Source organism: Haliotis cracherodii, unplaced genomic scaffold (genome assembly GCF_022045235.1).
Source record: "Haliotis cracherodii isolate W230 unplaced genomic scaffold, xgHalCrac1.p SCAF_3, whole genome shotgun sequence".
Classification (NCBI taxonomy): domain Eukaryota; kingdom Metazoa; phylum Mollusca; class Gastropoda; order Lepetellida; family Haliotidae; genus Haliotis; species Haliotis cracherodii.
This window is the reverse complement of record NW_027266286.1, coordinates 29,713,255-29,843,081: the sequence shown is the minus strand read 5'-3', so window position 1 is coordinate 29,843,081 and position 129,827 is coordinate 29,713,255. Positions and strand designations below refer to the sequence as shown.

General features: G+C 38.8%; 4 protein-coding genes across 5 annotated transcripts; 2 read left to right on the top strand and 2 right to left on the bottom strand.

Annotated features, from left to right (window-relative positions):
• The first annotated feature begins 6,662 nt into the window (after nucleotides 1-6,662).
• On the top strand, nucleotides 6,663-43,061 carry LOC139473768 (coatomer subunit beta-like). 2 transcript variants are annotated; one of them, XM_071256520.1, is made up of 24 exons: nucleotides 6,663-6,755; nucleotides 12,486-12,585; nucleotides 12,893-13,122; nucleotides 14,055-14,224; nucleotides 26,366-26,480; nucleotides 27,212-27,304; nucleotides 27,691-27,828; nucleotides 28,234-28,353; nucleotides 28,761-28,868; nucleotides 29,832-29,975; nucleotides 31,038-31,183; nucleotides 31,628-31,724; nucleotides 31,879-31,933; nucleotides 32,443-32,545; nucleotides 33,260-33,380; nucleotides 34,438-34,509; nucleotides 34,858-35,013; nucleotides 35,579-35,668; nucleotides 35,825-35,911; nucleotides 36,399-36,543; nucleotides 37,355-37,474; nucleotides 37,794-38,029; nucleotides 41,552-41,707; nucleotides 42,250-43,061. In XM_071256520.1, the coding sequence occupies exons 2-24, from the start codon at nucleotides 12,501-12,503 to the stop codon at nucleotides 42,319-42,321; spliced, it is 2,859 nt and encodes a 952-aa protein (XP_071112621.1). In that variant the 5' UTR covers nucleotides 6,663-6,755; nucleotides 12,486-12,500; the 3' UTR covers nucleotides 42,322-43,061. The 2 variants fall into 2 exon arrangements, with proteins under 2 accessions (XP_071112621.1, XP_071112620.1); XM_071256519.1 differs by having other exon boundaries at nucleotides 37,794-38,044.
• LOC139474133 (uncharacterized) lies at nucleotides 17,047-24,405 on the bottom strand. Its single transcript, XM_071257009.1, has 5 exons — nucleotides 24,203-24,405; nucleotides 20,945-21,263; nucleotides 20,471-20,553; nucleotides 19,124-19,430; nucleotides 17,047-18,860 (listed from the first exon to the last, which is right to left on the bottom strand). Exons 1-5 carry the CDS (start codon nucleotides 24,218-24,220, stop codon nucleotides 18,169-18,171), a joined length of 1,419 nt encoding a protein of 472 aa, XP_071113110.1. The 5' UTR covers nucleotides 24,221-24,405; the 3' UTR covers nucleotides 17,047-18,168.
• An 8,813-nt stretch (nucleotides 43,062-51,874) lies between the features above and the next one.
• Nucleotides 51,875-99,792, bottom strand: LOC139474620 (ras-related protein R-Ras2-like). Its single transcript, XM_071257704.1, has 6 exons — nucleotides 99,656-99,792; nucleotides 86,913-87,000; nucleotides 57,981-58,083; nucleotides 56,403-56,511; nucleotides 54,463-54,581; nucleotides 51,875-54,000 (listed from the first exon to the last, which is right to left on the bottom strand). The coding sequence occupies exons 1-6, from the start codon at nucleotides 99,758-99,760 to the stop codon at nucleotides 53,928-53,930; spliced, it is 597 nt and encodes a 198-aa protein (XP_071113805.1). The 5' UTR covers nucleotides 99,761-99,792; the 3' UTR covers nucleotides 51,875-53,927.
• A 4,465-nt stretch (nucleotides 99,793-104,257) lies between these two features.
• On the top strand, nucleotides 104,258-129,065 carry LOC139474720 (inner centromere protein A-like). Its single transcript, XM_071257824.1, has 18 exons — nucleotides 104,258-104,275; nucleotides 107,423-107,583; nucleotides 109,629-109,745; nucleotides 110,788-111,526; nucleotides 113,390-113,467; nucleotides 114,426-115,261; nucleotides 115,510-115,606; nucleotides 115,816-115,847; nucleotides 116,514-116,577; nucleotides 116,950-117,093; nucleotides 118,483-118,592; nucleotides 120,047-120,217; nucleotides 120,353-120,428; nucleotides 121,527-121,732; nucleotides 122,620-122,728; nucleotides 123,785-123,972; nucleotides 126,039-126,169; nucleotides 126,431-129,065. Exons 2-18 carry the CDS (start codon nucleotides 107,441-107,443, stop codon nucleotides 126,619-126,621), a joined length of 3,432 nt encoding a protein of 1,143 aa, XP_071113925.1. The 5' UTR covers nucleotides 104,258-104,275; nucleotides 107,423-107,440; the 3' UTR covers nucleotides 126,622-129,065.
• The last annotated feature ends 762 nt before the right edge of the window (nucleotides 129,066-129,827 follow it).

The following is a 129,827-nucleotide window of genomic DNA, read 5'->3' as shown; positions in this document are numbered from 1 at the left end:
TTCCAAGATCAGATGTTGCCATGGCACCAATTGATTTTGGAAAGTTTAAACTATCATCTGTTTAAGGCCATGTGTTTGCTAATGGTTGGTGCTAGTTCCATGTTGGCATAGAACAGGGTGAAGATGGAGCATATGTTTGTCATCACGAACGCGGAGTATCATAGAGATGACCAAGAGACACATCACTGAAATATCGACAGCGATGTACTTGGGGGGATTACATCCGCTTGTTTTAGTTTTAAAAATTCAAAATTGTACATGGAAGCTTATGCATACGCTCTCGTCTTCTTTGGAAATCAATTTCTAGACCTGTCACTAGTGATGCTGGAGGTGTCAGTTTAACCCTTTGCTGCTGAAGCACATTTTGAAGAAAAGGGTGCGGATATTAACTATAGAGAATAACAGCGCCATGCACACCGATACTCAGAGCAATATTAGATTTAAACAATGTTAACATGAGAGTGTTAAGTCACAGTTTCAAAATTAAAAATTGATTTGTCGATCGATTTCGATTTATCGATTGTTTTAACGATTATTGTTTTTGCTTTATTTGTTTAAACAGATTACAGTGTCAAAGTGGTGAACACTACCTGATTATTTTTTTCACTTCGATTGTTGGTTGGTATTTCGTATTCGCCTCAATTATGACCATAGTCTGCTACGGGCATACTTCTTGCTATGTACGCGTACTGTTGATGGCCTGGTTGCACCACTCTCAATCACACATAGCGTTATACGCATGATTCCTTTAGTATCTATTTCCTGTTATGAGAACTGTGAGAAGTCTACTGTCGAAGATGGTCGTAGTCTGTATTTCATAGTTTCCAACATGACGTCTTTAGAGATTGAAATATTTGTAATATTTCTCATGGCGGGTGTTGTGAATAAAATGTTAAGGTTACTTTTTCAAAAATAATATCTGAATTTATGCGCCTTAGAATGATCTAAGTAGAGTTGATGGTGTTGATCCTTAATTGTTCAAAATATTTATAGACCGCCTCCGTGGTCTTGTGGTAGAGCATCCGCCCGGAGAGCGGAAGGGTTTGATCCCCTGCCGCGTCATACCAAAAGACGTTAAAAGATGATACTTGTTGTTACCCTGTCTGGCGCTCGGCATTAAGGGGCTAAAACAAAGACTGGTCGGCTCGGAGTCAGTATGCTGTGTCTGAGTGGGGTATTCGTGTTAAACTGAGGCATGGTATGTTAGTGAGCTAGCACTATAAATCGGCATCAGTCCGGACTAGTACAAACAGCCACACAAACACACACACGTACATGCACGTCGTTATATAAGTGCAATAATCTTGGACGCGACGTTAATCCCAATTTCACCTCACCTCACCATAATATTAATAGGGTCATTTTGTCATGGGTTGCAGTGTCCTAAGCATGTTATGGAGTGTACGGTGAATCGTTCTCACTGTGTTCATCTGGAACTGAGTTAAACGATCTTTAGAGCAAAGTATATTTTTAATGAAACATTTTTATTTCTGTAGTATTTATAAGGCTGTGTATATACTGATATTGGTGCGAGATCGATCTTTATCATACGCTTAGCCACTCCAATATTGACATAAACTTACATTAAAACCTATCAACAGCACGTTAAGAGGATTCTCCCTGTTCAATAATTTATTAATTTTATGCACCATCGGGAGTAAGCGAATGCAACTTTCGCAATATGCGTGATGGGCGTTTAACATATTTGATTGTCTGTAAAGCGTGACATATTAGGAAGAAAATTCTCTCACATTAAACCAGCATATTTACAGATGGCGGATCCGAAATATTGATCATTTAACTTAATATGGAATTACATCAAAGACATTTCCATCAAACTGTCGTGTCATACACCACGTTATCGTACGTATATTTCCCACTTTAAGAGTGAGTGAGTGAGTGAGTATGGTTTTACACCGCTTTTAGCAATATTCCAGCAATATCACGGCGGGGGACACCAGAAATGGGCTTCACACATTGTACCCATGTCGGGAATCGAACCCGGGTCTACGGCATGACGAGTGAACGCTTTAACCACTAGGCTACCCGACCGCCCCCCACTTTCAGAAGGCTGATGGTGATGCCGAAGAAAGTAAACTTGATGTACATCCTTGATAGAATTATAGTATCGTCATTCCATGAAGTGTCATCTTCCCGAGACAAGGGAGTAAACTGACTAGGAAAGTCCAGTTTCCACCTGTCCCGAACTAGGCTGGAATCCCTGGGCTCGACCGTAGTGCCACCAGTGGTTATTATGAGTTATGTCCTTTCTAAGCCTCTCCTATGGACCATTCCGATTCCATCACTTGCATTTGACTCGTTAGTCCAGCCGAAATGTAACTCTATAATATACCAGCCTAGTTCGGCAGGGTGGAAACTGGACTTTTATAGTCAGTTAACTAGAGCTCTTGCCTCGGGAAGATGATGAAGTGTATGTGCTTATAGTCTAATATTTGTTTCGAACATTTGATGTCTTCTCATACACGATATTGTTTAAACACATTTCATTATCGCAAAGGTGAGGTGAAATGGGATTGAACGTCGTGTCCAAGATTATTGCACTTATATAGCGACATGCATGTGTGTGTGTGGGTGTGTGCGTGCGTGTGTGCGTGCGTGCGTGCGTGCGTGTGTGTGTGTGTGTGTTTTGTGTGTGGCTGCTTGTACTAGTCCGGACTGATGCCGATTTATAGTGGTAGCTCACTGACACACCATGCCGCAGTTTAACATAAATACCCCACTCAGACAAAGTTTACTGACTCCGAGCCGACCAGTCCTTGTTTTAGCCCCTTAATGCCGAGCGCCAGACAGGGTAACAACAAGTACTATCTTTTAACGTCTTTTGGTATGACGCGGCAGGGCATGGGCGGATACAGCTTTTTTAAAAAGAGGGGGTGCACAATCAAGATCTATTTATTATGAAACGCTATTTGGTATGTGCTTAGTTAGTATAGTGACTATCTACTCATTTTGATCGGATTTTTCGGGACATATTTTTTATATTGGGCCTCTACTTCTTCCTTACACTTTGATCATATGCTCCTAAATTTTCTTTAAAATGCATTCCTTTGCATTGTATACATTCTCCTCAGAAACCACTGGCTCCGTGAAGATCCGGGGTAGAATAGGACTTCAGCAACTCATGCGTGTTGTAAGAGGCGACTAACGGGATCGGGTGGCCAGGCTCGCTGAGTTGGTTGATGCATGTCATCGAATCCCTATTGTATGGATCGATGCTCATGATGTAAATCACTGGATCAGTGATCACTGGATCTGGTCCAGACTCGAATACAGCTGAGTGCGGCGTTAAGCAAGAAACAAACTACAAACTAATGTCGTGAGACAGGCGGAAGCACAGCCTTCTGTAAAAGAGAAGTGAACGTGTGCGGGGCGTGTTTAATTTTGCTTTCCCACCCAATTTTGTGTATTTGTCTGTAGATATTGGCTTTCCCTGGTTAATTCTGCTGACTTACTTATCGTCATGAATACACAATACCATTATTAATTAATGCCTTAATTCAATATAGTAGAGACCATATGCCGATACGGTCTCTGAATATAGCATTACGATACAAAATTTAATCATAATATTTATTTAAGTTTGAAGGATATGTCATATATATGTAGATTGTATTACATTCGTGCAGACCCGTGAAGATTCTGGAGTAGAATAGGTCTTCAGCAACCCATGCTTGCCGTAAAAGGCGGCAATGCTTGTTGTAAAAGGCGACTAACGGGATCGGGTGGTCATGCTCGCTGACTTGGTTGATGCATGTCATCGATCCCAATTGCGTGGATCGATGCTCATGATATTAATCACTGGATTGTCTGGTCCAGACTCGATTATTTACAGACCGCCGTCATATAGCTGGAATATTGCTGAGTGCGGCGTAAAACAACAAACCAACCAACAAACATTCGTGCGTCTCTCATATTATCATTCACAACGAAAGGGACACTGTTCTTGAATACCCTGTTGACAGAGATTCTCTCCAGGCTTTTTAAATAAAAGTGATGTGGACGAGATGGAAGATCTATTAACTCTTGATTAGCTGGCAAAAGCTTTGAAAAATATGGAAAATAACAAAAGCCCAGGCTCAGATGGCTTTCCCACTGAATTTTATAAATTCTTTTGGAAAGATATTGGACAATTTTTATTGCGATCATTGAATTGTGGTTTAATATCTGGTGAACTCTCTGTTACCCAGAAACAAGGGGTTATTGTCTGTATTCCAAAGGGGGACAAGCCTAAACGCTTCATAACTAACTGGAGGCCCATATCACTATTGAATGTTTCATATAAGCTGGCATCTTCATGCATAGCAAATAGAATCAAATCAAGATTGCCATTTATCATTAATGAAGATCAGACTGGCTTTATGACAGGTCGCTACATTGGTGACAATATTCGCTTAATCTATGATGCCATCTCATGTACAGAAAAATCAAACATTCCTGGTATGCTTCTTCTTATAGACTTTGAGAAGGCATTTGATTCCATTGCTTGGTCATTTATAGACAAATCTTTATCCTTTTGGGGATTTGCTGAAAATTTACGAAAATACATATCGGTATTTTACAATGATATAAAAAGCTGTATGTCTATCAATGGTCAGTTGTCATCTTGGTTTAATATCAGACGCGGTTGCCGACAGGGTGACCCATTATCACCGTATATATTTATTCTCTGTGCAGAAATACTAGCCAATACGATCCGCTCTAATAGAGATGTCAAAGGTATCCTGGTGGACGGTAGTGAGTATCTTCTTAGTCAGTATGCTGATGATATGGAAATATTACTTGATGGTAGTCAGTCCTCCTTTGTATCATGTATTAACTCTCTTGATTGTTTTGCCAAAATATCTGGTCTTAAGATTAACTATAATAAAACTCAAGTTATCTGGCTTGGCTCCAAGAGAGGTTGTAAGGAAAAGTTCAAAGATGATTTGCCTATTGGTTGGAATCTAGAAGAGTTTATAATTCTAGGAGTCAAATTTTGCACAAATCTGAAAAAAATGGTTCAGTTGAACTTTAAAGACAAATTATTTGAGTTAAAACAGATTATGAATAGGTGGATGAAACGGATAGTTACACCAATTGGTAGGGTGGCAATCATTAAATCCTTGTTGATTTCAAAACTCAATTATCTATTGTTATCACTGCCTGATCCCCCAAATGATTTTCTTGTTACTTTAATTGCTATGCTTTTTAAATTTCTTTGGAGTGACAAACGAGACAAAGTAAAGAGGATTAAAGTTTGTCAACCTGTTAAGCAAGGGGGCTTAGGTATGGTGAATATATTTTTTCATATGTAACATCTCTTAAGGCCACATGGATAAGGAGACTTGTGTCCTCAGGTGATCAAAAATGGAAGCACCTATTTAAATCTACATATCCTTATTTGTGTAAACTTGGTGAGTTTGGTGTGACGTTTTTTGAAAGAAAATTATCTTTGATAAGTAATGAGTTTTGGAAAAGTTGTTTTCAGTCATCTATAGTGCTTGATAAGAAAATCAAGCCCGAATCTTTCAGTAGTTTTTTAACTGAACCAATTTTTTATAACCCTAATATTAAAATTAATAGGAAATTATTTTTCTTGAAATACTTGTTTGAGAAGGGCGTCTCCCAAATTATAGACTTGGTCAAGGCCAATAAGGAGTTCCTGTCAAATGAGGAATTCAATGATATGAATGGTATTTGTTCATCCTATTTGGAGTTTTATGGTGTTGTTAGCAGCGTTAAACAAACCTTGGAGCTCTAAATTTAGTTAGCGTTCCAACAGATTCTGTGGAGGATCAGCGCTGTGTGGTAAAAACTATTTGTAGTTCCAAGTCCGGTTCAAAACATATTTATTTTTCACTGGTTTCTACAGAAGTAAAAACTAAAGGGCAGGAAAAGTGGGTATTACAATTTGATAACTTAAATTGGAACAATATTTGTAATAAAATTTTCAGTACAACACAGGATGTCAAACTGCCGTGGTTTCAATACAAAATTACCCACAGAATTCTCACCCCTTATACTTTTCTGTATTTACTCAATTATGCTCAGAATGATTTGTGCTCCTTCTGTTACAATGAAAAGGAAACAATTACTCACTTGTTTTGGGAATGAGATGTAATAAAACAATTTTGGGATGAAGTGTCATTGTGGATCGACCAGTGCTTTCATGTTTATAATATGACATTTTGTGCAGAATTGATACTTTTTGGAGTTAAAGAGAACATAAAGCGAACATAAAGTGTTTGATTTACCTTTACTAATTGCAAAAAACTATATTTATAGATGCAAATTCCAAAATACAAAACCTTATTTTCATGTTTATAAAAAGGAAGCTTTTTCACGATACAACATTGAAAAAGATATTGCTTTCAAGACAGGTAATCAACAGAAATTCTATGGTGTTTGGATGCTGTATCATCATCTTTTCGAAAATGAGGAGCAGCTTTCAATTTAATTTTTTTTGTTTTTTGTTTTGTTAAATGGAATAGGATTGTGGGTTGGCACATTTTACTGAAAATTTAATCCACATTACATCCAATGACTGTTCCATATTGTATTTTTCTACATTGTTTCTATATATGTCACGGTTCATGAAGAGACTGAATGTAAGTGTAGATCATTCAAGGGAAGTAACCACGCAAAACCGGATGTAGGTGGCGTTAAATTGAGCCGGCCACGTCCTTGTAATTTGCGTGCTGAGAAACTGACACTTCGACGTAGTGTGTTTATTACAGTCTTCATATTGTCAACTCGTGAGTATTTTTCAGTATTTCCTAGCTCATTGGTTTACTATCTTAGATACAGATGGTAGTAATTGTGTATTCAATTGTTAAATGATGCGTTAAAAACAATGTGGGCAGCCGAGTGTCATTCTGTAAAAGTTAGGTCTAAAACTACACTATTTTCGTCCTGCAATGATAAACTTTCATTATTTCCGTTTCTAATCTGTTCGTGAAATCTGATTTAAGACTTACTCTTGTTGTAACGGTACTTTGTTTTATTGATTGATTGATTGGTGAAGAATTTTGAGTAAGTTTGTGATGGGAATGTCCTGTGAAAGAAATAACAGGCATATTATCATGATTATGCTATTTGTATTCAGTAGTAGGCCCATCTCTTGAAGCAGCTGTATGAATTTCATGTTTATGAATACATTTGGGAAAGACTTCTGCCTGTATCCCCTCTACAAAAATTGTATATGTATGCGTTGACGCTTAGTCGTTTCAGATATATATATTTTTGAGGGGGGATACAGGCAGAAGTCTTACCGGAGAATGGAATTTGCCAGCTAGAACAGCACAAGGCTAAGGAATTAATTCACTAAATGATTGGCTATTAACATACTTGAGCAATACACACCAGTCAGTTTTCTCAAAAATTGCAAAAGTGCACTATCTGTGCTTCCCTAATCAAAAGAGCAAGGAAAAGCACACATTAAACCAAGTATATTTGTTGTAGAGAATATATGTATCCAATACAACGTCCAATAAACTGTTTTACAAACTACCATTTTGTCAATATGAAGTTATTGTTTCCTCATTTTTATTTGGATTTGAATGTACAAAATATTAATGTGGTGTATGACAAATACATCTACATGTTCTATTCATATCTAATTCACCTTTCCATTACCTGTGGAATGATGGACACCCATGTTAAATTTGTAATTGAAATTTTCAGACTACCAATGACCCCCCAAAACAGCTGAGGCTGATACACTGTTTATCTCCAGTCTGCTAATGTCATTTAGCCTGAATGTCACTCAACTGTCATCAAATAGTTGACAGTAATGGTTATATGCCATAAAAGTTCAAATGAAAGCTGTCCAAATATGGGGGGCATGGGTGGCCCAGTCGTCTAAGGCGCCACAATTCGCTGTGCAGAGTTGCGTCCCTTGGGCACGCCAGAAACCTATGATTGTGGGTTCGAATTCCGGTTCGCCCCGATTATGTTTCTAGGTTTATCAGCACCATACCCGTGCTCTTGGGTTTCACCGAAGTGGTAAACGTCTGAGACCTGCATCACTTCGGGCTTTCCTCCCACATTAAGCTGACACGCCGTGATATAACTGGAATACTGTTAAAAGCGGTGTTAAACCCAACTCACTCACTCACTGTCCAAATATGATACAGCATTATCAAGATAATGATTTAGGTATGTTTTGATACATGTATGTTCATGTTCTCATGGTACAGCAGTAATGATCATAATTAGTTGTTAAGTTATCTTATAATGTGTGTCTTTATTTTTATGTCCAGTAGCAAGATACTATTTACGACAACAAAATGTCGACATCGGGGGTAAGATCGAGAAAGCCATTTAGCTGTTAGACTCACCATTGCTCATGAGTGTGATACTAGCACCTTGGTCCTTGGTCTTATTCCTTCGGTATAGAAGTAGAAGGAGCATCTCTCACATACATATGCAGCACCATGCAGTCATAGAGTGATATAGACCTGCTTTGACATTTTACCCTGTTGTTAGCTTCACGTCGACTTTGCTTCATTTCTGTACCATGATGATATTAACCAGTGATTCTCTAAATATCAATTTATCATGGTGTATTATGAAGTAGAAGTTACAATCATTTATTAAGCTTAGTACCAAACATGCCGTGTGTACTTTTGTTAACTTTGCTAATATTTGAGCAGTCATAATTTTTGTGCTTCTAGTATATTTCGAACAAAAATATTTTCATGTATATTCTTTTAACAACATTAACAATTATTGTTTATTTTATAGAAGAATTATTTTTACAATGACCTGAAAAATGTAGTTCATCCCTGGTATGAAAATGCAAAGCAACACATAATTGTTTTATATTATGTGATGACAGCATGAAAAGTCTGTCTGTAATCATCCTGGCTGTATTTATTGTATACAAGCTGTATATATTATTCAGGAAAGAAACTACTCATGGTGCTATATACGTATGGAATCATATGAATGGTGGAATTGGTGATGGTGGTTGTGTGTTCTTGAAGAATTACCTTTCAGCATGTGAATATGTCCAATGCACAGGTTGGTCTCATGCCAACAAATCTGTTACTGCCTATACCATGGATGGTACATGTGAAACCATAACTTAAGAAAATGTTGATCATTTGTTACATTTATACTGTCATAAGAAAACAAAAACTTAACTTGTTTATTCTTTTTTATGCCAATAATAAGTTTCTTTCTGAAATGCAGAATAAATAACAATATCATACGTATTGCATGGATAAACCATGCATACATTAATCTTAAGATAATGTGGAATTTAATCTTTGTTTTGATGCTTTTTGTTCTGATTCATAATCAGCCATACAAACATGACAAATGAGGAAGTCCTCATGGTTCTAACCCAGTCTAAGCATGTTAAACGTTTGGTAAACTGTAAACTAGTAGTCCTGCGATTTTGGTTTTGTCTGACAAGATGGTAACTTCCCTCTGATGTTCACTTTTGACATAGAGATGGATTCAGTGTCCTTATTTAAAACATTTAAGGGGGTTCTAGCAGCTATTTCCAGTGGTGAACTTGAAACGCACATTTTGCAGTATTTGACTGACAGACACGCTAGGGTCATTAAACGAGTAGTAAGTCACAGTAAGTAATTTATGTTAGCAAGTGTATCATCTTGTATTGATACAGAAAAAAGCATATGATATTGTATCATGAAAACTCACGGTGCACAGTTTTGCTTCACCCCTAGTATCTATTTAGCCATCAGCAGAACTGACAATTAGGACACTGATCATACAATATCGAATACACATACAGTGTTGAAAATCCAAATATATTATTAAGTTTTACTGGTAGCCGAGTATAACTTTCAAGTGTTCCGTGTGGCCTATGTGTTTGTATTATGATAGTCACTAGGCATTAGACAGATGCTCAAGATTACAGTAGCCTGGACTGGACGTGACAAATATGCATTACATTATGCACTAATTAGTAGTTAAAATAAATAGTGAAAACATAATATTTTCATCCATTGCTCTGCAAACTGTAAATCGTCTATGTGCTTGGTATTTGGCCATCCATTATTTTTTTTAAAAGATGGCTTACGCACCACAGATATGAACACATGCAAATATCGTGATACGTATAAAATCACACAGTTGGTATGTCGTCCCAGCCCTAACAACTATGTACACAGATACTTTTGAGTATACTATTACTAAAAAGTACCCACAGGGTCTCAAAACTATAAACAAGTCTTTTACTGATGTCATGAACGGAACCAGTAATGGAACTGTCATAACAGATACACAAGAAGTTATTGCTAGGTACATTCACTGTTGAGACTCTGTGGGTACTTTTATATTATACCATCATAATAATATGTGCTTGTTTCATACCTGATATTTATTTTGTGCACATTTGTTTCTGAATACCTAAAACCCAATGCACTCGCATATTCACCTTGAGAAATCCTTTCACTTCCAGTGTCCATCTGCAACGAAACATGTTAACAGTTTATGGTTGAGACATCATCATGATCCTCTCATATGTTGTTGCTTGATGATACTGAGAGCCAACATCAGGCTAGTGGCCTCAAAAGTGTCTGGCACAGACTGAGCATGTTGCCCTTACAATGCATACCACAGATTTTGTTTTTGTGTGTGTAACGCTACACTCGGCAATAATTCAGTTATATCTGACCATTGCTGACTGGGTCTTATAAACATGGTACATAATTGACCCAATAAACCAGTGATTGATATTATGAGAAATATCCTATGCCATTGGGGTTCAGATTGACACGCAATTAGACAAGTCACTGAGTCTGACCACCTGATGCATTTAGACGCCTCTAGCAACAAGCATATGTTGCTAGGGACCTATTCTCACCTGGAATCCCTTACACTAGTCTGTCTCCCAGACCATAGAGAATATATTCAAAAAAGAATTCAACTCAAGTCTTGAATGATTTGGCAAGTTTCATTTGCCTCCAGTGAAATTAAGCATTGGTTTGGGCTCCATTAATACTTTACTGTGTATTTTGTGGATATATATTTTTGAATGCGATAACTATTTTTCTAGGACTAAATGTTAGTCTATTAAATCCCCAGAAGTTTGCAGAACATGTGATGTGTTGTTTAAATGACCATATCTTGCTAGGACTTTCTGCACATTTGCTCTTGCCGAGACCTTGTAGATACTTGACAGTTATTGCTATTTTATTGCACCATGTATGCTGGCACACACTTCTCAAATGCAAGACTCTAGATCAGCTGCGTATTTGCATAAAATCTGATAAATAAACCAACATGACCCTATTCATTTTTATTTGCTTGCAAGTATATACACATGACAGTATTTTAAAGCCCATTAGTATATCATGGTATAACCTTTGTAGCCTTTCAGGTTGTGTATCTGTATGTCCTTACATAACATTATATACTGAACGGATGCAGGCACCACAATTCTGGATTACAATTAGTTTAGCGTGTTTAGACAGTTTTTTGCTTAAAAAGTAGCCAATACACTGGATTAATAATGCAAGGATTAAAAACACATTGAGTACCTAAAGAAACGTACCCAATAGGAGTGATAACGTGAGTAAAACCTAATAGCTCAGAATTATCTCGAGCCCTGAATAACTACAGTTGATGGCGCTGGGAATGCAGGTTTTTCTTAAACTTGACTGGGCCACGGGTGACCCAGTCGTCTAAGGCGACACAATTCACTGTGCAGAGTTGTGTCCCTTAAGAATGCCAGAAACCTATGACAATGGGTTCGAATTCCAGTTTGACTCGTTTCTAGGTTTGTTAGCACCACACCTGTGTTTGTGGTTTTCACCAAAGTGCTAATTGTTTGAGACCTGTTTCACTTCCAGCTTTCGCCCACATTAAGCTGAAACACCATGATATAACTAGAATACTGTTCAAAACGGCGTTAAACCCAACTCACCCAATCGGTCACTCACTGAAACTTGACATATATCAACTCTTTCAGTTTAAGAACTATGATCAAAAGCTGCCTTGTTTAATTTGCTGTTGCTGCATGTATCATCATGATCATGGTTATTGCTGATGCAGCCACCGTTTCTTTGGTGCATGTAGCATTGACGGTTGGCTTGAATGGTATACCATGCTACCATATTGTCTTATATCAAACCCAGCTTCAGAGCAGTAATCCTATCGATTCATTCCTGTTCATAAATGTGTGATATTCTTAGTTTAATGAAAGATATGAACTGACATGCGTGATCATCTTAAAAGATATAATCAGATCCATATTTGAGTTTATACACTTCCCTATGGTTCTCCTATGTTGTTAATTAATTTTCATGTTAAGCTTTATGTTAGTCTCTCTCCTTTTGTTAGTTATAACTTATGTAAAGAACTATTCCACAAGGTCTTATGCTTGAACTTGGTGAAGTATGTAAATTAAGATAATAAATATGTCTTCTTTTGTTAATAATCCCTTCTTGCTGTGGGCTGTTTTGTAAAGCTGGTTTATGATGTATAATATCCCATTAATGTCATTCCAGGAACCATCAGGCAAGATGTCTGACCAGGGCTGCTACACGCTCATCAACATCCCCTCGGATTCTGAGCCTCCAACAGAACTGCAGCTAAAGCAGGACCTAGGTACTGTTACTCAAGACGCTTTGAAATATTTATTGTTAATGAAAGTTTTGTAAACTTTTTATAATGTCCACACAACTGCTGATTTGCATGTAAAAAGTTAGTTATGTTTTTGAATCTTAGAGTATGGTCCTTGGTCTGTCAGCATCATATGGGTGCTTGTCTTGTTTGATGAGGATTGTATTGTCTTTCTTCCAACATGTCCAACACAACATGCACAAAGTAGACACACTTAGATAAGACTTAAATCTCACTTGTAGGGCTGATATTGTAAGAAATAAGTATTTGCATATATTTATCTTTTTTTCAGAAAAGGGCGATACAAAGACGAAAGTTGAAGCCTTGAAGAAGACAATTCAGCAGATCCTGAATGGGGAGAAGATGCCGTCTCTCCTGATGACCATCATCCGCTTCGTGATGCCGATGCAGGACCACATGGTGAAGAAGATGCTGCTCATCTTCTGGGAGGTGGTGCCCAAGTACACGCCCGACGGCAAGCTCATGCAGGAGATGATCCTTGTCTGTGACGCCTACAGGAAGGTGTGCACAGTTTCAGTCATAGATACACTTCATTTTTCTTAAATCTGTTTGTATTATTGTAACAAAGAAACAATTTGAAAAAAAATAAGGAATGTCCATGAGAAGATGAGTAAATCTTTTGGATATCAACTATACTAATGCAGCATTGACTCATTGGGTCATTCCTGAATGGATCCCTGATGTGGGTTCTGATGATGTTGTAGGGTAAGATGGGGATGAGGTGGCTGCAGTATTGGTATTGTGGCTGATAAATCTGTACTGTTTGCTGCAGGCCTATGTACACAGTGTAGGTACTTAGGAGATAAACATACTGTGTTTTCAATCTAGACCTAGGTTAGCTGTAAATTTAACCTCGCTAAATTGAATTTGGAACCAATGACTTTAAAAAAGTACTAATCTATGTATATTGGCTTACGCTGTGATGCGTCCATCAAATCGGCCGTTTCAATCACGGGGTTATTGGGATTTAACCACCTCTGACTGACCAATCAGAGCTGACAAATTTCCAAATTCATGGTAGAATGCATCATTGGCTCAGTCACTAATGTACTTGGGGACTGTTAAACCTGCCTTTGCAATCAGGTAGCCCAGTGGTCTACAATTTCAAGTTGTGTCCCAAGCTGCCGCTCACCAACACTGCAACCATTGTAACTCTTGATACTCTAACATAGACTTGTGACAGTCATACTTCCAACAGTTTCTTATTTTTTGACTTATTGTTTAAAATTTAAGAATGTTTCAATTTCGATTTTTTTAATGCCCTTCAGTGTCTTGAAATATCAGAATATTTGTACATAAGAAAAGTATAAGTTCAGTCCCTTGTTATCCTTAAGAGTCTCATGATCGCCAGCTTGCCAGCTCCTGCCCAAATTATACTCAATATTGTTTTCGTCTGCACGGCAGAATCTTTAGTGTTTCTTTTGGCTGTACAGGACCTGCAACATCCAAATGAGTTCATTCGTGGCTCCACACTCCGATTCCTGTGCAAGTTGAAGGAGCCCGAGCTGGTGGAGCCTCTCATGCCGGCCATCAGACAGTGTCTGGAGCATAGGCACTCGTATGTCCGACGGAATGCTGTGCTGGCCATCTACACCATCTACAGGTAGGATACTGCTAGTGAACACAGCACATGATTTTCAAACTGGTGGTGTTCCACACACTGATTTCCTGGAATTTTCAGATTCTGGAATTTTAGAATTGCACAGCTACCTTTGATGGTCAAAAGAGGACTAAATGGATCAAGTGGTCAGGGTAGGTCCTTTGATTGATAGCCTGTCATCGTATCACTGGATTGTCTTGTCCAGACTTGATCATTTACAGACTGACATCTTATAGCTGGAATATTGCTTGGAGTGAGGTGGTGTTTAAAAAAAAACCATGCAATGTTTGAATATTGTTAATAATGACATAAGTTACTCCCTATTTACTTGTTTGACTGACAGTGATCTGATCGTCACTATGAATAACTGCGAATATTCCCTCACTCCTTCATTTATCATTACATGGAAACAATTCATTAATTGTTAAAGTCGTGATAATGTAAGAGACTTCGGTTCATTCGCTGGACGACGACCCCCTGTGTCGTATGAAAACAAACTAGCAATAAGTGAGGTAGTCGTCCTGCGAATATTTTAATCCGCCAATCTAGTTAAACAATGGGTATCGAGTGTTATTTTAACAACTCAAGCAAGTAAAAAAGTGGAACTGGATTTGAAACGAACGAAAGAAAACAGGAGACGCTGGCCGGTCTGGTACTGTAGCAGATTACACTCTGTCTTCTGCTGTTCAGCTCCTAGAAATCTTATCAGCTCAAAGATGTTGGGATTGGCTTTGCCGATGACTTTCTTTAAGCGTCCATGCCATCCCTCCAGGTGGTTATGGTGGGAGGGCCGTCGTTGTTGAAATGGTTCCATGGTTCCAAGGCTTGAAATCAGAGTTCACCAATTCAGTGAACACATTTCAGTTTTCGGGTACATATTTCAGTTTTTGACACTAACCAAGGAGTTAATCCCCTCCTAAAACAACACAACACCATACACCAAAGGCGTACCGGCGGTCGTTGTCCTGCGAATGGAAAAATTCGAGGGGTCGTCGTCCTGTGAATACCCCAGAGACTTCATGTTGTGTATTGCTTGAAAAAGACGATGTGATTCCCATTACTCAGCTGACTACAGTGAAACCCTTCTTATCTGGACCACAGATACCCAGAAACCTCGCCTACCAGACAATATTTACGTAATACGAAATATTTTCAACATAAAATGCTGCTTTTATCTGGAAATCCAGTTTCTGGATCTGGACATTGAATTACCTTCACCAACAGTGGAAGTACAGACTATTGTGTCCCTCTTAACGGACAGCAGCCACACCTGACGATGATTGTGTTGCAGTTCAACACCCGACAGCCACCATCAAAGGGTGCAGGCATCATGTGATCACAGTGTTGATTTGTTACATGTCTGCATAGTTAGTTGAGCAGTCATTGTCATTTGACACTGAGGTGAGGTTTCAGATGATCACATCAATAAACAAAACAGTGTGAGTGTCTACACAGTACTGGTACATAGGATCAAGGTCAACAGGACGAGCCAACCAGTGAAGCAGAAACAACATGCAGTTAGACCTTTTGAAAAGAGGGAATCCTGTTAGTTTAAGAATACTAATCCTGAAGCTAGCCGTTTGAGTAAATATGCAACATCTGCAAATCAACGATAGGTGACATTTTATAAGTAAAGCGATTGAACTTATCTGAAGATTGGTCAGAATTTTCTTGTTCATTAGATTTTAAACATCAAAACATGAAAGATGCTTTTTTGCGGAAATTTGGTTTTGCACCAATTGCGCAGTAATGCAGACAATAATTTAAGACTCTTGGATGCGCACACAAATGAACATACTACATGTATTTTCAATTTATCCTTCTTCATTTTAGGATTTGGGATGTACAGTGTATTAAATAAAGATGTTATGGATTATAGTTTTTTATGCCTCTGTAGAATTTGGGTATGGAATGTAGCTCTGATCAGTTAACCAGGGATTCAGATATCCGGAAACTTGTTTATCTGGACACTATTTGAGAAAATGCTAGTGTCTGGATAAGTGAGTTTCGACTGTGCATGGCGTTGGTTCCACATATAAAAAAATGAAGTAAAAATGTGTTGTTATATGCATTATTAGGAGACGGATGACGGGGATGTTGCCACCTAATTGTGCCAGTAGAGATTAGTAACCATGGTATCAGAGCACAATATATATCTTACCCCTTTGTGATGAAACTAAATGAGGAGAAAACTATAATAATGAAAAACTCATCTGTTTGTACAGTTTTATTTGCAGGACAGCACTTTCTTTGGTGAAATATATACATACAGTATGTTCAGCTGCTTTACATTGCCTGTTTGGCGAAACCACATTATCGGTGGTTCAAGAAGGGAACAAACTCTGTTTGCCTAATCGAAAGTTCGAGGTAGGCCCACATTCGAAACTAAACGCACTTGTTGAGAATATGTACTACGTAAACAAACTGCTATTTTGTCTATTTGAATTAAGTATTATGACTTATAATTGGATTTGAATTTACAACTGCGAAGACACTACAGCAGAACACACTTCTACGAACATCGCAAAACTAGTTTGTGGGATCGTTGATATTCATGAGTAATTTTATGGAGCAATTTTGAGGTGATAGGCTTGTATCATGTCCGAGTTCAATTCAAGTGTAGACATATTTTCAGGCTTATATTGCCACAAAAAATTATGATTAGATTGATTTGTTATACTGGAATGAGTAGAATGAGTGGTATAGCCTCTGTAAATGTATTTTGGAGTAGATCTAAGTTTCTTGCTTTGTACCTATTTTTGCAAAACCATTATGGAACAAATGTGGTCAGCTGTGGTGTCGTTATTCAAACTTCAAAGAAATGTGGGCCCACCTGTTTCGATCACTATATGACAGAAGAAGTGGGCCCACATTTTAGAAAATGGTTATCAGCACTAAACCAATCTGAGAAGATGTATGGATTGAAACATAAATATATAATGCATTCAAACATTTAATTAAGAATACGTTTTATCTTAGGGATAAGCTGGGCATTTAATAGCTGGACCAACAACAACGTACAGCGTGACTGATGAAATTTCTCGCAGATACGAAAACAACAGAGATGGCTCCCATTTTAAATTAGAGTGACCTCCCTTTCCCAGTATGAACCACTGATGATGCGGTTTCGCAGCCTGTTTACTTACAGTTAATAAGATATTAAGTGTGATTAATTTGAATGGAGATCAATTGAATGGCGATCTGTAAAAATAGGAGCATTCTGGCAATCTGAGGCACATTTACACAATGTATATTTTGCCAGCTTATTTATGTTCAATCTCATTAAAATCATATATTTTACACAAATGTAACAGATTAACGCTGACTACTAAATGAAAATGAAGGTTCATTTTACTAGATGCACCGGTTGTGTTTTATTGCATGTTATGATTACCCACGATAAAATATTCCTACAAATGCACTTAAATCTTACACAAAATAAAGTCTGGTTTTACATATTATACCACGGATTGTTTCAGATCCCGACCTTTTTACAATTATATATGTAACACTAACACCTGTTTGAAACATGTCAAGCCGATAAAACAATGAAATAAAGCACTTTGGATGAGTGGAAGAGAACACAATGATGCACCACTGTTGAATGAATTGCCGTTTTTACTGTTATCATGACAGTCACAGTGTTCAAATAAAGTCAATGGGTTCTTGTCCTTATGTTATAAATGTCTTCATGTATAACCTGTAGAAGACGTAACCAGTTATTGAATGACGTGAAACAAAATGTCCCAAGAAAATAATAAATGGTCAAATTTGGAGAAAAATGTGCGAGATTTCAGCAAAATATTGTTTTTTTACAGCAAATTTCTCCTATGTATACATTTTTCAGAATCTTACATTTAGTATTTTCTTAAAGCTTATTCATCGTAGAATTACAAAAAACATGTAATTTTTCATGAACATCAATTGATAACAATTTAGTTGATATTTCATTTCAAATTGCATATTTTGCAATTTGCATTTTTTTGGATTCCACTAGGTTTGCTCTTGCCAGCCCCCATGGGTTGCACATCTCTGAAGAACACATCCATGGGCATTGATGAGATCAATGCCCCAATATTGACATGTTCGGTATAGAAGACCTCCACATGTAGTTTATGAGTCACACAAATCTGGGGCCGGGACTGTGGGAGGCCCGTGGCTTGTTTGTACAGGAATGGGTTGTTGTAGGGATCAAGCTTCAACAAGCGGTTTTTGCAGAAAACATCAGCAGATGAACCAGGTTCAGTGAGAACCAGGGTTACATAATGCACTTCATAGTGGCAGTAGAAGTCAGCAAAGTACAGATTGGCAGCGTCGTGGAAGATTATGTCAGCTGGAATGTAGAGACGTTGCCGTCCATAGTAGGAAAATGCAGGAGGAAGACGTGTTTTGGGATCAAGACCTGTCCCGAAGAACAAACCATCGATGTTGCCATTGATTGGCGAGCCTCGGTCACCGTTGTAGTCTTTGCGGTATGTCTCCATGATGCCGTCACGGTTCTTGAAGATGTTGCTGTAGTATTCCGGGGGTTTGTTTCTGTAGAAGTAGGGGATGGCATAGTAACAGTCTTTCTTCTTGTTCTTGGGCACCAAAGACGTGGCTCTTGTGTGAAGTGTGGTCATTTCTTCTAAGGATAAATCTGAAAATAGATTGTGAAATTTTAATGACTTGCTTGTCTTGTAGATAAAGACTATGAAGGTCACTTTCAGGACTTATCGATCACTGGTCCCACCCCCGCACTCATTGGAATTCCTGGCAAGATGGGTCCCCTGTACCACATGATGCCTTCAACCAATGGTCTGCTAGTCCCAATCTCGACTATTTGCAGCACGCTGTGATATAGCTAGACTATTTGTTGCCATATAAGGCAAGTGTATTTGACACTGCTGGCATCCTACTCACATGTTCTGAAGCAAGGCGTGTCTGACTTTCTGAAGACTGTGTACAGTGTGTAGTTCTGGGTCTGTAGCACTGACTTCAACCAGTACACCTTGGTGGCGAAGTCAGTCAGCGATGGCAGTTCTACAGGAATCTGGACATTGGGGTTTGCTGTTGATTGCAGCATAAGTGACTCTTCAAATGGCTCTCGCTGCTGAAGCACTATCAGAAACTGGTGTGTGGATGGCTTTTGTCTGCTTCCTGTTGTTGGCAGATTAGATACGTAGTACCAAGATGGCGGTTGCTGTTTGATGCCGATTTGAAACTCCTCCTGTAGGGCCACAAAACATGATAACGGAAATCAGTTGTGGGGCGATACGTGTGTCAATAGTTGATGAAAGGAAACAGGTGTTGCTTCATGTAGTTTTTAGGGGGTATTCATTCCATGATATGATACATAATACATATTTTCCTGTATCAATACAAGACGATACACTTACTACTTGTTGAATGACACACACATTCCCCCCCCCCCCCCCCCCCCCCCCCAGCATTTTAATAAGCCAAATATCCCAAAATGTGTTGTGGTGTAATTAGTGTCACTACAAAAAATAGCTACTATGAACATGTGTCTACAGCTAGCTTTTCTTTTGAATCTGCTCTGAAATATTTAAAGTCAAGAAGGTTCCATGTGATTTGATGTAAATATGTGTGTCGCGATACATATTATATGGTGAACTATGTATTGTGAATCTTAATGTATCGTGACCTTGCTGTATCGTTTCACTGCTAGTACTTTTCACTAGTAATGTCATTTATTACCAATGCTCAAGCTTTGCCAGTGACATGTTTAGATGACATAAAGTTAGCGATTTCTGATGTCATGATCAATGGATGATGTTATCAATAACTGACTTAAATATGTTTTATGGAAGTATGAACAAAGGAACCAGCGTGCATACGGTCTAACCCCTTGTATAAACAATGATGGACCAATAGGTCAAAAATATTAATTTCACAGACTGCTAATTTAATCATTAACACAAATACTGCAGACAACAACACAAAATCTGTGCAATAATGCAACAGGGGCACTAGTGGCAGTGGACCAATTTGTTTTAGGTTTCGAGCATCATAATTGCCAAAAGACTGCATGCTTAGTCAATCAAATGCTGTGTAATCACTTGTAATATTTGTAATTTATTTACCATAACCATAATGCCTGAACTAACCAATCAGCATTGATAATCACTTTTATGCATATGAGCAATTTATTCAAAACTCCTACGTTCTATCTTCCTACCGACTTAATATAGGAAGTTATGTACATGTGGTGACTGTTTATGAGATAGAAAAACGACATGTAATTACCACTTTTTCCTGAAGTTTTGTACATGTGGCATCTAGTGTGTGCTTGTTCGATAACTGGAGAGTCAGTTTCCCATCCGATGTTTCTGAAACATTTTTCGTTAAAAATAGTAATTCTCAAGAAATATTGTTCTCAGAAAACGTTTCTTACAACTGATGCTGTCTAAGTAGCAATGGATCTTTATTCTATTCCAACTTTTCATAGAGATATTTCTTTTATTTGAAGATGTACAAGACTGATTACTTATAATATGTACATGTAATTAGTGTCATATCTCAAGGCCTATCAAAGTGAAATGGTATCCATGACCCATGTACATTTCATTAAAATGTCAAGTGAGTGCTGCTTTAGTAATGTAAGTCAGTTGAAGGGAAAATATTATGTCCTTGCATACATTAGAGGCAATCTTCAGCAAAAACTGAGGCAATAAATAGATGTTTTTCCTGCATTTTCCAAAGAATTATTATTTAGTGTACCTGCTATAGTCTTGGTGATCTGTTTGATACAACTTCCTGCAATGGTGTAGTACTGACTTAGTGTTGAGTCCTTCTCGGCCAGACCATGGACAACAAGCCTGACTGTGCCTGCCTCTGTTCCCAGCTGTAGTGGCAGGTCCACAGTTGTCTCCCCTGGCTGCAAGGTCACGAACATGAGGACTACTTCCCCAGTCTTTACTGTACATATTGACACACACAGGCTGCAGATCTTCACTTTCTTTTTGCTCCACTCCACTGTGATTTGTTTGACAATGTTCTTGGAGGTTGCAGTAGCGAAGTTCAATACAGCTTTCCTCATCTGTAATAGTGTTAAATTACTCGAATATGACAGAAATGATATCATTTATTACGTTTTCTTTCTGATTTTACATAAAAATGTAAATACATATCAGAACTTACAAATCAATTTTGTGCTGACAATTCATTTTGAATAAAGCTAAGACAAAATGAAAGTTTCATTTTGAATCTTATGTTTCATGATATTTATCCCACCCTGAAACCTTGAAAATAGGATTTGTGTTTATTGTTTTAATGATTATCTTATTTACTCACAAAATGCATTTGAGACAAGTAGGCAGTGCTTTGTTACAGGTAGAGATGGTGTACTCATGTTGTGCATGTGCAGGTCATGACAATGAAATTAACAACACTCCCATGGACACATGTGTTGCTCATAAGACTATTAAGAGGTCGGTGTGATAAGCCGATACCAGAATTCTCTAAAAATTGTTTGATAGAAGTTAATTACAACAATTAAACATGACAAAGCTAGGTAAGCATGTACGATGTGTTGAAGATGGCTACAGGCAATGTGGAATAGCGGTTAGAAGAGAAGTGGACAGCATCATGATCATTGTCGCACTTAGTCAGACAAGTGGATCAGATGCAGAAACCTTATCAGCAGACCTGTCAACCCCTCATGACAATGTGGGAGATTTGACTTCAAAATGGGGGAGATTTGCATCCAAAGGGGGAGATTTTTAAGATAATGAAGATAAGATATTTTCCAACTTTTTTTAAAAATAATGTTACAAAGAAAACCAAATATTTTGAAACAATAAATAATCAATAAGTTTCTTATACGTACAGCTTGCTTAATTTCCGTTTGCAATTTCCTCCTCCAAAAATAAACCCAGCACAATCTACCCATATAACTTTCGTTCAAAGATCATCTCAGATAAACGCAAACAGATACTGAAATTTCACAATCGGTAGCTTGACCAGTTGACGACGTGTTCAATCCGACCAGTTGTCAGGCTTCCTTACAATGCAGGTTTTCTGAGTATTTGGCGCGATGTTGGTTACAAAATTCGCCAAAGAAATATCAAATGCATTTATCCTGACGCAACATCATCGCCCTTAATTTCAATAAGATATACTGTTTTTTTCTGTCTGCGGTAGTCTGTTGACAGTCCCATTACTTCGCTTCTTAAATTTCCTAGAAATGTTTACGTTATTCCATTCCAAGAAATGTATGCCATATTTGGAAGAACTATTACGTTTTACTACAATTTATGAATGAAATGAGTCTCGTTGTCGTTGTTGACCTTTCTGACCTTGACATGTGTTAATCTCATTAGTTGACTAGTACTGTTGTATGCAAATTAGATTGCAGATCTGGGACGCAAGCAAACTATTAGCCAATCAAATCGTGTAAAATAATCACATGATACATTCTCGCGAAATTTGATAAAGTTCTGTTTTGATATTTTCTGTGCACACAAGTTACGATGTCAGTCAAAAGGAAATTTATAAGTTTCACTTTAAACTTTGACTTTGAAATCCTAGCTGTGAGGAAGCCTGATCGTGTAACTCATTGTTATTTCGACTACCGAATCAACCAATCACGCATAGTGTTGTTTCTGAAGACGGCGCTTGCAGGACATATTTTGTTTTCATTTCCAAGAGTTCAATGACGTAACTTTGAGGTATGTTGATGTTTTAACAAAGTTTCTGACAAATCTGATAACCAATAAAGTCATGTATAACTGGACCGGCCATATGTATCTACGTTCTTAAATTATGGAAGAATATATAAACACGCTAAGAACATGAAGACAACAGTTCATTTCATGAAGTGATGAATACTTGGCTGATTTTTCATTTCAAGTTCACCCTCCAGGCACCTGTTAGGACTATCCGAGTTTTCTTAACAGTTTACATTGTTCAATCGTTCACCATATGAATTTTATTAGCAGTTGATTACTGGAGAAAGGCCCATCTGGGTCCCCCTGCGGGTGGCTGTGATAAGGGTTGCTAATCCGGGAGCCTACCGGACAGATCGGGACGCAAACTTCCCGTTCATTGTTTTTACTCGCGGGACAATGGAGGCGAATTTTTTAAATAATGAAGAATTCTGTTTTGCGGGAGAAATAGTCCATCTTGCGGGTGACTGGGAGATTTCATCAAATTGCGGGAGTCTCCCGCAAAATGCGGGAGGGTTGACAGGTCTGCATGAGAATGTGTATGTGCTATGATAATCCAGTTATCTCAACATCACAACATACAGTATGCTGAAGCCCCATAAACAATCACATGGGATTAATTAGGAGTATGTCATTGAGTAACTCACTATGTTAAGGTCTAAACCTTCACAATCATTTGATGAATGACATAACACTATTCATTAAAGCTCATTGGTGTAAACAATAGTATTCCATTTTTAAAGCAAATGAATTCCCTTTTCTGTCACCGTTTACCCAGTCATGGGGTACCTGACATCAGCATGTACTATTATGTGTTAATGAACTTGCCACTAGAACTTGTTAGCCAAGATAGTACACGCACATAAGCATCATACTACTTGTGGAGGACCACCAGCTACCCCTTTCTTCAGTCAGTGGTATGCCCCAGTGGGCAGACCTCAAAGGGTTAATTGTCAGGCCATAACTCACCTTATCCTAGCTTACCCAGTATTTTTAACCTTTAGGAATTTTAACCAAACTGGGAAAATGCAACTGTTTAAGCACACTTGTAAGCATTCAAAGGGTAACATGTTATTTAGTATTTTCTATGTAAAACTGAATTAGCTATTGATCCTTATTTCAATGTCCATATGTTGTATTTTCAGCAGGACAATTGTTGTGATGAGAATGCAGTGCGTGAGTGCAATTCACACGTAATTGGAGCACAGAAACATCTTTTACACAGTGGTCTTCTGAATAAATGTCAATTGATAATTGTAATATCCTTTTTCAGCAACTACCTTTGTGGTAATAAGATTGAAGTTGTACTCACTGATTTTGATGTGGCCATAATTTCACCAAACAGCAGTCTTCTTCACATTGGCATTATCTATCCCAATGCATCCATCTTATATGTTACGATTGTAATCCTTTCCTTGAAACCTGTGTGTTGTAATCTCACACGCCAAATTCTCAAGATATGGGATCAAATACTCATTTCATATGCATACACTCCTACTTGATAGCCTTCTGAGTTGTCACTTCGTGGCAAACTGAAAAGTGAAAGTAGCTTCTACTTGGGAAACCCTGACTTCCTGGAAATCTAAAAATAGCCCTATCATGTGTTGAGCTTAAGTCACATGATCAGTATTGATTCAACATGTTCAATCTTGCAGGCTCATGTTAGGCAGGGCTGGCTGCCTGACTCACTGTGTAGCACTTGTTTATTACATGTATTAGTGATTTAACTATTGATTTAAATTACTTTAACTATGACTTAAAATATTTTCATCTATAACTTGGTGCTTTCAAGGGAAAAACATAGTTTTAAAAAAAATTTCTTTCATCTCTTTTAAAATATTTCTTTTGTTATCTTGTTTGAAGTGTTTGATATTTGTTTCTTTATTTTTTAATTGTTTTAATTGTTTTTATTTATATTCAGTCAGGCAGACAGACTACTATCCTTTTTCAATTTGCAAATTTATAATTCCCCAGTAGATAGGGAAATGTAACAGAGCATGATACAGTATACACCTGTCATCTGGCTTTGTGTTCAGGTTCGAAGGATCTGTCAAACATGATCAAGCTGAATGAATGAATAAATTGGTAGAGAAAACCTTGATGTGAGATCAAATGTCACCATTAAACAATGATTTTCTTGTCCAAGTAATGGTGACTTGAAAAAAGAAATCCTATCCACTCCACTATCCTGTCCACTCTGGGGGTGGAGTTGTGAACAGTTGTGTTACAATTTTGACATGAGCACATACACTTGAAAATACTTATAATTTCTAATTTCAGCAATTATCATTTTCAAATGGTATTATAAATGGTATAAAAGAGTATTTATGCAATAATTGCGATTGCCAACTGGTTTCAAAATAGTTTGCTTTAAAAGTAGTAAAATAGGTCGTGTATTGTATGTTTTAACTATGCTATTTCAATATTGCTTCATAGAAATATTGTTTTGCAAAATATCATTTTAACAACTGACCTTATGTTTGGAGAATAAATCTAAATGAAGTAACAAAGGACCTAGTTGTATGACTGTGATTACTTCCCATGTAATGATGGTAATCACCTGCAGGTCAGGTCACAGGCGTTTGTTGTGTATCATTAGTCTTCCTACAAATGGGGAACAGCACCAGCTGACCCTAGATATTTTCATCTGAAAGGCACTGTTTGCTTTATTGCGCTGAAGTTACAAACATTTTGTTAGCATTTAACTTCAATTTTGATATGACACTGTTACTTACATAGATGATATGCTGCACTTAGGTTAAATGCATAGAGTTTCCAGAAGTATACCATTCTGGGAGTAGGGTATGTAACTGCAGATGAAGCATACATTCTCCATACTAACAGTGACACTCTATATTTTCATGAAGATCCGGGTAGAGAATAGGTCTTCAGCAACCCATGCTTGCCGTAAGAGGCAACTATGCTTGTCATAAGAGGCTACTAACAGCATCGGGTGGTCGGGCTCGCTGTTGGTTGATGCATGTCGATACTCATGATGTCAATCACTGGACAGTCTTTTCCAGACTCGATTATTTACAGACCGCCGTCATACAGCTGGAATATTGAGGAGTTCGTTGTTAAATGACAACAAGATAATTACATGTGTAGCATGCGCACAAATAAAGGTAACCCAACACTTGATAAGAGTTACCTATTGGGGTAGAGAGTTATGTTTGATATAAAAAAAATCATAACCTCACCAACTGACTTAAAGATTGCAATGCTGTTAACAGGTTTTTTACAGTCAGTAAAACTGCAGGAGACTGCTTAGGAAACCAAACAATATAGGGGCATGAAAGGTTTGCTTTCAGGAATTGTATGTCATTGTAAGGTGGTGCAACTGGCAGTGCAGAGTTGACAGTTATGATCCCTTGTCTGTCATCACCATGGTCCTACTCAGGGGTTTCACCAAACCCTTAATATTACTGAACTACTGCTGAAAGTGACCCAACTGACTCCCAAATCCCTCTTTCAGGAATTTTGACTTCCTGATCCCGGATGCCCCCGAACTGATTGCTAACTTCCTGGAGGGGGAACAGGACATGTCCTGCAAGAGGAATGCCTTCATGATGCTGATCCATGCTGATCAGGTCAGTTTATGTTCACACACTGTTTATAATAAAGCACTGGTTATTTCTAATTGATAAGTTTTATATTCAGTAAAAGTGATTGGAAGTTTCTGTTAGTGCTGCTGTTTCAATAAATCATTTTTTGTTACATTTATATCTTTGTGTTGTCAAGTTTCTTGAAAGTTATTTTTTATGCTGATATATATCGATACAACTAGTTGTACAGAGGTCCATTGCTACCTTGGCTGGATCTGCTAATTGTGGGTTGAAATCCACAAGTGGTCAGCATTTACAACTGGCTGACTGTGAATGTGATGTACATATGAGCTCTGACTGCGGTTGTGAGGTGGATGATCTCTGTGGTTGTGAGGTAAAAGATATGTCACTGTTATTGTGATCTAGGTGATCTCTGACAATGATTGTGTGGTAGGCAATTTGGAACTGCGATGTATATAAGCTCTGACTACGGTTGTGAGGTAGATGAGCTCTGTGGTTGTGACCTAGAAGATATGTGACTGTTATTGTGATCTAGGTGATCACTGACTGTTGTTGTGATCTAGGTGATCTCTGACTGTTATTGTGATCTAGGTGATCTCTGACTGTTATTGTGATCTAGGTGATCTCTGACTGTTATTGTGATCTAGCTGATGTCTGACTGTTATTGTGATCTAGGTGATCTCTGACTGTCATTGTGACCTAGGTGACTATGATTGTCAGGAAGATGATCTGTAACTGATTCTTTTTAACCCCAGGAGCGTGCCCTCAACTACCTGAGCAGCTGTATTGACCAGGTGACCTCCTTCGGGGACATACTACAGCTGGTGATCGTGGAACTCATTTACAAGGTAAGGCCACAGCCTGGGAATGCATATTGACATTGAAGAGAAGACTTGCTGTCATGCTGCTAGTTATATTGATAGGTCTTTCGTGAATGTCCCAATGGATGTTCAAGTGACCACAAAAGAAATTATAGATTAAGTGGAAGAAAATGTCTCCCTTGTATGTTATAGGTGTGTCAATGTCCGAGGTGTCATTATCACATGCATATTTCTTTCAGTACTATCCAACCTGGTATTGAGGAAGCAATGACTGAGCAGATGTTTGTTCAAATTATACATTAATGAGATTAAATGCCAATTCTGAATGTAAGATGAATCAGATGAAGTTTTGTGACTTCTTCCACAGATACCGTTCAAGATCTGGTGTGCATGAAAGTGTGTATGTGTTGTAGGTTTGCCATGCCAACCCCTCTGAGCGTGCCCGCTTCATCCGCTGCATCTACAACCTCCTCAACTCCTCCAGCCCCGCCGTCAGGTACGAGGCCGCCGGCACCCTCGTCACACTCTCCAGTGCCCCCACGGCCATCAAGGTGAGGCTTGCTGCCTTCCGTCTCAAACATGGCCAGTATCTTTGTGATAATGATTGTTCTGATTGTATCATGTATTGTATAAGTTACATGAAAAAGTGGACTGTCTCAAATTCTGTTTCATTAGTCATGTTAGTAGCACATAATAAAGAGGACTTGATTACAATTTTTAGGTTTATGTTCCCTCCTTTTAACAGATGGGCAAGTGTGTGCAATCTCAATTATTCGGGAACTATCCACAGCAATTCCTGTGTGTTATGTTTGTTGCTATGGTGTCATTTGTATCAAAACCCAATGTTATATATTTTCTTTGGTGAATTTATTATATTTATTATATTTTATATTTACTTAATTTCATGTAATTTGTAATGTGCTACAAGATGCTCATACTGTGGCTTCCAACTGTAGGCTGCCGCCAGCTGCTACATCGAGCTGATTGTGAAGGAGAGTGACAACAATGTCAAGCTGATTGTCCTGGACAGACTCATAAACCTTAAGGATGTCGCTGCACATGAGAAAGTCCTGCAGGTCAGTAGCATTTGTACCCAAACTCTTCACCACACACGACTCCTCAATATACTCATGACTTCTCACAACACATGACTCTTCACAACACAAATGGCTCCTTACAATACACATGACTCCTCAATATACTCATGACTTCTCACAACACATGACTCTTCACAACACAAATGGCTCCTTACAATACACATGACTCCTCAATATACTCATGACTTCTCACAACACACATGACCCAACACAACAAATGACCCCTCACAACACTTGACTCTTCACAACACACATGGCTCCTCAATATACTCATGACTTCTCACAACACACATGACCCAACACAACAAATGACCCCTCACAACGCTTGACTGTTCACAACACACATGGCTCCTCACGACACAAATGAATCCTCTTGATTGTTGCAGGAGCTGGTGATGGATGTGCTGCGTGTTCTGAACGCCCCAGACCAGGAGGTCCGCAAGAAGACCCTCGGACTCGCCCTTGACCTCGTCACATCCAGATCCATTGAGGAGGTCAGTCTGTCAGCCTCAGTTCCTTCTCATGGTTATAGACTGTGAGAGGTGGTGCGGAATGAATGGTTCACACTCTGTGACAACACCTTTCACATCTTGCATTTTGACATCAACGTCAATAGACTTAATGTTAAGTCTAGAATCAGGAGACTTTTTATTTAGAATGAAAAGAAAAGGTTACTAGGATGTTCCAAAAGGGAATGTTGAGACATTCACAAGGAATGTTGGGCACGTTGCAAGCCATGAATGGCTTAGAGTAAGCAAATTATTTATTAGGGTCTGCAACAGCTCGAAGCACTTGCACACTCTTCCAAATTGGTGGCGCAACTACTGCTTGGTTGCCTTGACCTAATGAAGAACGTAATAGAAGATGCTTGATGAGGAGCTGATGAATTTGTGACTACTTCGAGGATGTGGAGCAGACAGTTGATCCAGTCAAGAATTTCTTGTTCCACTGTCAAACTTGGTGGCCATTTTGCTTTGATATCAGAGACACCTCAGCCAGCAATTGGTAAGATTGCAAGCGTCCGAAAGTTGGTCACCCCGTGGTAAGGTCAATTGGTGTACATAGCTTGCAAGTGATTGGTGATTTGCAACGCACCCTTATCTTACAAGCTAGATGAGACACCATATTTTGGTAATCCTAAGCATTTTCATTAATCTGACCTCTGTCTGAATACAAATATCATAAAACAATTCAAACACCATTATCATGTCATGACTTACATTCATTGACCACCTGCACATAGCAACTGGAGTGCTGTGGTCATTGCAAGCCTATGTTATAACATGTCATAGTCCTACAGTCACCTTGTACAAGAGCTCGCCATGCAACTGCACTAGCATCTATTTCATACAACAAGGCTACAGAATATCTGTTTGACTGATGTTGCTGTACCCACCCTGTCACACCCGGATGTCTTGGTATAGAGGTTGTAACGCGCTGTATGTTGTGTCTGTCAGATGGTGTTGGTGTTGAAGAAGGAAGTGGTGAAGACAAACAATGTTGAGCATGAGGACACGGGGAAGTACCGCCAGCTCCTTGTCCGCACGCTCCATCAGTGCAGCGTCAAGTTCCCCGATGTTGCTCCAGTCATCATACCAGTGGTGAGTCAAACATCATCTCATTCAGTCATACCAGTGGAGAGTCAAACATATCATGCAGTCATACCAGTGGTGAGTCAAACATCATCCCATGCAATCACACCAGGGGTGAGTCAAACATCTCATGCAGTCATATAAGTGGTGAGTCAAACATCATCTCATTCAGTCATACCAGTGGAGAGTCAAACATATCATGCAGTCATACCAGTGGTGAGTCAAACATCATCCCATGCAATCATACCAGGGGTGAGTCAAACATCTCATGCAGTCATATAAGTGGTGAGTCAAACATCATCTCATGCAGTCATACCAGTGGTGAGTCAAACATCATCTCATGCAGTCATACCAGTGGTGCTCTTTATACAACTGTTCACTTTTGTAATTAGTTGAGTTAAGGGATAGAGTAAATGCTGCTTTATGATGTGCACATGGAGCTCATCAGGAACAAAAATCAAAGTAACCTTATTGCAAGGCACAATGTCCATTCTGTTCATCCAGCTGTCATCAGTTAACTTTCAACCTCTCGTCTTAAATGAGTTCCCTTATTTCAGGTCATTGTTTAATTGAAATTAGAAAACAAGTTCAAGTTTAAGTCATTAATATAAACTGTAGCAAACGTATATTAAAATGATTTGTATACAGCATTATGACATCCTATATTTAATATGCAGTAAACAATGTTTATGATGAACTCGCTTATAACGAATTGACAGATATAACAAACTGTTTTTTTTTCGATGACAATGCAGTTTAAAACAAACTGTTTATCTCTGAGCTGCTCACGTGTCACCAGTCAGCCTATCAAAACATCAATGGTCACGCACGTTTGTTCAAAATGGCAATAATATTGAAGGCAAGCAATTAGATGGATTAAGTACCAACACCTTGTCCTCAATTTTACCCTCAATTAACAATAGTAAAAAGGTCAAAATGCTTATCATGAACTACAGTTATATCGAACTAAGATTGGTGGTCCCTTTAAGTTGGTCATAACCGTAGTTTACTGTAGATAAAGATAAGAAATGCCTGTTGGAGCACTGTGACTGTAATGTGCCTCTCCTGCAGCTGATGGAGTTCCTGGGTGATCAGAACGAGCTGGCTGCCGCTGACGTGCTGGTGTTTGTCCGAGAGGCTGTCCAGCGCTTCGAGCAGCTGCGTACCCTTATCATCAGCAAGCTCCTGGAGGTGTTCCCCACCATCAAGGCCATGAAGTGAGTCCCTGTCTGTAACTAACACCCCTCAGCCCCCTTCCACGACGAGCTGGAAGTCTGGCGCAGATACAACAGTCATAACACTGAGATGGTTTTATGAAACAGGGCCCTGGTCTGAAGTCAGAAAATTTCTACTCCCATTTTTTATTACAATACCACTGCATGGGGGTAACAATTGATGTTTTTTGTTCTGACTTTGCTAAAATGTCTGTGACGTGTTTATATTGTAAAGTATGGTCACAACAGAATGTACAACTCTCACCATATGTTCCAACTGAGTCATCTTTTTTTATCTGATAATGCAAATTTTTATCATATATATCAGCTTCTGTTTGAGAATTTAGGTTGTTTCATGTCATAGGACCAGGTTTCTCAGTGCTTAGGTTTCTTAGTTTTTCAATGCTGTACAAGATGTCCCTGAACAGGATGTATGTGTGTTTCCAGGATTCACCGAGCTGCGCTGTGGATCCTGGGAGAATACTGCACAAGCTCCGAGGACATCCAGCTGGTGATGACCCTCATCAGACAGGCCCTGGGAGATGTATGTACACACAGCCCTCACACGTCCTGCTTCTCTGTAGCAGCTGTCCACCACCAGGCAGTGATATACCTGCAATATTGCTAAAGGCAACTCGTAACCTCCTCATTGAAATGACTGTCTTCTTTTGTTATCTATGTTGTTGTTTGTGTTGTAGATCCCGATTGTTGATGATGAGATCAAGAAGGCTGCTGGGGAAGTGAAGGAGGAAGGTGAGGAAACTTGTAGCCCCAGATGCAACAGATGTGTCATCAATGTTCCTCGTGTTGGTTCCTGGCCAGCCTAGGGACATGGGTGGCCCACACATCTGAGGCGCTAAAGGTTGCTGCACAGAGTTGCATCCCTTTGGCATTGGATGTGAATTGGGATTTGTGTCCTGGATCATCATGACTGTTTCTTGGTTTGTCAGCACCATATTAGTGCTCATGGATTTCACCAAGGTGGCAAGACCTGCATCATTTCAGGCCCTCCCACATCAAGCTGACAGGCTGTGATATAACTGAAATACTGTTCAAAGCAGTGATACTCACTCAGTCGTGGCAGAATAGGTCATCATGTACTATAGTGGTCAGGGTGAGGACCATTCCCCAGTGGCAAGTGTCTAAGACCTGCATCACTTTGGACATCACTTTCCTCTGACATCGTAATTAAGTAAGTAAGTTAATCATGCTTGAAGCAACATTAATCTCAACTCACTTTCCCATGTTGTTCCCCCTTGTAGAGATGCAGACCGGCGGTGGAGTACAGAGACTGGTGACGGCTGATGGGACGTACGCCACCCAGAGTGCTTTCAGCGCAACATCCAGCTCCAAGAAGGAAGAGAGGTAACACAGAAACTGAAGTTTAGGGAACACCAATCATCAACAAACTGAAAGACATCCTTCAGCAGACATTGCTCTAATACAACCAAATGTATATCTCAACATTAATATTGAATTCACTGAGGGGTGGTAGGGTAGCATAGTGGTTCAAGCGTTGGCTTTTTGATTGGCTCGTGTCATATTTAAGTATTCTTTCAATGGCTTGTGATTGGCATTCCGTGAAGTGATTTAACCTATATATCGAAGTCTGCTGAAAAGTCAATGTCAGTCATTTGGGGGTCCTGTGGTTATTTAAGCTTTTGTTTAATTAGGGACCCTAAATTTTTATCATTAGTGAATTGAGGACCCCTCAAAATTGAGAACTGTCATCATTAGTTGTAATGCAGGTAATATGGATGGGTTGAATCCTGAAAATAGTTAATAACTGTATGTTACTGCTATACCTAAGACCGTCTCTGTAGTCTAGTGGTAAAGCGTCAACTGGACGAGCGGAAGGCCCAGGGTTCATTCCCCCACGTCATACCAAAAGACGTTAAAAGATGGTACTTGTTGTTACCCTGTCTGGCACTCGGCATTAAGGGGCTAAAACAAGGACTGGTCGGCTCGGGGTCAGTATACTGTGTCTGAATGAGGTATTCATGTTAAACTGCAGCATTGCATCTCAGTGGGCTTGCACCAGTGATGTAGCATCTGATGAGCCTATGCTTGTGTTCCCAGACCCACCATGCGGCAGTATCTGATGGATGGAGAGTTCTTCACTGGCGCCGCCCTAGCCACCACTCTCACCAAGCTGTGTCTCCGTTACATCAACATCAACAAGGATGTCAAGAGACAAAATGTGAGAACATCTTCCTTATCAGAAAGGATGGTAGAGTATTCAATTGGTTACAGCATTTACCCTTCACTCCGAAGTCCTGGGTTTGATTCCCTAGATGGGTACAATGTGTGCCCATTTATGTTGCTGGAATATTGCTGAAAGGTCACTCTCTCACTCATTCACTCCTGGTGAGAAGCAATCCACAAAGCAGTTTTCGTGATGGACTGTATTAAGTGTTTGTTAGAGTAGTGGCTATTGAAGTCATTCCTCAGGTCAGGAGTGTTGTTTGAATGGGTCCAAGGTTGATCCCTGAGCAGACATCGTCAATACTTCAAAGGTTTTACATGCACCCGTGAATACACTTGTCTGATTAGCAGTTTTACCAACAAATCAAGGCATAGACTGGTTCAAGTGACAGTGAAACCAATGAATGCTCAAACAAGTGAGTGATCTGATTGCATCAGCATCACACAAATGGCAACACATGCCATACCCTGGCAGACATCTTCTCTACACCTAGTTTCAGGCAGTGGTCATGAGCTGCCCATGGAGTAGGGTGCAGGGGATTTCCATGTGTTGTAAATAGCTCCATTATGTTAGTAAAAACAGACAAACGTGACTACTACACCACAAAGTGGACATATATATATATATGTACTACTCAAAAGAAGTTAAACAACACCTGATTTTTTTCATCTTTGATAGGCATTTAAAAGTTGGAGTACTAAGTAAGGATAAGAATTTATGGATGAACAACTTCTTTATTACAATTAAGAGCGATGAACCTACACCGAAACGTCGCTCTTAATTGTAATAAAGAAGTTGTTCATCCATAAATTCTTATCCTTACTTATTTTTGCATATATCTATAGTTAATCTGTCATGGCTGGTGGATATTGCAACACAGCCTTCCAATACTGGGTGTTATTTAACTAGTAGTGAGTAGCATGTATAGTCAATTAAGATGGAGAATCATACTGTATGTGAAGTATGGACAGTGATGTGCAGAACGTTGTAAGAAACCTGCCTAATACTGACCCTTCCACCAGCCTGACTCTAACCACTTCTCTCTGTGCAGGCCTTTGTGGCAGAGTCCATGCTCATCATGGCAACCATCATCCATCTGGGCAAATCAGGACTTCCTACCAAGGTCAGTGTTTTCCAAGGAAGTAATGTTCAATGTCACATAACTTTCAGCCTGAGTCAATGAACAATCTTCTTTACTCATCATGTATTTGGTGATGGAATGCTCTATATGTCACAAAATATAAAATGGATATATCCCTTGAGTGAATGTCACCACTCCCTTCTGTACCAACTTTTGTCTTTTTGTGTTAAATAACATTATCTCATCCTGTGACTCAGCCGTGGCTCATGGAAATATCAACGTCAGACAAACAAAGAGGATATTTGTTTACATAAAGGTCTTCCTTGGTCCCCTAACTTTGACAGGAGTCTTCTGTATGAAATCAATGTTGTTTGCGTTTGTGTGTTACAGCCCATCACAGATGATGACATTGATCGTATTGCGATGTGCCTGCGAGTGCTGGCTGAGAAGTCGGAGCTCATGACCGACATCTTCAACAACCAGTGTCGAGGGTCCCTGTCACTGATGCTGGCAGCCAAGATTGAAGAGGAGAGGGCACAGCAAGAGGTAATAGATGTGGCGGATCTGATCTGACTACATTGAGGTGATGAACATACAAATATCCTGAATATCTTGAACATATGTACAGAGGAATCTTCAAGTGATTCAAATTCTATGAGGTTCAGTCGGTTAGCCTTGTGGTTAAAGCATTCGCTCATCACGCCGAAGACCTGGGTTCTATTCTCGACATGGGTACAATGTGTGATGCCTATTTCTGGTGTCCCCCGCCATGATAATTGCCTGAATATTATTAAAAGTGGTGTAAAACCAAACTCACTCGCTCAAATATTATGAGAATAATTTGCAAAAATTTAACACTGATCATGTCAATGGCAAATAATGATCCCAGCAAAGGAACACTGGGTCAGAGCAATATCATGACGTAGGAGCTGAAATGGGCTTCATACATTGTACCCAGGTGGGGAATCGTACCTGAGTCTTCCTCATGACAATCGAATGCTTTAACCACTAGGCAACTGCCCTCAGAGAAAAGGAAGTATCAACTTTTACTTTATTCCACATTATACGTCCAGCCATTCTGTGGAAGTCATTAGTGGAATTCATCTTTCAGGCTGCACAGAAGAAAGTGGTGAAGGTTCAAGCTGATGACCCCATCTCCTTCACCCAGCTCGTCAACAGGGCTGAACTTGGCACAGGGGAGGTAAGTAAGACATGTTCCAGATGTTAGGAATTTGGATAATATTTAAACTACCTCTCTCTGGTGATATCCTGCACCACTAGTGTCACCGATTCCAGTATTTTCTTTATCTTAGTATACATGATGTTTTCTTTCAACAATCATTTTTATATTATTCAGAACATGTTTGAGCTGACCCTGTCTCAGGCTCTTGGGATGAGCAACAAGAAGGATGCTGACCCTGCCGGAGCGTCAAAGCTCAACAAGGTGATGTTACACTTCAGGCTTCTTCAGTAGGGCAGGCTCAGGTGGCACAGCTTTCTAACATGCTACAAATCACGATGCACCTATGATTGGGACTCAATTTCCAGATTGTGCCCGCTAGTTTCTCCACAGAGGTAAAAGACCTGCATCACTATGAGCTTTCCTCTAACATTACACACACCGACTGTGATGTTGCAAGAGACACAGTGCTGAATAATATGGGGATCAGATGATAACAAAGTAAAAATGTTTGTTTCTTAATGGATTGTTGTTCATGCTGTCAGTCACTGGTTTGGTTGGTCCAGGCTTGATGTTTTCACCGTACGATATTTTGCTGACTGCTGCACATCACATTCAACGATTGATGCTTTATCTGATCAGTACATGCTATGTCTTATCATATGAAGAGTTCATACTGATATTTGTGGCCAGTTAGTATTCAAGGAAACACTGATACGTGATGTTTAATGCAGTATCTTTTGTGTTCCAGGTGACTCAGCTGACTGGCTTCTCCGACCCTGTGTACGCGGAGGCGTACGTGAACGTGAACCAGTATGACATTGTCTTGGACGTCCTCATTGTCAACCAGACGTCAGACACCCTGCAGAACCTCACCCTGGAGCTGGCTACTCTTGGTAAGATCGCCCGAATCCCGGGGCCAACTCCTGAACATGTCTTGTCAGGGTTGTGTATGTGTTTAAGTAGGATGTGCCATAAAGTGATCACTTTCTTTGTACGCCCACTGCACCTGGGAGCATGCAGTGTAAATAGTAGTTCAAGGATAGAGGGAGAAGACACCTGTGTGCTGGGTGATGATGTCAGATGCATCCACTTCCTCTTTGGTATGCTACATCTGGGTGATCTATTTAGTCATCATTGGGGGAACAAGGAAGAACAACCTTTACAGAAACCTATAATTAGGCTTTCCCTTTCACAATAGTATGAAGAAACATTCACCGCCACCATGTACAGTCAAGTCCCACTAATCTGACATAGTTGGTTGCATGTGATTTTGTCGGATTAACGAAACTACGTAGTATCAACGTTCGTGATATAAAATCGGAGAACTACACAATAGCTAATGATACAAACACGTAATAAAAAAATAAATATTCATATTGTTATGTTACATTGTTAGCAGAATATGTTTTCTAATCATGCAACCTCTAAAGCTTAACACAAAACAACTGTTACGGACTGTATGACTTATTAAAAACACTGGCTGTGTACTCGCAGGCAGATGACCACGGAGTACACTGATCACTATGTCGAATTAACAAGACATGAGTGATTTCAGTAATTTGTTGCAAATTACGTGTGTCAGAGTCGGGAGTGAGAGATTAACGGGTCAAAATAGCACTGATTTAAACAGTTCCCATCATTAGTGTCGGATTAACAAATGTCGGATTAACGAGACTTGACTGTAATTACTACCCCACATTGCAGGTGACTTGAAGCTGGTGGAGAAACCCCAACCTCTCACCATGGCTCCCCACGACTTCTGTAACATCAAGGCCAATGTCAAGGTCGCCTCTACAGAGAATGGAATCATCTTTGGAAATATTGGTGAGATATGTTACTGGTGTTGTTTAGTGCAGACTAATATTTCCAGGCTTTTTGTTGTTCACATGTGATTTGTTAGGTGTTTGTTTTACTGTTGTATTTTTGTCTTTGTTTATGGTTAATGATTCATACAACAAATTAAAGTGAGAGTTCCCTTATGAGCTGTATAAACAACAAGGCTTCCAGATTAATCTAACATTGTCATGATATTAAGAAGAAATGAATGTTATTTTTTCCTGTGACAAATTTGATGAGATCCACTATCACACAACTGATAGTGATATATGGTTTAATCTGACCTTTTTCCTTTTCCTATCCACAGTGTACGATGTGACAGGTGCAGCAAGTGACCGCAACTGTGTTGTCCTCAACGACATCCACATTGACATCATGGACTACATCGTGCCCGCCAGCTGCACCGACTCTGAGTTCCGCCAGATGTGGGCGGAGTTTGAGTGGGAGAACAAGGTTGCGGTCAACACCAACATCCTTGACCTTCACGAGTTCCTACAACACGTGATGAGGACCACCAACATGAAGTGTCTCACCCCTGAGAAGGTACCGGTGCCAAATGCAAGTAGAAATCTTTCTATTAAGCACGCTGTTCTTGTTTCCTGGAGCATGGTGCATGGCTGTTTCCTGTTGCTGCACTGTGGGATTGGTACAACCACTGTTTTCTCCTCTGTCAACCAGGTGGTTTAGTAAACTCACTGCAGCCCATGTCAAGACAACCACTATATCCTCCTCTGTCAACCAGGTGGTTTAGTAAACTCACTGCAGCCCATGTCAAGACAACCACTATATCCTCCTCTGTCAACCAGGTGGTTTAGTAAACACACTCCAGCCCATGGCAAGACAGCCACTATATCTTCCTCTGTCAACCAGGTGGTTCAGTAAACTCACTGCAGCCCATGTCAAGACAACCACTATATCCTCCTCTGTCAACCAGGTGGTTTAGTAAACACACTCCAGCCCATGGCAAGACAACCACTGTTTTCTCCTCTGTCCACCAGGTGGTTTAGTAAACTCACTCCAGCCCATGTCAAGACAACCACTATATCCTCCTCTGTCAACCAGGTGGTTTAGTAAACTCACTGCAGCCCATGTCAAGACAACCACTATATCCTCCTCTGTCAACCAGGTGGTTTATTAAACACACTCCAGCCCATGGCAAGACAACCACTATATCCTCCTCTGTCAGCCAGGTGGTTTAGTAAGCACACTCCAGCCCATGGCAAGACAGCCACTATATCTTCCTCTGTCAACCAGGTGGTTCAGTAAACTCACTGCAGCCCATGTCAAGACGACCACTATATCTTCCTCTGTCAACCAGGTGGTTTAGTAAACTCACTGCAGCCCATGTCAAGACAACCACTATATCCTCCTCTGTCAACCAGGTGGTTTAGTAAACTCACTCCAGCCCATGTCAAGACGACCACTATATCCTCCTCTGTCAACCAGGTGGTTTAGTAAACTCACTGCAGCCCATGTCAAGACGACCACTATATCCTCCTCTGTCAACCAGGTGGTTTAGTAAACTCACTGCAGCCCATGTCAAGACAACCACTATATCCTCCTCTGTCAACCAGGTGGTTTAGTAAACTCACTGCAGCCCATGTCAAGACAACCACTATATCCTCCTCTGTCAACCAGGTGGTTTAGTAAGCACACTCCAGCCCATGGCAAGACAGCCACTATATCTTCCTCTGTCAGCCAGGTGGTTAAGTAAACTCCCTGCAGCCCATGGCAAGACAGCCACTATATCCTCCTCTGTCAACCAGGTGGTTTAGTAAACTCACTGCAGCCCATGTCAAGACAACCACTATATCCTCCTCTGTCAACCAGGTGGTTTAGTAAACTCACTGCAGCCCATGTCAAGACAACCACTATATCCTCCTCTGTCAACCAGGTGGTTTAGTAAACTCACTGCAGCCCATGGCAAGACAACCACTATATCCTCCTCTGTCAACCAGGTGGTTTATTAAACACACTCCAGCCCATGTCAAGACAACCACTATATCCTCCTCTGTCAACCAGGTGGTTTAGTAAACTCACTGCAGCCCATGGCAAGACAGCCACTATATCCTCCTCTGTCAACCAGGTGGTTTAGTAAACTCCCTGCAGCCCATGTCAAGACAACCACTATATCTTCCTCTGTCAACCAGGTGGTTTAGTAAACTCACTGCAGCCCATGGCAAGACAACCACTATATCCTCCTCTGTCAACCAGGTGGTTTATTAAACACACTCCAGCCCATGTCAAGACAACCACTATATCCTCCTCTGTCAGCCAGGTGGTTTAGTAAACTCCCTGCAGCCCATGTCAAGACAACCACTATATCTTCCTCTGTCAACCAGGTGGTTTAGTAAACTCACTGCAGCCCATGGCAAGACAGCCACTATATCCTCCTCTGTCAACCAGGTGGTTTAGTAAAAGGTTTAATGTGTTGCATAGAAAGTGAGATATCAAGACTTCTTTGTCCATTTTATGTAACTGTTCTGTTGTGAGCCGTATAGAGTAGCTGAGTGGGTAGCTCTTTACTTGCCCCTCCAATGCCCCGGGTTTCCACTCCCCACATGGGTACAGTGTTCTGTTGTGAGCCGTGTAGAGTAGCCGAGTGGGCAGCTGTTTACTTGCCCCTCCAATGCCCGGGGCTTCCATTTCCCACATGGGTACAGTGTTCTGTTGTGAGCAGTTTAGAGTTGTTGAGTGGGTAGCTGTTTACTCTCCACTGAAATATCATGACCAACAATGAGGAAGATGTTTTCCATAACAATCTCATGTCATTATGCATAGAAGAGTTAAGAAGTCAGGAAGTGAGTTAACATGTTGATGAAGTATAGTTTCTGTTGGGTAGATTTTTTTAGTTCCTTTGCTTCGCATGTTTATGTTTGTTAAATTGAGCACACCAAGACCCTCACTCACCCCCAGTAGCTTACATCACTGCCAGTGTCACACACTATCTATACAGTGGACCAGCACACCTTACATTAAGTACACCAAAACCCTCAACCACTCCCAGTAGCTTAAAACCTCTGCCAGTGTCACACACTATCTATACTGTGGACTTCTTTTTTTTAAAAAAGCTACTATTCTTTTTGAACCCTGTTGGAAGGTTTGTGGTATCTTCAACATGGGGCACATGTTGCCCAGAGGCCTATGATGGTGATATTTGCTGTATAGAATATTGACCCAGGATCTGCCAAGAGAGGTTTCTAATCTCAGATTATGATATCATCATTAGTCTGATGGCACCATATCACCTATTCCTACAGGTCCTTGTGAGTTTCACCAAGTGGTAGACATTTATGACGTTTGTCTTTGATGCAGTGATGTCATGGAAATATTGTTTACATCAGCAGTAAACATAGCTCACTGACTCACCAACTTGAACCAGTGATATCAAGACGTATATGACGATTGTCAAAACTCTTTGAGGTAAACGTCTATACACTTGGAACAAGTGGGCCATGGAGTATAGTAACCCTTGTTGTGTTTTTAATTTCATTCCAATTGGTTAAAGATTTCCCTGAATAATTTTCAAATTTCATAGAAGTAAAAATGTGTCTTGAACTGTAATTTGATGTTGTTGAACATTAACATGATTGGTTTGTATTTTGCATGTGTATTAGTGTTGTTTGCATGAATTATTTTGTTGTTTATTACTTTAGCCAGTTATGTTCTGTTCGTATTAGAATAACATGGTGAATTCTCATATCTTCCTTATCTCACAAACCTCAGTTGCTTTGTAGAATTTGTAATCTTGTTTCAATGTGGTACTACCGTAGCTCAACTGGCTGGGCTGTTAATGGCCAGTGTGAAGACAACACTGATGAGTAAGGTGAACTTTTGACATAGTGACACCTATTAACATCATGTCTTATGGAATAAATTGTTGTGGTCTGTTTAAATGAAAATGATTCATTGTATATTTACTGTGATCAGAAGGGTCCAATACTATCAGAAGGTCTATGTAGGAGTGTGGATTTCTGAAAGTCGGAGCACTCGGAGCACTCGTTGTCCGTGCTGGATAGTTGCTGCAGAGTTGACCATGTTATAACTTGTTCTTTCTTTCCCTAGGCTATATCAGGCAGCTGCGGCTTCATGGCGGCCAACTTGTACGCCAGGTCAATCTTCGGGGAGGACGTGCTGGCCAATCTGAGCATCGAGAAGCCAGGTCACCTGGGCAAGGATGCCTCTGTTCAAGGTCACATCAGGATTAGAGCCAAGAGTCAGGTGGGTAGTCCAGGGATTCCAGGGTAGGAGACTGCCTGCCTCTAGTGGACAGCAACTGCCCGGGTTGCTGGTTTAATTTCCTGGCCATGTCATACCAAGAGACATGATAGTACTTGTTACCCTGTTTGACACTCCTGTTAAGGAGCTACAACAAGGACTGGTAGGCTGGGAGTCAGCATCATGTGTCAGAGTGAGTTAAACTGCAGTATGGTAACTCAGAGGGCTTGCACTATTAAACCGACATAAGTCCAGACTAGTACACACACACACACACACACACACACACACACACACACAAAGTGATGAGGATCCCATTTTTAACTATGAACAAATCTCTTGAAATGCAACTTTGTAGAGTAACAAGCTACATGCAGAGTAACAAGCTACATGCAGAGTAACAAGCTACATGCAGAGTAACAAGGTACATGCAGAGTAACAAGCTACATGCAGAGTAACAAGCTACATGCAGAGTAACAAGCTACATGCAACCTTGTAAAGTAACAAGCTCCATTTTTATTAAGCTACTGTTTTGTTCTTTTCAGGGTATGGCTTTGAGCATGGGAGACAAGATCAACCTGTCTCAGAAGAAATCTCTGAAACCAATGGCTGCATAATCCTAGCGGTCACATCGCTGGATGTTCAGAACATCTTCTGGGAAGCCATTAGTTGCATTGAGAATTACAAATTATTCTATTTTTAATGTGCAAGAAATTGTTAAACTATTTAATAGTTATTCCAATATTTAATCTTGATTTCAACCTGTTTAGTGTATGCACTAACATTCACAGGGGAAGTTGTGATTACTCTTACATTGTACAGTGTGTGTGATCAAGTACAGGCTGTAGGCCTATGTGTTGCTTGGATTTTGGTTCTGGGTAAGAATACGTCTCCAGGAATCGTTGCATGTCATACGATGCAACTATATGAATTTCTGGGCTGGAATCAGTCCCCACCAACTCAGAGGAGGCGACAAAATGGATTTGGTGATCAGGCAATGACTGTTGATTGCATGTCGTCGTACCACAACGGCATGACGTATCAATCACTAGTTTGTCAGGCTGCAGTCCTGTAGGTTGAATACTGTTAGTGCCATGTTAAACAACACACATTTATACCTTTCAGTCTTATTATGGATGTACATGTGTACAAGTGAATGTCATATTTATGGATTCACTGTGGGATTTCTCACCAAGTTCATGGCAGTGTAATATACTGTCTGTAAATATATATTACTGATTTGCCAATGTTGATGTCAAGTCCGAATGATGATACATCAGCTAGGTTTAACCTTCTGTCTTTGATGAGATGTTGGCTCAAATATCGCAGGTAATAAAATATAATGTACATCTGGAAATGTTTTCTGTATTACTTTACCCCAGGGATGCATGTCTCACAACCTTACACACTGGTGAAGATGCCAGGTTAAAATAGCCTTCAATGCTTGTCAGAAGAGGCAACTGAGTGGATTCTGTGGTCAGATATGGAGTGCTGGAGATATAAGTCACTTGTTTGGAATATTGCTGACTGGTGTTAAACAAGAAAGTAACCCAGCAGACTCCTTGTACACACTGACCTGTGAAGATACAGGTAGAGAATAGGTCTTCAGCATGGTTATGTAAGAGGCGACTAACCTGATCAGGCGGTCAGGCTCACTGACTTGGTTGATGCTCATGATGTCAATCACTGGATTGTCTGGTCCAGATTTGATTATTTACAGACTGACGTCATATAGCTTGAATATTGCTGAGTGCAGCGTTAATCAACAAACAAACATTACACACATACAGAGGTCGACAAGCACCAACACAAACACACAACTGAGAACATATCTTGTGCTGCTTATGTTCAGCACTCGGGGCTGATGTGAGGATTTACGGAAGTGCCCTGGATGATGGTGCCACTGCACATACTGGACAACGTGCACAGTGTTCACCGACTGCCATGATACAGCTGGAATAAGTCACACAGTGGGTTGAACATATACTGAGCAAAAAATGTTTTGGGGGATAATGTTTTTAAGTGAAGACGGATCACCCACTTTCATAAATATCCCCCAAAATATTTATGATCCCTCATTTTTCAGTATATGAAGGCCATTCTTGGTGGCACTTTCCAGGATATTACTGAAATTCTACATTCTAAGTTTTGAAATATGAAAGAAGCATGATAACAGACAAATGTTTAAAATTCCAAATTCCTCAAATTACCAGCAGAAATCTCAACACAAGGTGTTTTTGCAGAGAATTAGTATTTACAACAAGGTTTCATCCCTTTTCCCGGATACTGACTTTCAATGTTTTCATTCATCTTCAAGGGGCAGGTCTTATAGTGTTTGCACGGGGACAAAACGTCATCCATCAATAACAACTATAACAATGAACACGATTACTGTCAGTAGCTTTTATTTACAAAATTCATGTCATAAACAAGATAAATTTTCAAAATAATAATGCTTAATTACACATTTAATTACAATATGAAGAAAATATCACTGTAACACAGGTGTTGGTAGAAAAGAGTGTAATTGTTCCAACACCATTCTTAATATCCTCTTGATCCATGGTTACAGTAGTTCCTATAGTGTTCCAAACTCCAAGATACAAAATGTGGGAATACTTTATATAAAGACAAATATTACAATTCAGCACAATCAATCATTTTCATTATTTTACAGATGGTCCTGTCAAAAGTATAAGACAAAATGTGACGTCCAATTTTGCTATGATTCTTCTTGTAACTTATATTTCAAGGCAAATAATACAGGACTAATGCTCAACAGAAGTTTCATTAGGACATCCTGAAATAAATCCTTAACTCAAGACATGAAAATGTTTATGGATAATAACTTCTAAATACTTATCAAAGACTATTCTCTATTGAATCATCACTTTGTTTTGTTTCATCTGTCTCCTACATCTTGACCAAGACTATCTGAACAACAGGAACTGTGATTGGTGTGGCCTTAGATCACTACTGAAAGACTTCCAAAACTCACTATTACATCGGGAGCCTGCCCAGTCCTGCTCATGTCCCTTACCAGCATTCAATATTCACGCCATGGAGAAACAACATGCTCCAAATAAACATTGTTTACAAAAGCTTCCATAAAAATCAAAAGTCAAAATCTAAAGATTACAAAACTATGACATTTCACCCAAAACTCCAAACTGAAAAGAAAGTTATCTATGGCAAGCAATTAAAGCCACAAATTTTATACATAACATCAATGCTCTTCATTCACACAGGAATAAGACATTATTATTTTTTCACTTTGCCATTAATTTAAGTTATTTATGTTTTCTAGAGTTCAAAGTGAACAATATTTATGAAAACATTAAGTTATTGTTTCACAGGTACTCTTGGTCAGAATACTGAGAGGTGGGGGGTCAAAAATATACTACAAATGTTGTGGTGTATTAGTTAACTTCCTTTATACCAATCTCACAATAAAAGTTTTTATAAAACTACAAACATAAGATGTAAAAGCAACATACATCTATGCAATTTTTACATTTTTTTGTTTGCTCTTTTATCAAATACTGTACAATACTTGTTATAAATGAAAGGGTAAAATTTAAAGGTCAGCTCATCCGTGATAATCCACAAATTTGGTCTTAATCCTATAGAACATTGCTGTAAAAGAAACCACTAAATGTTTCCAGAATGATCTGCATGATGAAAATGAAATATCAAGTAAAGCAAAACAAATACCAGACAATATATCAAACAAAGAAGTTTAACACAGTTTATTGGCAATTTAATATGTGTATTGCTGAAAAATGCATATTGTTTGTTTAAAATTTGACAAATTATAAATCTGAAAAAAATTCAATGGTGGAAAAATGATTACTTAAGTCACTGCATCTTACAATTCATACCTACCAACACTACAAATGTTCAATTCTCAAAAGTCTATTTGAAAATTATGTGCGTGATAACTGATTAACTTTCAAATGAATGAGTTGTAGAACAAAAAATGACTATATGCGTACCGGATTATCCACAGATTACAACCATGCTGGATATACTATGCTCAGTGCAGCAATGTCTGCTGGCTGAATAGAACAGATAATTACAAGCAAAGTAAACTCACAGCAGATGATCTTCATACATAAGTAGTTTTGGGTGTGTAGTATTATTAGCAAATACTGTCATAAGCAAAACTAATTCACACTGGAAAGCTGATACATGTTTGTTGTTGCAAATTAAATACCTGCTTATATATACAACATGTAGGAGCATGTCAAAACTTAAATGAAGCTGAAAAAGTGAGGCAATTTTTCTAAATCTATTATCCTTACAAAAGTCGCTACAGACAGATACTATGGAAATTGAAGGGAATGCATGACAGAAATTTTGAAATTTTGAATTTTATACAGTCTGGTTATGAGAATTGTCAGGTTCTATTGTCAGATTACTGATGGAAACGAAAGCGTTTCTACCATCCATAAACTAATTACTTTTCTTCAGCTTCATCAATGTTTTCACCAAACCCTCCATGAAACTTGACTAGATGCATCATTTACTGACAAAATAACTACTTAAAGCCAATGGTGGGTGCTGATGCTAGGCTCACACTCTCATAGGAAAAGTGTGTCGTAGGATCTGATGTGTGGCTAGATAATAAGTCTGATAGGAGAGTATCATTGCCTTATCATCACATGATGCAGACAAATGCTGCCACTGCTGATATCTGATTTTATTTTACAAGCTAACTGCATTCATTGAAAAGCCTTTCAGGGTTATTTCTACTGACGTAAACAGTCTTGGGTTCTTTGCACTGACATTTACATTACAAGGATTTCTTTCATTGTGTTTCATTTTAAAAACAACCTATTTTTATCCATCCATTCAAATTTCTTCTCTCTTTGCTTTACATGAAGGAAAATACTCCAACATCATGAAATAAATCTAATTCCAAGTGATTTTTGCTGCGTATTTTTAAATATTGTTGCATCGGTACAGATCAGCAACACATGCTACTCAAATCTAGCCATCAGTATATATCTGTTAATAAAACCTAACAAACCCAGACATAATAAGACTGGAAGTGAATTAGCTACCCCATGGTCAAATATCCAGTGCACAATATCTCCATTATATTATGAAAAATACTGTGGCTACCAATTCTTTGTGATGTCATTTTAAACAGAACGTCTCTCAGAACAGTCATATAAAACACAAGGCCTAAGACACACTACTCTATAGGGTAGAGTTTCATCATAAATAATTCAACACAAAAGAAAGCTTTCGGCCCTTGCCTTGGACAATATAAAACTCCTGTGATTTAACATTAGCCTACTGAATAGGTCAGTTGTTTCTGACATAAATCCTTGTTAAAGACATGCTATATATTCAACCAGTATTATTTCACAATAGTGCGCAGGTCCATACAAGCAGGCTGACATACCAAAAACAATTTCTCAATGAAGCTGTTATTTCAAAATCAATCAAACATAACCAATGTCAAAGACAGAAAATACCAGTTTAAGTTCATATAGCAATGTATAAATATCTCACATGTCCAATATTATAAAAGTGTTTAATCACAATATCTAATCAAGTGTTCCCACAATGAAATGTTTTCAGCCACTTACAATTACATGCATATTTGGCATAGCAGGTACCTTCAACACTGACATTGACACTTTCCCTATCTGAGTAAAGACGGGTTTATCTCCCTTGCATCACAACAATTTGGATCATCACATCATGTTCTGTTTCTTTGTACAGTATCTTAAACTGAACATTTGTGAGTTTTAAACTTAGATAAATGAATTTTTACGACACTAATGATAAACTGCCTCCCACCAGGTCTAGCAGTTGGTAATAAGTGCATAAACATGCTATATGTGAACAAACAATCTCAGAAACCACTGGGGTGACCGGGTTTGGTTACAACACTTGGGAGAGTTTTATTTCAGATATATCATAATGTCCGCTTAAAGTGGATAGAAATTTTCAAAACGATGCAGTTCATGTACGCTTACCACTTTCATGAATCACACAAGTATGAGAATATTTTTTGACAGACCAAGGATCATAATAAGGTCAAATCTTGGATCAGCAGTTCCTGACATGGCAAATGGACACAACTCTGCACAGCATGCTGTAGTGTCAAACCACTGGGCCACCAGGAAACCTCTGAGAACCCATCTCCAAACATGAAAACATAAGTCAGTTTATCCCTAAGTTAATTTATACCTGGATGAATAGTACATATACCATTTCAATTCCATGCAATACAAACCAACAATGTATGAAATGGATTAGAATCAGAAAAAAACATACCCTTTTAAACCTAAAGGCCTTTCAAACAGGCCTCATTCCCTTGAAAAAATGTCTTTTATACAGAAAAGTAAACATAAAAATAAATCTGTTTTTACAAAATATACTCATTATCATCAAATACACATTTTATTAACTGTTAGGTTAGCTTAATTCCAGTTGTAAATACACACTATATAACCATGCATGCAGTTCTCAGTATTATTCAGTGGTGTTATATACAGCTCCAAGCAGTTTTCATCTTCTAAAATAGGCCCATTACAAACAGTGTTTTGTTTCTCATCTCCACTTCGTCATTACCCAAAATATTTCTTTCCACAGCTGTAACTTTGAAATTAGCATTTGTTTGTTGTGTATCACCACATTCAGCTATAGGGAAGCAGCCCACAAATAATCAACTCTGGACCACACAGACCAGAGATTGATATGATGAGCATGGATCCACCCTGAGGGGTATGATGACACACAATAACCAAGTCACTGAGCCACCTCTTACAACAAACATAAGTAGCATCCCCTGTGCCATGTAAACACAAGTATTTTCTGAAGTATGTGTTTATGGATCTACGCACCAAAGACTTCAAAACTGTGGAATCAAAAGAACGGAAGGAAATAACCCTTTGACTTGTCATTAACGTCTTTTCTTGTATTTAAGAAATCTCATTTACACAGACTACAGCGTTGGCTCCAGGTGACTTTACTTCCAGCAGTGAAGAGACACCGAAGTATCATTTTGCAGGACCTAAATATATTAAGAGAGCAACTAATCTCATTCAATCATAAGTGCCAGTTTATGCATGCCCACACCTCTGATTGCACTCAATACAGTTGTCACCTTGAACTGAGGCTTAGTGTTGGACATGAATTTACATGTAGTAAACAGGATTCCCTTTAAATGAGCATTAACTTCTATATGGAAATATACTGATAATATTGTATTTCGTCAAAGAAGACAGTATAAGCAGAGAATGATAGCAAGTTTTGAGGAAACCCTTGTTAAAGTTAGAAATTTGAAATACTGATATATCTTGATTACTGTACAAAATCAAACCTAGAATGTAGTGGTATGGAAAATAACTCAATATTTAAAATATGATGTGTCACATTGTCAGTGTTGACTGACTCAAATACTTATAACAATTATATTGATTAATTAAAACCTATATGACAATCATATGAGAATAGTTTTCATTCAGCATTACATTTATATTTAGCAAGAAATTCTGATGGCAATGATCGCAATAAAAACCAATATTACAACCAATTTCAAATAATTACTTCTTAAATTCCCTCCTATATGTAAAAGTAAACATGGCAAACAAACTATTACATGCAGAGTTTGCTTATTTCTTAAGAATGAAGTAGCAGTGATTATGATCAAGCGTTTCCATATCTTAGTGATGTTTCTACATATCTACCTCCTCTGTACAATGTAACTCACTAACATCCAGTCTACCGGAATAGTATCACAGGACCAGTGTGTTCTGGAAATGTATTGAGTAATAGTTCACATCTTCAGTAATCACCAGCATATTCACCACCTACATTTCCTAGTTGGGGATATCCTTCTACCTACCCTGTCATTACAGAGTTGAATCTAAAACACTTGGAACAGTATTCCAGTTACCGGTATACAAGCATGTGTGCTTAATGTCAGAGAAAGCCCTGGATGAAGGTTGTGGACCCTTCACTTTGGTGAACCAAAGCATGGATAAGAGGATGACAAACCAATCAGCAGATCCTGGTGCAATTAAGGGATGCAACTCCGCATAACTAATTGCATGCCTTCTGACAAACCATTCAGCAGATCCTGATGCAATTAAGGGATGCAACACCGCATAACTAATTGCATGCCTTTGAACCACCATTGGCCCAGTTGCAGGCCTGAAGTACAAGACTAGAAAGGGCCATCCCAACTATCTCCATACACATCAGTTTGCTCAATACATACATATCTACCATCAGCATCCCACCCAGGCTAGCGGGCTTTTAGCCTAAGTTCTATCCTTGACAAAACCCATTTCTTACAAATGGTTAGTTCAACCAATCATCAATGTTTTCTATAAGATGATCCTTGTTCAGTGATGAACCTATACAAGCATTCTCACTGATCAGTTTAGAAGTGAGTGAAACATAACAGGGATGAAGATCCTGGAGGCCTTCCATTACTTTTATACTGGGAGACATGGTACTTCTTGTTTCACCCTGAATTTCTCACCCTGTCTAAGGAACTCACACTAAGGTCCCAGGGAAGGTTCTCTGCAGTGTTATTCTGTTCAGGATGACTTTACAGGAAGCATTGTCAGCTCTGCCAAATCGACCGATCATCAGTCCTCCTAATCAATCATGACTGACGATCAACATGCATTATAACAAGTGAGTGACTCATTCCTTAATTAACGTCACCTCGGATAAACCGATACTTCCCTATCAATTGTGACATCATCAAGTGAATTGATCAAAATTTTATTTGCGTACTTCCCAAGCCAATATTTACCTAGACAAACGGCTAAACTTCCTTGGTACAGGAACTCTTTTGTCCAAATTCAAATATTCCACTGGTATGTCTTCCTCATTTAGTAAACGGTCATATGTACTTTAGACATGGCTCTCTTTATATCTCACTTTCCCTCATAACTGAACAATAAGTATGATAATAATGGACACTACTCCTGTATTATTTCTGTATTTCCTAAACAGAAGATATTTGGCTGATACTTTTGTTTTTGAAATCTTTTGAGGCAATTACTGATGTACAATCTAAATGTAAAATGTAAATGTAAATTGTACATGTAAATTAAAATTAAAATGTGAAATGTAAATGTAAATGTAAATGTACATGTACAATCTAAATGTAAAATCTAAATGTAAATGTAAATGTAAATCTAAATGTAAATGTAAATGTACATGTACAATCTAAATGTAAAATCTAAATGTAAATGTAAATGTAAATGTACAATCTAAATGTAAATGTAAATGTACATGTACAATCTAAATGTAAATGTAAATGTAAATGTACATGTACAATCTAAATGTAAAATCTAAATGTAAATGTAAATGTAAATCTAAATGTAAATGTAAATGTACAATCTAAATGTAAAATCTAAATGTAAATGTAAATGTACAATCTAAATGTAAAATCTAAATGTAAATGTAAATGTACATGTACATGTACAATCTAAATGTAAATGTACATGTAAATGTACATGTACAATCTAAATGTAAAATCTAAATCTAAATGTAAATGTACATGTACAATCTAAATGTAAAATGTAAATGTAAATGTACATGTACAATGTAAATGTACATGTACAATCTAAATATAAATGTAAATGTACATGTACAATCTAAATGTAAAATCTAAATGTAAATGTAAATGTAAATGTACATGTACAATCTAAATGTAAAATCTAAATGTAAATGTAAATGTACATGTACAATCTAAATGTAAAATCTAAATATAAATGTAAATGTACATGTACAATCTAAATGTAAAATCTAAATGTAAATGTAAATGTAAATGTAAATCTAAATGTAAATGTACATGTACAATCTAAATGTAAAATCTAAATGTAAATGTAAATGTAAATGTACAATCTAAATGTAAATGTACATGTAAATGTACATGTACAATCTAAATGTAAAATCTAAATGTAAATCTAAATGTAAATGTAAATGTACATGTACAATCTAAATGTAAAATCTAAATGTAAATGTAAATGTAAATGTACATGTACAATCTAAATGTAAAATCTAAATGTAAATGTAAATGTAAATGTACATGTACAATCTAAATGTAAAATCTAAATGTAAAATGTAAATGTCAATGTAAATGTCAAATGTAAATGTACATGTACAATCTAAATGTGAAATGTAAATGTAAAATGTAAATGTAAATGTCAAATGTAAATGTACATGTACAATCTAAATGTGAAATGTAAATGTAAGTGTAAATGTAAATGTACATGTACAATCTAAATGTGAAATGTAAATGTAAATGTAAATGTAAATGACAGTCAAAGACTATTTATCGCTTTCTGGTGCTACCATCTGAAACATTTGTCTCAAAACTGAAGTACGGCCATTATCGCAATCTGTTTTTACTGGTGAAGGTGTAGCCTGAGTAGGAATAGTTTTTAGGCATACATGGCCTTTTCTAGGAACAATCACATCTGAACATCAACTAGTTTGTCCTAGAACAGTCTGAGGCAGCAAAGCAAACTGCATGTATTCTACACATGACAGACTTGAGTATACAAAGAGCACAGCATAAGCCTATATCAAAGTGTCGATGCTTGGATAACTACTGCCTAGTCACACCATCAGTGAGTATTGGAAAAGCTTTGTGAGAGTGATTAATATGATAAAGCATATCATTTGACTTAAATACCTAAATTAGATCATGCATTATTCAGGGTTCATATTTCATTCAGGAAATGAAAATATTGTACTCCTGAAAAGATATTGTTCTCATACATAGATCTTGCCTCATGCCTCACTCATTTTCACATTTTGATTAACGCTGTAGTCAAAACTATACAATAGTTATCATCTTCTTAAACTGAATCTAAAAACCTATGAAATCCATCAATACATATTTTCTAAAATCTCCAGAACTTAACTGCCGAATTGGCACATAGTCTTCCCTTTTAAACTTCCTGTTAAATCAACAGTAGAGTGACAAAATTCTACCACTGTTGCACTTCCCAACAATAACTACAAGTTTCCTTGTATAAGAATGACATTTGGAACTCATCACTTTCTCAATGTGATGGATGTAAATATTTCCTTTTATACAGGATTGAACACTTATCTATTTGAGGAGAGTCATGAAAACAGTTAAAATGTTGTGATCGTCCTGGTAACAATGCTATAAGGCAAGACTTACCCTGAAACATAGCCCCTTATTCATCAGTGTCATCTTCAACCAACTCCATGTCATATTTGGTCATGAAAATACAATTTACAAAGAAGAGCCATGAAAAGAAGGATGCTCTGGTGGGTTGTTTTTTAAGTCTATTCGTTGATGAAAAACTCCCTCGGACCCATTATAGAAGGACCAGTTCATTTGGTAAACGTGTAAACCAATACTGACACCCACCCTTCCACCCACCCACCCACCATCTCTAGTTTATCCCACTTTTCAGATACCCTCTGTTAAGAAAGATACTCACATGACAACCCCACCCAGTCCCCACAAGCCACAGAAACACAGCTTCACTCAGGGCATACAATTACATTGTAGTATATAATAGTATCATGCAGATGCATTCACATGCTTTGGAAGCAGCTGGTAACTAAACACAATGTACTGAACTCACTTCAAATAAACACTGGGTGTGTCACGGACACATGCCGTGAAGATGCACGGTCTTTCAGCGCACTTGTACAAAATATCATTTCTACAAAATAGTCAGAAATGAGGACCAAGTGGAACAATTCATGGAAATGAACACCAAAATTATGCATTTGTTAGTCTGTGAATGTCCCACACTCAGCTGTTCTCTCATTCTCGACATGTATTATATTAACTCCAAATCACTGCATAACTATTCATTCAGTAACAAAATACACCATTTTTACATATTTACCTTAGTATCATTAATATAGTAGTAATGGAATGACAAATTCACTTTCCCCTTGCATACCAACTTAAGAAAGTACAAAATACGCCTCGAATATAGAAACCTGATTTGGGGGTAAATGAAAAAATACAAGCACAAATTTGGGGTCAGTCCCACGGTTGGTCAACGGAGGTCGAGTGGAAGCGTGGTCTCAGTCACTGGATGTCTGCTGCTCTCCATCCTGGCTCAAGCACCACAAACATTCAGAGCTACCGTGGCGACCGTTACCATGGCAACGGGGAATCAAATGCATCCATGATGTCCATCAGTGTAATATTATTGTTTAGCTGCTCATGACAAGACATCTATCACAGTATTGAACATCGCCTCTTCTTTTTGCCTGGGGGTTTCACAGGGGGCCGTTCCTCAGCCTGAAATTTCCTGAAAAATGAAATAAAAAAACTTTGAACTTTAGTAAACTCTGCAAAAAGAATAATTAAAGACTTTAATTCAACTGGGTATATCTACAATTTCAGTTATTACTACATGTATCTGTGGCAAGAAGGATTGAGTCTACTAGCCTAGGCTTGTCTTTGGACATAATTATAAATCAATTTCAGCTGCTGAATCTTGGAGGTGAAAGGTAGAACACACATTCAATATCTACAATCAGGCCTATTAAAGAAAAAAAAACTATCAAAATGTGTATGCTATTGGCCTATTTTGCACCTAAAACATTGACTGGCAGGAATAAGAGTTCATTTTGCACACTAAAACTATTGACTGGGTTAAGTACAAGTCGACAATGTATTCAGAAAATGACAAGTAGGCAGCAGCTGGATTGGATATCGTTGTATACCAGTATGACCACATCACTGTTTTACATCTGTATCAATTACTCACCTGATAATTCTAACCAATTCGTAAAATGCCTGGTCCACATTTGTTCTATTTTTGGCACTTGCTTCAATATAACTTATTTTCAAACTGCGGGCCAGCTCGATTCCCTTATCCTGGGACACCTGAAAGGGAGGTAATCAATGAATGTGTGTGACCACGATCTGGCCAATGAGTGGGGTGATAGCAGTACTACATTATTTGTTATATGAGTGAGTGAGTATGGTTTTATGCCGCTTTTAGCAATATTCCAGCAATATCACGGCAGGGGACACCAGAAATGGGCTTCACACATTGTACCCATGTCGGGAATCGAACCCAGGTCTTCGGCGTGACGAACAAACACTTTAACCACTAGGCTACCCGACCGCCCCTTATTTGTTATGTATGTATTTGAGTTCCAATATGGGAATGAAGAAGAAGTTGTAAAACATGCACAAGAAATGATTAACGGTACACAATTGACCACAACTGAGCACATCTATGCCTGTCATCATTGCTATATAATGCAATATTGCTGTTAGTTTGTTGTTATTTAATGCAGTACACAGAATTGTTGTCAGTCTGTGAATGTTCCACACGGCAGTCTGTAATAATCAAGTCTCGACCAAACAAACCAGTGAGTGATACTAGAGCAACAATCCATGCCGTCGGGGTCCGATGACACAACAACCCATCCTGACCATGTGATGCATAAACTCGACCCAGCCTGACCATGTGATTCATGAAGTCGACCCAGCCTGACCATGTGATCCATGAAGTCGACCAAGCCTGACCATGTGATCCATGAAGTCAACCCAGCCTGACCATGTGATCCATGAAGTCGACCCAGCCTGACCATGTGATCCATGAAGTCAACCCAGCCTGACCATGTGATCCATAAACTCGACCCAGCCTGACCATGTGATCCATGAAGTCGACCCAGCCTGACCATGTGATCCATGAAGTCAACCCAGCCTGACCATGTGATCCATGAAGTTATCTCTTGTGACCAGCATGGGTTGCTGGAGACCTGTAACTCAGAACCCCCACGGGCTCTCACCTGTGAATGAATGTGTTTGGTTGGGGAAGAAAATTGACTAATTCTTCAGTGCTTGTAAGTTGGTGTCTAATTGCATTATAAGTTTAACCACCTCAATGAGACTTGATTAATTACAGACTGCCATATTGCCAACATATTTCACTGAAACCCCTCACTGAAATCACCTGAGACCACCTGACAGACCACCTGACTGAAACCCCCTCAAAGAGACCCCTCACTAAAATTCCTCACTGAAATCACCGGAGACCACCTGACCAAAGGCACCTTACTGAAACCACCTCAAAGAAACCCCTCACTGAAATCACCTGAGACCACCTGACAGACCACCTGACTGAAACCACCTTACTGAAACCACCTCAAAGAAACCCCTCACTGAAATCACCCAAGACCACCTGACAGACCACCTGACTGAAACCACCTTACTGAAACTACCTCAGAGACCCCTCACTGAAATCACCTGAGACCACCTGACTAAAACCACCTGACTGAAACCACCTCAAAGAGACCCCTCACTGAAATCACCTGAGACCACCTGACTAAAACCACCTTACTGAAACCACCTCAAAGGGACCCCTCACTAACATTCCTCACTGAAATCACCTGAGACCACCTGACTAAAGCCACCTTACTGAAACCCTCTCAAAGAGACCCCTCACTGAGATTCCTCACTGAAATCACCTGAGACCACCTTACTGAAACCACCTCAAAGAGACCCCTCACTGAGATTCCTCACTGAAATCACCTGAGACCACCTGACTGAAACCACCTCAAAGAGACCCCTCACTAACATTCCTCACTGAAATCACCTGAGACCACCTGACAGACCATCTCACAGAAACCTCCTGACTGAGACAACCTGACAGACCACCTGTCTTCCAGCATGGTGTTATTCCGTAAGACTTACATCCCTCTGATGCTCTAAGTCGGACTTGTTTGCTACAAGGATCATGGGAAATTCATCTCTGTCTTTCACACGCAATATCTGCTTGTGGAACTTGTAAATCTCTTCAAAACTGAAACAGACATAATCATCAATGTTATCAAACATTTTCCTAAGTTTGAATAATAATCCATATTGTAAGGTGGGATTCAAAACATGAGACTAAGAACTATACGTGAAAGTTTTATACTATGTATCATACGTATCATATAATCAGAATTTGTCCATTCATATACAAGTATGACTTTTTATTGCTACATCATTTTATATGATGCGTATTCTGAAGTCAAGTATTATGCTATTCTTGAGCATACAAGAAGGGATAAATTGATGTCTGTGACAGAATATACAAGAAGGAAGACCTACCTGCTGATATTTGTGACAGAGTACACAAGAAGGAAGATCTACCTGCTGATATTTGTGACAGAGTACACAAGAAGGAAGATCTACCTGCTGATGTCTGTGACTGAGTACACAAGAAGGAAGACCTACCTGCCGATGTCTGTGACTGAGTACACAAGAAGGAAGACCTACCTGCCGATGTCTGTGACTGAGTACACAAGAAGGAAGACCTACCTGCCGATGTCTGTGACTGAGTACACAAGAAGGAAGATCTACCTGCTGATGTCTGTGACTGAGTACACAAGAAGGAAGACCTACCTGCCGATGTCTGTGACTGAGTACACAAGAAGGAAGACCTACCTGCTGATGTCCGTGATGGAGTTCACAAGAAGGAAGACCTACCTGCCGATTTCTGTGACTGAGTACACAAGAAGGAAGACCTACCTGCCGATGTCTGTGACTGAGTACACAAGAAGGAAGACCTACCTGCCGATGTCTGTGACGGAGTACACAAGAAGGAAGACCTACCTGTCGATGTCTGTGACTGAGTACACAAGAAGGAAGACCTACCTGCTGATGTCCGTGATGGAGTTCACAAGAAGGAAGACCTACCTGCCGATGTCTGTGACTGAGTACACAAGAAGGAAGACCTACCTGCCGATGTCCGTGACGGAGTACACAAGAAGGAAGACCTACCTGCCGATGTCCGTGACGGGAGTACACAAGAAGGAAGACCTACCTGCCGATGTCTGTGACGGAGTACACAAGAAGGAAGACCTACCTGCCGATGTCCGTGACGGAGTACACAAGAAGGAAGACCTACCTGCCGATGTCCGTGACGGAGTACACAAGAAGGAAGACCTACCTGCCGATGTCCGTGACGGAGTACACAAGAAGGAAGACCTACCTGCCGATGTCTGTGACGGAGTACACAAGAAGGAAGACCTACCTGCCGATGTCTGTGACTGAGTACACAAGAAGGAAGACCTACCTGCCGATGTCTGTGACTGAGTACACAAGAAGGAAGACCTACTTCCGATGTCTGTGACTGAGTACACAAGAAGGAAGACCTACCTGCTGATGTTCGTGATGGAGTTCACAAGAAGGAAGACCTACCTGCCGATGTCTGTGACTGAGTACACAAGAAGGAAGACCTACCTGCCGATGTCTGTGACTGAGTACACAGGAAGGAAGACCTACCTGCTGATGTCCGTGACGGAGTACACAAGAAGGAAGCCCTCCCCTGACCTCATGTACTGCTCTCTCATGGCACTGAACTCCTCCTGACCTGCTGTGTCCAGAACTGCAAGCAAACATGACAATAACATTACACTCTTATTAACAAATAGCCTATTTATCATGTTTATTACAAGACCTCCTTCATGTTTCCGATACAGAACTGGACTCTGGGAACACTGTCCTTACCACAAGGACCCTTTGATCATAGCCACACATCTGCAGAAAGATAGCCACAAACCAGCAGGAGGATAGCCACACACCTGCAGGAGGATAGCCACACACTGGCAGGATAGCCACACACCTGCAGGAGGATAGCCACACAATGGCAGGATAGCCACACACCTGCTGGAGGATAGCCACACACCTGCAGGAGGATAGCCACACACCTGCAGGAGGATAGCCACATACTGGCAGGATAGCCACACACCTGCAGGAGGATAGCCACACACTGGCAGGATAGCCACACACCTGCAGGAGGATAGCCACACACTGGCAGGATAGCCACATACCTGCAGGAGGATAGCCACACACTGGCAGGATAGCCACACACCTGCAGGAGGATAGCCACACACCTGCAGGAGGATAGCCACACACTGGCAGGATAGCCACACACCTGCAGGAGGATAGCCACACACTGGCAGGATAGCCACACACCTGCAGGAGGATAGCCACACACTGGCAGGATAGTCACACACCTGCAGGAGGATAGCCACACAATGGCAGGATAGCCACACACCTGCAGGAGGATAGCCACACACCTGCAGGAGGATAGCCACACACTGGCAGGATAGCCACACACCTGCAGGAGGATAGCCACACACTGGCAGGATAGCCACACACCTGCAAGATGATTGCCACACACCCACAGCATAGCAACACACCCACAACAAAGCAACACACCTGCAGGAGGATAGCCACACACCTGCAGGAGGATAGTCACACACCTGCAGCAGTACGGCATATAGTAAGTACTGTATTCTTCATATGAAACGCCTGCTTCAGTAAGTGCCACCTGACCGACTTACAGGCCAATCTGTTGAGTAATCATTACCCCCTACTGAGACAGAAAAATAACCTGATTGTCCATCTTGTGCATATTACAGATTTTTTCACCAAAAACAGCAGAGTGGAAGATGTGTACATCGTTGCCTAGTAAATATCACCGAAAAGGTTATAATTTTATCAATGTTTGACCAAAAAGTTAACATGTGTACGATATCAATAAGCACCTCCCAATTTTCTAAGGACCCAGGCCCTTATTATGGCAAATACAATAATTGTCACAACATAACAATTACAGAACTACTTTAAAAAATATTCCACTACCTGTACATTAAGGATCAGTTTACGTGACTTGGGGACAAAATATCCCCCTACCAGCCCCAGAAACATCAGCAGCAAACCGGGGTATGCCTAGTTTGTTCTAGTTGCAAATCCTTGAATATCTTAAGAAAAAAGAGAGAATAAAAGGAACAGTGACCACCATTCCACCATCAGCTGTACAAAACATGCACAAGTGCAACCTGCTAGTGAAGAAAGCAGCGTAATATTAATATATCATAATTTCTGACTAACCCTTACTTGTCCACACAAATCTATCTTTGAAGACACTCAGTACCTCTAAACTTTATTTTCCACACTACATCACCAATCCATGTTACGTGGAATTTGGCATACTTTCTTAGGCTTGACGTCATCAAACTGTGGACATTTCAAGACTATGTGCACATGTTTTACAGCAATGCGTTATTAATTTATGTGACACTCAGCAGCAGACCAGACTATTTTCAGCTTTGATTGGACCACTGTTCAACCTAATTTTGTCTGGTGCAACAGGGTTTTCATGTCAAATCAAGCTCCTTAAATCGAGCCCTGCATTGTTCATGATAGACAAAGCTATCTAAACACAGGAAGCTTCAGTATAACATCACATTCTTACAAACAGATTATGAATTCCCGAGGAATTATAAGTTATTTCCTATTTCACAAGCTGGCAGATAATGAAATAGTTTTGGAGATTACATGTAAAGTTGAAACAGGAAATCCTAACCACTTTGATGGTCTTTCTTGGGTCAAGAACCTTCACCAGTGTGGGACTGTGTTAACACGCCTGTCAAATGACACTGTCAGCTTGTGGCGGTGTGATAAGTGGAAAGTGACACCTTTAGGAGGGCTGTGTCAGTCGGTGTGTGCACAAACACTGACCGACTCCTCAAACATGCTCCCCCGCTCCAGTCCAATATATTCTTCCTCCAACTGGTTAGTGTGGTCTTGTACAGGAAATGTCACTGATAAACCACGTACTTGTGAAGACAAACGTATACACATTCCTCACCTGGCAACTTCCTCAACCTACTGGCTGGTGTGGCTTATCATACTATAGATTCACTAGGACGAGTAGTGCCAGCTAACACTGTATTGCAATTTACTGCATTACACAGAAATGAATTCAATGTTCCAAATTAACAAAGTTTATTAGTGGCAGTGACAGTTCCCTGTTAACTAAAGTCACCACTACGACCACTAAGTCAATTAGGAACTCACATTTTTGCGGACAAAGTGAAAGAAAATAAATTCTAAATATGAATTATTTAGATACATATCAAAATGTACTGCCAACTTGATGATTGGTTTATTGAAGGGAATATATGTGATTTTGGTACTAATATAATCATGATATACACCTCCTATTGATATTTTGGTTAGTCTGAGGTGCAGTTATATTCCACTGTACATGTTGTACCACGTTTGCAATCTACATAAACATTTTAGGGAAGATTTTTCTAAAACGGTTGAGCATGATTGCATCAATACTCATTCCCTTGTATCATCACATCATCTTGTACGAAAACCTTCCATTTTGTTACGATGAACAAAACATGTCTCAGCACATACAATCAGAGGACCCACCACACAATGTCTTGCTGCAAACATGCAAAATATATACAAATACACACTCACAAAATATTTTCATGTTGTGTGTTAATAAAATATGTGTACACCATGAAATGTTGCCTTGGAAATGTTACTTCACCCTGAATGTTGGTCCAATACTGATGATCCTACTAAAGTGATCATAGTGAGTGAGTGTGTATGGTTTTACGCTGCTTTTAGCAATATACCAGCAATATCAGGGCGGGGGACACCAGAAATGGGCTTCACACTTTGAACCCATGTCGGGAATCAAACCTGGGTCTTCGGCGTGACAAGCAAACGCTTTAACCACTAGGCTACCCACCCGCCACTAAGGTGATCATAGTAGACGATATTTAATGTCAATAATCTTTGTGTAGTAGGCCAGGGAAGACTGCAGTGGGCAAGCTACAGCAACACCTTAAAGCCTTGAGGTTGGACTATATCACAGCAGGACCAGCCAGGACATCAGAAGTGGGCTTTTCCACCATGTTCACATCGTACCCATTCTCCCTAATGTTTGTTAGTTGTTGTAAACCATTTTATTCCGTCTAACATTTCCACCACATCACAACACAAACAGTCCAACCTGACTCAACAGGTACCCGGTAGTACACACATGGATCTCCAAGCAACAAACATTGGGACATTTGCCAGATCGAAACATTTACTATCAACGACATAAGTTGTAGGATAATATATATAACATTCATCCTGTCTTGCAGATAGCATGTTCATCTCATGTTGTGAATAAGAAAAGGTCCTCACTGCTCACACCTCGATGAGATAAACATGGACTACAGCTGGCCTATCTTCATGTTCTCTATAGCTGCTCACTGCCCAAGCCCCGTCAGGACACAGAAACATGAAGGCTTCAACTTGCAGTGCCTGGTAGATTTGCTGTCATAAAATATTTATATCAACCATTCCAGAGCTAATTCTTCTTGCCACTTGTAGTCTATTTTTGTGATGTTGGCTTTGCTCTTGTCAACTCTCAGCCTTCTATTACCTGCACTTGTTAACTTTTCTCCATTTTCTTTAGCGTCAACTGTGGTATGTTTATTTGAAGTTTTATTTAACTGTTCATAAGTGGCAATTGTAAAGCATTTGCTTTTCAAAATAGAATAATTCTAGGTTTTGATATCAATAGGGTCTAAGAATATGTGATTGGCCAACAGTCTACCTACTTCTCTGTATATTATGGGTCATTAAAAAAAATCCACTCATCCGAATTATTAAATTATATCGCACTTGCTGGTACAAGACACTTCTACACATCAAATATTTATAAGGAAAAGCTTTCTCTCTTTTATAAACATTCTGAAAGACATATAAGAATAAAAATATTGTGTTTCTTATGCTTTTTATTTTTAATATATTTTATTTCTTTTTGGAGTACACAAACAATAAGTTTAAAGAACAAGTTCACACACAAACGTAAATACATACAATTTACAAAGTATATCTGTGGATAACAACAAACAGAACTACATGTATTCCAGTGTCAGGATGGCAAGACATCTTTGTTGGAATTGTTTAAGTTAGAGGGTTCGTTGGTGACAGAGCAACCAAAATTTATTATCTGTGTGTTTATATATTGTGAATATGATATATTTCTGTCGATGTAATAATATAGGTTGTTTATTTCTTGATTGATGTGTTGGAAATTTGGTAAAGATTCAGAAATGTTTGATTTGAATATCTTTTGCTTTGTTAGTTATAATATGAATTAAAACATCATTTTGTTTTTCTTGATATCTGAAAAAAAATTCAATTTTGAAAATTCTAGTTCTAATACAGTTTTGTCTTTGATTCATACTGCAAGGTTGTTCCAGGCATATCTTAAAATTTCACAATCAAAGGACATGTGAACATGGTAAATTAAGGTTTGTTTTCTTGTTTACAAATATTGCAAAGACATGTTTCTTTATTTCACATTTTGTACAGCAACTTGTTTGTTGGTATAATTCTGTGAATAATACTGTACTGGAACCATATCTGTGAGGGCAATGATTAATCATTTGCAAATCTATTTCAGTCATGTTAAAGGCAAGGCTGAGTTCCCATCTTTGAATGTATTTAAGGGATATCATAATGTTGGGTAACTTATTTAATATATAATAAAATATTCTACATTCAAATTAAATATATAAATTTTACATAAAACATAAATTTATGTTGGAGTTATATAAAAAGAGTGGTAGGTTTAGAGTGTGGGTGTGAACGGAACAAACCTTTAAACCAAGATATCTTTTGAGCAGTGATTATATTTTTGGTATCAGACATTCTACACTTCTGTCTTCATTAGGTTTTATTATAGTATTTCTACTGATGTTGTCTGGTTTAATTTTTCCATATAAAATGAAAGCACACAGTTTCGAGTTCTTAAATATATCTTTCACTTGGATTAGATAGATAGATAGATCAAACTTTCGCACATAGTTTTATCAGAGAAGCGTCGTGAGCCTATCTACAACATTTGCGTTTTGCTTATGTTATTTTTAGGCCTGAAAAAGACGCAAATCATGTATGTTTGAAGAGTTGTCATTGTGTTTTGGAGACATTCTTCAGTTCCATCTACTATGATTTTGTGTTTGTTCATTATTTAACTCGGCAATATTCCAGCTATATGATGGCGGTTTGTAAATAATCGAGGCTGGACCAGACAATCCTGTGATTGACATCATGAACATCAATCCATGCAAATGGGATACAATGACATGCATCAACCACCCTATGCCGTTAGTCGCCTCTTACGACAAGCATAGTCGCTGAAGGCCTATTCTACCCCGGATCTTTACGGGTCCCATCTACTATGAGAGATGGATCGTCTACGAATTGGGAAATTAGATATTCTATCTCATCAATACTTATTCCATTTATTTATTTATTTTTTTTTTTTTATTAGTGCATAGCATTACTACCAATATTTCAGCACGTAACAAGATTGTAAAGGAGATGAAGGATCACCCTGTCTACAGCCTTTTGTTACTTTAAAAAGATCTGAAGCAAAACCATTTACTGAAATATAAGATTTCATATTGTGATAGAAGGTTGTTATCCAGTGCTTAACAGATGGTCCAAAGTTAAAAACAGTCAAAGCTTCTTGAATGAAATCCCAATCTACTTAATCGAACACTTTTTCAAATTCTATCACTAATAACAATCCTGGGATTTCCATGCATTCAGTACAGTCCATAATATCATAAATTAATCTAGTGCATTCTCCAATGTATCGTTTGACATAAAACCTCTTTGATCCTCATTTGTTATTGTTAGCAGGACTTTTTTAATTCTCTTTGCTGTTGTTGTAGATTCTATCTTATAGGAGACACTTAATAGTGAAATTGGCCTTCAATTTTGTAAGTGTTGCTTTGGTTTGTCTCTTTTTGGAATGCATGTTTTTGTAATTAGTCCCTGCTTTTGACTAACCGATAACTCTCCTCTTTAGAAATCTAAGTTAAATGATCGTATCAGATATTTATGCAGATCTAGACAGAAATATTTGTAGAATTCTACAGTAAATACATCAGCACTAGGAAATTTTTTTTTTCATAATTTTCAAAGATGTAAAAACTTCCTCATATTGTAACTCATCTTTAAGGCCTAAATGTTGTGGTGTGCTTAGTTTTGGAATATTAAGGTCTTTCAACACATCATCTGGGTTTATGTTTTCACATGTCTGTTTAGTGTACAACTGTTAGTAATGACTCTGAGTTTCATTGATGATATCTTTTGTTTCACTTATTGTATGTCGGTTCTTTGTTTCTAGCTTATATTTAAAAAAACCCCTTAAATGTTAAAGTGGTTAATTTCAAGAAAAAAATGGGAAAACATGTATTACACGTCATATGTAGAATAATTTGTCAACACTTTAATTAGTTCATTACTGAGACTTGTATTAATTCCCTTCAAAATTACTGTACATTTCTTTTCAAAATAGTGGAAATAATACTGGCCTAAAGTCTATCTGCTAAGATTAACTAATTAAGAAATAAACAACAAGTGGGAATTGTTTATCTTACAATAAAACACTGCAGGGATAATAAATTCATGAGGAGCACAGCTCCAAGTGGTATCTTCTCTCTGCAGTGTTTTATTGTACAATAAACAATGACCGTAAGTGATTATTTCTTATATGAGATATCAACATTTTGTAAAGCCTCTTTAAGGATGTTGATAAAATAGCAGCTTTAAGAACATTTACCCCGCATCTAAATAATTGATGACTCCCTGAATACAATTCGACCTCAGCAAAGTCAGAGTAGCCCATTTTATAAACGGGGCGTTATGTATGGTATTTCCCATATATTCTCGCAACTTTCGCGTCAATTTTATCTGTATCTTTTCTCCTAATACTGATTGTCATATCTCTCCTACTTTTGAATGTGATCGTTCATCCACTGCGTTCATCTGCGTTGCCCAGCTACATCTGTGGGGAACAACTCACTAAACCCTTCCTTCTAAGAATTAACTTTGTCCAAATGACGTCATGATAGAAAAATGATTTATAGTGAAATATAAGACAGCTACGTGACAAATAACAAAGAACAATGAAGAACAAAGCATGGTTTATTTCATGATAAAAACATTGTTCTATCTTGACGTCATTTCTGAAGATTCGAACATGCCCTCGCAACTTGATGACATCGTAAGTTGGACGACGTTATTTTTGAGAGGGGCTCAGGTGTCTTAGAGAGTTGTTCCCTGTAGAAGTAGCTGGGCAACGTAGATAAACGCAATGGCCTGAACAATCACATCCAAAAGTGGTAGAGATATGACAATCGGTATTGGGAGAAAAGGTGCAGAAAATTGATGCGCAAGTTATTAGAATATGCAGGAAAGACCAAATTTATCCCCCCCCTGTTCATAAAATAGACTTGTCCGACACTGCCGAGGTCAGATTCTATTCAGGGAGTCATCATTATTTAAAAACGGGTAAATATTTTAAGAGCTTGTACTTTTTTTTAACTTTAAGAGGCTGTACATAATATTGATATCTCATATAAGAAATAAACAATGTAAAGTCGTTTATTTCTTAAATAAACCATGCCTCATTCTTCAGTGTTCTTTGGCATTTGTCGGAGAGCTATCTCATATACCAGTACATACTGTTCTGAAATATATTATGTTACTATTACCTGTGTGTATCTACTTTGTAGGACAGGCTCCTCTCACTTGTACACTATTCCCATCTACAGATGTATAACAATTGCTTTACAGCTATGCTCTGTATCTATTGAACTGAATAACAAAAAAGAATTATCCTGGTTTCTGACAAAGTCCCTTATCATAAATAATAATGGTGACATGATTAAATTTCAAATATAAAGTTTGTTGAACTGTAAAAATAATTATTACCGAAGTAAAAGAAATAACACTTTTCAAAAACACATTCTTACAGAGCTTGAAGTCCACAGAATATTTTACTTTTCCAGTGGTGGGGAAAAAATAAGGAAGTAAAAAAGGTATTATCATAGCAGCATGGCAGGTTGTCTGGAACTAACCACTTATTTTTTTATTGGAGCAGATTTATCACGCTGCTTGCTGGCCAGTACTCCATCAACTCTTCATGTTCACACTTCAACTGAAGTCCAATAGGATGACTTCCTGCTCGCCCACTTGGGCATGTTGTGTCATTTTTTTTACCTCACTGGAATAAACAACATACACTACAGTGATAAGCCCAGGCAATGACATACACCTCCAAGCACACCAGGAACCAAGTCATTTAGTGTTCACATATATCACAAATACTTCCTTTGTGGAGTTCAAATTCAGTGCATAAATACATGGATTACAAGCCAATCATGATGTACAGGACACACGCCATAATCATGCAGTGGTCGGCCGGCAATCTGATGCAACGCTGTGGGAAGTCAAGGGCGAATTTGGTCTGCAGCACCTTACGCTTGTCTCCCTGTGTGGATTACAGGGCAGAGTGTGACTACAGCACCCCACAATTGTCTCCCTGTGTGGATTACAGGGCACATTTGGTCTGCATCACCTCATGCTTGTCTCCCTGTGTGGATTACAGGGCACATTTGGTCTGCAGCATCCCATGTTTGTCTCCCTGTGTGGATTACAGGGCACATTTGGTCTGCATCACCTCATGCTTGTCTCCCTGTGTGGATTACAGGGCACATTTGGTCTGCAGCATCCCATGCTTGTCTCCCTGTGTGGATTACAGGGCACATTTGGTCTGCAGCATCCCATGCTTGTCTCCCTGTGTGGATTACAGGGCACATTTGGTCTGCAGCATCCCATGCTTGTCTCCCTGTGTGGATTACAGGGCACATTTGGTCTGCAGCATCCCATGCTTGTCTCCCTGTGTGGATTACAGGGCAGAGTGTGTCTACAGCACCTCATGCTTGTCTCCCTGTGTGGATTACAGGGCACATTTGGTCTGCAGTACCTCATGCTTGTCTCCCTGTGTGGATTACAGGGCACATTTGGTCTGCAGCATCCCATGCTTGTCTCCCTGTGTGGATTACAGGGCAGAGTGTGACTACAGCACCTCATGCTTGTCTCCCTGTGTGGATTACAGGGCACATTTGGTCTGCAGTACCTCATGCTTGTCTCCCTGTGTGGATTACAGGGCACATTTGGTCTACAGCACCCCACAAATGTCTCCCTGTGGGTATGTCGGGGCAGAATGTGTCTACAGCACCCCACAAATGTCTCCCTGTGGGTATATCGGGGCAGAATGTGTCTACAGCACCCCACAAATGTCTCCCTGTGGGTATATCGGGGCAGAATGTGTCTACAGCACCCCACAAATGTCTCCCTGTGGGTATGTCGGGGCAGAATGTGTCTACAGCACCCCACAAATGTCTCCCTGTGGGTATATCGGGGCAGAGTGTGACTACAGCACCCCACAAATGTCTCCCTGTGGGTATGTCGGGGCAGAGTGTGACTACAGCACCCCACAATTGTCTCCCTGTGGGTTATCGGGGCAAAGTATATCTTGAGACTCCATGCTTGTCCCCCTGTGGGTATGTCATGGCATTAGCTGGAACAAACAACTTGCAACAATGTAATTTTTGTAGCAAGCAATTTCTTTTTATCAACAGTCTGAAGCACAACTGTTTTTTGTCAGAACTTTGGGGGACAATTAAATTATTCCAATGTAAATGGTCCTGAAGAAAAATGAACAAATTTTGGTAGTATATCACACAAAAATGACAAATATTGGCTGAGCCCGATTGTCATTGTTACTATAGTTGATCCAATAAACAAAAACTAATAGAGGTAACAGGTATTCAGAAATAAACTGTAATTCCTTCTTTGATTTACAAAATTTCTTTAACTTTTCATACAGTAGTACATGTAGAAGGAAGAAATGTTTTCGCAATGAATGTTACTTTTTATTTCTCGCTGAATCTGCAGATTATATAGGTCAAGTCAACTAGAAATAGCTGAGACATTAGCAATGCAGATATAAACATCACTCACTCACTGACAGTGATGTTGATACATGTCGACAGGGATAAGAAAATGTGGGTCAGCATTTATATGGTTGGTCAGGCCATCCCAAACATGATCATTAAACCTGTCTGCAGCGAACATGGTAGGGAGAAGCAGTCAGATGTGACCACTGTTTGATATCACATAGTTGCCTGCTGAGTGGAACTGCTAATTGATGACTGATACCCCAGGCTGCAGGCAGCTGTATTTCATGTGATAAACACATCACACCATCAGCACATTCCATGTCAAACTGTCCACAATAAGCAGCCCCAACAGTTGAAGCCTGCCTTCAACGAAGAACAATGACTGGTTTGTTATCCATACTGACGCACAACAAACGTACACTTGCACAACAAACGTACACTTGCACAACAAACGTACACTTGCACAACAAACGTACACTTGCACAACAAACGTACACTTGCACAACAAACGTACACTTGCGGCATAACCTACTGTTTGTTAGTTGTTGCACTCAGCAATATTCCAGCAATATGACGGCCGTCTGTATATAATCGAGTCTGGACCAGACAATCCAGTGATTGATATCGTGAGCATTAATCCACGTAATATGGTGACATGCATCAACAAAGTCAGCGAGCCTGATCACCTGATCCTGTGAGTCACCTGTTCGACAAGCATACTGGCGTTTCACAGCAAGCATAGGTTGCTGAAGACCTATTCCATATAAACTCGGATCTTCACGGGTTCAAAACCTACTGACAATATCAGGCTGGTGATAAAAGCTATGGAGCAACTCAGGAAAAATGATACAAAGAAGTTTTTTTGGGGGGCTTCTGATTAGAGTCGGTTAAGAAACAGGAAACACAAATTTTCCCTTTTTGGAATGAATCTCCATCAACTGACAATACAAAATCGCACACAACTTCCAATGAAAGAATAAGATTTCAGCAGATCAACCTGATTGCAATGGGTGTAAGAATAACATCAGCCTACAACTTGACTACTGAACGTTACCAAGATAAACAGTCCCTAGGGTATATAGTCATGCTATTCCATCTTGAAATTTAATGGCGATGTATATTTTCTCTTGTCCCTTCATCTAACAAAGGAGTTTCCTCAATCAGTGTGGTCATCTTCACAGAGTATGGTTTTAGAAAACACCCCCATAAATGTACTCATAGTTTTCTTAATCAACGCCATTCCTTCCAATTTTTAGTAGCATCTTGCATACACAACAAATAAACATCTCAATAAATACTTAAAGCAAAATCTTGCTTTACACATACAAATTCAGTGAACTAGTCAAAGTAAACATGCTATACCACACTTATCAATGTTATGGAATACCCAAACATGTTATACCCATTTATATTGTTCTAAATCCAAAGTAAACATACTATACCACACTTATCAAGGTTATGGAATACCCCAACATGTTATACCCATTTATATTGTTCTAAATCCAAAGTAAACATACTATACTACACTTATCAAGGTTATGGAATACCCAAAAAAGGTTATACCCATTTATATTGTTCTAAATCCAAAGTAAACATACTATACCACACTTATCAAGGTTATGGAATACCCAAACATGTTATACCCATTTATATTGTTCTAAATCCAAAGTAAACATACTATACCACACTTATCAAGGTTATGGAATACCCAAACATGTTATACCCATTTATATTGTTCTAAATCCAAAGTAAACATACTATACCACACTTATCAAGGTTATGGAATACCCAAACATGTTATACCCATTTATATTGTTCCAAATCCAAAGTAAACATGCTATACCACACTTATCAAGGTTATGGAATACCCAAACATGTTATACCCATTTATATTGTTCTAAATACAAAGTAAACATGCTATACCACACTTATCAAGGTTATGGAATACCCAAACATGTTATACCCATTTATATAGTTCTAAATCCAAAGTAAACATGCTATACCACACTTACGAGGGGTGTTCATTAAAGATTTCCCCTGACCCACTTCCGATGGACCTAGTGGAATGAAACTTGGCATAGGTATTAGTCTTTCTCCACATAGGAACCACCAAGAGTTACACACTTCTCCCATCGTTTTAAGCAACTATGGAGACCTCGCTTGTAAAAGCCCTCATTTTGCGTCTCAAACCAGGACTTGACTTCAGAAATCAGTGTTTCATCATCTGTGAAACGTTTTCCCTTCAAAAATGACTTCATGGTTGGAAAGAGGTGGAAGTCAGATGGTGCAAGGTCAGGAGAGTAAGGAGGATGTGGAAGGATTTCATAGCCACAGGACCGCGCTTCTGTCTGGGCAACATGAGAGTTGTGTACTGGAGCATTGTCTTGCAGGAGACGGACACCCTTGGTCAGCATGCCACGCCTCTTAAGCTTGATAGTGTCCTGCAATTTCCGCAGCAGTGAAGCATAGTGCACCTGTAATAGTGGTACCCTTTGCCAAGTAGAGCCTGCATCACAGCTGTTGCTTAGGCAATGCAAACCAAACGAATCAAGCGGGAATATGGTTGTGCAGGTATGCATCCTATCAATTTCCGGACAAACAACAAACTTTATTTTGATTCTCATGTTTAATTTATGTCAACTTCAGTGGGTCCTTGTTTAGAAAATATTTCTTTGGTGCAATATGCTATCAGCATTTTGGTGGGATGAAAAATAGAACAAATTTGGATTTGATTTGATTTTCCATTTCAACAAAAATTATTTGGCAGATCCATATAGCAAGTAAAAAAGGTTTAAAAAAAGTGTGGCCTAAGCATGTTATAGCCCAAGATAAATTACCCAAACAAACATGTTATACCCCACTTTTAGACTTCCCAAATAAACTTGTTATTTATCCAACCTTATAAACTAAGGAAGCAAACAAGTTTTTACTTTGTTTATGATGTTTATGAACAACTCAAGTAAGCATGTAAAACCTAGCTTATGAACTATTTACGAACTACACAACTTACAAACTACTCAAATAACCTCATGATGCTCCACTAATGAACAACCAAAATAACATTTTAGGACCCTCTTACTGATTTTATACAGAATCTGACATGTGTCTGACGAGTTCCTCTTCAACAAGAAAAGGAACAGCACAATCGCTAGCTGTAATGAGCTGGACTGAAAGTGATCACAATCAAAAGTGTCCATGTGTGGAACAATGGTTGTTCAAGGTCACAGTGAGCATTTTGGAAGAGATGGCACTTGGCTGTGTACTCCGCTTGTGAATATTTTAGCAGAGTATTGGGGGGGGGCGCCATGAATGAGTGTGGCCTGGTTCCTATCACTATTTCACACAGTTACATGTGCCTATTTCCTGTGCTGTAAACACTCCAACGTTTTCCATGCTGTGTGTTAGGGAGGGGGCTGATAGTAGGCCAAGGTCAGTCACTACAATCAGTCATCGGCTGGTGTGGGTTTGGTTCCGGAGCAGCCGAACCAATGAATGAACTCCAGTGATGTAACTTTACCTGAAACTTTTATTGGCCTCAAAAGTGGGTTACAATGACCTGCAATCAGTCACCTAGCTTGACGCCCTGAGCCAACTAGTCGCCTCTCGTGACCAACATAGGTTGGCTGGAGTCCATTCTAATCTGAAATGCCTACTTTTTAACTTTTTAAGAATATAATTGGTCAAAAACCATCAGATAAACATAATTAATGTATTATTGTTATTATAGCGGTAATGTCAGTCATCTCAGTCACAACACATCAAGCCATCACTTATCCCATACTGACCGATTATAAGAAGATTTGGACAACCTCATCAGCTCAAAATAAACAAGATTATTCATAAGCATATTTTAATCTTTTCCTTCACTTTCAGTCCCTACATAACAAAACTGTCACGTCCCAGTTGTGAGGTGACTCATATCTCATTTCAATATTACACATGTTAGGGTTCATGACCCAGAGTCGCCAGCACTCCATTGCCAGTTGTAAGATGGGACTAAATTGAGAATCCATGGAATTGCAGTTTAGAGCTGGTCCTTAGCAACCTATGTGTGAGATATGGCTTAATGAATTGGCTGGTTTAAGGCAGAGTGACTTGGTTGATGTCATGTCGATGACACCTGGGGGTGTGGATCGTTGCTCATGATATCAATCACTAGGTTGTCTGCTCAAGTCTTGATTATTTATAGGCCACCATCATTTAGCTGGAATACTGCTGACTGTGGCATGAAACAACTAACACACAGAGATCCAACACTGACATCTGTCTGTGCCCCAGGCCACGCACCAGAAATCAAACATAACCTGCTTACTGTATATAGGTCCTGTGCATATCATGTCCAAAGTCCTAGCAAAATCTTATAAAAATAATTTGGATCAAATCTCTCTGCACATAGTCTAAAATATGCTATTCAAACAGTTAATCTGTCATGCCATGATAATGTGACAATGGAATGTATTCTGTCCTGGAAAATGCCTTCTCAACTAGCAACATGACACTCAGCCATTGGCCGGTCAGTCATCGCCATAACATGCATTCTCTATAACATTTCTGGTGTCGCTGACGTCACAGACCTTCCAGGATGGGGGTTGTCTTAAAGGCTCTCCCTGCCATTAACCTCTGCTTCCCGTCTTCATGGTGGCATGGGAAGGGGCATCCTTCCCTAGCTGTATTCATATCTTCATGGATGGCTTGGTGTTGTACTCTTTCTCTGCCAGTAATTGATGACCACACCAGGCTCCTCAAGTTTGTCCATTTTCCAAAGGGCACAGACCCCTTCTTATCTTACTGACTTGTCACAGAAAATTAATTTGCTTAGATGACTCAAGTTTCATACCTCTATGACATCATATAACGTCCACAACAAAAGATTTCACTATGACCCAATTCCTTCTATGTGAGGCTCAGAACTTATCAATCAACCTTTGTATACCAACACCATGTACAACGTAGGTCTGTCTACACAGACACCCATCACACTGCATGTATTTTGAAAAGCCATCCCCAGTGAGAACCACGCCCTACACTGAGTCATGTTTTAACAGTTTTACAATGCCAGCAGTAAGAAAACAAAGAAAGTGGCCTTATTTGACACCAACAACAAGGGCAACATGGCGGTGATCAGTTTCAACACTCGCACCACCACCTCCACCGCTTCCCTCTCCGGCTCCAACATTCAACAGTGTTTACATTTCAAATACTCCCCGCTTGCAAGGAGCAACACCTGCAGGCTGCGGCCCGTGCACCGGCGGTACAATCACACTGCATGATGAGTAATTGTCTAAATCTCGCACCATCTCAGGACATGAACAAAACACTTGTTTACAATAAAAAAGAATTTACGTAAACTTGTTTAACATTGTTCCGCAAATCATATTTTTTTTAAACATTTCTTCACAGTTTTGTGGGTTGTTTGAGTCCATGTATGATTTTTACCTCAAGATTAGTTGGAGCATTCTGAACAAGAATCTATCTGCACGATGAGGCTTGAGTTGGGCTCCATGTTTAGGCCATACTAAATTAATTATTAAGCTTTTCATTACAACCCGCCTCAAAACAAAGAAAATAGGCACGTCTATTGCCTTACAGATTTCTTTGCTTCATGCACTAGACATTATAAAAAGTCCTACCAAAGATAATCACATCCGATGACATATAATGCAGGGATAGAAATTCATTATTATTTCCACAAGTCCAGGAATGTGATCTGCTATCTATACCCAATGGTAAAAGTGGTTGTCCATTAGGGAATGTCACTAGTCCTTCCTGAATTTTACTAGTCTCACACTAACAGACTTATTCTAATTTCAGACACAGCTAGGTTAATGTATACAGATGCCTTGAACTGTTTGTTTAAAAATATTGATGAGATAATAAAATGCCTTCTGACACACATAGCTGACGAATTTGAAACAAAATCAAATAATTAATTGTGTAGCCTTGGCAATGCTTCAGCCTGGTAGGGAGAACAGGTTTCACACATCATACCAATTTAGTATCAGAAGTGTCAGAAATATTCAGCATTAGAACTTGGCACTAGTCCTGTAGTCCTTGCCAAACTGCCCAATAGATAAGGTATCATAAGAACTAGTAGAAATTTGACATTTGTGGGTTTTTTGCTATATGTCATCATTATAACAAGCATGAAATACTCACATCCCCCGCCAATATGACATGTCGCGTTGTGTGCAATGTAAATGGCCTAATTGAAGCACTAAAAAAAGTTGTTACTGGTGTTGTTTTTCCATCTGCAGTTTATGATAGAATATGTAACTGTATTTGTAATGAGTAAGGATGAGACATATGGACGAATAACTTCTTTATTACAATTAAGAGCGAAAGTTTCGGTGAAGGTTCTGACAACGTTATCAAGCAAGTGAAGTACAGAGTATGGTTGACAAGAATGTATAGTGTTTATACAGTTGAGTAGGTTTAAGATCAGTTACACTGTTGTATTTGTAATGAGTTGTGTTTCTGCATGAAGTTAGTCAGTGAATGCAACAACTGTGTCCATGACACTTTTGGAGGAACATACACACAAGCAATGCAGAACTTACCAACAAGAAAGGAAATGTATTCAATACTGTGAGATGACATTATGTGCCAAGTTTGGTGAAGAAATAAAGTACGGTTTTCAAGATCTGCTCTGGAAACGAGGACTACCGACATTTTCATTCTAAATCAAAGTCGTTGCCATGGAAACTAAAAAAAACATTATTTTTTTTAAATCCCAAACTATCAAAAGACACCAGTTCACCACTAGACCTACCTATGTGCCAAGTTTGATGAAGAAATATAGTACGGTTTTCAAGATCTGCTCCGGAAACGAGGACTACAGCCATTTTCAGTCTAAATCAAAGTCGTTGCCATTGAATCTCGAAAAAAATAATTTTAAATCCCAAACTATCAAAAGGCACCAGTTCACCACTAGATCCATCTATGTGCCAAGTTTGGTGAAGAAATATGGTATGGTTTTCAAGATCTGCTCCGGAAATGAGGACTACCGCCATTTTCAGTCTAAATCAAAGTCGCTGCCATGGAAACTCAAAAAAAAATATTTCTTTTAAATCCAAAACTATCAAAAGGCACAGGCTCACCACTAGACCTATCTATGTGCGCAGTTTGATGAAGAAATATAGTACGGTTTTCAAGATCTGCCCCGGAAACGAGGACTACCGCTATTTTCAGTCTAAATCAAAGTTGTTGCCATGGAAACTCAAAAAGATTTTTTTTGAAAAATCCCAAACTATCAAAAGGCACCAGTTCACCACTAGACCTATCTATGTGCCAAGTTTGGTGAAAAAAATATGGTACGGTTTTCAAGATCTGCTCCGGAAACAAAATGTGACGGACGGACGGACAGACGGAAGGACTTCGTGGCGGGGATAATAAAGACAAGTGAACTATAAATGCTAGTTTCTACAGCTGATTATAAATAGCATATTTCATCAGCCTATCCTTCATCAACCTGCAGTCAGTAGTCTGCCTCTAGTCCCTGAACCATAGTATTTTCCCTTACTCACGGTCATGCTATAGCCCTATATGAAGCAAGTCGAGATTTTCCACAGGTTCTGAATCTCCAATCTCACTGAGGCTCCTTTCCAATTGTATTAGTAGTTGATTTGTTTCTTTCAAAATTGTATATTTCCAGGGGCTAAGCATTAGTCTGAGCAGTCGGTAGCATTTACCTGATCTCTGATGGCCACGGACTAGAACTGTTTTGTTCAGTGGAAGTCAGCAAACATGGTTAAGTGAGTTTTCTTGCACCAGTGGTCCTCTCCAAATATACAATCTGCTACTTCAGGCACCAATCAGAAGTCTGAATCAAGTAAGCTTTAACTTACAGTTTAGGACATTGACCATGATAAACTAACCTGTCAGTGTTGGAAATGAAAGGGGATCTTTGGGACTTTGGGCTTGCTCGTATAGTATTTGAATCAAGGGATCCCTTACTTAACCTCTTGACAATAAGGGTGTGACGAGAACTATTGACTTTCATGCTTAATTTTGAAAACTGCTTACAATTTTAGAGTCTGAAATGAAAACAATGTAATTTTTGTTATAGTAAAATTGTCTATAAAAGGAGGTCATGAGACATGTTCTGGGTCATGAGAGGCTACTAATATGACAGCGCCTTTCCAAGAGGAACAAGTTATCCACTAGTACTAGTCCAGGCCTAATGTGGGAGGAAAGCCCAAAGTGATGTAGGTCTCAGACGTTAACCACTTCAGTGAAACCCACGAGCATGGGTATGGTGCTGAAAAACCTAGAAACATAATCGGGGCGAGCCGGGATTCGAAACCACTTTCATAGGTTTCTGGCGTGCCCAAGGGATGCAACTCTGCACAGCGAATCGCAGTGAGTGAGTGAGTATTGTTTTACACCTCTTTTAGCTATATTTCAGCAATATCACGGCGGGGACACCAGGCATGGGCTTCACACATTGTACGCATGTCGGGAATTGAAGCAGATTTTCAGCATAACGAGCGAACGCTTCAACCACTAGGCTACCCCACCACTCCCTTTTCTTGGGAACAGACACAAATAACTTTATCTTAGTGATAACTAGAAATTAGCCTTGAAGTTATCAATTGCTGATTGATACTGAGCAGGGCTCCAACAAGTATGCAAGTCCTAGGGACTGGGTCAGTTACAGCTAAAGTCGAATCTGTTATTGACAACTGAAGTACTCACTAAGAGGAGATAACTCTAGCTCACATACTCTGTTAATTTTAATACAAATGTTGTGTATAATGAAGGAAAGACGTCTCATTAATTTACTCACACAATCTACGCTACCAGTGAGAGCTGCTGTATACAGTATATTAGCATTGATAGTATTTCTTCTCTTCTGTAATTTCATTAATGACTGTTTTGTCTGTTAACCAATCACACACAAGCTTATTTTAACAGACACATTCTCGTAAGACGTCTGCAAATAGATTTAAATTAACAAATGTCCTGTTGTTACAAAAACATAAAGCAAGTATTTGGCTGAAGTAGATCAATTACTTGGAAGTGGATTCATTTTGTAGCAAGTTTTATAGTTGTCCACGGAATTTTAATGAGTACATCAATGTCATTGTCTTACATAGGGGAATATGGCCCAGATAGATAGAGAAAATTTACACACAGGTTGGTGGATTTATTTAAGTAGGTTATATATTATCTGGGTTTATTCTCTAGAAAAATGAAGCTACATAAGCCTATATGTTGAACTCTTTCGCCATCAAATAGTTTTTTAAGTCTTTGAATGCCATTCAGAAGTAAATACATAAGGAAGAAAATTTATAGATGATTACTTCTTTATGATGAGGGACACTTCATAATAAAGAAGTTGACATCTATAGATTCTCTTCCTTAAATATTTTTTTTATTATCAGGTCTGCGAGCACAAGTAGACTATTTTTCCCAGTAGCCAATCCTTTAACAATGGCAATGAGAACATCAAATGGAATTGTGTAAGAACATATTAACATATATACAACAATGCTGTTAACTGTTAACTTAACTGTTTGTGAAGAGCTTATTTGTCAGTTTACTTTAACAACCATTACACAAGTACTACCGTATATCGCCATCTATACCGTATACCCCACGTATAAAGCGACCACCCCGTACAAACCTTCCAAACCAACGCTAATTTATATACCCCTAATTTACATACCCCTAATTTATATACCCCGTCTATAAAGCAAATCTGAATCTTAACCTACATTTGCAATAAAAACAAGTTTATCTCCGCCAGAAAAAATTATATCATATCCCTTCAGCAAATTTTGGGAATTGAACAGATCATAACAATTAAATTTGGTCAATACATATTTGTAATTTGAGATAAAACATCACTAGACATAATGATTTACCGATTAAATTGTATTTCCTGTTCTACTAGGCATTGTCTTATATGCAGGGATTAAGATTACCGTGTGTATTGTCTCATAAACTAAGCTGGAAGCAACAATCAGCTGTGCACACATTTCTCGGAATCTAACAGTGATTCGGTTAAAAATTATCCAATAATCATGATAATATAACTTTAAAGAATTTTGATACAATGATCGGAAGAATTGTATCAGAAATTATTATTTTATCAGTAATAATTTATTCCATTATGTTATTTTAGTTGAAGCTGTACTATATACATTTGAAATAAATAAAGGACCATAAGCGTAGCAATTTTGTACAACTGATCGCTGTTGCGGGATACTTTTTTGTTTGGAACATTTTGACCAATCACCGTCGATGCTCCCCCGCTCACAATAGCCAATATGGTCAATGTATCGCATTTATGATACATATCCGTTCCCTATCCACTTAAGTTAGTTTCAAGGTGTCAATAGCAGTAATCTTACCGTGGTTGCTGTAAATAACAGTGAGTTGTGTGATCTTACAATCACTTCACATACGATTTTGCCAGAAATGAATGTAAATAATATTAAATGATATTTTAAATAAAATTGATAAAATAGATTACAAACTAAAGTCCAGATATAAAATGAACACTTTTTAAAACCAGACAGTGCTATTTAATAATTAGTTAGCATACTTCACTTTTGGATGTGTTGACATGGTATTTCCGATGTTACATGCTCACAGTAATGTCTTTGTGTTGGGGAAAAAAACGTCAAAACTCTTAAAACCTGTGTATAAGACGACTCGCCCAATACACAGCGATATATGGTATGATTCAACAGCTCTGTCTCTAAAATAGTTTTCACAAAATAAATGCCAAATTTCCTAACATGATGCTACCTCAAATGAAACTGAATGCCAAACAATTGGGTTCTAGCCTGGATATTTAGATTTGATGTATTTACCATGAGCAAATAGCATTCTCAATGCTGACTTATCCACAAATATCAGGGTACCGGTAACCTTCTACACATCCACGTGTCAGGGATACAAGGTAACAGAAGCCAGGCACAGGCAGTCTAATGTTAAAGGGGGCACACTGGAATGTCAGATACAAGTTTCTCCATCTCTATGTTGTTCCATCAAGTAGACTTGAAAAATACCCCCTTCATCTCAGCAGCAGAAACTAGTCCTTGTGATGAGGATTCGAACCCATGACCATACGTTTCAGGTGTGCCCAAGGGATGGAACTCTGCAAAGCAACACAAGGACCTCTGGGAGCTCTGCACAGCAGACTGAGCCACGTGAGGCCCCTTTGTCCTTAGTAAAGTGATGAATAGCAGTCAGCGACTTTAGCGGCTAGTCTGAAGCCTGAAGTTCTGCTTATCATGCATATGCTAGTTCATACACTAAGGCTAAAATATACTGAAAATCATGGCAAATACATGGGATAGCAGATTAAATGTTTTAGGAACATAATGGCTCCTTTGGCATCACCTATGTAGAAATCTCAGAGCCTTTGGACTACAGTGTTTGAATTTAAGCAAGGGATCCCTGTCATAACCCTGATGTTAAAGATTAGATGCTCAGGACATGTAGGAGGTCAAATAGATATACCGTATTCAACGTAATAAGCGCCCAGGGTGCTCTTCAAATTAGAAATAGGGGGCTCTTATTAGAATGTTATTGGAAAAAACAGAGTTGAAAGATAAATTACGTGGTTTATGCTGACAGCCTGAAATGTTTATGTACGACAGATATATTTTTCCAGAATTAAATGCCCATAATTAAGGGTGCATAAAACACATGAGTGCATATTATACGCGAATAAATAAGTCTTGTGTACATTGATCACTCGGAAGGGGTGCTGATTGGGATTGTTCAATAATCAATGTCTTAGCAAATGTCGCCGTGGGCGCTTATTAGAGCGGGGCACTTATTACGTCGAATACGGTACCTACAATAGCGACATAGCAGCAGACACCAGTATCCACCTTCTTCCCAATAATACCATGGGGATTCCGGGTTAGAACTGACCCCCAGCCAAAAGTCAGTCAGTAGACAATGAGTGCGCGAGTGAGTATGGTGTTAAGTCGCTCTCAGCAATATTTCAGCAATTATCATGTAGGGGGACACCAAAAAAGGAGCTTCACACATTGTAACCATGTGGGGAATCGAACACAGGTCTTCGGTGTGACGGGAAACGGCAGGGAAAGTGATGCTGGAATGACATGAATCAAATGTGAGGCTAGGGTTGTCACTTTGTCTAGTCCTCCCTTCATGGAATGAGGGGCTGTAGTGGCACCATCAACAGTAGTTTGGTATGGTTTAGTACCTTGCCTAATATAGGTAAGTAGTTCAAGTTTCAGAGTGTGTGCGTGTCTATGTACCATTATACTAGTCCAGACTAATGCCAATTTTATAGTGCTAGCCCACTGAGATACCATGCCACAGTTTAACATGAATACCCACTCAGACACCACAGCATACTGACACCGAGCAGGGCACCAGGCACGGTAACAACAAGTACCCTCTTGTATGATGTACCTGGGGATCGAACCCCAGACATTGCCCTCTTTGGGCAGACGCTCTACCACTAGACTATGGAGGCGGCCATTATTGATGTGACAAACTAACCCACTTGGTATTACAATTCAATAATATGAAAATGAGGTCATCTAGAAAGAACTACTTTTAGTAAACTCTATCTATGGATGTGATGCCGACTTGCTTAAAAACTGTGTGAAAACTGATTTAAACCAACATGGCCGCTAATTGGTTGGCACTCTATAATATACAGGACAGTTTACAGCCATTGTATTCCTACACAATTTCAGATAAAAAGACACAATAAATAGAATATGTCTTCAACTTTTATCATTTTAAGACTGACATCAGACAAAGGGAAGCATAATACAATTAATATTCCTAATCTATGATACATACAATACGGAAAAAAACTGTTATAATAAAATTTGACTGCCTATTGTTGCTGAGCAGGAGCAAATACGTCAACATGGATTATATAACAAAATGTGTCACATAAACATCCAATAACTGCTTCAAGATCCCAAATATTCCAAACAAGGAAATTTCCTGTTTCTCGAAAGCGTTATCTCTAATCTTGCAAATGCTAACTACACTTCAATAAACATCTAAATTTATCTGTTGTATAAATGTTGGTGAATATGTTTCATATCCACCTACAATATACATTATATTTCTGTTCATTGTTTCCTGTTTGATGTCATGCTCAAAGGTAAGAGACACACTTTATCAAAGTTTTCTATACCATTTCATTTTGTCATATCTAAGTTCCTGTCTAAAGACACTGTACAATGAAAGATATAGTTCCTGTTTCCTATTGTGCTTTGTGAATCTATGGAAGCAAATACCTCTGTTCCCTTTCATTTCCAACACATTATTTTCTAAAAAAACGTTCCAAACAAGTAAGGTACAATGACATACAACCAACCAAGTCCGTGAATCTGACCACTCGATCCACTAGGTATCCCCATACAAGCTACATGTAACTCAGGATCCATTCTAGATACACAAGACTAACACTAGTAACTTTGCACACCATCATCACACCAAAGCTAGAGACAATACCTAAGCATGTTAAACCACCAGTAGTCGGTCATACAGACCCTGAAACAAATATATCCAAGTAAGTCTATAATAATTGGCAAGTCTAGATTACTGCAGTTTCAGGAAATGAAGAGAGTCTTTGGGCTCCTTTTTATTAATCTTATTAAGAAATTTCAAAAACTTCTTTTTCTGCAAAATATTTCCATTTCAGAGACTAGATGTTAGTCAAAGCCACAAGATAAGTCTCAGTTTAGTCAAAAGTCATGTGGTCTTTAATCCCAGCTGCTACTACAGTCTATATATTAACACAAATATTTTCATTTCAGAGACTAGATGTTAGTCAAAGCCACAAGATAAGTCTCAGTATAGTCAAAAGTCATGTGGTCTTTAATCCCAGCTGCTACTACAGTCTATATATTAACACAAATATTTTCATTTCAGAGACTAGATGTTAGTCAAAGCCACAAGATAAGTCTCAGTATAGTCAAAAGTTATGTGGTCTTTAATCCCAGCTGCTGCTACTACAGTCTATATATTAACACAAATATTTTCATTTCAGAGACTAGATGTTAGTCAAAGCCACAAGATGAGTCTCATTTTAGTCTAAAGTCATGTGGTCTTTAATCCCAGCTGCTACTACAGTCTATACATTAACACAAATATTTTCATTTCAGAGACTAGATGTTAGTCAAAGCCACAAGATAAGTCTCAGTATAGTCAAAAGTCATGTGGTCTTTAATCCCAGCTGCTACTACAGTCTATATATTAACACAAATATTTTCATTTCAGAGACTAGATGTTAGTCAAAGCCACAAGATAAGTGTCAGTATAGTCAAAAGTTATGTGGTCTTTAATCCCAGCTGCTGCTACTACAGTCTATATATTAACACAAATATTTTCATTTCAGAGACTAGATGTTAGTCAAAGCCACAAGATGAGTCTCATTTTAGTCTAAAGTCATGTGGTCTTTAATCCCAGCTGCTACTACAGTCTATACATTAACACAAATATTTTCATTTCAGAGACTAGATGTTAGTCAAAGCCACAAGATAAGTCTCAGTATAGTCAAAAGTCATGTGGTCTTTAATCCCAGCTGCTACTACAGTCTATATATTAACACAAATATTTTCATTTCAGAGACTAGATGTTAGTCAAAGCCACAAGATGAGTCTCATTTTAGTCTAAAGTCATGTGGTCTTTAATCCCAGCTGCTACTACAGTCTATACATTAACACAAATATTTTCATTTCAGAGACTAGATGTTAGTCAAAGCCACAAGATGAGTCTCAGTATAGTCAAAAGTCATGTGGTCTTTAATCCCAGCTGCTACTACAGTCTATACATTAACACAAATATTTTCATTTCAGAGACTAGATGTTAGTCAAAGCCACAAGATGAGTCTCAGTATAGTCAAAAGTCATGTGGTCTTTAATCCCAGCTGCTACTACAGTCTATATATTAACACAAATATTTTCGGTAAATGATACCAAGAGAAAAGGTGTGCAAGTGCACTCAAAATGTTTAGGCACAGACTGTTCTCATAATTTTCTCATTCCGGAAAAACAGCTGACAGTGAATTTTAAAACTAAATGATGGGTTAGGGCCAATAGACTAATAAGCGTTTGTTTTAAATCAAGACTACTTGTGGAAATTGATTCATGACAAATCACATCAAAGGTATCGGGCACCTTAGAGGTAATTTGTCCAAGCTGCTATAGTCGAAGTAACTAACTTGACGAGTAATGAATGTATCTAAAGCATGGTTCATAATTAGGACAATTTCTGTTATTGAAGACTTTCCATACATTTACAGTGGTACCTACAAATGACAGTCTTCCTCAAGACATATCCAACACCAGGAAGCAACACTTGTTTGATCTTACTAAGGAACACATTACTCTGCAAACACAGGGATAACAATCTGACAGGTAAACTTCTGAAAAACAACAACAACAAACATGTGCGTTGTGTAACTGGAACATGGTGCAGATGGTTTGGGCAAGTTGGACACTGCCTGATTTTTTTTCAAAATGTCCTCTCAAAATAAATCACTAAGCCCAAAACTAATATAGACTACACTGAAAACAGCTGATTCTTTTTATCACTAAACAATTATCCCGTAAATAGGCAAAAGTAGAGAATAGAGGACCTCATCCGACTGTAGAGCTGTGTATTGGCAAAACATTTGTATTGCAATATATTGCGAAGCAGGCTTTTGTATTGCAATACATATTGTGATATATTGGGAGTTGAAATGTCCGACAGTGACTGACATGGACTGTACAAACAGATCCTGTCTTCAACATACTCAAGCAAATATTACTCAGCATGGTCAGTCGCTGCCATGTGTCGTAGTCATGGATACAGGGGAGAGAATTAATTAAATTCCTGCTTTTTAACTTTTAACATGGGCCTGATTGTTTCCGGCAAGGGTTGGTTATTTTTTCCTGGCGTACAAAATACAAAGTTTCTAAAAAAAAATTAATAATCTCTTTTAATTCATGAAAACATTTTATGCAATGCCATCTGTTTTAGTCATGGGTTTTCTGTTTTTACATTTGTGAGTCCAAATCAGGAAATTCAACATGGTTCTCAATAGATGTTGACCAGAAGTAAACCTCATCTCTCAAACTGTGACCATTTCGTACCACCATCTCAAACACATTTGCAAAAAGACTTGAGAACACACAGAACGATCTCTCACATCCAACTTCCTGTGCTTGGAAGGCTAATTGGTAATTCATACAGTTGGCTCGTCTACAATAAATACCTCAATGTAAGCTGTTCGGTCCACATCTACACTTGCGATCAACAGACACAGCAAATCTGACACACTAACGAGCTGTAGTAATTGCCTTGCAAATAAAGTGTTTTTTATCACACCAGCATCTGAAGTAAGCTCACTTAACTTTTACTATGTGGAATGCTGACTGTTATGGAAGATAGATAGACTTAGGTAATGCTATGTTGATAAAGGCAAGTTGGACAGGACCTTACATACTTTTCATGTATACATGCAGCATAAACTTCCTGTGAAATCTTCCTGGCATTGCATTTTTCCAGCTATTCCATATACTGAATTCTGTTGTTATGTTAACCAGGGACAGATATAGAGAATCTCACCCGAATGTCTTTTCATATCAAATAAATCAACACAAGTTGATAAAAGTGGAAAAAATCTGAGGCTTGCCGAGGATTCTTTCCACTTTTATCAATGAGTGTTGATATATTTTATATCAAAAGACACGAGGGTGAGATCTTGTTATCATCCAACATCATTCTTCCAACTTTTTCAGTTTGTAGACCGTAATAAAGAGTGTCGTAGGTGTAAAAAGTACTGCTAACAGCTTCAGCCATTTGTGATGTCATTTGATTGTGACGTCATGGTAACCAATGACGTCACAATGGTCTGAAAAGCATTGTGATGCAATTTCATTGCAGCGATATCTACAATCTAGATATCGCTTGATCTCATCCAAGCGATATCACCTGTGCGAACCAGTTTTGGAAGATAATTAAGCATATGCAATTCATTGGCCACCAACTGGCCATTCAAAAACCAACCAGCCAACACAGCTATCTTTCACCATGTCCACATTAAATATTCTTCCTGGACTTATCTGTTGTAAGCCAGATATGATGATCAAGATGCTGATGACTGTTCAGGTTGCCTATACTTTCCACAGGTTTTGGGCATTGAACATTTTGATCATTCAGGTTTCTTGTGACAGGCCCACTGGATCACTGACTTCACTATAGTACTCACGGAAATGAAAAAAAACTGTTTTTTCGACCTCAGATCGTAAATAAATGCAGTTAATATACAAAATATGTAAATATTCCAACAACTCATTTCGTATTTACAGCGACCTAACACTTTGTGTCGAGTTTTAAATTGAGAAAAACAGGTTTTTTTCATTTCTGGGAGTACTTTAGCAGCAGGCCCTATGATATTTCTACTTGACACAGACCCAAAGACCAGCAGCTGCAGTGTTTGAAACCGAGACTGAAAGTGAAAGGACCTAGTCATATCTAAAATGTCTATACAGGCCAGGGATCCAACAGGATGAACCAACAAAGTGGTGTCTGCTGTACATGGTGTCTACCACGTAGCCACATCATCATCTATAACACATTGTCTAGTACAGGCATTTTCTATAGTGGCCAGTAGGGCTGTTACGATTCACTCGCGTATTCGGTGATCGAACCGTAACCATTCATGAATTGAATTCATTATTCATGGCCACTAGAATCGAATATTTATGAATATGCTATCATGTATATTTACATACCCTGTACCTAAAAATATCCATAACAACATATTATATGCATAGATTTCTTTCAATGACAACACTCTAATAATATTTAATTTGATAGTATTGTTTTCACTGGTCATTGTCGCATTGAACAGATACTAGTACCTGGATAAGTGTAGTATATGAATGTATAATTTATTAATAATTAACAAACCACGTCAAATAAATTATTATGTTATTGTTTCACTGAATAGTGAACATAATAAATAATCCATAAACTGCTGACTTGTTATTGTAATTGTGAATAAATATTCGTATTCGTGATATGAATCGTATTCGCCTCATAGTGTATTCGTTGCAGCCCTAGTGGCCAGGGATCCAACAGGATGGACCGACAAAGTGGTGTCTGCTGTACATGGTGTCTACCAGTGGCCCACATCATCATCTATAACACACTGTCTAGTACAGGCATCTTCTAGAGTGTGTCTAGTACAGGCATCTTCTAGAGTGTGTCTAGTACAGGCATCTTCTAGAGTGTGTCTAGTACAGGCATCTTCTAGAGTGTGTCTAGTACAGGCATCTTCTAGAGTGTGTCTAGTACAGGCATCTTCTAGAGTGTGTCTAGTAAAGGCATCTTCTAGAGTGTGTCTAGTACAGGCATCGTCTAGAGTGTGTCTAGTACAGGCATCTTCTAGAGTGTGTCTAGTACAGGCATCTTCTAGAGTGTGTCTAGTACAGGCATCTTCTAGAGTGTGTCTAGTACAGGCATCTTCTAGAGTGTGTCTAGTACAGGCATCTTCTAGAGTGTGTCTAGTACAGGCATCTTCTAGAGTGGCCAGGGATCCAACAGGATGGACCAAGAAGGTGTTGCATGCTATACTTACTGTCTAGTCTGGCCACAACGTCATCTATAACACATTGTTTAGTATAGGAATCTTCTATTGTGGGGTCATAGTCCGTCACAAAGTAGGACTGAAACACATCAAAATACAAGTTTTTAAGATGAAGACAAGAACAAATACAAACAAAACAATTTGCAGTGTTTGAATTTAAGAATGGTCCTAAGATCCATGAGGTTTGCTGTAGTGCTGTATCTAGGGACCTCCATTCTGTTTACCATATTTCCTCTATTAAACATCTAGGCATATACATCTTTTGGACACTCTTTATGCCCACCTTTTAATCTCAAAGATAGTAATTTGGGAGAATTCTGTGCCTGCGTTTAATCAAGGCCCAGCATTTTATCAAAAACCCAGCAATTATTCAAGGCCCAGCCTTCAGTTAGGGAAATACAGTACTATTAACAAAATGGCATCTCAATTTCAAACACTGAATATGCATGAATCATGGTAGGTAACATAGTGAGTGTGGGAGGGAATAGGGTTTTACCCTGTAGACAATTCCATGCATATGGGTCCTAGGGCTGGGTCGGGTCTAAATTTACTACACGGGTACCCACCAACCTATTACCTGACCCGGGTACCCGCTGTAGATATTTAGAGATAGATACAAACTGTCCGATTTGGAAAAGTTTGACCGTAGCCCTGGCAAAACGTTTTTATATATATGTGTAAAGCGATCATGCCATGCATACACTGAAGTTTACTGCATGAAATGTCATCTTAATTCAAATATATAAAAGTAAGAAGGAATGGGTGCATTGTCAGAAAGAAATGGGAACATTAGTGACTTATAGTGTAACTATAGAGTTTTAGATAAATTTTGTCATTAAACAATATATATCACATGACTAACCACGTGTCAGGGTAGTCCTGTGGGTACCCGGGTCCTACTCAGGACCTACCCGACCAGAGTGCCTGAGTTACCCGTCCCAGCCCTAATGGGTACATTGACACACTATGACACACGTGACATAAACAACCCTTGTGATCCTGCTACAATTTATATAGTAGTTAGTACACAATTATTTATATTATTCAATACAAAACATTCAATCATCACAATATCTATTTCATGTGACAATAAGGAAATGAATTGTAGATAAACATTTGTGTTTCTAACAAAACAAAACGCCAATATTCTTCAAATAATTTCTTTATGAATACTTTCGTTGATACAGCAATGGACAATCAGGTAAAATTAACATCATAGCTACACCAAGTATAGCCGTGGACTGTAAGTGTTTCACAAGATGTGAGCTCCAGGATAGAGCTGTTACTCTACTGATTAAACCCCAATATCCATAAAGGCTTCACACATTATACATAAACTGATTCATTAGATTGTATCCATATGGCACACAGATTGTGAAAACATGCAGTAGAAACGCTTTAGTAACTCCAATCTGCCTGGTAATTTGATGTGTCTGTATTTTGCAAACTTTCTCCAAAAACACATTTTCAAAGATATACCAGACCTACCACTTGATCAGGGTGTGCATAGTGAAATCACAAATTTCAGGACTTCCATCTGAAATTGCATATTTCCTACAACACTTCACAACTTTGCCAACTCCAACAACTAAACACATACAAGATCAGTAGTCAGGAAAACATTAGCTACACAAGTACTATATTCTGTCATCATCAGAAGGGCAATACTAATTACCTACAGCCCAAACCACTACTTACACTTACTTACACACTACAAACATAATTAAATCTGCCACTTATATTTATTGCCTAAAAAACAGATTTTCAACTTTGTAGTGTCTGCCTATCTTGTCATAAAGATATAAAACCGTCCAGTAAAACATATATATATATGGCCATTCATCCTGGTATGTTTTGATTTCAGCCAAGATAAGTGACATACTGCACGGTAGGCATACAGAGGATTGTTAAGGTGGGGCAGTACGTATTGTATTACACTCCACTGTGCCATGCTGCAGTGCTGGAAGTCACAATTGGCCAATTAGCTGACACTTAGCTCTGTCCTGAACTGACTGGATGAAGTTGTATACTGGATGGCATGCCAAGCACAAGTATGAAGCCTGCCTTGTATTTACTACTGATCTGTTGTAAGAAACATAATCTTCCCCTTTCGTCTGTTATTCAAGAAAAGATAAATTGTAAACTGTCACTGAGTTGGGATTAATGCCACTTACACAGGGTTTTATCTAGAGTTCTTAACTAAGTGCCCTTGGCATGCAAATTTGGGAAAAAACATCGTTTTGTTGAAAATTCGGTAAAAGTTACTATTTTTGTAAATCCAGAGGTATTTTAACCTTGTGTTCAGTACATAATGTCCAATTTGTGAAATCTTACTGGAATTTGCTGCAGATTTAGGGCTAATAACTCAATGTTTGTGTACTTCTACTGATATATCATTAGTAAGTGGAATCTAGAGCTGCACCATCAATGAAGACAAGATCTAGTACTTTTATCAAACCGAACTGATACGTGGTTTTTCCCCCCCCCCGTAACGTGATGTCTCATTTAATGTTTAGAGAAAAGAATTGATGGATCCAAAAGTCTTCATTTCACTAACATCTGTTTAATCTCTATTAACTTGTATACATGAAAATGACCTATTAATAATGATAACTCCCTGAAAAGTATCCGACCTTGGAAATGTTGGACAAGTCTTTTTATGAACAGGTGGGTTAAGTTGTCTCCCAATACCTATAGTCATATCTCTCCAACCTTTTGATGTAATTGTTCAGCTACAGGGTTTATCTGCGTACCAATATATGATGTCATCAAGTTGCGAGCACATATTCGAATCTCCTGAAATGACATCTTGTTAGAACAATTCTTATCGTGAATTAAACGCTTTGTTCTTCGCACATTATCACATAGCTATGTTATATACAAAAATATGGCCTCAGCATGGCTTATAAAGTGTGAGTGTAGTCAAACAAATTGTTCAAACACCAGAAGAAATTCTCCGTCAGTTTCATGCAAATCCTACTCTTTGCCAAACTCAACTTTCTAAACACTCTTCTCAACAGAAAGATTGCATTAGTAGGAAAGTTTTACACCAATTTCCCCTGTTTCTATTATCTATGCAGTACATATGACGGCCATGCTGTCAGACCATGTCTATCCAGTTTATACTTCAATGGAAGTCTGTAAGTCCTTCTAGATAGACTGCTAGCGGTATGTAACCATCAAGAACTATATTAGTCAACCCATGAAAGGATAGACATTAATGATTTCATATTTCACTATTGGTCTATAGACTGAAAATTACAAATGATTGATCTCAGGACTGTGAATGATTACGAAAGGATTTCAAAGTTTGTATTATTGATCAATGTTTCTTCCCTTCACGTGTCTGCCATACTTTCCATCTGTACCAAGTTTCAGATGTTAAGGTGGGGTTCTTTGATACACAGGATGTTTGCCGATTCAATATTTGAATCTAGGTAAGGTGAGGTGAAATTCAAGATTATTGCGTTGATATAGCGATGTGCATGCATGCACATGTGTGCATGTGTGGCTGCTTGTACTAATCTGGACAAATGCCGATTTATAGTACTAGCCCACTGAGATACCATGCCCCAGTTTAACATGAATACTCCACTCAGACACAGTATACTGACTCCAAGCCGACGAGTCCTTGTTTTAGCCCCTTAATGCCGAGCGCCAGACAGGGTAACAACAAGTACATCTGTCAACGTCTTTTGGTATGATCTTTTGGGGATCTAACCCCGGACCTTTAACTCTCCAAGCGGATGCTCTACCACTAGACCACGGAGACGATTTATTTGAATCTAGGGATCCTAAGGAGTCCTAGACTTCATGCGTTTTTTTCAAAGAATGCGAAACATTGTTGACAAAAATATAACTCTTTTTCAAATATTAATAAACAGCCATGTGTGTCCTCGGATGTTTTGATAGGCTGATAGTGACACATGAGCAGTTCAGTGATTAACTGTTCGTAATAAACATAAGCATGATAAGCATTATCATTGACAGAGTACACATGGGACCACAAAGTGAGTTTGCTATATCCGTTACTTCGTTATGAGCATCTTCATTATATCCATCAATTATAGCAAAAAAACCTGGTTCATTATATCCGTCAGTTCGTTAAACTTATAAGTGTGTTTGTTATAAACGTAGTTTACAGTAATTATATTTGTATCAATATCTCATCTTGAATATTGATGATGTTGATTCAGTATCATGAAACATTGTATCAACACATAGATATCTTGATTTTCAGTACAGTTCAAATTCCATGTTTCGCATTAAGAACTGGGCATTGTCTTGCAATTCTCGATATTAACCCTATCTATGACACGGCAATATAAGATCACGGTGTACAGTGCACTAACTGTGACTGCACTAAAGGGCCACCTGGCACAATCAACAATAGGGATAGATAACTTAATCTGACATAAGTTAAACTAGGTAAACATGGCACAGGGAAACGTTTCACTGTACTGCAAATAGTATCCATGTTAGATGACAGGCTAAATGTGAGAGGGAATATTATCTACTGCTGCCTCAGCTATTCTGCAGATCTAGCCACATGGTACTTAGCCAGGATTATAAGCTGTGGTTACTATTTCCCCTCACCTGCTCACAGTTTAGCATCAACTGTTCTAACTTCTATATGTCACTACTGAGACCTACAGACCTTTTAGAAAAGTCTCCCAATCATAACAGTCTGAAAACCTTTATATATATATACCTCTTCTAACACTTAGTTCCAAATACATATACTTCCTTTCGTTAAAAGTAAACTTTGAATCAGGATTCCAGATTGAAAACAAAAACCCATTCAAGCAGTGTCCAAAATAAGTGCTTGCCCATAGGGCCGTGGCTGGTGGATCTCGTGTTGGACCCATAGTTTCAAACTTGGCCTGCAGTACATTTACACAACGTTTTATTTATCACAATAAGCTGCAGGTTTTTCAATGAAGGCCTGAACAGTTTAGTCAGGGCCTGCAGCTTCTAAAATCTCTGGGTCTGATGGGAGCCTGGCATACTTTTTTATTTCAAACACTGCATACAGGGTTTCCACAAAGCAATCATAACTCTACAACAGTCGCAAGTCCCCGAAACAGCTACCAATTTAGTTTTTTATCTGGAATCCTTATTCAAAGTTCACTGTGATCAAGAAAGCGATAGGTACTAATAGTTTTTTTGACATATGTTATGATAAGAGTGAGCGAGTGAGTATGGTTTTACACCGCTTTTAGCAATATTCCAGCAATATCACGACGGGGGACACCAGAAATAGGCTTCTCACATTGTACCCATGTCGGGAACCTAACCTGGGTCTTCGGCGTGACGAGCGAAAGCTTTAACCACTAGGCTACCCGACCACCCCTTATGGTAAGAAGATAATCAGAAATGAAGTTACTAAACAATAAGGGGATATAGTAACCATAGCTTCTAGCAATATGTGATCAAGTCTGGGATAGGTAAACCAATGTTTGCAGAATAGCAACAGACATGGTAACAGAAACAATTTTTTAAATTTTTTGTCACAAAAGAATATTGTGAGGCTTATTGAACAAGCCACATAAAGTATCACATCCCGTTGAAATATGCATGACTGCATATGATTAATGACTCGTCTATTTTGGTGACTGGACATAACCAAGTGTAACAGTGTTTGAATTAAACAGGAAAGTAAACAGATCCTGTCATGACTCAAACTAATGGTAAAACTAAAACATGTTGGGGTCCCTTGATTCAAATACTATGGCAGAAAAACTCAAAATTTCAAAAGTCACATCTATTGCTAACATAAAAAGAAACTACTAAAGTGTTCACAGGAAATACTGTTTGGCATTTTTTTCTATTCTGACAGTTCTCTACTGTCGTGCAGTTTCTGCATCATCAGGAGTTCCGTACTCATCACAGTGAGCTCCAAGAAACTCCCCGACCAACTTCTAGACCAATCTGTAAGTAATCTTCGTAAAAGCCACCACTCAAGATAGAAAATTAACACGCAGGCCCCATTATCTTGTGGATATAAAAAACACAGCAGTGTAGAATGGACATACAGTCAAACACCATTGTGTCAAAGTTGAAGACACCTACATAAATTCTTCGAGTAATCTGAGGTTCGACACAACCAAAAATGATGAATAAAGAAGGGATACGCAGGGACCAAGCTTTTCCTTCAAGACAACAGTAAATTCGACACACCGAAGTTTGACACAACACACCAAAGTTCGACAAAACACATCAAAGTTTGACACAACAGTGTTTGACTGTACATGTGAACAGTAACTATTGTCGAAAAGGTTTTAGTTCGACAGACGTATGAAAATATTTGTTCACTACCACTCGATCTCTGACAATAAATTACCCAGGCATACTTACAGACTGATGCACTTTAGGCATTTTATTTGTTTGTTTACTCGTCGCAGTCCGTGGTGACAGTGGTATGTACAAATTGCATGAACCCAGAGGACAATCTCGATCTGTAGTTATGTTCAACATAAACCTGATTATGTCAGCAATAGAAACTAACAGTTTTAGTCCACTAGTCCTTATAATGATAACATATAATAAAACCCTTATCAAGGGCAAATTTCTACTCGTCCTTATGATATCCCTGCTGGTACAACTACAGACACTCTGAAGTATGGCAACACAAAAAACAAGACCCATGAAAATTTGAATAGAGCATAGGTCTTGCTTGTCGTAAGAGGCAACTAACAGGTTTGGTTGATCAGGTTCGGTTGATCAGGTTTGCTTACTTGGTTGCTGCATGTCATTGTATCCTAATTGCATAGACTGATACACATGTCAATCACTGGGTTGTCTGGTCCAGACTAGATTATATACAGACTGCCGTCATATAGCTTGAATAGTGTGTAATGCAATGTTAAACAAAAAACAAACAGAACAACAATACAAGAGAGACTGCTCATTTCTGTGACCGATGATTACGTTGCCCTGACAGTGGTTAGTGCCTGTTTTACTTAATCATGTGTGTTCCCATATAGATTTCATCATGTTTGATAAGTGTTGTTCTGATATCAAACGTATACAAAATTGTAAAGGGTCATCGGCAGCCATTATCATATACATTGATGCATAGCCGTTGATAGATCGATGTTTTCATATGTATGTTTTTTTGTGTGAAACTCTCAATAAAAGTATGAGTTAGAAAAAGTATACCTCTTTTTATTATTTTTAACCAACAGAATCTAGCCTTCTTCAATGTCATGGTAGAATGTCCTCAATCAGACTAGGACCGTGAATGCATTTTCCAAGCATGAAAAAGGATGCTGAAGAAACTGCACAAACTTCAAAAGCACAAGTTAATATAGGGACAATTTGATTTCTATGGGGGGGGGGGAAGACTTTTTAAAAATTTGTTCAGAAATATGCCCAAAATGAATAGTTTGTTGGCAGTATTGAAAAAAATGAACAGTTTGTTTTGTGGAAAACATCCAAATGACAAAATAAAAGATTATTTGATAGTGCTCAGTAAATAAATAGTTTGCTGGATATCAGAGGGGAAAAAAATAGATCAAATGGATGCTTCCTCAGGTCATAAAATTAATTGTTCACATAGTCTGGACAAGACAATTCAGTGATTGCAATCATGAGCATCAATCTTCGCAATTGGGATACGATGACATGTATCAAGAAAGTCAGCAAGCCTGACAACTCGATCCCATTATTCGCCTCTTACAACAATGATAGTCGCCTTTTATGGCAAGCATGGGTTGCTGAAGATCTATTCTACCCTGGATCTTCACGGGTCGATTAACTATAGTAATATCACTTATCCAGATACACTCTCTGCTCAAATGGTTTAGGATCATTAGGGCCCGGGCTCCAGAGAATGTCCCTATAAGACAGCAAACATTAAAAGATAAAGGAAATAGTTTGAAAACAGGATTTAGAATTCCATGTGGTTTGACACAGACCACAACTCATCAGCATTTCAAAGGAAAAGTAGATAAAAAATCTAACAAAAGACTAACTGACTGAGCTAACTGACTATAGTCAATTGTTGGTCATAAGTATACAACCTATTCTGATAGTTGATTATGAAATTGTAACTGATTCCAATCACTATCTTGAAGCCATGGATGGTTAACACCTATCAGTCTGATTAATAAGTAGATATGGATCAAAGTCACTTAAATCAGACCTTTTACCATGTTTAGTCCAATTAGGTACCTATCTCCAAGAAGGTCATGTCAGGTTAACCCAAAGCTATCAAAATAATGGGCATGAAGGAGAAATGAAATAACAGCCGAAAGAAAGCCTTATGCTGCTGACAGAACATATTGAAAGAACAACAGGGTATGCATACCCACAACATAGCACGGTCATTATTACTATTCATTCTGACCTGCCCAGTTACATTAATTTTCAAGAAACAAAAGTCACATATGCTGTACTGAATTCTTCGATTGATCAAATTGCTAATTTAGAAGCCTCGACACAAATTTGCCAATAAGTAAGTTCGCTTATTTTGACCTCCTATCTAGGGTTAATCAGATCTTGACTGACAGGGGTATCGAATTGGAACAATTGAAATGAATGCACATGACTAGCTCAGGTCTACAATCTGAAACAACTGTCAACTGTCTTTGGCAAATTCAAAGCCAAAGTCTAGAAAAATCTAATACATTCCAGAAAGATGAGATTATATAGTTCATATTCTAACACTCAAATTCTACAGAAAAGGAAGTTAGGTTCAGACTAGTAGACTCCAACGTCTAAAATGTCCACATGCTTTGGCATGTTTAACAGCTAAGTTTGTGTGTTGTTTAATACCACAATACTCCAGATATGATAGCGGCCAGACAGTCCAGTGACTGAAACCCAAGCATTGATGACATGCAATCAACCAAGTCACTGAGCCTGACCAAATGATCCATTTAGTTGCCTCATACAAGCAAAGGTTACTGGGGAAGACCTAAGACAAAAGTACCTATTCACATGACATGACCAGTTTGTGGGCTGTGTTTTGGTATTAATTTCAGTATAATTTAGCATGTTTAGTCTTTGTTTATTGACTTGGATTAGCTGATCCTACTAGGCTGAAGGAAAGTTTACCAGACTTGGGTTTTTGTAAAGCCTTGCACTTGCATGTAGCAGATGTCGCTGGTATGGCAGTGAGCTTTGTGAGCCTATGTTAGATAATAAGGTATATACCTCTCATGTTTCTGTGCGCAACACCTTGGTATCAAAGCAGGATACATGTATTACATTTACACTGGTCATACTCATTGTTTTAGGTTCACACCATTCATGTTGTATCTTATTACAGAAGTCGGCAGTAAATATTGACAGATCATAGGGCAGAGATAGTAGCACCTTACAGTCCTGGAATTCAAACCAATGATCGGGCAAGGCACACTCAGCAAAAGGAGTCCTACTCAAGTCTAGAATGATTTGGCAAGTCTAGATTGCCTCAGCTCAGCTCCTGAACAAAGGTTGTGGAATTTATTTTTATTATTTTGTAGATACATATTTTTTAAATAAGATACCTTTATTTCTTATAATGGAGGTGTCTTCACGCACAGAGGTATCATATCAGAATAAAAATCTGATTGTAATGAGATTGAATAGTACATGGCCTTATATTCTTAAGTTACCTAGTTATAGTAAAGAGAGTTTTTATAACTGTAATAACATGTCCTTACATGGTAACTCATAAATGTGCTCCTATCTTCAAAGTGTACTTTGTTGACTAATGCTGCACTATTTATTTGCAAACATTTACACTGCCATGAACTTGGTAAGAATTTCTACAACAAATTCATAAATAAGATATTCACATTTACTTCAATACATTTCAATTTAGACTCAAATGTACAAAAGTTGTTCATTATTCAACACCACACTCAGCAATATTTCAGCTCTATGACTTCTGCCTATAAATACTCAAGTCTGGATCTGACAAACAAGTGATGCATATTACAAGCAACGTCCCACGCTGTTAGGGTGCGAAGACACACAATCAACTAAGTCAATGGGCCTGACCACCTGATTCAAGGAGTCACCTCCTATGACAAAGATACTGGGAACTGACTCTGACCAGGAATCTTAACACTGGTACATGTCATGATTGCTGTCTGTGTTGTAAGTAAGATAATGCATCAGGAAAGTCAGCAGTTGCTGAAATTTACCCATGCTCTCAGCTAAAATGTCACAAAATACCAACCATGTCACATCCTATCAATATTCTGCAACCACCATGCCAATCCCCAATAACAGGCTTCACTTTTTTGTTGTCTGCTTAAGTCACAATATCGAATGGATCCTAATATTGTCTGCCTAAGCTCACATTTCCGTAAATAGTTTTTCTATAACCAGTCTGTAACATTAGCCACTAGACCGAAGCCTGAGTCTGATAAAAAAGATTTCAGTCAAGTGAGCTTTGCTTTTAAAAGTCCATACCGTATCCGACGTAATAAGCGCCCCGCTCTAATAAGCGCCCATGGCGATATTTGCTAATATATTGGCTAGTGAACAATCCCAATCAGCACCCCTTCCGATTGATCAATGTACACAAGACTTATTTATTCGTGCATAATACGCACTCGTGTGTTATATTACCCTTAATTATGGGCAATTCAATTCTTGAAAAATATATCTGTCGTATGTAAACATTTCAGGCTGTTAGCATAAACCACGAAATTTACGATCTTTCAACTCAAAATAATATTCTAATAAACGCCCCACATTCCTAATTTTGAGAGCGCCCTGGGCGCTTATTACGTTGAATATGGTACATTAACACGAAGATCTACTGAAAATGATGTCAAGTGAAAGATTTGGGGAAATAGACTCAAATGTCTTTGGCAAAGACTGTATTACTAAATTTAATATTGGGATTCGGCATCTAGAGATGGGATTTATATTTCATAATTTACCAGCAGTGAGTACTGTTAAGCTCTTGGAAATTTATGATCATGTTTTTACGAGTACATTTCCAAGCCATGTTGAGTTACCGCATTTTCTTGAGTACAGTGCACACCCAAGTATAATGCGCACCCCCCCTTTAGCTGATTCAGCATGTGTTCAGTATTTTGAAAAACATAATTCAAATCATATGCTCTGAGAAAAATTACACCGTAACCCTTCAGCGAATTCCGGTAAACGAATGGATGATAAGAAACTTGGGATGGTCAGTACAAATTTGAAATTTGAGATAAAAATTACCAGACATGTTGATTTACCGTTTAAATTGTATTTTTTGTTCTGCTAGGCATTGTTTTACATCCAGGGTTTTAAAGATTACCTTGTGTATTTTCTCACAAAGTAAGCTGGACACAGCTGGACACATGTTTTCTTGGAATCTACCAGTGATTCGGTTAAAACTTACCCAATGATATAACTTTAAATGATTTTGATGCAAGGATTGGAAACAATTGTATCTGAAACTATTATTTTATCAGGAATAAGATATTCCAATATCGTGTTATTTTAGTTGCAGCTTTTACTAAATATATTTAAAATAATAATAACCCTAAGCGTAGCACTTAGGTGCAGCTGATCGCTATTGCTGATTATTTTTTTTCACATGGAACAATTTGACTAGTCACCGTCGAGGCTCCTGCGCACGTGATGGCGAGAAGTACATGTTGTCAACTAAGGTTCGTTTCAAGGCGGTACCTTAGCTCTGTTCTATATGTACACAATCGTTAATACTATCAATTTACTATCATAATTGTTGGCTTATTTGACTTTTAGCATGTTTAGTTATCCATTTCGAATAGAAACAGATTATTTACAGATCTGTTTACAAGTTACCCTTTCATGTTTTTTGTCTCCTTAAAAAGGGCTTTCCATTTATCAGCCAGTCAAATATCTTGCTATCCTTGCAATCTGTAACTTCAGTCACCAGTTCCAAGCCCGAGTCAAGTAAAAAATTCTGTTCAGTCTAGAAAGCTGAACTACTAATAGTCCATGGTACACTCAAATGTGAAATTAATACTTTAGAGCAATGTTCAGGTGATTAGAATCAAACTGTTTGATTTGTTTTTTTTATTGCTTAACGCAGCACTCAGCAATATTCCAGCTATATGACGGCAGGCTGTAAATAATCCAGTGTTAGCAATAGGCACTAGTGCTTTAGTCCTTACCAAACTGCCAAATAGTAAAAGTATCCTAAGGACTAGTAGAAATTGGCCCATTTTAAGGGGTTTTCTATATGTTATCATTATAAGGACTAGTGGACAAAAACTGTTAGTTTCTAACCCTGTAATCAAGTCTGGACCAGACAATCCAGTGATTGCCAACATGAGCATCGATCCACGCAATTGGGATACGATGACACGCATCAACCAACATGCTGGGTAGGGAGACGGATGGCACTAGGTCATGATGACAAGTACTCATACAACTAATCTATTTTACACAGAAAAGCACTTTGGGAAACGCTGGTTGTACGACGTAAGAGCAAAAGCAACAACACATTAATTTACAATGTACACCCATAGAGCGAATATTGCGTGTTTTTAGTATTGGCAGCTGCTCATTGTAACAACAACTATCTCATTAGTGATAAAATCGTTGCCACTCTCTCCTAACACAAACGGAAACCTTGAGATAATAGCTGGGAAGCACGAGAGGTATCTCAGTTGACACATTAGCTGGATGAGTTGCCAAAGCGAGAGATCCCACTCAGACGTAAACAACGTCCATGCCGAACAGAGACCATCCCGACCTCGATTTGTCGGCATCGTGAAAATCACGCAAGGGTTGCAGTTGGAGGAACTTACCTGTATAAATTGTATAGTTAAGGCACTTTTTCCCACTCCTCCGCCACCGACAACAACTAATTTATAACTCTGGCTGTATCCCCCAGAATCCGGATTGCGGGACATTGTGTACCCACCCAATGACACTGACCTTACAATCCTTTGCGGATGTTTTCATGAATAGATTATATTTTCCTCACAACTGCTGTTAGTGTGTTCACAGCAGGTGCCCGTCTGTTGGTCATGAACCGATGTGTAACTGGACTTTCCGATTTGATGGAACGTATTCAGACCCTTCTATGAACTCTAATCAAGTACGAATGCATATAATATTGCATTCATTCAGGAGCCGCTAAGGGAGATATAAAACGGGTACAGGGTGAAGCGTCACCAATTTATCGAGCGAAAACGGCAACTCATTTGGCGAAAACGACTACTAAATGTCGGGCGAAATCGGCAGCTCTATTTTTAATAACGATAAGAGAGATTTATGTAGTTGTGTATATGCTTTAGTTACATACTTTATAATGCTATGTTCTGGTACTTATGCTTTATTTACATTGTCATTGTCTTGTTTTCCAACGTTATTCACAATTTCATAATAAATAATATATATTGTATAATAATAAATACACACAGTTTCAGCTTGACCTTGAGTTAATTTGAGTAAAGGTATTTAAAACTTCAAAGCATGTGATGATGTTTTCACAATAAGTTTAGTTGCGCCTCCCAATGAGATATGGGCAAGTACATTGGAGTAGAGGAGTAATTGACTTGTCAATTAACGTGCGCTTAGTGTATTAAAAACATTCAACCATATAGCACTGATTTGTTCCATCTGTACGTCTGCCTATATTTTTTAATCGCGGATATGTTTTCGGAAAACGATAACTCGACCAGTAAATAATAATAATAATGCAAAGGCACAAAATATTTATGAAAAAAAAATTCATTTGTGAAAAAGACGACAAAAAATACGAACGAATGTTTAACATAACATATGATAAGAAGGTGCTGTAATTAATTAAACAGTGGAAACCCGTAATTTACCACATCGTGGAGTGTCATTGGAAAAGGAAAGTCCAGAATACCGAGTGTCCACTATACTAAAGATTGACAATCTCATGGCATGATATGTCGTTCTCAGTACATCACATGTAATACGCTTATAATCAGTTACTGAACATGTGTGTGCATGATGTGTTTTAGAGTTAGAAACATGTTATTATATTTTCCTGTTAGATTCCTACCTGAACTTCAATATAATATAAAACTGTTGGCAAAACATATTTGGTGACAGAATATTCTATCTAGCTGGAACACTTTAAATATCTACACATCTATACACACAGTTGACGTGATGTTGATATGTGCATGACATATTTGCTTTTAAACGAATCCAAAGATCAATGGTGCATCCAAGGAAGAGTTCCGCATGTGCGAATCCGCGCGCATATCTGTGTGTGCGTGCATGTGTGCGTCCGTACGTGAAACCAACTTAATACGGACGGGGCGTTCACAGTTAAATAGTCCGGATTAACAAATTTCCGGATTAACAAATCACTGGTTATTAGTTTGTCCATTAACTATGAATATACGTTCCCAACAATAATTGTTCGGAATACAGGCCTTTCGGATTAACAGGGTCCGCACTGACGAGGTTTCACTGTACTTCGGCCAAATTTTAATTTACAGCGTTCATCACGGTCTAAAGAAAGAAAGAGGAATGTCTTTTCAAAGTGTGTAAATAATCTGACGAATATGTCTACGAAACAATGAAATTCCATTTATTATTCAGATGTTACGTACATTAATGAGGTAATAAGTATAAGTTATATTTGCATTTGAAAGTGGAAAACGAACGACAATTATCACGATCACACGTAACGTTCGAAAGTTCAAAATGTTCGGGGACTTATTTTTTTAAATTTGTTTGTTAAAGTAAAATATATAAAGGAAATGGAAAACCTCTACGACTTTACGCCACTTAATTTATAGCCATTCATTTCTCACTAAGCTGACACAGTGTCACGGCTGTATAAGATACTACTCCGCTGTTGGTAGCCATACTTGTATATTTATTATATTTGATACACAGAACTGATTCTCTTAATATGGTATGTGTAAATATAAGTAGAATGATATATGTGACCATCCCTATCAAAGGTTGAGTTGTATTTATATAACTATAATACTATTCAAAGCGGCGTTAAACCCAACTCACTTATTCTTCAATTATTTATTGATATCTTTGAAACTTTAATGATATATTAAAATATATTACCGATATTTTAAAAATAATTCAAGATATTAGTATTTTGGTAATAAATATGAAAACGGTTTGCCATAATTTCGTGTAACAGGAATTGTTTACATCACGCCTGGATCGCACACATAAACATTACTACACAACTCGCTGTGGAGAGTTGCGTCCTCCTGGCACGTCAGAAACCAGTGGTTGTGGGTTCGAGTCCAGGTTCGCCCCGATTATTTTTCTTGGTTTGCCAGCACCATACCCGTGCTCGTTGGTTTCACCCAAGTGGTAAACGTCTGAGACCTGCATCACTTCGGACTTTCCTCCCACATTAAGCTGACACGCCGTGATATGACTGGAATACTGTAACTGTTTATTAAAAGCGGCGTTCAACCCAAATCACTCTCAGTTAACCATACTGATACATACAATCCAATAGACGTAATTTATAAACATGCGCGAGACGATGCACGTGGTAAACTATAATATCGCTTATATACAGCAAAAGGTTATTTAGCCTGACTAACTTTCAACTATGGGCCATAACAAAGTGAACTAGTCAATGTAGTACATTGTTTGAGTAGTTCATAACAAGTGTATTTGGTCTGTTGGGGCCGTTAACTTTGGGGCCGTTAGTGACAGATAGTTGAACGTGAAAGGGGTCCAAATGCATGGACACAGAAATGGTAAAAGAACGAGTACCGAGTAGGCATCAAGTTTTTGACTTTAGAGAAAAGTACTCCCCAAGAAATACCTGACCGCATATCACAATTGTATGGGGATAAGTGTCCATGCTGTTCCCCTGTTAAACGTTGGGCAGCTTTGTTTCAGGCTGGGAGAACAAGGCTTGATAATGTCATGTACTACTTCATGACAATGCCTCTTCTCACACCTCTCGACTCGCAAAGGCTGCTATGCGACAATGTGGGTTCGAAGAGCTTCCTCATCCTCCATATTCACCAGACCTGGCACAAAGTGATTTCCACCCGTTTCCTAAACTGAACGAACACCGTCGAAATCGCTATGACTAAAACGATGACCTCAAAACTGCCGTGAATGGGTTTTTCAGGGTGGCTTCAGAAAGCTTCTTCCTGACTGGAATTGAAAATCTTGACTAATGATATGAGGAGTGGATTGAAAAACAGGGAGATAATGTTGAAAAATAAAATTAAAAACACTTTCACAATTGTTGGTTTTGTTTGTTAGGCTTTTTGACCAGCCCTACTATATACTTGAAAGTTGGATTTGACCCCAAAATTACAACCGCGATCAAAGCGTTACTTGGCCGAACAGTCGTCGAAACACTGAAAACATAAGGTCCAAACACAATTGTGATACCCGTATCAAATGACCATCGAATAACCATTTCTTTGTTTAAAATGTTAAACCAACATCAAACAATGGGTGTATTTTGCGCATAATACCGGAGGGCACATTTAATATATGAGGTGCGTACCCCCTGCACCCCAAACACCCCACCCCCACAAATTGAAGATATTAACTTTAAAAAATGTACTAGTTGTTGGAGGACCATAATTATCGACACATTGTCACACTGACGTCAAACTAGAACAATGGAGCTCACTACTCCCACCACCTTCTTTGTTTGATGAAACAATAGAATGTTGTCCCGAAATACTGAGGACGAAACTTACATAACTCTATTAGATATGTTACTTAATAATCAATATTACTGCTGTGATGCCCCCCCGCAGAAGTACTGAAACGTGACGGTCTTTGTGCCCTTGCGATCGGTTTGCTAAAAATAGCGATGACGAAAGTCTCACCATATCTGTTACTCGAAGAATGCTGAAGGGATTAAACAAGAAAAATATTATAAAATACAGTGAAAAGGGAAACATTTATTTAGATCACATTATAAAATTATATTATGAAGATTCAGCACTTTGAAACAAAAACCTTGCAATTTACCCAAACGTTTACATTGATCGCATGTTTAAAACTGCCAATTCGTCTAGTACTCAAATGCCGCTGTGCTGTGTATAATAACTATCACATGTATCTAAGTAATATGATTTAAATAATAAATATAGATGTAATGTACAATAGAATGTTGCTCAAGTAGTGTCTACACAAATATTAGTTGTACATGTAATAGTATATGTTAGCTCTACGCTCTGCCGACAACAAACAAAATATAAAAATCACGCCCAAACAGAAAAATACATATTTTTATATTTATTATATTATTTCAATCATTCATTTACCATTTACAATACATTTTTCTCATATGTATCAACGATATGAAAATACGAAAATATAACGAAAAGTACAGCTTTGTGTCATTTTCGTGACGTAGAGCAATATGAACGAATCTGATTGGCTAAACTTCGCGCAGCGAATTTGAAGTTGCTGTGTGTGTTTCGGTAAGTTGAAAGTTTACATCCCATTTAATATCATCATTTTAGCAAATATTTGCAATCTGATCAACGTAGTCTTTTGCATGAGATCGGAAGGAAGGCATCTGCACATAATCGTCTCTCTTGATCACTCTATCAACAACGCGTTTTCGTAAACTAACCAATGTCTTAGGAAGGCCGTGGCGGTGCTGTGTATTTTGCTGTGACTCGGCCAGATGATGTAAACATGACATGCTACTGTTCTAAAAAGTCAGGAGCGGCGTTGTGATCTTAAAGGTAATGAACTTTTGGGTGTTGCAACGCTATGATAGACTGATTGGCAATGCCGATCAATGGTCTACATAATGCATACCAATTTATTGATATTGTTCGTCAATAAGTAGAAAAAAGAGTGAAAATTATGAACATTTTTCGACAGTCTACTCTAATGTCTAAATCCGACAATCAAGTACTTGGATCTATTACACGTGAATCACCTATTTTATGACATAATTACAAAGCTAACAAATCAGTCATAATACCACGTTGACTTCTGTTTGGGTTTTTGAAAGTTAACAAATTCTTGCAGGACAGGATGTTCTAGTAAGGTGTTTCCACAAGTCGCTTGTCCAATATAATCAAAACAGGTTGAACTTGAAATGAGAAAATATATGTGCAGAGGTTTCTTACAGCGTTTGAAACTATTTGCTGGGGATTGTCATTGACAGCTAGATTAAAGTGGGTGACACTGCTTGTACGGGACGTTCAGCTTTCACAATATCTATAATAATTTTCTATAATTGTAATATTATCTCAACTTCTTTGTCAGTTTTGGTGGTAAACATGAGAATTCAGAACTGCAGTATTCCCCAATGTGACTTTTTCAGCTTATATGTCAGTTTTCCTTACTGACCTAATGCAGACACATTGTTACTTAGACATTCTTTAGTTAGACAAATCACAGTGTTAGTACTCATGGTACAGGCATGAAAAGGGTTTGAATTTTAGTGTCCACCTTAAAGGGGCACTGATCTAAAGCAATTCCCAGGGACTGATTGTTACCTTTGTTATTGTTTTTTCCCAGTGAGTACCCGGCTGTATAGCAAAAATCTAGACTAGTTTGCGACCTGTGCTGCACCATTCGTAAGCGCATTAGTCACTTTTATAGGGAGTAATAAGGGCAAATGGTCACATTGATCAACAAAATGAAATACAGTTTTCGAGATAATATGGAAATGTAGGTATCTTTGTGTAATGGTGACGAAGTTTTGATAAGTCACTTGCTTGGTAATTTTGCAGTTTTCGTTTACACTATTTTGACTTGCAACACAATGTAAATATTTCACCTGAGCTTTGCTTTTTTTATAGTGTGTATATAGTTTTACTGTCAAAACGTGTAACATTTTCAAATTTATTAAACGCCTAAGTATTCAGTTATTTTTTTCAAATTGACTGAAAAACATTTCCCTCTGTATTATTATGATAACGAATTCCAAACATTTTGATGTTTAATGTCATCACCAAGAGACTGAAAATATTATGTTGAAAAGTACATTTCTATGTTGTTTGTCTAATCCTACATAATAATCTGCGGTGATGTTTTTAGGCCCTTTTGATCGTCTTAATCAATTTTAGTCAATCTGGACAGATTTTTCAGTCAAAATGACTGAAATATTTACACATTTTATAAATTGCCTGAGAGAACTGAGAGAATCACATTTTGCAAATTGATGGTAATATATACACGCTTACGAAGGAAAGGACTTCTATCACGTATTGAAGAATTTCCCAACCAAGACGTAGAGGAACAAGAACGAATCGGTTCAATGCTACAGCAAATGAAGGAAAACAAAATGCAAATACCATAATTGCAACCTACCAAATTTATGTGTATAATTTTAGGCAGCTTCTTCTTCTTTGGAATGTATCCATGAATATCCACACAAAGGAACAATATCCCACTTGTCTGCAGCTGTACAAAGAAACTTATTCGATGTCACGTGTCACTGTAACAATAAAATATTTTAAAAGATATATTGTTTCGGGATATTATAATCCGTGATCGTTTCTCAACTGATCGCCTAGATTGTTTCAGGTGTTTCACATAGGTGGCAAGTCTCAAGGGTCAGCTGAGAAAGTCTGACATGACAACTATTTTCATAACGTCCACGGTTCCTAAAAAATCCATTGAGTGATAGATAACAATGAGCAATCAATCAATGTATTATCAGTTAACCCTTTGAACAAAGTATGTTGTTTTTACATCGGAACTTCACGCCATGATTTGAGTGTATTCCCTTTGTTTTAGTAAACCTAGACATGTAAACACTCATTTTTGACATATCCACTGTGCAAGATAACACTGATTTATCAATCAACATATTTTCTGTGAATCCTTTGATGACTAAGAACGATCCGTTGATTTACAGAAAAAGTAAATCAACTGAACATTTCATCTCTTGCTGGGCTGCCACATGTATATTACATAACACACATTTCACCTCACTTAAAACTTGGATTTAGATTGAGTAATTACCCCAGACACAATAAATGCCAAATGGGAACCTTTGTCAGGTAATCTAAGTGGTGCTAACACTAATTGTACCTGTAACAAATTCATTAACTGAGCATCAAGTGAATGACAACAAATACACAAGTGTAGGGTTATACCAGAAAACATGGATGACAACAAGGGAGTAGTAATCGTATTATTGACACAATCCGAAATCCGAAAATGCTTTCACTGCATGGATACTTTTTATAACTATAACCATCTGGGGTATATCTAAATGACGACATCCGATGAGCCCCGCCGTTCTTTTTGTCTGTTTGCTTAGGCTGAAGAAATTAATTAACATGCGCCCTTTGTGTAAATCTTTATAGATCACAGTTAACCAATCAGTGTTCCAAAATGCATGAAGCAAATATTGCCTCCAAGTTTATTTAGCTGTCCTTGCAGACAGTAGTAGCCCAGTCTCTTGTCACGCTCAATTGTATTGCGTATCATCCGGGTACTCACGGGGAAAAAACAATAACAAAGGCAACAATTAAGGACTAGTAGAAATTTGCTATTTGTAAGTGTTTTGCTATATGTTATCAGGATTAGTGGATGAAAAGACTTAGCTGTTAACATTATGAGAAACTGTGAAGTAGCTTAGCAGTGTTTTGTTTCAGGCCATTGGAACAGTCAAGATGGCCAGACCACCGCAGGATGTTCCCCATACACTGGGGCTGAGAGTGGCCATGGATATGGCTGAAAATATTCGAAGAACCTTCGAAGAGCAGTTCACTTGGTTAGATGAGATACTAGCAGTGTGCAAACAGTCTTTTGCAAGGTACAGCCTATTATTAGTTACTTTAGAAATGATATATTGATGTGTGGTTCCAATTACATTGCTTTCAGTTAAAACTTAGTATGCTTATGATAGATCATGTTGTTGCATAGAGATTATTACACTTGTATGTGTTTCATATTAAAATGCATGTTGTAAGAAGCCCAAACAGAATCAGGTGGTCAGGCTCTTGACTAGATGCATGTCATCGTGTCCAAATTGCATAGATGGATGCTAATGATGTCAATCACTGGAATGACCAGTCCAGACTGCCATCACATAGCTGGGAAATTGCTGAGTACATTATTAAGATAGCTACATGATACATGGCAAAGATCAATGAAGAAGAAGGCATTTATTTGATTTCACTATAAACCTTTGTTCTATGATCATGATGATGACATAATTTCTGGAGATTCAAACAACCACTTGCAACTTGCAATAGTTGAATCATATTTAGCACAGGAAAGCAAATGGGAAAGTGGGCTTGATGTTGCAAGGATGGTAACAAGACTTTGAGAAAAGGCTAGTGGATGCTCTCTTGGGAAGATGGGTCCAGACATGATTATGAAAAGTCTGTCATCATATAGCTGGAAAATTGCAGAGTGTGGTGTTAAACAAGGAGCGAACAAAACTATCAAGTTTAAGGAAAGAATGAGACATGTAGTTATTTTCTTCGTCTGTAGGTAACACAGGGCAAATATTCTAATCCCTGATTGTGGGTTTCACCTAAGTGGTGAGTGGTGAAGATATGCATCACTTCAGGCTTTGTTTCAACATCAAGCTGAGAGGCTGTGATAAAACTGAAGTATACCTAGTTCAAAGCAGCATAAAGCCCATCTTCCCGAGGCAAGAGTGTCCACTAGCCTATATCAAAGCCTAGTTTCCACATCTTCCCGAGGCAAGAGTGTCCACTAGCCTATATCAAAGCCTAGTTTCCACATCTTCCCGAGGCAAGAGTGTCCACTAGCCTATATCAAAGCCTAGTTTCCACCCTTGCCATTTCAAGCCTGCTTTTCTTGGCTCAATAGTGGCAACATCCCTTGTAAGGGGTTGTACCTTGTGAGGAAAACACGATATCCAATCAGATTGCTGTTCTTATTTCAAATGTCTACCATAGAAGACAACCTGGTCGATCAGATACCAAAAAGGTTTGAGATATCATCCCTGACACAAACAAGATGACAATTATCACAGTAAAGCTCCTTATTACTGACGCATTTTGGTCTTCCAATAAGAGGCGCACAGACTACACAGTACCATTATTAAACACATCATGTTAAAACAGCGCTGCATCTCAGCTACTGCAATTACTGTTCAGTCAAACCCAATGAAGACTGCACTCAAAAAAGGCGAGTTGATTGAAAATAATTGTCTTCCCTTAACTTTTCAAAATTTTTAGCAGAAATCCCAGATGTTGATTTTGTAAAACATTCTCTGATATAGGCTTGTGGACACACTTGCCCCTGCGAGATACCTGAAGCCCGAACTAACTCATTCATTGACTGACTGACAAGCTTCACCCAGTATGTGCAGAAATCAGTTAACAACATATTTTAGGGAAACAAAATAATCTGAGGTAGATGTTTGGTAGTGTGGTCATGGTGGTAAGCAAGGATGAAAATCTTAAAATTACTTTATTAGACTTTCCTTTAGCAAGTTTAGAAACATGAGAAAAGTCAAAGTCAAATGGGGGCAGTCGGGTAGCCTAGTGGTAAAAGCGTTGGCTCGTCATGCCGGAGACCTGGATTCGATTCCCCACATGGGTACCATGTGTGAAGCCTATTTCTGATGTCTCCTGCCATGATATTCCTGGAATAAGGCTGAAAGCAGGGTAAAACCACTCACTCACTCACTCACTCACTCACTCACTCACTCACTCACTCACTCACTCACTCACTCACTCACTCACTCACTCACTCACTCAAAACCCAATGCTATAAGTACATGTGTTGTAATGTGAGAACATGGTTAAAACAACAAGAATGATCTATTTCCACAACTTTCATGCCAATGCTCACAAAACGATTGTAATTGATATGCTGCAGACCTGAAGTTGAACTTTTGCCTAAAACTCCATCGGCAAAAAGACGAAGAAAACCGCGCAAAGTGATTATTGAAGAAGACGAGGATGAGGAAGAGGAGCATAACACAAGGAGAACGATGTATGTTGGCAAATTGTTGGACAGTGGCAATTGGTTAAGATATTATTGATAACTGGCTTAAAAAGCAGTCAGTGATTGATAGAAGATCAATCATGAACATGATGAATAAGGATATTGGAATGTACATTTTGTTTTTGAACAAAATGAGTATCTTTCGTCATGTTTGTCATGTTCATGTGAATAACCAACATTAGCATGAATAGAATTTCAAAAGCTTCCCATGAAATTGAATTTGAAATGTTTGCTTTTTGAACAAAACAAAAACTTCTGTTGGCACAGGGACCATTGAACTAGCATCAGGCCTCGAAATCTCGTCTGTCATCAGACTTTTGAACCTTGTAACTCAGGTTTATAATTCCAGCACATATTTATCAGAAAAAAACCATATAATTTAAAATAATCGTCGCGATTCTCCGATTGTACCGATGTATCGGTAGATAATCCTCACGATACAATATGAGATACATGGAAATTTATATCGATACAAAATTTTATTGAAATCTGTATCCATTTGTTCGCGTATCGATTGATTTTTCTTTTCAAAACGAAATGTCATCATATTTTCTGAATTTGACACATATGAAAACTTGTAAGTGTCTGACACTTGTTTGAATAAACAGAATCAACCTTTTCTAAGTATTATTATTTTACAAAATAATCTACTGATAGTGATTAGTACACATAATCGTGAATGTGATATGTAATTAAAAAGTTTGCTTCTAAATTTACGCATAAAAAGTCTGTATTGCTGTATCGATACACGTATCGTATCTTGAGCCCAAAATCAAGACACGTATTGTACCTTGGGGGTACCTGTATCGTGACACCCCTACAGATCTCATGATTGGTTTCAGATACACACCAAGGAATCAATCGATGAATATCATGAGTATGAAATGGATTAATTGGAACATCATTAATCATGTTAATGTTGGAAGTGATTTTATTTGAGAATAAGATTTCTTACGGATCTTGTGTGCTACTGCTTATTTTGAAATGTTTATGACATAAAAACTGAATAACAGATTTTTAAATGTTTCAGTAAAGCCCGGGATCAAGAAGACATGGATGACTTTGAAGAAACATCTGCGAAACCGACTCGCAAAGGCCGATCAACCAGAGCAACTAGAGCAAGGAAAGCCACAGCAGAGATCAACACAGGGTCACAGAGGTCAACCAGAAGCACAAGGTCAAGGAAGAAAGATATCAGTATGGAGGATTCCCCTGTGTACAGCATGGTGGCAGCCATGAAAGAAAGGAATGGAGGACGACTGCTTGGAGACCTACGACAACTTGACGATTTAGACATTGATAAAACACCTGTTGCACGGCAGGTAGCAATCATCCGTAGTCCATCTCCCAGCACACCGAAGATCCGATCTCCAAGCACTGTCAAAAACACGGTCCGTCGTAAATTCAGTGTGAAGGACAAAGCCAGTGCATATGAGGAAATGTTAGCGAAAAGAACAAGTCAAAGCCCTGCCAGTCCACGGTCACCATTAAGCCCTGTGAAGGGTAGCAGCAGGACGCCAGGGTCAACCAGCACACCTCCCACTCCGAATACTGTTACCCAGGCAACTAGAAGTACTGCTTTGAGACTGGAAAGTGACCGTCGGTCAGAGAGCCGTAGGTCATCTAGACAGTCACTCAAGGTGTTGGCATCCAAAGCTCGACTGTCCACCGCCAGGGGCAGGCCAAGTATGGGCGGGGCTACTGTAGTGACCAATGGGGATAAGGTGACTGAGTCGTTACAGAAAGCTGCTGAAACTGAAGTAGTGGAGGTAGGGATATTTTATATATCAGCTTGGATGTGAACATGTAAAATTCATACCAATGAAACAAATTCAGTCTGTAAAATTAGATAAATCTAGAATCTACAAGCCCCGAAACTTCTCTCAGGATCGATACAGCAATGTTGTATTGTATCGTGATACGAGGCCCATGATACAATACATCGAATTACGACCCCTGTTTCGCGATGCATTTCATTACAAGTTATATTGGTGTAAAAACATGTGAATACTAACAAACTGTTCAACCACCAGCTTATGTGATTGTCTAGCATTTCATGGTTGGACATAAATAGCATAACATTCACAGAGCCCTCTACCTATTCTTTCCTACAACATCCCATCTTTGATCTCTGAAATTTATTAACAAATGTTTCGGGGTTATGATTCACCAGCAAAATCAACTTGGGAAATAAAAATACTGTATCAGGATTTTGAATCGTACAGGACCCCATCGTATCGTTACACCTTTATTTAAGGCTCGTGTCAGATGTAATGGAGGGTTATTGACCCCACTCTTTATTTCACTAATGATATGCTTTTACATTTTTAAATCCAAGTTGAGAGATGTCAGTGTGAAATTCATTGACATGGCCATTGGTCATCTGAAAAACTAGACATGCCAGAGGGACAGGTTTTCACCCCAAATCTACCGATAGTTGTTTTACATACTGCCAGTCTGACATGAGCTGCAGTGCAGACTAGGTACATATGACCAATGGTGTCCATCACTGGTTATTTTTGTGTGAAAAGACCATATCACAACGAGCAATGTTGGTGTGGTTAGCCCCCTGTCAGCTGACTCTTGAAGCCTGAGTTTGACAACCATGACTGACTTAACCCTAATAAATAACCATCATGACCATAGCCACGATAACCTGGTTGTTCGTAGGGACTTATCGAGACCTGCTCAGAGGTTGAAATTCAGGCTAAATGTTCAGCAAATGTCATTCAAATTTCCCCAAATGGAATTAAGTTTCCCAATTTATATTTATATATATCAAATAGCTGATTATATAGCTTTGTGGAAATAGCCTGTACTTCACAGGATGATCAAATAGGAAGAGGTGTTAACATGGTTAATGCTCAGTTATTTATTATTGCATTGAATGCAGTCTCAAAATACAATGTTCAAATAGGCCTACCTCTGAATATTAGAAAATAAGAACTTTAAAAAATCCCAATTTTGAACAATATAACATTATTTTCCCATTTTGTTTGCCAGGGAAACTGTTTATAATCCTGTATAAATCCCTTGTTTAGTTTTCTACACTACGTACAATGATACGTCCCCAGCAGTCAATGGTTTGCCCGTGACATGATGTCACGTTGTTGCTGGATAACAGTGAACACTGCATACCAGGTAGCTTCACTGAGAAACTAGTCAGGGATTTATCTAAGTTTTCTCAGGCCGATATTATGCCCTCAGTCTGCAGAAAATATTGGGAAAAATATACAAATCGTGCAAATTGGAAAATAAGATTACCAGTTCAGGTATTCGAAAGTTTTTAAGCTTGACTTTGTCAATATTGCATTGAATGTAGTGTTTGCCAGGTTAGAATATGCCTAAACATTGCAATGTGTAAGAATATAAGAACTTTACAAAAATGCCCAAATATGGACATGTTGGACAAAACAAACATTTTTTCCCTGTTTACCTATCATGGGCACTTAAGTTAGAATCCTGGTAGTATTGGATATGTTTGGACAAATTTGACAGAACTGAAAAGTAATAGGTTAAATTGTTACAAGCATTGATAATTCACTTATATGTGTGTCGACTCTAAGCAGTTACAATATTCTGTTCATGAACATATGCAATGTTGCGTTGAAGACAGCTCTGTATTCTCCCAGATGGAAACTGCTGATGCAGATGAACAACCTAAGAAGAGTGCTAGAACAAGACTACGACTGAAGAAAAAGACAGACAATGTAAGAAAATTGTTGCTATGAAAAATATCTTTAGATGATAAGTGAAGATACATTTTAGTAGTTTTCAATTGAAATCAACTATCAGCATGTTAGGTGTATCACGTTGTCAGTCAGGGTGACCTTGAAAATGTAGATTTTCATTCCCAATTGAAGTTTATACTTATTAAGCTGGACATGGTTACCTCCCTTGAACATACACGCATTGTTCTTGTTGCCAATTTCCAAAGATTTTTTCTGCTTTGATTTTTTTTTTTGTGATCGCATTTCGTATAAAGTTGGCGAGTGTTCTGAGTTAACCAGTGTTTCTATATTACTGAAGCATTTGAGATTCTAATGACAGGAATTTATACATGATTGAAGATGACCCTACTTTAATATGAGATGCAGTGTGTGCCAAAAGTCTTGTAGTCTACTACATGTACTAGTCCGAACCTGTCATTTGACATCATTGTCAGTAGATCTTTATTGTGTTAATGTATGGGAAACTTACTAGAAAGGTTACTATACTCAGGATTCGGACAAGCAGCTAAGTCATAGACTGTAGAGGGGCGGTCGGGTAGCCTAGTGGTTAAAGCGTTCTCTCGTCATGCTTAAGACCCTGGTTTGATTCCTGACATGGGAGCAATGTGTGAAGCCCATTTGTGGTGTCCCCCGCCATGATATTGCTGGAATATTGCTAAAAACGGCATAAAACCTCACTCACTCACAGACTAAGATGGTAGTTTTTGTTTCAAAATGAAATATCAGGTAAATACATACCATTGCCATAAACAATACATGACATTTTTTAAAAAGAAAATTATGTCACATTTATATGGTATATTATGAGATATATTTGATGATTTGATTTTAATCGATGATTCTCTGCTCTGCCGCTTTATATTATATACAGACTGCTATCTAACAGGAGATACTGACATCTGTTGATATGTATTTTGTAATATTTCTTGTAAACTAGGACTCAAGTGACGCAGGTAAAGAAGTAGAAGCTGTCACAGTCCTACCATCCTCTTCCTCATCATCCTCGGTGGACTCTGATAATGAAAATCGACCTGTCAAGAAGACTTGTCGTGAAACTGATAGAGTCGTGGATACAGAGCCGCGACTTTCATATGACAAACTGTACAAGGAGGACAAGGAACATCCAGATTTCACTTCCGACTCTGACAATGGTGGTAGCAAGAAGAGAACAAAAGCAAGAAAGACTAAGAAGTCTCAGGTAGAAAGCTCGGAGAAGGACACAACTACTGCCTGTAAGGAATCAGAATCGGAAGTTGATGCTCCTGTGAGGCAGAGCACGCGGACTAAGACACGTAAGAATGCTGAAGCTAAGAAGGAACAGTTGCGCCCCGCGTGCAGCGAGTCCGAGTCGGAGTGTGACAGGCCTGTGAGACAGAGCACCAGAACAAAAACAAGAAAAACAAAGGCGACAGTAGTAGCATCTGAAAGTGAGTTTTCTGGGTCTGTGTCATCTGACAAGGAGCATGTTGAGTCCGAGATATCCCAGTCTGAGGAGAAGAAGGAAGATGTGATGGAGGTCAGCGAGGAAGTCCACATGACGGAGGAGGACCATGGTGACCACGACCGGGACTCGGGCATCATGAGTGCTCAGTCTAGCGAGATCAATATCAATATATCCGCCAAACCCATGGAGGCTGAGATAATTGAGGAGGAAGAGGAGGAGAAGCAGCCCACACGGTCGACCCGCACGAAGACACGGAAAGTACAGAAGAGTGAGAGTAGTGATTGTGAAGAAGTATTTGTTGCCCCTGAGTCTCCTGCTCCTAAAACACGGTAAGTACAATGTGTTCATATCTGGTGTACCCCCCATCGTGATATGCTGGAACTTTGCTGAAAGTGGCGTAAAACCAAAACTCACTCATTCATTCCCTCACAAGAAACAGTTGGAATGTTCTTTGTCCAACTCTAATGTGTGTCTAACTTGCCTCAATTTTGTTAGTAATACAAGTATATGCACATGAGCAATTCACACAATTGCTGCTAAGCTGTTTTATGATATTTTTTTTATTGTTCATTTCTAGAACTAAAACACGGAAGCGTCAGGCTGAGGAAGAAGAAAATCGGGTTGCTCCCAAACCGAAGAGATCCTGCACCAACTCCGTCTCTTCACCTGATCAGGTGGGCATAGACAGTGTGGCCACTGTGTTGTTATCTTGGGTAACATGCTTAAACTGAAGTAAGCTGGATTCTAGATGGAATGTTGGCTCAAGACAGGAACTCATTTGAATTCATTGGGCTACTGACTTCCTGTATTATGTTTATGAGTCTATGCTTAAATAATCAATGAAATATCTAAATTAAATATGATCATCTTATCCATTTTGCAGCCAAGTAGACATGCTGCTACAGATTCGGACAGGTGAGTTGCTTGTCTTGTATGTTCATAGGATTTCTCCTTCAGAGACAAATATCTTAAGATTTTCATTTATTTTCCCTGTTTCCTCTAATATTACTTGCACATTATAGGTTGTTCAAATGTTTACGTGGTGTGTGACTCCGATACACGGAAAGCATATGCAATTCTGATTATCTCAGGGGCAGTGGGGTAGCCTAGTGGTTAAAGTGTTTGCTCGTCACGCCGAAGACCCAAGTTTGATTTCCTACATGGGTACAATGTGTGAAGCCCATTTCTGGCGATATTGCTGGAATATTGCTGAAAGTGGCGAAAAACTGTACTCACTCTGATTGTCTCAACCATATCCGATATAGTCAGTTGCTATCTGTGTACATTGTGCATATTTATACACTGGTTCTCTACAACTGTTGCTTGTTAAAGAGGTGAAATAAAGGATTAGGTGGCTATGCTGGCATGTCATCACACTCCGACAGCGTGGATCACTGCTCACAAAATCCATCACTGGATTGTCTGGTCCAGTCTTGATTGTTTACAAGCAGCTGTCATATGGCTGAAATGTGAATACTGAGTATGGCATTCAAACACAAACAAGCAAACAATTATAAGTACGGTAAAGTTTTTGACCGTTAATGTCTGTGTACTGAACATGCTGTTGTGTTCTGTCTCCAGTGTGGCCAGTAGTGAGGAGGACATCACAGACCGCTCTCCATCACCGACGTGCCCCCCAGACAAGGTGAGATTGACAGCCAGCATTATAGTTAGTACCTTCACTGGGTACAGCACACATTGTATGCTACATTTTCTTCAAGTTTGGTTTGTTTGGACATAACTTATGGTCATAAGTTGACTAACCTCTCAGATTTAGTAGTTTAGTACAAAGCTTCAATGGAATGTTATTCATCTTGTTCAGTGTTATCAATTCTGTCCCATAGACACATCAGTGCCTAATAAAAGATATTCTATGATTTGGAAGTTGAAAGAGGCTTTTTTTACTTTTTTTATTCAAATTATATATATTAGATACATTTCAGTATGTTTCCATTATTCCACCATCTGTTCCCTGATTCTGTGTCATACGTTCAAGCTTTGTCAACCATGGTTTCAGGTGATCCGTCCCCATACTTCGTCTTTCCTGAACAGTTTACGTAAGCCCTCATCTGTGGCCATCGGCACTCCTTCAAATCTCATCACCGGCATGACCTCCTTCATCAAGAAAACACAGATTACTCCTAACAAAGCCTCACAACTGGTAAGCATCAGATCAAACTGGTAGTGACAAGTTAGGGTTACTATATATTTGAAAATCATTTTATTACTCTGAACGCTTGTAAAGTTTCTGTTACTACATACAACATAAGATCTGGTGGGATCTCATTCACATGGAACTGGGTGTAGCATGCTTGTGCTGAATCTATGTTGTTGTGTGTTGCTGGTGGGTTTCCAACACGGCTGTATGTTGCTGGTAGGTTTCCAGCACGGCTGTGTGTTGCTGGTGGGTTTCCGACACAGCTGTATGTTGCTGGTGGGGTTCCAACACAGCTGTATGTTGCTGGTGGGGTTCCAACACAGCTGTTTGTTGCTGGTGGGTTTCCAATACAGCTGAATGTTGCTGGTGGGGTTCCAACACAGCTGTATGTTGCTGGTGGGTTTCCAACACAGCTGTATGTTGCTGGTGGGTTTCCAACACGGCTGTATGTTGCTGGTGGGTTTCCAACACAGCTGTATGTTGCTGGTGGGTTTCCAACACGGCTGTATGTAGCTGGTGGGTTTCCAACACAGCTGTATGTTGCCGGTGGGTTTCCAACACGGCTGTATGTAGCTGGTGGGTTTCCAACACAGCTGTATGTTGCCGGTGGGTTTCCAACACAGCTGTATGTTGCTGGTGGGGTTCCAACACGGCTGTATGTTGCTGGTGGGTTTCCAACACGGCTGTATGTTGCTGGTGGGTTTCCAACACGGCTGTATGTTGCTGGTGGGTTTCCAACACTGCTGTATGTTGCTGGTGGGTTTCCAACACGGCTGTATGTTGCTGGTGGGTTTCCAACACGGCTGTATGTTGCTGGTGGGTTTCCAACACGGCTGTATGTTGCTGGTGGGTTTCCAACACGGCTGTATGTTGCTGGTGGGTTTCCAACACGGCTGTATGTTGCTGGTGGGTTTCCAACACAGCTGTATGTTGCTGGTGGGTTTCCAACACGGCTGTATGTTGCTGGTGGGTTTCCAACACGGCTGTATGTTGCTGGTGGGTTTCCAACACAGCTGTATGTTGCTGGTGGGTTTCCAACACAGCTGTATGTTGCTGGTGGGTTTCCAACACAGCTGTATGTTGCTGGTGGGTTTCCAACACAGCTGTATGTTGCTGGTTGGTTTCAAACACAGCTGTATGTTGCTGGTGGGTTTCCAACACTGCTGTATGTTGCTGGTGGGTTTCCAACACAGCTGTATGTTGCTGGTTGGTTTCCAACACAGCTGTATGTTGCTGGTGGGTTTCCAACACAGCTGTATGTTGCTGGTGGGTTTCCAACACAGCTGTATGTTGCTGGTGGATTTCCAACACTGCTGTATGTTGCTGGTGGGTTCCCAACACTGCTGTTTGTTGCTGGTGGGTTCCAACACTGTATGTTTGTGTGTGTGGCAGGCTCTACAGGAGATGAGGAAGAAGGAGCTTGAGGAGAAGCAGAAGAAGGATCGAGAGCGGATACAGAAGCGAGAGGAGAACCTCAAGATCAGGATCGAGGAGCAAAGGAGGTGAGCTGTCTACTTGCTTCAGTGCATATCACAGGCAGACATTTCTTTATATTGACTTACCAGTGTGGCATTGTAGCCATGGAGAAAGGATTGATGGTCACTCTATCGACCTCTGGTTTGTCTGCTCCAGGCCTGCTGATTAGCACAACTCCCTGCTATTCAGGCGTGGAATTTGCAAAAAATAATAATAACAATCTGTTCCTGATAAATGGGGGATAGAATTAATTTGTTCACAACAATAATGAAATCTTTCATTGGGCATGCTGTATGTTCCAAAAGTACTGCGTTACTACTGTTATGGCTGAAGCAAAATTGTTTGGCTGCTCCTGTCAGAGAATGTTTTTTTGTATGTCTTGATGTACTGACTGAAAATAACATTCTGCCTTCAGGCCTTTATAGAATATTAAATGGTTGGTCCCTAACATGTATGTATGTATGTATGTATGTATGTATGTATGTATGTATGTATGTATGTATGTATGTATGTATGTGTGTATGTGTGTGTGTATGTATGTATGTATGTATGTATGTATGTATGTATGTATGTACATGTGTATGTGTGTGTGTGTGTGTGTATGTATGTATGTATGTATGTATGTCTGTCATGCATGTGTGTATGTATGTATGTATGTATGTATGTGTGTATGTATGTATGTGTGTATGTATGTATGTATGTATGTATGTATGTATGTCATGCATGTGTGTATGTATGTATGTCATGCATGTGTGTATGTGTGTATGTATGTATGTCATGCATGTGTGTATGTGTGTGTGTGTGTAGTCATGCATGTGTGTATATGTCATTCATGAGTGTGTATGTTGTGTGTGTGTGTATGTGTATGTCATGCATGTGTTTAAAGTAATGGGTGTGTATGTCTTGGGCATGTATGTGTATGTCATGGGTGTGTGTATGTCATGCATGTTTGTATTTCTGTGTGTGTGTAAGTCATGCATGTGTGTTGGGTGTGTGTACATCATGTGTCTTATATATGTGTGTATGTAGTGTGTATGTCATGTGTGTTGAGTGTTGTATGAGTACATCATGTATGAGTATGTCGTGTGTGTGGGTCATATGTTTGTCAAGTGTGTGTACATCATGGATGTTTGTATGTCATGTGTATTATTTGTGTATGTCGTGTGTGTCATGTATGTCGTGTGTGTGTACATCTTGTATGTGTCTGTCATGTGTGTTATTTGTGTATGTCATGTGTGTTATTTGTGTATGTCATGTGTGTTATTTGTGTATGTCATGTGTTATTTGTGTATGTCATGTGTGTTATTTGTGTATGTCATGTGTGTTATTTGTGTATGTCGTGTGTTATTTGTGTATGTCATGTGTGTATGTCATGTGCGTGTCATGTATGTCATGTATGTCGTGTGTGTGTACATCTTGTGTGTGTGTGTGTGTCATGTCACGGATGTGTGTTGACGTGTGTCACGTTGACGTGTTGCAGGAAGCGTGAGGAGCGTATGAGGAAGGTGCTGGAGTACCGGGAGCAGCGCGAGAAGCAAGAGCGGCAGATTAAGGACACGCTGGCCAAGAAGATGGAGGAGAAGATGCAGGTGTCAGATAAGCTGAAGGAGGAGAAACTAAAGGAGGAGAAGGAGCTGAAGGCAAAGATCAGGTGTGTGGCCGAAGCGTGGCTCATTGACACTTGTACTGCAGTTATATGTTTTATATCACAATGATGATATTGATGATAGATGATAGATGATGTTATTTATCCTGCATCCTATACGTATGTTTTGTTTCAATGAAGGCTGAAGAAGCAGCTTGAAGCTGAGGAGAGGCGGAAACAGGACGAGGAAGAGAAACTGCGCAAGAAGCAGGAACTGGTGAGAGAGAGACAACCCTCTTGTTTTAGAAGTTGTTCTGTGTCTTTATTGCAGCCTTCTCAATGTTTATTAATATGTCTTTCAAGTAATTGAACACTTGTTCTTGTTTCCTTGACTTAATCAACTTATTTTTTAATTCCTCTATGGGTTCTGTCGACTCAAAATAAAATGTTTGTGCGTGTGTGGAGGGGACAATCTGAAAAGCTCTATTAGGTTTACTGTTAATCTTGAAAGTTTTGCGAGCAAATAGTTCTGCGAAAACTGCAAGTGACACACTTGCAATAGTTTCGCCACACAGTTATATTTGTAGATCAACAAAACATGTAAGGAGGCATATTTCTTCTATTTGGTTCTACACATTCTCGATCAGCCAATTGCATGATTAAATCAGTATCCCCGAACATCCTGTTTCCCTAATTACACTTTGTCACTGTGTCAGTAGTCTGATCAGGAAAGTTCACTGATCCGCCACCCGTCAATTACCTTACATGAGGCCCATGAAGATTCCGGGGTAGAATAGGTCTTCAGCAACCCATGCTTGCTGTAAAAGGTGACTGCTTTTCGTAAAAGGCGACTAACGGGATCGGGTGGTCAGGCTCGCTGACTTGCATGTCATCAATCCCAATTGCATGGATCGATGCTCATGATATTAATCACTGGATTGTCTGGTCCATATAGCTGGAATATTGCTGAGTGCGGCATTAAACAACAAACCAAACAAACCTTACATAACACTGAATAGTCCAGACTTACGCCAGCCAGTCTATACTGGTAGCTAAACACGCTACTCCAACCTTCCTTGTCAACTACAGCACATGCGTCTAAACACTGACTGACACTGAGTTACCCTTGGTGCTTCCTACTTATGACAAATAACACGTACAGAAGTAGCTTTGATCTTTCGTAATCTCATCAACAGGTTGCCGCAAACATTTCCAGCTGCAGTTGAGTCTAGTGTTGGACGCTCGCAACAATTTCATGGCACAAAACTTTCCAGATTTACAGTATTTGGACCTTAAACCCCATTTCACGACCCACCTAAAAACACGAATGTCACTCTTGTTTCACGTACAGTAACAATGTCCATGTTGTTTTAAGGAGGAAGAAAATAGGAGGTACCAAGAGTTGATGCAGAGGAAGAAGGAGTATGAGGAGCAAGAGCGTCAAAAGAAGATAGCTGATGAGAGGAAGAGGCACGAAGAGAGACTGGCGGAGGTGGAGCGAGAGAGGGAGCAGGAGCAACTACGGATCCGGCACATGGAGGAGGAGCGAGAGAAAGAACGAGTGAAAGCCAGGGAGGAGAGGTAAAATACTGCCAACATTTGATGTCTACAAACCAAACTCTTACAAATGCAAAGAATTGTAATCATGTCCACAAGACTACTCAATGCATGACTAAATACAAGACAAGCATTGCAACATTAGGTGAAGTAGACCATGTGGGTTAGACTTGGTTGTAAGAAGCAATTTAGTGGATTGGGTGGTCAGGCTCGGTGACTTGTTTGATTGGGTGTCATCGGACCCTGATGGCTTGGATCACAATGTCAAACCTTGGATTGTCTGCTTCAGACTTGTAAGCTGCTGTCTTGTTACTGAAATATTGCTAGGTTAATCTGTGAATGATTTAATATTGTTTTTACATTCAGACAGTTTACCACATTTGGGCAGAACTTATCAAGTCATGTCAGCTTCTTTTGAAAATATTAGTGGATAGTAGACCTCCTATACTGCTGATCAGGTCACTGTTATTTTGTTAAGATTGTTTTTCAATTATTGACTAAATTGTGCAATTTTAATAGCCATATGTTTTTTCTTAAACTGTTATATGTGTCCTGGAATAGATAGCACCAACCAGAAGCATCTCATTACATTATACCTACTTAACTGAATTTCAGGAATGTCTGGAATGTTCAGTCATGTCCCCAGATTCCAGGTTAGAATTGGTCCCCAGCAACCTATGCTAGTTGTAAGAGACGACTAAATGGGTCGGGTAGTCAGACTCCGTGACTTTGTTGATAATGTGTCATCATGTCCTCCTTTTCATAATATCAATCACTGGATTGTTTGGTCCAGACTTGTTTATTTACAGTCTGCAGTCATATCGCTGGACTATTGCTGAGTGGTGTTAAACATCAAACAAACAGTGATTTTGTAATATGTTTGTCATAACATGAAGGTTGTTTGATTGAAGGGAGAAGGCTGCAGCACGTGAGAAAGCTGAGAGGGAGAAAAATGATTTGGACAAGAAAAAGGAGAAAGAACTAGCCTTGAAGAGAGAATTAGACAAACTGAGAGAGATGGTTGGTTTATTTGTTAACTGATAACATGGGACTTGACGAAGGAAATAACCAATGAGTAGGTGTTGTTTATCGTACAATAACACACTGCAGGGAGAATATACCATGAGGGGCGCAGCTTCGAGTTGTTTAATTTCCAGCAGTGTTTTATTGTTAGATAAACAACGACCACAAGTTGTTTATTTCTTATATGAGATATCAATATTATGTACGCTTTATGTAAGCTTTGAAAATAGTTATCATAATTCTAAACTCCCTGAATAGAATCCGACCTAGGAAATGTTGGACAAGTCCATTTTATGAACAGGTTAAGTTTGGGATTTCCTGCATATTCTCACAATCCTCATGTCGATTATCTGTACCCTTTCTCCCAATACTGATTGTCATATCTCTCAATTTTGGAGAGAGATTCATACAGTTTACACATTGGTTTTTTTATTCATACCTCAATGAACCGAAATGATTACACAGCCAATCCTTAAATGAGGCCAGGTTATTGCAAAATTTTGTAAATTTTACTTTTGGGAAAACTGATATAGAGTGAAACATGGATAGCCATGTAACCAGGGATTGAGATATACTTGTTCAGAGGCTGACATTCAGTCTGCAAATGTCCCAGATGAGAATCAAATATCTCCCATTTCATGTTAATATTGTTTGAACTAATGTGATGGTTTGGTAAGAGGGACATATATTTACCAATAAAGAGGAAACAGGAAGAACATTGGATTTAATTTTACAATACAATGTTAAGATGACTCTTAAAAAAGCAGTTTGGAACAATTCCCAAGTTTGAACAAAATAACAATATTTGCCCCATTTGCCTGCCAAGGGCACGTAGCTTAGAATTCTAGGAAAATCCCTGGTATCATATTTTCAGGTGGGAGTATGTCCAAAAACATGAGAGAATTAGTTTTTGTGTCTGACATCAAACTTTTTTAACCGTAAGAGATTCCCAAACCTTGTCATTTCGGTGTGGGCGAGCAAGGATTTCAAGTTAATGTTAACTGCTGAAAAGTACAAGACAAGTTATAGCTTGGAACATGGTCATGTTTGCAGGAGAAGCAGCGTCTTCAGAAGGAGGCAGAACTCCGGGAACATGAACAACGGAAGGAGGAACAGATGCGCCAGATGATCAAGCAACACAACCAGAACCTGGTTTCTCTGCAACAGAACATACAGGGTCTGCAGAAGCCCAACCTCAACTCCACTGTCACACTCAATAAATCAGCAGATAGTTTCACATCGTAAGTTTAGACTACTGTGGTGTGTTTCGGTGTTCTTGCCACTGCAGTGAGTTTCACATCGTAAATCCTTACTCTACTAGGTGGTGTTTTAATGTTCTTGCCTCTGTGGAGAGTTTCACATCGTAAATCCTTACTCTACTAGGTGGTGTTTTAATGTTCTTGCCTCTGTGGAGAGTTTCACATCGTAAATCCTTACTCTACTAGGTGGTGTTTTAATGTTCTTGCCTCTGTGGAGAGTTTCACATCATAAGACTTGACTGAAAGAAAACTGGATTGGTGTGTTATTTGTGTTGGTTTTGAATTATATTGAACTGCAAAAGAAACATCAGCCCAAGTAACATTGCATGAAAAGTTGTCATTTGAATATCTGGATGATTTTTGTCAAAGTTTCTAAAATTTATCATTACCTTGTTCGGAAAAATGAAATTTCATGATAAAAAAACAAAGCAGATGACAAAAAATATGATCCCCAAAACGCATCACGGCAACGGCCATGGTAACCCAATGCACGGGAGTTCCGTGCAAATTAAAATGCACATGCGTTCCCCCATTTCTTACCCTATAAAAATCCACCCAGATCGAATAACATTCATTCGTTATTGAAATGCTACCACATGCCAAGATTGACAAGAAATCAGCGAAAACCAAGCCCTTGGACAATTGTTAGCTGGACAAACCGCCCGGCAAGTAGCCAAGGCATTTCAAGTCCACGTAAGGACCATATACAGGCTCAAGCAACGGTACAGACCACCAACACTACAGATGACTGACCACTTGGTGGAAGACCATGCGTCACCACCTGATTGTGTGACAGCATCTTCAAGACCGCTTTGTAACCGCTGTGGTAACTGCTCGACAGACCATGGGGACACACCAGCGACACATTAATGTCGACAACATGTGTCGACGATTGACGAACAGACACCTCCACTGTCACAGGCCACACCGAGGACCCATTGTGACACCACGTCATCGCCGGGACCGTCTTCAGTGGGCAACTCAGCACCAGCAGTGATGAAGAGTCCTCTTCTCAGACGAGAGCCGGCGATGCCGTGGGGAACGTTATTCGGATGCTTGTGTTGTTGAGAGAGACTCGTGGAGTGGTCCGAGCATCACGGTGTGTGGTGGAATTGGTCTTGCACAGAGGGTTGGCCTTGTGGTCTTCCAGAACATCAGTCCAGGGAGAGGCAATGGTGTCACACCAGCTCGGTACATTGATAAAGTCTTGAGACCACACGCAATACCTCATTTGGCATGTCGCCGCAACCAGGAGTTTCAGCATGATAACGCCCGTGCCCACACTGCGAGAGCAACAAGAGACTTCCTCCTGCAGAATGGCATCAGAACCATGCAGTAGCCTGCCCTCAGTCCCGAATTAAATCCCATTGAGCAACTGTGGGACGAGATTCAAAGACGGCTGAATGACGTCCGACCAAGGCTCAAGTGTGGACTCAAGTGCCTATGACGTTCATCAGCCTCCTCATCAATTCCATGTATCGACGCTGCACAGCAGTTATCAGGGCACATTGCAGACACACGAGATACTGACTTGTGATGCCATTTTCTCAGAGACTAGTGTTGTGTTTCACTTTAGGAACATTTGACACTTAAACTTCAACCTTGATAATCAGTTTGTCAAGTTTCATCTTTTTAGTATGTCTCAAAGCATGTTTACAGTGTTCGGACAAATAAGGTTTCTCATATATCTGTCCATGGTGATGTTTCTTATGCGGTTCAGTATATTTTTTAAAATAACTTGAATTTCCACACTTTACTTAGTTTTGAAAAACGTGCAATGGTTGGGCATATCAGGCGTACTATGTTAACGAAATTTCTTTGTAGCCCTGACGAAAATTTGGAGACATTGATGTGAAGGTTGAAGGTCATCCTCAAGGTCGTAGTCTCAAGACCTCTTTGTTTAAACAAAGCTCTCGTTACAAATATTAGTATAATGAACTAACAAACTTTGCTCACTTTGTGTTTAATACAAGCTGAGATGTTGTCTATTGTCTTCATATAGATGTGGCAAGTGATATAGCCAGCAACTTTACTTGTGTTTGTTACAGGTATGAAATCACCCCCGCCAAGAAGAAGAAAAACAGCAGTTCAGAGAACTACAACATAGAAGACCTCAACTCCGAGGATTCCACGGACGATGAGGACCAGCCCAAAAAGAGATTACCTCTGTGGGCGCAAGGTAGGATCTCAACATACACCAAACTTTGGAGCTTCAGATTCTTACACAGATTGTCATAATGACAAAATTGTAGACTCAAGTCTGAAATATAACTGTATCAGGATTAATTACTTTTCAGTCAAAAGCTATTTTTAATATAAATGGATTTTGCTGATATTTTATTCATATAAAGAATTGCCATTTTGAATAAGATCATGTGCAGTGGGTTTGTTTGTTTAGAAATAACGGCACACTCATGACAATGATTTTCTTATTTAACAGATCGAAATCTGAAAGCTGCTCTGATAAATCAACACTATCACCCCCCAAACACTGAGGGAATCTTTGGTGCCATTGACCCACCCGATCTCAATGTCCTGTTCAAGAAAGTCAAGCCGAGGTTTAACAAGCGTACGAGTTCAGCCATCTGGGACTCGCCATTGTACAAACCTCATGGAGCACCAGTTTCATGATCACATATCATTCAGTTGTCAAGATCCGGGTCTCTTTTATCCTTGTCCCTTCTGGCTGACTCTGTGTTCACTCAGTCCAATGCACGTACCGGTACCTTCACCTTCACTTTCACCTTCACCATCACAGACAGGTGCTTTTTGTCATAACTTGGTTCATGGATCTCCAAACTTAAAAATACTTAAAAGGGATGAGTTTGAGGGGGAAAAAGGATTCCAGTTTAAAGCTGTTTTACTAAGGCCAAGCCTGATAATCACACTATTTAATGAAATCACAAATGTTTTCTAGCCTTGGGGGTATGGAATACATGCCTGCAATAGTTTGTTGAAATAGTATAGCTCCACCATTCTCAAATCAGTGCATATGGGACATTGTTCTCACGTGAACAGTATGAATTTAACATTCCTGTACGACTTCACCAAAATGCCAAAAGCAAAATGGAGATTTTTGGTATTTTATATTTCTCTCATTCAACCGAGCCTATATTCTTAAAAAGAAGTCTGTTATTTTTATTTCAACCAGCAACCAAAGGTTTGGAGAAAAACAACCGTAAACCTACTGATAAAACACATTGGCCTAATAATGTTAGAGTGTCTCTAGGAGTGTCAGGGCCTACATCCCTGCCTGGTAGATGTGAGGGTACAGGACTCCAGTGGGTGACACTCCAGGTACAACCAAGCATGGGACGTGAGCCACAGACCAGAAGAAACAGCTGCATATTTGTGACAAGACAACCTTTTTCTTAACAACTATATGTGTAGTTAATCTCCAGTTGATAGTCTGTACATTTGTAAAGATGTATTAAATTATGCATCGGAATATTATTTTATTGAGAAACAGGATCATTTATACTCATTTACTGTGTAGTTTGTCTTTCTTCGTTTTATGACTTTTGCAACTACTTATGTTTCTTTTCTCAATTCTTGAATCCTCTTCCTCCAGGATTTTCTCTTGCTATATCTTGTAGGTGGAAAAATAACATTGCAATGGAGTATGTGTCTCAATAGTGACTTCATAATATGATGCAGAGCTTCTGTGAATTATTCTATTTTCAATCTTTGTCATATTTACATATATGAATTAGGGTTTGAAAAATGCTGTGGTCCAGATAATCGACATTTGATATTAATGAAAATCAGAATCATTCATCAGGATAGTAGTATATATTAAAAGTTGTTCTCATTGTGTTATCTTTGACAGATTGAAAAGTACAAGAGAATTGAGGAATAATTGTGACGTAAAAGCATGAAAGATCAGTGACACTCTGTAGCAACCTTTCTTGGGGTTATCATGAGACACTGGTACTCCTGCTAACCTGACAATACATTTGCCAAACCCTGGTTCAAATGTCATGATGTGAGTGAGCTGGGTTTAACGCCGCTTTGAACAGTATTCCAGTCTTATCATGGTATGTCAGCCTAATGTGGGAGGAAAGCCCGAAGTGATGCAGGTCTCCTGATTTTTACCACTTCGGTGAAACCCACGAGCAGGGGTATGGTGCTGACAAACCTAGAACCAATAGTGACGCTTGATGCAAGTCTGATGTAATCTTGATACATCGCTCAGTTAAATGCTGAAGCTGAAGAGATACACCAGCATGACAATAGCTTAATAACATCACATCCTCTCAAATGTTTGCTAATACATGTACATATGAGTTAGTTTTAAGTATTTTGTATCATATTGTGGAGCAATGTATTTTGATGCATCATTGAATCTTTCACCACTCTCGTATTTCTTGCAAAGCTGATCACCCTGTGTATATTGCTATCCCATGATGATGTAGATATGTAAATATGTAAATAGTTCATCCATCTCATGCAGGCATCACACATTGCACACAATACACACAGGCCATTCATTCATTCTTCTCTTCATTTATCAGACTGTCATTTTTAAGAAAGCTCAATTTCTTGTTGATTGCTCTGTGCCATAACTCTATTAAATTTTATCAGTCACAACAAATTTAGTAAATCTCATTCATATTTTTATTGTTTGTTTTACAAGATGTATTAATATTGTATTTTTGATTGGTCCATAGAGTGCAAACATAAAATGAAGGCATATTCTGTCTTCTCCAAGCTTAACATAGGTATATATAACAATATCTGACCTTTCGATAGCAATGTATTGGAATTAATGTCATATCCATTGGCTGTATTTATTATAAGGACAAATGTCTACTGATTTCTATAACTGAAGTGTGTATGACTAATATCTAGCTGTGTAGGTATAGATACTGAGAATGTACTACAGTACATCTACTTTGTCGTGATGTATCTGATACACCCTGATACATCTATGATCCATCCCTGAGACTGTGACTAACTTCAGATACTGTGGGCGTCTGTACACAGTGAACTTTCCTTCCATGTTGTGACAGCTGTCGGTTACTTTGTACAAACGCTTTTACACAGTGTAACTTGGTATCTGCATTTTCAGATGAATGGGAATAAATTCTGAAATGTGACAATGCTTTTGTTGTTGTTTTCATTGAACATGATCATTTCTTAAGTTCATATAAGGAGGCCATCCTTAAACCAGTGTATGGTCTCCATTCTATACTACTCAGCTCCTTATAAGGATACTATGCTAGCTCACACCCCTACAAAATTTCTGAGACTACGAAATTTCTGAGACAACATATGTAAATGTTTACTTATGTTTATTATTGCTTGAAATCGGCTTACCATGCATCAGTTTCATGCCCATATCTCATCCTATTCATACCAACCAGTCAGATTTATCCCCTGTCAAAAGTTGAGTAATATATTATGATAAATGCTGTGGACCCTTTGCCACCACAACTTCGTTTTGAGTCTAGTTTGTATGACAGTGTTGAGGTAGCCATCCAATCAGAACACTGTTCTCTTGGGATTAAAGCATGCAGCAACATCATCAGTACTCGACTGGTCTTGTACGCTCCATCTTAATAATACTGGGATGGAATAATGACTCCCTTTCCCCTATCTGGATACTAGATTCTCCTATCTGGATACTAGAGAAACAGAAACATGTTTTCTAGCTGACATTTCATTGATAGCAGTATTTTGATTTCACTTAAACTATCAAAGATTTGTTAGTTGGATGCTACCATGTTTAGATCTATGCTGAACCCTCATTCAGAAGAGTCATTATGATTGGATATTGATTTCAAGGTCATGTGCGAGGAGAGTTCTGGGCAATGTTAGTGATGAGCAGGATGGAG

What these genes read in the sequence shown, in the direction of transcription:
- LOC139473768 (XM_071256519.1), top strand. Translation starts at nt 12,501, where the DNA reads ATGTCTGACCAGGGCTGCTACACGCTCATCAACATCCCCTCGGATTCT. An exon ending in CCCACCATCAAGGCCATGAA is followed by an intron (nt 31,184 to 31,627) that starts GTGAGTCCCTGT and finishes GTGTGTTTCCAG; the next exon opens with GATTCACCGAGCTGCGCTGT. An exon ending in CTGAACTTGGCACAGGGGAG is followed by an intron (nt 35,669 to 35,824) that starts GTAAGTAAGACA and finishes TATATTATTCAG; the next exon opens with AACATGTTTGAGCTGACCCT.
- LOC139474133 (XM_071257009.1), bottom strand. An exon ending in GATCACCAAGACTATAGCAG is followed by an intron (nt 20,554 to 20,944) that starts GTACACTAAATA and finishes AAAATGTTTCAG; the next exon opens with AAACATCGGATGGGAAACTG. An exon ending in CAAAACTTCAGGAAAAAGTG is followed by an intron (nt 19,431 to 20,470) that starts GTAATTACATGT and finishes GTGGCCCTACAG; the next exon opens with GAGGAGTTTCAAATCGGCAT.
- LOC139474620 (XM_071257704.1), bottom strand. Translation starts at nt 99,760, where the DNA reads ATGTCCCGCAATCCGGATTCTGGGGGATACAGCCAGAGTTATAAATTA. An exon ending in ACTTAGAGCATCAGAGGGAT is followed by an intron (nt 54,582 to 56,402) that starts GTAAGTCTTACG and finishes CCTCCCTTTCAG; the next exon opens with GTGTCCCAGGATAAGGGAAT. An exon ending in GAATTGGTTAGAATTATCAG is followed by an intron (nt 54,001 to 54,462) that starts GTGAGTAATTGA and finishes TTCATTTTTCAG; the next exon opens with GAAATTTCAGGCTGAGGAAC.
- LOC139474720 (XM_071257824.1), top strand. Translation starts at nt 107,441, where the DNA reads ATGGCCAGACCACCGCAGGATGTTCCCCATACACTGGGGCTGAGAGTG. An exon ending in TGCGCAAGAAGCAGGAACTG is followed by an intron (nt 120,429 to 121,526) that starts GTGAGAGAGAGA and finishes TGTTGTTTTAAG; the next exon opens with GAGGAAGAAAATAGGAGGTA. An exon ending in GTGAAAGCCAGGGAGGAGAG is followed by an intron (nt 121,733 to 122,619) that starts GTAAAATACTGC and finishes GTTTGATTGAAG; the next exon opens with GGAGAAGGCTGCAGCACGTG.